The sequence below is a fragment of the Leptodactylus fuscus genome, chromosome 1 (assembly GCF_031893055.1).
Source record: "Leptodactylus fuscus isolate aLepFus1 chromosome 1, aLepFus1.hap2, whole genome shotgun sequence".
NCBI lineage: Eukaryota > Metazoa > Chordata > Amphibia > Anura > Leptodactylidae > Leptodactylus > Leptodactylus fuscus.
This window is the reverse complement of record NC_134265.1, coordinates 211,155,366-211,299,544: the sequence shown is the minus strand read 5'-3', so window position 1 is coordinate 211,299,544 and position 144,179 is coordinate 211,155,366. Positions and strand designations below refer to the sequence as shown.

Genomic DNA, 144,179 nt, shown 5'->3' with positions numbered 1-144,179 from the left:
TCTCGATAACACGTAGGACTAGCCCAGTGGCGTAACTACCATAGAGGCAGCGGAGGCGGCTGCCACAGGGCCTGGGCCATTAGGGGGCCCGGTGACAGCCACTACCGCTGCGTTTTTTTTTTTTTTTTTTTAATAGGCCGTTACAGGCCCTATTTACTTGCCGATCCTGGCTGGGCCGGGATCGGCAAGTGACACCGCGGGCCCCACAAACACTATCATTATACTCGGGGGGTCTTTGCAGACCCCCGAGTATAATGATCGGTGGACCGGGAGAGGTAAAGAAACGTAAAAAACAGTGTTACCTACCTCTACACGATCCTGCAAGGCCTCCATCATTCGTGTCTGGGAAGCAGGCCTGGGTCATGTGACGTCTGACGTCATTAAAGCAGGACAAGAGCGGCGGTTGACAGCCTAGGACCCGGGGGACAGGTAAGCAACTGTTTGGTTATTTTAATGTTTTTATTCCCCCGGGTCTCCGATTATTATACTCTGGGGTCTGAAAAGACCCCAGAGTATAATAATTGTTTATAGGTGTCCACAGTGGGACATAATACTGTGTGCAGGGGACACTATTGGGGATAATACTGTGTGCAGGGGACACGATTGGGGTTAATACTGTGTGCAGGGGCCACTATTGGGGATAATACTGTGTGTGCAGGGGACACTATCGGGATAATACTGTGTGCATTAGACACTATAGGGGTTAATACTGTGGGTGCAGGGGACACTATGGGGGATAATACTGTGTGTGCAGGGGACACTATGGGGGATAACACTGTGTGCAGGGGACACTATTGGGGTTAATACTGTGTGCAGGGGACACTATTGGGGTTAATACTGTGTGCAGGGGACACTATTGGGGATAATACTGTGTGTGCAGGGGATGCTATTGGGGATAATACTGTGTGTGCAGGGGATAATACTGTGTGTGCAAGGGACACTATGGGGGATAATACTGTGTGTGCAGGGGACACTATGGGGGATAACACTGTGTGCAGGGGACACTATTGGGGTTAATACTGTGTGCAGGGGACACTATTGGGGATAATACTGTGTGTGCAGGGGACACTATGGGGATAATACTGTGTGCAGGGGACACTATTGGGGATAATACTGTGTGTGCAGGGGATAATACTGTGTGTGCAAGGGACACTTTATGGGATAACACTGTGTGCAGGGGACACTATTGGGGATAATACTGTGTGCAGGGGCCACTAAGGGACATAATACTGTGTGCAGGGGTCACTAATGGACATAATACTGTGTGCATGGACGACTAATGGACATAATACTGTGAGCAGAGCTTACTAAGGGACATAATAGAGTGCGGAGGAGGGGGTCGGTCGAGGTCTTCGGTGTCGGTTTGAGGGGGGGGGGGGGGGGCCATGTCAAAAGTTTGCCATGGGGCCCCACCATAGTTACGCCACTGGACTAGCTTTAAGAAAGGCTATTCTTCTCCTACCTTTAGATGTCTTTCTTAAGCCTAATCCTATGTGTTATTGAGAAAAAATGGAGATGAATGCAACCGTGCGGTGGAGGGGGACACTCAATTTTCAATCTCAGGGGGCGTTCACACTTGTGCTCGGTGTCTGGTGTATGCATTCTGTTGGGTTTCCATCTTCAGTCCCAGCGAAACTGGACAGGGGACAGAAACCCGGCAGTCACCTTTAAAACCCATTCAATTGAATGGGTTTGTAAATGTGACCACCAATATCGTGGCTGTCTGCGGGGAAACTGTTTTTTTTTAGCTGGACACAAAGTCAGACATGCAGGACTTTGTGTCCGGCTAAAAAAAAAAATGGTTTCCCCGCAGGCGGACACTGGTGGTCACCTTTAAAAACCCATTCAATTGAATGGGTTTTAAAGGTGACTGCCGGGTTTCCGTCCCCTGTCCAGTTTCGCTGGGACTGAAGATGGAAACCCGACGGAATACATACACCAGACACCAAGGACAAGCGTGAACGCCCTCTGAGGTGTTATTTATCCTACGGTAAGATATTATACTGCGTACTTCAGGAGGCAGAGGTAGAGTCTGTCCAGGAAGGCAGCAGGCACTAAACCTGACTATTGAGACCACTGCTGAGCAGCACAACAAACTGTAGTACGGTAGTGGTTTTGCTTACTGTAATTTGGGCTGCTTGGATGTAATGATCCGTCACTCGGTATGTGGGAATTAGGTGCTCAGAAAAGGCATCTCACCGCCATAGTCCATAAAGAAAAGATTTTTCTGGCACTCAAATAGAAATTTTATGTGTTTATTACAGGCATCCAAAGTTACACTTATAGACGTTTCGGTCCAAAGATCTTCATCATACTGGACTTTCTCCATACTCCATTCACCCTCTCTGCATCTGTTATACTGATGAAGGTCTTTGGACCGAAACATCTATAAGTGTAACTTTGGATGCCTGTAATAAACACATAAAATTTGTATTTGAGTGCCAGAAAAATCTTTTCTTTATGTAATTTGGGCTGCGTCAGGTCACGTTGCTAGGGTGACCTGACTGACGAAGTGATGGAGGCGCACAGTTGACTATATTGGGCCAGGCCATGAAGACAGCGCGCTTCACTTTACCTATTGGAGGGCACCACAATTGAGGATAAAAAAATATGGTCATGTGCATTACAGTTTAGTAAATCCATGTGCATTACATTAATGGCAATTAACCCCATCATGTCCCTCACATTAACCCCTGTGTGCCCCATATAAAGGTTACTGATATGTGAGACATATGGAGGTAATAATAAGTATCCTCATTATTAGTACATCTATATGTCTCATATATTAGTAACCCTTATATGGGGCACACAGGGGTTAATGTGAGCGACATGATGGGGTTAATTGCCATTAATGTGAGGCACATGGAGTTACTAACACTAAATTAATCTCCCCAAATGCCTGACATTAATAGACATAAAACTCCAGCATGTACCTGTGTTTTCTTTTTTTACTGTCACATTGCTGAGCTCTCTGCTTCTTCTCTTCTATGAAGACTATAATGGCATGAGCTCGGCACTGTCTTTGTGCTGTATAGCGATAAGCCCCACCCCCTGGGCTCTCCTCAGCCCTCTCATTGGTGGGCAGAGGGCAGCCAGAGAGGGGGGTGGGGTGGGAAGAGTCCTGAGAGCGCTGCAGCTCCTGCGTCGGCTGCTTTATATTAGCTGATGCTGCAGCTACACATGGAGTCCTTTCGACATATACTTATTTCCCTATATTAATAGGGAAAGTATTCCACCGCCAGGGGGCCACTGCAAGTGCTGGGGCCCTGGGCAATTGCCCAGTTTGCCCCCCCCCCCCCCTAACGCCAGTCCTGAAGGCAGAGCAGGTCGCACAAACATCGGGAGCGGTGCCCTCCAATAGGTAAAGTGAAGTGTGCTCCATGGCCTGGCCCGAGCTCCCCAGGAGCTTCATTATAAATGCACGCCTGCCGGCAGGACGCAGTTTAAGGGGCCCTGGTCTAGTGTCATCGCTGGACTGTGAGGAAAGCCCCCTCTGACAGTACAGGGCTATGTTACTGTACTGTCGAGGGGAAGGGGGCGTTCCTCATAGCCCAACGATGATGCTAAACTGTCAGGAAGACCCTTCTGATAGTGGGGAGAGATTGATGCCGAAATTAACAGCACCAATATCTCCAGCCCCGGGGCACATAACAGGAAAACCGACAATGCACTGAATTCTGCGCACTGTTTGCTTTTTAGCATTATATAAAATCGCATATACATGAAGACGTGAAAGGTCCTCTCTAAACACCTTGTATTGTAGGCTTTATCCAAAGTTACACTTATAGACGTTTCGGTCCAAAGACCTTCATCATACTGGACTTTCTCCATACACCATGCGTTCACCCTCTCTGCATCTGTTATACTGATGAAGCAGTACCTTCGTTTTTAAGATGCATCTTGTACATTTTCAATAAACTCAGACAAGAGCCGCGTCATCATTGAGCTCCTGCCAAGCTACCATGAGGCAGGTTTTCTCATAGTTGAGCCTTCCCCCAATCTTCATGCTATTGTTGTCACTAGCTATCCAGTGCCGCTCTGACCTCCTCCTTGCTTAGAATCCCACGTGTGTGACACACATCCGCGACCCGAAGTGGTCGTACATACTGTACGTGCACAGGATTTTGAGTGAGGAAGAGGTCAGAGCAGCGCTGGAATGCTAAAAAAGCCTTTATAAGGCTAAGGCCCCAAGGTCAGGAGTGGATTTAACATATTTTCCCATCCTTTTCAAGCCATTCCCGACTTCATCTCAAAAAACTGCAGCCAAATCTGCAACAAAAAAAGCTGCATTTCTGCAATGTGGGTCCATAGCCTTAAGGTTATAATACATGGTGTTTATTAAAAAAAAAAAAAAGTTTTTGACAATGATAGATTCCCTTAAAGGGGTATTCCCACGTCGCAGACTCACCAGTCTTCGTTGTTGTAAAATCTTCTGTCTTCCGGCTTTGTTACGTCATTGGTGGGCGGGGTCACATATGCAAAGCCAAGCGGCGAGATGCCGCTGGCCCTGCGTGCACGCTCATATATGGTGAGACCAGTCTAGCCTTCACAATGCGAATACAGACCCAACATCCGCCTCTCTCTCAGATGCCGGGTCTGTATTCGCATTGTGAAGGCTAGACTGGTCTATGAGCGTGCATGCAGGGCCAGCGGCGTCTCGCCGCTTGGCTTTGCATATGTGAATACAGACCCGGCATCCGCTGTAATAGAGAGGCGGATGCCGGGGAGTGTAGATGCCGGCACAGATGCACAGACACCGGCACAGATGCCAGCACAGATGCCTGCAACATCGCTATGCTTCTGCCCTGCATGAAGCCAGCAGCGGCAGAAGCGATGCTGTTATTCCGCTCCTCCGCCCCCCCGGAATAGCAGCATCGCTCCTGCCGCTGCTGGCTTCATGCAGGGCAGAAGCATAGCGATGTTGCTGGCATCTGTGCTGGCGTCTACACTCCCCGGCATGCGCCTCTCTATTACAGCGGATGCCGGGTCTGTATTGGCGGCCCCTTCCCCCCAAAGGGTAAACTACCCCCCCCTCCAGGCTCGCTCCCGTGCACTTAGCCCCTCCCCCCTCAGAGCAGCAGATACATCACTTGACTTATGACCAGATAAGTCAAGGGATGTGTCCCAAAAAAATGAATAAAGTGATATAGTGGACTAACAAAGCAGTTTTGCTGAAGCAATGTATTTAGGAAAAGTCTTACATTCACATTATCAAGCAGTATAGATAGGATCCTTGTGATGGGACAACCCCTTTAACTGATCAGTTTTGCAAATACAAAATCTGATGCAAAAAAACTGTTGAAAGCAGTTGTAAAATGATGACCATATGCTATACATTATAGAGTTAATGTTGAAGGGGCTCTATCAGCAAAATTATGCCGTATGAGCCCCACATATGCCGTTAAAAAAGCTATTCAGGCACCGCTAATCTTATTTTACAAGCTCCCCCCCCCCCCCTTTGCTTTTAAATAATACCCTAAAAACGATTATAAAATCATACTTACCCGTGCACGGTGGGCGGTTCGTGCACTGATGGACGTCATCTTGCTGTCACGCCTTCCTCTTCTTTCTTCTTCCAGTGACGTCCTCCTGTCCTTGCTCTTCCACGCCTTGATCTTCTTTTCTTCCGGAATGAAGAAGTTCACAAGCGTACTCCGCATGCGCAGTACACTCGCGTAGTTCTAAGGGAAGCTTAGAACTACAATAAAAATGCTGCCGGAGCATGGGCAGTAGCGCTCCTGAGGGAGCTTTACTGCGCACGTGCGGGATTTAAACACAACCCGCCGGAAGAAAAGAAGATGAAGGCATGGAAGAGCGAGGACAGGAGGACGTCACTGCAAGAAGAAAGAAGAGGAAGGCGTAACAGCAAGATGATGTCCACCAGTGCACGAACCGCCCACCGTGCACGAGTAAGTATGATTTTATAATTGTTTTTAGGATATTATTTAAAAATGGGGGAGCTTTTAAAATAAGATTGCATATGTGGGGATCATACGGCATAATTATGCTGATAGAGCCCCTTTAAATAAAAACGGATCAGTTATTGCTTAATTCACCTCACCCCCCGATCTTCAATGGCTGCTCTCCTCTGCCAGTCCCTCTACTGGCTACCCATAGCCCAGCGAATTGAATTCAAGCTACTAACATTAATATACAAAGCGATCCACAACCTGGCCCCTCCATATATCTCTGAACTAATCTCCCACTACCTGTCCACACGTAATCTCAGATCCTCCAACGACCTCCTCCTCCGGTCTGCTCTCATCCGCTCCTCACACAACCGCCTCCAAGATTTCTCCCGTGCATCCCCCATACTCTGGAACTCCTTACCAAGACACATAAGACTGACCCCCACAATCACAGGATTCAAGAAGGCCCTGAAGACTCACCTATTCAGGAAGGCCTACAACCTCCAATAACACTATCACCGCACTGCCATCTGTACTGTCTCCCCCTCTCCTTCTGTCTCTAACCCCCCCTTCCCCCATAGATTGTAAGCCCTTGCGGGCAGGGCCCTCTACCCCACTGTGCCAGTCGGTCACTGTTAGTATTATATCTACCTGTATATTTTGTGCACTGTTTGTAACCCCCAAATGTAAAGCACCATGGAATTAATGGTGATATATAAATAAACAATAATAATAATAGTAGGACAAAAAAGAATGTTTTTTATTTTTACATTGACTCTATATGTAAGCGGATGGTCATCATTTTCCTTTCCGCTTTCTTCTAGTTTTCACATGAGTTTTTTGTATCTGCAAAACTGATCAATTAAACTGATGAAACGTGATGTGAACAGCCCTTAACAGATGCAGACGGAGCATCCTCTGTCTAGTTTCTATCTGCATTCACTCTCATGAAAAAAGTGGGGTTCCACCTGCGTCCAGTCCCATTGACTGTAACATAAACCAAGGAGCATCGGAAGTCTCTGTGATGAGAGAGCAGGGAAGAATGCTGATGATGATGTTTACACATATCACATAAGCTGTGCTCTGAGAGCATCACAGAGACTTCTGGTGCTCCATTGTGGCTAATTAGCATATCAATAAAAGCAGGCTAATTCAAAAATGGCTGGTAGGATTAATGAATAAAAGGTCTGCCTAGAACAGCGTTTCTAAAGGCTATGCAACTATATGCTTAGTTAAAAAAAAATATCACTACAGCCAATGATAGAATACCTTTAGCGTGCAGATGGTGCCTGGACATATAAAGTTAGTGTGAAACGCCATCATACCGTGTGGGGGAATATGGGATTATGAACAGAGGAGGGTTTGTTGTAGGGATTCCGACAAGGGTTTATATTAGGAATTGTTATAGGCGGACCCCCAAACGGAAACCCAAACGCAGATGTGAATCAAGCCTCAAAGAATTTCTCAGAAGTGCAGTACCCTGGCTAATAGAGAATTTGGGGGGCTTGTTCTATAGCATAAAAATGGGGATAAAGTACTACCACCCAGTAGATCTTTCAGCCAGTTTTCAAGGATAGGCATAGAGTCAGGATCTGCAAATTTTTCAGAGGTGACATTATTTCGGACATTGTTATGCAGAAATTTTCTGCCCTTTTAACAAGTTTCCATTCGCTGCTGCAAATTAGCAATTTGAGCAGGAATCAGACATTGTGCATTTTCCACATTCAAGATTCTGCGCTCAGTAGTGTGTTCCCAAAGTTTCAGCATATCATGGTAGAGGATAGCAAAGTCTTATGCCCTGTTCACATCTGCTTTTGCATTCCGTTCGGGGAGAGTCCACATGGAGACCCCTCCGAACGGAATAAAAACACAATTGCAAGCGCTGTGCTGTAAAAGTACACGGACCCCATAGACTATAATGGGGTCCATATGCTTGCCGCGCGCTGCCCGCACGAATCATGTGGACAGGAAAGTAGATAGTGAATTACTTTCCTGTCCGCACTATCCCTGCGGAGATCTGCCGGCAAGCACACGGACCCCATTATAGTCTATGGGGGGGGGTGCTTTTACAGCAGAATACTTTGCATTTGCGTTTGGTATTCCGTCCGGGGGGTGGTCCCCATGCGGACTCCCCCGGATGGAATCCAAACGCTGATGAGGGCTTAGCTTTAGCATATTTAGCAAATATTTTGTTCTCAGAACTGAGGCTATGGCGGACTTGGAGAGCCATCAAAGAGTGACAAGTAATAAAATTTAGGGGAAGGCATGCCCTGTGATGTATTGTTCCAGTTTTTTCACCACACTATTTTGGATTTTCATCAGAGCTTTACAATTTTAAGGTGGATAGTGAGTTAGGTCTTCCAAAGAGTGAAAAGTGGGCTCCCCAGCCACAGATTCATCATGAGAAGGGGCATAGAAATATCCTTCTGTGGTTTACTTTCTCTTTTTCTGTGTGCCTCACACAATAGTCCACAATTGGTATAATCCATAGGAAGAGGAACTTTTAAAGCAAAAAGCACTTGTAGTGCCATAAAATAGCCACTGGATGGAGTCAGAGGTCTGATGGAAGCACATAGGCTGTAGCAGTGTAAATGTATCAACCCCTTCCCGTAGACGGCAATTTTCGATTTTCATTTTTCGTTTTTGTTCCCCCCCCCCTTCCCTTCTTCATGTCGCTGCCATTAAAGGGGCTCTATCATTAGGAAAAGTAATTTTTAGATAGGCTATTCCACACGTACCTTTAGTATGTAAATTGCCTCAGCGGTTTTTGAATGAGTCTGTTTTTATTCATATGCTAATTAGCCTATCTGTGCACCCTCTTTCTATTCTTTCCTATGTATGTGTACAGCATGGGCTGCTGCTGCTACTAATAATGACTTCCTGCTTCCTGTTTGCACACACATATCGGAAAGAATAGCAGAGATGAGTGCTGCTGGGAACTTCCTGTGCTGGCTGGAGGCTAATTAGCATATGAATAAAAGCGGGCTCATTCAAAAGCCACTGAGGCAATTTACATACAATAGGTACCTGTGAAATAGCATTTCTAAAGGCTATGCATGTATGTGCTTAGTTAAAAATGACTTTTCCCAATGATAGAGCCCCTTTAATTGTTCTGTACAATGTACTGGGAAGCTGGAAAAAAGTGCATTTGTGCAATTTTCTTAGAGGATTCGTTTTTACGATGTACACTGTGCAGCCAAAATGACATGTCACCTGTATTCTATGTTTTGGTACAATTCTGGAGATACCAAAATTTAAATTTTGGTATCTCCAGATACCCCGCGTTCACTTTTAGAAAAAAAAATTGGCACAGTTTTGGATTTTTGTTAAGGGGTTAAAATGTAAATAAAATGGTTTTATTTACATTTTAACCCCTTAACAAAAATCCAAAACTGCCAATTTTTTTTTCTAAAAGTTGCCATATTCTGACACCCATAACCTTTTTATACTTCCGTGTACAGGGATGCATAGGGTGTCTTTTTTTGCGGGGCCGGGTGTAGTTTTTAGTTATACCATTTTGGGGAATTGGTATTGCTTTGATAATTTTTTATAATTTTTTTTATCAGAGGCAAAACAGTGAAAAAATGGTGGTTTAGCACTTTCAACTTTGTTTCCTGCTACGGCATTTACCGTATATGAAAAATATTTTTATAGATTTGTAGAGCGGGCGTTTTCGGACACAGGGATACCTAATGTGTATGTGTTTCATAGTATTTAAGTACTTTTATATGTGTTCTAGGAAAAGGGGAGTGATTTGAATTCCTAAATCACCAACCAACCGTGGGCATTAGCTATGGCGACTGCCCGGCTCTCAAGCATCTGCCATGGTTAAACACCTGGCGTGTCGGGAAGGGGTTAATAGACAAATAAGGGGGCGTTCACAATACCATTGGTGACCGTCAGTAGTGTCCGTTGCTATTGTCTGTTACAAGATTTTAACAATGAACACTAGATGAACTGTCAAAACTGTTAAAATTTCCATTGATTTCAATGGGATTTTATCATTTGTGGACAAAAAATCCTACATGCAGGACTTTTGTGTCCATTAAAAGAAACAGATTCATGATGGGTGTCAGGCGTCCATTATTTTTTAACATTTTAGTCTATGAGTAACGGACTTATAATGTACAGTCAAAACAAAAAAGGTAGACACGAGCAAACTTATAGTGTAGATTATCATAGGAACTCAATGGGAAGTATGCCAGAGAACAGTAATGTTGACCTGTAATGTCTCACCTGGTGTGGTTGTGACACCGATCACAACCACATATAAAGATATTATATCCAGGCAGAGGGAGCAGCTCGTCTTATGGACACCGATCGAGGAACAACTGGGACAAAGTAGAAATCGAGGAAATCAATAGACAGCGCTCACAGGTTACAGAAGGTTTATTGATCAAAGGAAATGCACATTCCTATTGTCTCAGTGGCTTCAGGTGGTATCCAATTAATCGGCGTAACAGATTCTGCTGCGTGTCAAGAAACGCTGTGTTTAACAAAGCCGTTGATGACATTTCTCACAACTGAACTGTACAAAAGCTAAACTTCTTTGATAGCTGCCACCGCACTGAGTGGCTGCCTCGATACAGAGCTCCAAGCTGAGAGCAACCTTTATCTTCCTTTTTCACTCTTTTTGTCTGTATCTTCAAGAATCCTCTAACCAAGCAAACTAGCACTATGAATTAGCAACTATAAATCGAATGGAAGACTGTGGAGTATTTTTTTCCTTTTGTTTCTATTGTTAAGCATGGACAAGACTCAAGACCTGAATCAGCTGGAGTTTTCCTGTTTGCACATATGCTTGTTACCATCCCCACAGGAACTAAGGACAGCATGTCTCACCATGTGGCATGGAGGAGAAACCTACATGGAAGTGTGGACTTCTTTCAAGGAGATGATTTTTGGCGTCTATTGCTGATGTGTGAAGATGCCTACAGCTGACTGGTATTTCTTTCTATTACTGTGGACACGTGGGACTCTGTTACAGCCTGGGAGCCTACCATAATAATAATAATAATACATTTTATTTATATAGCGCCAACATATTCCGCAGCACTGTACAATTTATAGGGTTCAGATACAGACATACATAACAAAGAACGTCATTTCACACAATGGGACTGAGGGCCCTGCTCAAAAGAGCTTACAATCTATGAGGTAGAGGGGGTGACACAAGAGGTAGCAGGGGCGGCATTGCTTATACAGTGTTCAGACAATTTTGTGCATTAGGAATTGTGATAGGCTTGTCTGAAAAGATGCGTCTTTAGTTTGCGTTTGAAACTGTAGAAGTTGGGAGTTAATCTTATTGTCCGGGGTAGAGCATTCCAGAGAAGTGGTGCAGCTCGGGAGAAGTCTTGCATACGAGCATGGGAGGTTCTGATAATAGAGGATGTAAGTGTTAGGTCATTGAGTGAGCGGAGAGCACGGGTTGGGCAGTAGACAGAGATGAGGGAAGAAATGTAGGGAGGTGCGGCATTATGGAGAGCCTTGTGGATGAGAGTAATAACTTTATATTTTATTCTATAATGAATAGGCAGCCAATGTAGTGACTGGCACAGACCGGAGGCATCGCTGTAGAGTCTAGCCTGATAGATGAGCCTGGCCGCTGCATTCAGAATAGATTGTAGAGGAGAGAGTTTAGTGAGGGGAAGACCGATTAGTAAGGAGTTACAGTAGTCAAGGCGAGAATGAATCAGAGAGACAATAAGTGTCTTTAGTGTATCTCTGGTAAGGAAAGGGCGTATTCTGGAGATGTTTTTGAGGTGGAGGTGACATGAACGTGCGAGTGATTCAATATGAGGGGTGAAGGAAAGGTCTGCGTCAAATATGACCCCGAGGCAGCGGGCCTGCTGCCTAGGAGTTATAGTAAGGCCTGAGACTGCAATGGATATATCAGGGACAGATCTGTTAGATGGTGGAAACAGTAGTAGTTCAGTCTTAGAGAGATTTAGTTTCAGATAGAGCGAGGACATGATATTAGAGACAGCAGAGAGACAGTCACTGGTGTTCTGTATGAGTGCAGGGGTGATGTCACGGGAAGATGTGTATAATTGGGTGTCATCAGCATAAAGATGGTACCTGAAGCCAAATCTGGCGATGGTTTGTCCAATGGGGGCTGTGTAGAGAGAAAAGAGCAGGGGGCCTAGGACTGAGCCCTGAGGAACCCCAACAGCAAGGGAAAGAGGGGAGGAAACAGAGCCCGCGAATGATACACTGAAAGTGCGGTCTGAGAGATAAGAGGAGAACCAGGAGAGCGCAGTGTCATTGAGGCCGACTGAGCGGAGCATAGTGAGGAGAAGTTGATGGTCAACAGTGTCAAAAGCTGCAGAGAGGTCCAGAAGAATAAGAAGAGAGAAGTCACCATTGGATTTAGCCTTTAGTAGATCATTAGAGACTTTTGTGAGAGCTGTTTCAGTAGAGTGCAGAGCGCGGAAACCAGATTGTAAGGGGTCAAGCAGAGAGTTAGCAGAGAGATAACGGATTAACCGAGAATAAACCATCACCCACATACCCCATGAGTTTATGGAAGCTTGGCAAAAGAGCAGCACCATGTATACCTGGATGACTTCAGACTTCTTTGGGCAGTAGAACACAGTGGTAAGAAGAAAGGAGGAGGGCTTGTGATGAAGGACATTTGGGGCATTTTTTGTGGTTAATGGACAATAGTTCGGTATCTTGCATCAGCACTATCAGCTGTGAGCAGGAGATCTCACTACCTACCAAAGGAACTACCACATGTTATCATGATAGCTGCATATGTCCCCAACCTCTGCAAAAAAACGTTTCTGCCTGTTATATCTACATGCTGTGACCCCCTCCTCGTGTCCTCCAACCACGGTCGGGCTGTAATATTAACATCACTCCACACAGAGAACTAAATGATCCTGCAGTGTTTCTGTGTTTCTTTCTTTTTTAGTTGCTATGATTCCTAGGATTTCTCTATCTGCCATGAGCTTGTATATGTTTTCTCTCTTGTTATATACTACTGTACCATCTATGAAACTGTATCACTGAAATTTCCCCATTGTGGGACTATTAAAGGATTATCTTATCTTATATACTATGGGAACTGTGAGGACTGGACATTCAAAATCCACCCCCCTCCCAAACATTTGACACTAGGAAAAAGCAAACACACCTCCAAACGCATAATATAACAGGTCCTGACAAAAGATAGCAGTAGGCTAGGATCACATCATGTTGCTGCCATCCGGTGGAGACATGTTTTTACCATTTACTGTAAATAACACTTTCTTTAGGCCATTGCAGCATTGTAACAGTAGTGTGCGCAGATACAATTTTTCTACAACACCAAAAAATCAAGCTACATTTTTTTATTTTATTTCAAAAAAGAAAGAAGGCCATTCATCATTGCTGGCTACAAAATAAATGTGGGCTATTGATTGCAAACACATAAAAGTAAATTTTCCTAACAAAGTCATTCATATTGCAAAAATTAGCACATCCCAATCAAAGTATTAGGAGTAAAGCTAAAGTTTATGCTACAAAGATAGAAATGCAACCATCTAGCAGAGACATCCAGGTCATCCATGAAAGTCATCACCTAAAGAGAAGTGTTGTCTGAGAAGGGTTGAAGAAAATTGCCATGCAAGTTAACTGCAGTTAGCTAAAGAAGTAGAAATTCAAAGTGGGATGTTTCCCATGACACAATAAGGGCTCGTTCACATCTGTTCCCGGGACTCCGTTCTGCAGGTTTCCGTTTCCTGCACAAAACAGGGCAGGAGACAGAAACCTACCAACATCTTTCAAACCCCATTCATTTAAATGGGTTTGAAGTGTCCGGCCGTGAGTGCCGATGAGCGTTTTATGCTCTCTGCGGCAAAACCGTTTTTTTTAAACCAGACACAGAGTCGGACATGCAGTACTCTGTGTCCGGTTTAAAGAAAACCGGTTTCGCCGCAGAGAGCATAAAATGCTCACCGGCGCTCACGGCCGGACTCGACATGACACATTTCTGATAACGGAGTCCAGACGCTGGTGTGAACCCAGCGTTAGGCTAGGTTCAAATTTGTGCTGGGCTCTCAGTCACTTGGGTGTCTGGGGGACCGAAACGAGGGCAACTGTTACCCGCAGCCCCCATAGATTATAATGAGGACCATCAGGTTTCCGCCATTTTAATACTGAAACCTGCACAGTGAATAGTCCCCCATGCAGGACTTTTCTCTCCAACAATTTTCAGCAGGTGTCTCCAGCGCAGATGTGAACAAAGCTTAAGGAATATACTACAGAGGAATGTCATGCATGGCTGTTGTCCATGAACGAAACTGCTGCTAAAACACATGCAGAAAAGAAAAAAAAAAAGACTACAACTGAGACTTGGTGCCATAGTTAAAAATCATAGAAGTTCGCTTATCTAGCCTGCCATGAGGTCACGCCCATCTTGGTTCTCCCTGCGTCCCTCCTCCTCACCAGTTTCTGATGGCACTGACCACGGAGCCTCCTCTACATGCTCCTTTGGGTGCCCCACATTCAGGTCCTGCGGGGAAAAAGCCGACAGTCTTGGCATCTGAAATTTCCCCACTGTGGAACTATTAAAGGATTATCTTATCTTATCCTGCTCCCTTGCTCCTGGGCCTGATACTGTGGAACAAGGGGACCCTGCTTCTTCTTCTCTGGGACTTCCTGAAATGTACCTCATGATCTCTTCAGCGCCACAAAACAGTACAGCATACTCAGTTGCTCCTCCTGGCTTGTCCCCTGCAACCCCTCCTGCCTCTGATTCTCCATCTTCCCTGGGCTCTCTACAGCTGGCCCCTGCATCTCCCCATTTTCCACCTCATGCTAGAACATAATTCTGAGGACTCAGACCCAGGGGTCCCTGAAGCCCTGATCTCCTCGGCCGTACGGGTCTATGATAGCCTGCCTTCTACTCCACTTTTGCTGGCTTCTCAGGTTCCAGCTTTGGATTTCTCACAAGCTCCTCCACAGTGTTAATCTTTCCTCTCTCAGATTCCTAATAAGCAGGATTTCAAATCATTAATTGCTGAAGTGACTGAGACTTTCCGTTTTGAAATCTCTGCTTTGCCTAATGACCTCCACTCCATTACTGCTAGAGTTGAGACCCTAGAGCAGGGGTGGGCAATTAATTTTCCCATGGGGCCGCATAAGAAATTGAAACTATGCTAGAGGGCCGCGCCATGGCAAATTTAGCTCCACCCACTTCTACGTTGACTCCGCCCATTCCCAATCATCTTTCCAAGTTCCCCCACAAAGTATTATCCTCCTACAGGCACCCGTACATTATATGTCCCCACACTATAATGTTCCCTTCCAACTGCCCCACAGTATTAAGTCCCTCTCCTGGTGCCCCAGTATAAACTGGTGGAAACTAGAGGGGACATGAGACTGGAGCAGCTGGAGGGGGACATTAAACAGTGGGGGTAGTTTGAGGGGGGCAATAAATTGACAGCTAGAGCGGGACATGAAACTGGGGGCAACTAGAGGGGGACATTAAAATCGGGAAGCTGGAAGCAGACATTAAAACCGTAGGGGTAGCAGGAGGGTGACATTAAACTGGGGGCAACTAGAGGCAGACAGGTCCCCCTACAGCTTCCTCCACAGTTTAGTGTCCCCCCAGTTTAAGTGCCCTCTTCATCTACCCCCAGTTTCATGTCCCCCCCTCCATTTCTCCCTCAGTTTCATATCCCCCTTTATTTGCCCCATTTCATGTCCCCCCAGTTTCATGTCCCCCCCTCCATCTGCCATCTCTGCCCTAGTATAACATTCCCCTTCCATTTCTGCCCCTAGGTTACTGAGACACACACACAGACACATATAGACAGAGACATATAGGAAGAGACATATAGACACATATAGACAGAGACATATAGACAGAGACATATAGACACACACATATAGACAGAGACATATAGACAGACACAGACACATATAGACAGAGACATATAGACAGAGACATATAGACACACACACATATACACACACACACATATACACACACACTGTCTCCCCCCTGCATCTCACCTTACATCTCTCCTTATGACACACTCACATGTCTCCATTTTCTGCCGGCAATAAGACACGCCCCTAGACACGCCCCCCCCCCAGACACGCCTCCCTAATCAAGCTCTGCGGGCCGGACTGAATCAGTCAGAGGGTCGGATACGGCCCGGGGCCGGGCTTTGCCCAGGTCTGCCCTAGAGGATAACAATGACACTACTAGGGTATATGTCTGGCAGCTCCATGATACTACCGCTGCACAGACTGTGACACTGCGTGAGGTGCAATGACATTTGGAGGACATTGATAATAGAAGCAGGCTCAATAATATCAGGATTAAGGGCCTCCCAGAGGTTACCCACGATGAAGACCTCCATGTCACACTTGAGGAGATATTTAACAGTGTCCTCCAAGAGCTTCCGTCCGTTCGTAAGGATGGCCGCTCAGCTACGCTACATTCCCACTCGGATTTGCCCTCCTTCTGCAATTTGTTGGGAATCCCTACATTGGAATTGCCTAATTGGGAACCAGCAGCACCCTCCCCAGTGCCTCCACCTGTGTGGCAAGATCAGCGCCCTAAATGTCACAATCCTTGCTCCCCACGATTGCCTCCCCAGGGGCCTTGACTAGAGGGTCCTGCTGACTGATCTCCATCACTCATGTGGACTTACACACCCTTCTGAGATCTGCTGTTTGGCTTGTTGTTGTGTTTTTTGCAGTTTTCTCCTTTTTTTTCCTTTAGGTTCATGGATAGACTTTGTTTCTGGTTGATTTGCAGTGTCGTGAAAGGGGAGGAGGGGAGGGGGGGCAGGCCTCATTGGATTCTAGCCTCGTGTTCTATTTCAAGTTTTTGTGAGGCTGGATTCCATTGATATTCCGTGCTTCCTGCAAGACCCATTGCCCTTCATATTTTGGAGTTGTTAACGCTGTCCTCACCTTCTTTGATTGACGACCTCTAACAGTCCCCTTGCAGGAGTTTAGTTCTGCCCATGACTTACTCATTAATTGTTATGTGCTTTGTTGTTTTAATGATTGCTTTTTTTCTTTTCCCTCCTTTCCTTCACCCCCCTTGTTTCTACAGTCTGGCAGCTTCTATTGAGGACTTCCTTTCTAGACAACGGTGTCCTTGGACCTCACTTTCAGTGATTGGCACAGAGCTGGTGTGGCTATCCTCCTTTCCCAGTCATGCCCAATCACTGCATCCCATATTGACCCGCAGGGCCACTACAGTATACTAGAGGGTTCCCTTCATGGTACACCTATTGTTCTCTGTAATCTTTATGCCCCTAATTCTTCCCAGATTTGCCCTTTGCGGAAGGTCCCGACTCTGCTCCTGTCCTTTGACAACCTGGTTAATTAGAGAAGACAGTGGCCTAACTAGGAAATGGCTGGGCCCCAAGGCAAAAATTTGACTTGGGTCCCCCCCAACATCAACCAACCCAACCCCCGTGCACATGTGCCTGCATTCCTGCACACACTATTATGCCCCATTATGGCCCCTGCACGTAGTATTATGTCCCATAGTGGCTCCTGTGCACAATATTATGCCCTATAGTGGCCCACCCATGAACAATTATTATACTCTGGGAGCTTTATGTTTTGTTTTGTTTTTTATTTTTGATAAAACTTTAAAAAAAAATTGTTAAAAAAAAAAGGGGGGTCATACAAAATACTAAATCTAGGATTGTTTGATGTGGGGTGTATTCATTTTTGCATCAAATAATTTGAGTAAAATTGAAGATTTTGAAATCTAAAGTTATATTATATTATAATCTATAACATGAGGATAAGGTTGAACAATTATACTGGGTAAAAAATATGCAAATCTATTCTCCAGGATGTAATTAGGAGAACAGTGCCTCTGTATGCTGCCCTCTAGAAGGCAGCCTCCTTAACATCATCCATGACTCAGTTAATAAGCCTACTATCATGATGCGGATTTAATTGCCAAATTAGTATTTCTATTCCAAAAGGAACAGATTCCCAGCTATGGACAGCGCTGTTTCGGTCTTTTGGACCTCCTCAGCACAGCACAGGGATACTGATTTGGCAGAGCGAGAGACTATAGACCAGGGTCAGGGGATAATCGTACACATTAGGGAGAGTGTGTGCCTACATAGGCAGTACGGAGACTTACAAGTCATTCCTGCTCCGCTAGGGATTCTGGGTAAAAAATATGCAAATGCAATCCTGAGCCAATAGTGAGAAACAGTACCAGACACACTAATCAAAATGGTAAACACGGCGCCGAGCGTCCAATACCTCCTGGGCCGTACCAACTCCAACCCGACGGTGTTCCCCAGAGATCCAGATAATGGGCATAGACTTGGCAGCTCTACCAGGCAGAGCAGTAACGGTTGGGAAATGGCAGACACACAGCGCACTACAAATCATAGCAGAAGCAGAAACTGGGAACTCTTACCTGCAAGTCTTCAGAGTAGCAGTGTAGGTTCAAGAAACCATAAGGTAGTGGCAGGTGGTAGTCAGCAGGTGGCAGCAAAGTACCAAAGAGTAGTCATCCAATCCGGGTCGTTAACGTGAGGGCAGAGCATTATAGAGGGTAATCCAAAGGGAAGGTTAGGCAGGCCAAGTCGGTAATAGGAGAGCAGAGCAGTATAAAATTGAGTTCAGGGAGCAGAGGTCTAAAGGAAAACTGGGGTCATAAACAGGAGCAGGCACAGTACACAATCAGGAGGCAGAGTCAGAGGTCAAGGCAAGGGGTCAGAAACGAGACAATCAGATACAGGAAATAACACTATCAGGAACTACTGGAGAAACATTGAATAGCCAACGGCGATCCGGATCAAGAGTCCATCCTTAAATAGGCTATGGCCTGCCATTAGGCCTGAAAACTGGAAGTCCTTGGTCCGGTTCAGGAGGAGACCGGCAACCCCCGCACATCGCTGTGGAGGTTCCGGCCTGGCCCCTGTGACTCGGAAGCAGGGAAATAGGGAGCGCAGAGAGGAGAGGGCCGGCAACCTCCGCACAGCGTTGCGAAGTCTCCGTCCCTACACCTAACAAGAATTCTCTATGACATACCACAGAAGATTGACATAATGTCCGAATAGGGACAGGAACAGTACAGTTGAAAAAGGAGCATCTCTCTATATCATCAGGAATTATAAATTACCTATGGCAAAAAAAAAAATAATACTGAAAAAGCAGGTAATTATAAAGGGTCCTGTTAGGGAAGATTACCAGGTTTAGAGATACAGTTTAACGCCAATTTAAGTTCCAATGAAAGGGTTAACTTGGAGACCCTAGGAGCCAATCTTAAACAGAGTTAGAAGTACTGTTTATTAGAATTATGGATTGCTACATCCATGTAAAATTAAGCAGCCACTTGTACTTTTATAGTACTAGTCTTTAGATCTTCTAACTGGGTTTGTACATGAATTAGTGCATCTATTCCCAGAGCATAATCTCTCGGATTGAGAGCGAAAAATTGTGGAACTTTGTAGTTCTCTTGAGAGGCAAAATGGTCTACTTGAAGCATTCCCTGTTTTTCTGGTTATTTGAAGGAATACTTAATGGGAGAGACTCGATTTCCTTGGATCTATGTTCCTTCAGCTGAGATAGTCTGCCTTCATATTTTTTAAGCTTTTAGATGTACTGTATGGCTGATCATAAAGAAGATTTTTCTCTACCTAAAAAATATTTCTTGAGCTAAAATCTGAAGTTTCTGAACTCACATGTCACCTGGGTCATGTCACAGTATGCCACTGTGGTGGTATTGTCAGAGGATAGACAAGCATGGGGGCCCTTAATCACAGATTTTGCTGCGCTTAGTGCTTCCAATATAGATTTTAAATTCCTGAATGCTTGAAGGCTGTTGAAGGCCTGTGGGCTAGATGCCTTTCTTTCCTGGCAACCATGAAGAGAGAGAGATGAAGATTCTGCTTCCAAAGAACCCCCTTTTCCAGACTTTTCCTTGCAATCCACCAATTTAACAAAGTTATTATATGGTTGGTAAGAATGACCAGAGGATTTTCGTTCCAGGATGTCAAAATTAAAGATTGAAGGCTTCAGCAATAAGCCTGGCACCATAGGAAGGCCTGATTCAATGGTGTTATGAATCCAAAGGCTTACATCGCTTCTCTCAGAGAAACACTTCCTTTTTTTTCTGGAACAAGGACATTTCCTCATAGCGAAAAGATACTTCTTTTCCAAAGGTAGAAAAGTGGTTTGTTGTTGCAAGTCCAGATGGATTACAAGAAAAACTTTCTGACATGAAGGAACATAGTTGGATTTTTTTTAGTTTTAATCACCCAGTATAGCTTCTGCATAGTCTGGCTTGTCTTCTCCTGACGTTTTTTTGATAAGAAGATTGTTTGGACTGATTAACCATTGGTTGTCTAAGTAAGAGACGATATTGATGTCCTGTCTCCTCAAAAAAAGATATTACCTTGGCCATAATTTTCATAAAAATGCAAGGTACAGAACTGATTCCTGAATAGGTGGGAGGAGAATTGATATTGGAAACTGTTTTAATCTTGGGTTACAGCAAATGAAGAAGCTTCTGATACATCAGGTGAATTGAAAAATGATAATGACGTCTTGCAAATCTATTATCATTAGGGTGTCCTTGCTTACAAAAGGTACTATTGATTGAATAGACTCCATATTGAAGTAGTGATAGCCTAACAATTTGTTGTAGGGGAAGTGCTTCATATTTAAACAATTTTCTGTCCCTATTAGGATACCACCTTCTGTGGTGCTATCACAGAGGATGACTTGAAAAATCTTTCTTTTCAACGCTCACTTTTGCTCAGCATTGTATAACTAGTCTGCAACTATTACAAATGAGATATAACAGGATATTTTAGCCCTTTAAATTACACTAATATTATTGAAATGAATGGTATGAGCATCCTGAAAATTTTTTAAAAAATTAAATAAATAAAGAGGGCCTTTCATGTCCTCGTGCACGGCTGGCTCCAGGTTTATGTGGACCCCTTTTGGAGCAACCCATGCGCACTGCACAGTCAGGGGTGGGGCGTTCCTCACAGCCCAGCCAGACTGTCAGGAACGGCCTACTGACATTGGGCTGAGATTGTTGCCGTTATAATGGCACTGATATCTTCACCCCCCGAGGCACATAATGAGAAAGTTGGCAGTGCGCTGTCAGCTTTCTAGCGGTATATAAAACTGCATGTGCCCAAGGAAATGAAACGTCCTCTTTAACATTTATACTATTTGGCACCAGTCAGGAAAGTTTAGGTAGGAATACTTTGGTAGCTCTATGAAATTTCATTCCTCTGTATAACCACTAAAATATATGTGCAAGCCTTTTAAAATAATAAAAGACAATTAAATGTCTAAATGAAGTTTAACCCCTATTAGAGTATTTTTCCCGTTACGGCTTTTGTTGTATGGGACATGGGGATGCATAATTTGATTTTTATTTTTATATGAAATCTAGTATTTTTTTTAAAAAAAACTTTATCCCTCTCTTGGGGGCTTTTTCCATACACTACATTACTACTGTATTACTGTCTATGGGAGATTCACTACATAGTTATTGAGGCTTGACAGGCCTAGAAGCCTTCATAAGGCTCCTGTCTGTCATAGGAATAGGACAGCTCCTGTTATTGTGGGAAGCTGTCCTTCAACGGCAAAGGTACAGGGGCAGTGGGACTTAATAAGGAGGGCTTCCAGAGGCTTCAGGTGGCTATATAAGGGTGCCTGCCTAGAGTGTGGCTGCATGTGTTTACAGCTGCTGAAACTAAACTGATCTTTCTCTATCCCGTCCTTTTTTCTTCACTTTTTTCTATTACTATAAGGAGTATTAGTATAAGAACTTACCATGGGCTGGAATTTGATGCAGAAACTCTTATAAAGAAATCCTTTTTGAGCCTTTTTGTCTGAAGCATGCCTCCACACAGACAAGGAAGACTGGTTTACACTAAGGAGACACTATTACACCTTAGAAGCATGCTGCAGGACAAGCTGGACAAGCATGCTCTTACCATCCCCCACGAACTAATAAGGAGACTTAGAAAACGCAGAAAACGCGGAAAACGAGCCGGCATACTGAGACGCGAAGGAAGAAAACGCAAAAAGCATGTGATCCCGTCCATCATTATGGGGAATGTGAGATCAATTGTGAATAAGATGGATGAACTGACAGCACTGACCAGACATCAACAGGAGTTTCGTGAGTGCAGTATGATGCTGTTTACAGAGACTTGGCTTACTGAAATCACTCCGGACATACTTGCCTCCGTGGAGGGCTTCAAACTTCTTCGGGCGGACAGAACACTGGAGAGCGGTAAGCGAATAGGCGGAGGAATTGCAATATTTGTCAATGAGAGATGGTGTAATCCAGGACATATTGTGGTTAAGAAACAATTGTGTGGAAAGGATATTGAACTGCTAGCCGTGGGCATGAGACCTTTTTACCTGCCAAGGGAACTATCACATGTTATTGTACTAGCTGCCTATGTCCCCCCCTCTGCTAAAGCTGACGCTGCCTGTGAAGTCCTCCATGCTGTTGTGAGTGAGCTGCAATCATCTCGCCCCCATGCCCTGCTCCTAGTGTCTGGAGACTTCAACCATGTCTCAGCATCCACTCTACCAGGCTTCACACAGTATGTAACCTGCCATACAAGAGACAACAAGACGCTGGACTTGCTCTTTGCCAATGTAAGGGATGCATATAACTCATCTGCCCTACCACCCCTAGGCAGATCAGATCACAACCTGGTACATCTGCGACCCACATACATTCCACTGGTGCGCAGAGAACCGGCGGTTACCCGTACCGTGAAGATTTGGTCAGAGGGAAGTGTCGAGTCTCTAAGGGACTGCTTTGATATAACTTTATGGGAAGTGTTTCAAGACTCATTTCCAGAGGACATTGAGGGACTCACACATTGCATAACGGACTACATTAATTTCTGTGTGGACAGCACGGTACCAACTAGGAAGGTGAGGTGTTTCTCCAATAACAAACCATGGATTAACTCTGAGATTAAAACTCTCCTCAAGCAAAAAAAGAGAATTTTTAGGTCTGGGGACAAAGATGGCCTGGGGGCGGTTCAGAAACAGCTGAGACAATTGATCAGGGAAGGGAAAGCCAACTACAGACGGAAGATGGAGCTACAGATGGGGGAGGGTAGAATCTCTGAGGTGTGGGACAGCCTTAAGGCAATTTCAGGACACAAGGAAAAGACAAGGCACCGAACAGTAGGGAACAGGAAGTGGCTTAACGAGCTTAATCTATTCTTCAATAGATTCGACTCCAAGCAAATGCTCCCTCCACCAGCATGTCAGCCAACCGCCCTCCCCTCACACACCAAGACCCAACCCCCACCGACCTGCGGTCAACTGCAATCTGACTATCTGATCCTGCAGGAGTCTCAAGTGTGTAAGGAAATGAAGAACATTAGAGCGAACAAAGCGGGGGGACCTGATGGTATAAGCGCAAGAGTTCTTAAAATGTGCAGTGACCAGCTGTGTGGTATTATAACGCACATGTACAATATGAGCCTGAAGCTGGGGGTGGTACCTCAACTGTGGAAAACATCTTGCGTGGTACCAGTCCCGAAGAAACCCAACCCGATGGGCTACAATGACTACCGACCTGTAGCACTGACATCACACCTAATGAAGGTCCTAGAGAGACTGGTCCTGACACACCTACGCCCCCTAGTGAGCTCCGCTCTGGACCCCCTCCAGTTTGCCTACCGGCCAGGCATTGGGGTAGATGACGCCGTCATCCACCTTCTTCACAGAGCTCTCTCTCACCTGGAGAAACCCGGGAACACTGTGAGAATAATGTTCTTTGATTTCTCCAGTGCGTTCAACACCATTCAGCCAGGACTACTGAGAGAGAAGCTGAACCTTGATGGTGTGGACCATCACCTGTCCAACTGGATCCTAGACTACCTGACAAACCGCCCTCAGTATGTGAGAGCCCAGGACTGTGTGTCTGACACTGTGATCTGTAATACGGGGGCACCTCAAGGTACAGTTCTTGCCCCATTCCTCTTCACACTGTACACTGCTGACTTCAGGCACAACTCATCCAGCTGTTACTTACAGAAGTACTCCGATGACTCTGCTATAGTCGGCCTTATCACTGATGGCGATGATAGGGAATACAGAGACTTAAACCGGGATTTTGTTGAATGGTGCCAGCAGAACCAGCTCAGGATTAATGCTGGGAAGACCAAGGAGATGGTGGTGGACTTTAGTAAATGGAGAGGTGCTCCGACCCCGGTGGAGATCCAAGGAACATGTATTGAGATAGTCAGGACCTATAAGTACCTGGGCGTGCTCCTCAATAATAAACTAGACTGGGCTGATCACCTGGAGGCGCTGCACAGAAAGGGCCACAGCAGACTCTACCTGCTCAGGAGGCTGAGGGCCTTCGGAGTCCAGGGGACACTTCTTAGGGCCTTCTTCAACTCTGTGGTTGCCTCAGCCATCTTTTTCGGTGTGGCCTGCTGGGGAAGCAGTATATCAACCAGGGACAGAAATAGACTTGACAGGCTGATCAGGAGGGCCAGCTCTGTCCTGGGGAGCCCCTTGGACCCAGTACAGGTGGTGGGTGACAGAAGGATACTGTCTGTGGTGACCTCCATGCGGGAGAACAAATCCCACCCCATGTATGGGACCCTGATGGGACTTGGCAGCACTGTAAGCGACCGTCTGCTTCACCCCAAGTGTGAGAAGGAGCGCTATCGCAGGTCCTTCCTTCCAACCGCGACCAGGCTGTATAATCTACATCAGACCAAACGAAGAGCTCTCCGCACAGAGAACTAATGATTATGAGGATGACCATGAGGTCTTCCTCTTTCTCTTCTGTTTTTCCTTAGCTGCCATGGACTCCTAGTATATCTTCTCTTCTCAGCTTATCTGTGTCTACGTCTGTAACATATTACTCTGTATTATCCTGTATCTGTATTACTATGCTGCTGTAACACGCTGAAATTTCCCCAAGGTGGGACTATTAAAGGATTATCTTATCTTATTCACACTACGGATATGGTGACTGATTCTGAACGTTAAAACACGTTCAGAATCAGCGCGTATAAAGCACATCCCATTCATTTCAATGGGAGCTGGCATACGAGTGCTCCCCATTGAAATGAATGGGCTGCTTTTTACTCTACGAACGCTCCCATTGAAGTGAATGGGAAGCGCTCGCGTGTACGGCTCGCCGTGTGAAAGGGCCCGGCGCTCGGTTCAGTCCGAGCCGTACACGCGAGCGCTTCCCATTCACTTCAATGGGAGCGTTCGTAGAGTAAAAAGCAGCCCATTCATTTCAATGGGGAGCGCTCGTATGCCGGCTCCCATTGAAATGAATGGGATGTGCTTTACACGCGCTGATTCTGAACGTGTTTTAACGTTCAGAATCAGTCACGGTATCCGTAGTGTGAATGCACCCTAATAAAGCAAAACCTACCTTCCAAAATTCATAACTTATTTATTTTTATGTTGACATAGCTAAGTGAGGGCTTATTCATTGCATGTCGACTTGTACTTTCCTTTGGTATCATCGCGAGTTAAAAATAATGTTCTGATAAGCTTTTTTTTTTTTTTTTTTTAATGGGGGTCCATGTGAAAAAAAAGTACATAATCCTGGGTACAACAGTGTCATAGATGTGGGCATAAACTGAAGTTTATGCCCACATCTATGCCCACAGAGCACAGAAAAGAAAGATTAATTAGATGTTTTGTATCTGGATACCATGTTTGCAGAGACTTTAAAAGTTACCAGAAAGTGGCACCCCATTTTGAAAACTGCACCTGTCAAAGAATTTATCAAGGGGTGTAGTGAGCAGTAGTATCCCAAATGTGGAGTAAATTCTGGTTTCTTTTCCCTCGTAAGCTCTAAATCAGGGGTCCTCAAACTGCGGCCCACGGGCCACATGCGGCCCGCCAAGCACTTCTGTCTGGCCCCGCCGACAATGCCGGCAGGAGTGCATTTATAATGAAGCTCCTGGGGAGCTCCAGCCAGGCCATGTAGCGCGCTTCACTTTACCTATTGGAGGGCACCGCTCCCGATGTCTGTGTGACCTGCTCGGCCTCCGGCCCACTGTTTTAAAAAGTTTGAGGACCCATGCTTTAAATCTTGGGCATACTCTGATATATGCTCGTACAGCTTATACATTCCCTTTCAGACACAGTCAGTCTTGTTCTAATGGCTTGATGACTTTGGAGATTTTTATCTTCACATTGTACAAGCTATATTTTTTTTTTTATTCCTCTAGTGATGTAGTCATACAAGGGCTGTTCTTTTGCAGGATAAGGTGCATTTTGTAATGACACCATTTTTAGGTGCCTATAATTTCTAGAATACATTTTATTACTCTTTTTTTAATGGATAAAAAAAACCAAAAAAAAAACAAAACCCCACAACATTAATTCTGGAACTGCATTTTACATGTTTTTACCTGCAGCATACAATGTAAGCAACATGTTACTTTTAGGGTGCATTCACACGGAGTAAAATGCCGCGTGATGTGGCACGTATACGCCGCGTGAGCTTTTGCGGGCCCTATACGCTCCCATTGATTTCAATGGGAGCGGGGATCGTAGACGCGGTGTTATTTTGCGGCTGTGATTTTACGGCCGCAAAATCACGGCCGCAAAATAACACCGCGTCTACGATCCTCACTCCCATTGAAATCAATGGGAGCTTTTGCGGAGTGCAATCTGCCGACACGTGTATATGTGCCAGATTGCGCTCCACTTTCCTCTGTGTGAACTCACCCTTACTCTGTGCATTGGTACAATTGCTATTCATATAGTTTTGTTTTTTTTTCTTTAATACTTTACTAATTTTGCAGAAAAAAAAAAAAACACTTGGAGACATAAATCTATTTTTGCATCACCATCTTTTGAAATGCATAACTTTTTTTTTTGGTTGACAGAGTTGGTTGAGGGCTTATTTATTGTGAGACAATCAGTGCTTTTTATTGGTACTGTTTTAGGTTACATATGACTTTTTGATCACTTTTTATAGCATATTTTGTTAAATGAGATTTACTTCCGGTGGAGTTTCCCCCCCCCTTCCCCAGACATTTACCATGTAGGTTTTATTGTATGGGTTGTTATGAACATGACAGTACCAAATATGTTGTTTTAATTTAATTCATTTTATATAGGAAAAGAGTATTTTTGGTTGGCTTTATTCATTTATTTCTTTTCACATTTTTTTTTTTTTTTTTTTTTTTTTTTTAGGAGACCTGAATCAGCGATGTTCTGATCACTGGTTCTGTACTATACACTGCAATACACGTGTATACATGTAGATTGCAGTGCATAAAGGAATTCAGCCTATGCAGACGCATAGTCTGGCTTCTTCCCATCTTGGCAAGCTGAACCAGGTATAGGGGCTACTGGCAGAGCAAGGGTCAATGACCAGATTCCAGGCTGCAGAAAATACATAACGGCACCCCCCTGTATGTGAAGCACAGGATGCCATGGGGTCATTATTATTGCACAACTGCCTGGATGCCATGGTCATATTTAACCACAGAATCCTAGGGGTTAAAACCTCAGATTGGAATGGAGCTCCTACCAGGGGTTAATGAAGTGGCTGGTGCCGGAAGTATTGCCATAGGCACAGCTTCTGTACTTTTACAGCCTGGCTGCCATGGCAAATCTTTGGACCCTGCAATGTTATCACGGGGAATCTGAAGGGTGGCAGGGATGGACAATCTTGCTCCTGAACTCCGTGGATGCTGATCGATTTCATCGATCACATTATCTAGGGCGGCTAGACCTGGGCCTTGGCTGTTTAAACTAGCCGAGTGTAAAGGAAATGCCGCAGACACAGTAGAGTCAGCACATCACAGTACTATACAGTAGTAGTGTCAGCACATTACAGTACCATACAGCACTGAGGAGTACCATACAGCAGTAGTGTCAGCACATTACAGCATTGAGCATTAACTATACGCAAAATGCAATGTAATAGTATGGCACAGAGCAGGAAAGGGTTAAAGACCTGACATCCGCTGTTTTATTGCAACAGATGTTGGGAAAGGGTTAAAACTTGGCCATTTATTTATTTTTTAAACTGCAGTCCTGAGAATAGTTGTAATCATCACAAAGGTGGTATCAGCATAAGGTGAATGTGCACTTAAAAGGGGGTTTTCTGTGGGTTTGTGTGTCAGTTCTTTTATGGCTTAATTTTAAGCCATAGATGAAGAAAACTGACTGAGTATTTTAAACTTTAGGTCTATTAAAAATTTGTGTAACGTCTTAATAAAACAAGCTTTATTAACACCAGAAAACCATTATGGAAAGGTGAAAAATTGTGTACTCCTAATATCAGTGTTTTTAAGTTATACATATTTTTGCTTTTTATAAAACTCATAATATCAACAAACCTAAAACAGACAGGCGTAACATTATAGAAATGTTAAATGTTAGGAATATTATAGAAATGTTATTTGATCAAGCATATTTATAACAAGCAAATTAGTTTACAATAACACTTAAAAATACTCATATACAGTACATTATTTATAAAAAAAAAATCCATTTATGTTCATATCAATTTATAGAAGCTCAGTGGCAAAAATATCTAAGCAAAAACAAAAAAATTCAGATACAAGCTCCAAAGATACAATATCTCCATTTGAAGGGCGGTTTACAACATAAACAAGGATAATTCATAGTGTTTGGCTCCTCTGCTTCTTCAGAATTCTGTGATGGTTTTAAATACTAGTCTGCAAACATAGAAGAAAGAAAAACAAACAAAAAACACAATTAGTAACAATGAATGTAAATTATGTACATATTGCAGTAAGGAAAAGGGTGAAGTTATTAGTTTAAAATATGCTGAAAAAAAATACAAACAAAACAAGATGAGAGACAGCCCAGCAAGCATTGCAAAAAGAGACTCTTAATATCAATTAGGACTTATTCACCTGACAAGGTTTAATCTGTTAAAAACTGTCTAATTCCCATAGTAGGGAGTTTTGATGCAGTGAGTGTCTAAATAGTTGGTGTGCTACTATAGTGAAAGGACATAAAGTAGTCATCCTTATAGCAACTTGGTGGGTGGGGAGCTTACTGTATCATAAAACTAACCATGATACCATGAGTCCCATTCACATGACCATGGTCAGCCCAGGATATACAGCTCAAACATGGACTGTATTTCACGTACGGAATATGGTTGTGTGAATATGGTCTTAGGACAACACAATAGTGAGACCTGGACAGTATTGAGCAATATCCACCTTAGATAAGGAAAAATCCACTTTACTGACGATTCCTGCTTATTAATTATGATCATCTGCTGGTGAACATGCGCATACAACACAGCACTGATTGTTCCTCTTAGGGCTCATTCACATCTACGCCCGGGGTCTCCGCTTTCAGGTTTCCGTTTCCTGCCCGAAACTGGGCAGGAGATGGAAACCTGCCGGCATTTTTCAAACCCATTCAAATGAATGGGTTTGAGAAGCGTCAGGCCGTGAGCGCCGGTGAGTGTTTTGTGTTCTCCACGGCGAAACAGGTTTTTTTTTTTTTTTTTTTTTTTTAACTGGACACAAAGTCAGACATGCAGGACACGCTCCCCAGCGCACACAGCCAGACATGGTCTGACAGGTTTCCATCTTCTGCATGCATAAGACTGAAACCTCAAAACCGAAACAGGACGTTGGTGTGACCCAGCGTAACTTGTATAGCATTTTTATTTAACTGGTTGTTAGCTTTTAAAAGGGGTTATGTGGGGATGACATTTGTTTTTACAGTGCAGGTGATTACATTTGCAGCCTAATAAGTGCAAGTATGTCAAATTTCCTAAAAATAAGAATTCAACATGTGCAAAAGTTTATTCACATCATTAAGTCCTACACCTGCATACACATATCTTCATAACATCACCAGGACTGAAAGGAACAAAACTCAGTTGGGAAGCTGAAAATGTTAAAGTATCATCCTATAAAATGTAGTGACTACACACCATGAAAAGCAAGTGAGGAGGGCTCAGAAGTGAAGGAGTGTTATTTGTCTTTTGGAGCACTGATTTTACTGTAATGGTTTGTTGGTACCATGTTCCACTAGAATTTTGGAAAACCCCCAAAAGTGACCCCATTTAACCCTTTAGGCATTCATCTAGGGGTATAGTCAGCATTTTGAACACACAGGCTTTTCTAAATGGTACTGCATAGCAGATGGTACAGAATGTGAATTGCAATTTTCCAAACGCATATTCCATTTCAGTGCTTGATATATTGTGCCCAGGATATGCCACTGGAGACAGAAACCCCATAAATTATAATGTGGGTTCTCCTGGGTACGGCAGTTTCCTACATATATCCTTAGACTACTTGAGCACGGACATAGCAGGGATACTTTTCTGGTGCAGAGTCATGTATGCAGGGCCCCTGAGGTAGCAGCATAGTTAAGACACTCAGGAAGTGACCACATTTTAAAGACTTCACCCATTTAAGCTTTCATCTAGGTATAGAATGAGCATTTTAAACCCATAGAATTTCCAAATGGTACTGTGCAGCAGAAAAAGAATTGCAATTTGTGAATTGTATACATAAATTCAGTGCTGAATATATTGTTCCTTGTATGTGCCACTGGAGACATAGACCCCATAAATTGTAATGTTGGTTCTCCTGTGTACAACGGTTTCCTACGTGTGGCTGTTATGTGAGGTCTGACCACATGGCAGAGCTTAAAGGGGCTCTATCAGCAAAATCATGCTGATAGAGCCCCACATATGCGTGAATAGCCTTTAAAAAGGCTATTCAGGCACCGAAAAGTTACATTAAACTACCCCCCGCTTTAAAATAACCTAAAAAAGAATGTGCTCTACTTACGCATCGTGCACGCTGGGCGGGCATTCAGGGTGTGTCTTCATCTTCATCCACGCCTCTTCTTCCTCCGATGTCCTCGGGTCCCGTCCTCCTCCGGCGCTCGCGAACAGACATTGATAAAAAAAAAATAAAAAAAAAATAGCCTGGGCGCATGCGCAGTAGCTGTAGTAGAAGCCGCATGCTACTGCACATGCGCCCAGGCCATTTTTTTTTTCATCAATGTCCGTTCGCGAACGCCCGAGGAAAACGGGACCCGAGGACATTGGAGGAAGAAGAGGCGTGGCTGAAGATGAAGACACACCCTGAATGCCCGCCCATCGTGCACAATGCATAAGATCATATTCTTTTTTAGGGTTTTATTTTGGGGGGGGGGGGGGGTAGTTTAATTTAACTTTTATGGTGCCTTAATAGCCTTTTGAAAGGCTATTCACGCATATGTCGGTCTCTATCAGCATGATTTTGCTGATAGAGCCCCTTTAAAAAGGGAGGAACCACTACTTAGACTACTGTACCATGGAATGCTGGAATGCTTTTCTGGTGCAGAACCATGTATGCAGGGCCCTTGAGGTATACACACAAAAAAATCCCTATTAAAATTTAACTTTTAATAAAATTCCAATAAAACGAAAATCCCTTCCTAAAATTAATAACTGGTAGCGCCAGACGACTGTCCAAGTTCGGGACATAGAAAAGGGCTCCTTTAGAGGTGCATAGCGTGTGGGACTCAACCCTCACTCTGTTACTTGTAGTCACCACTGTCCATATATTTGGTGCACTACCACTATACTTCAATCAGGTAGACCTATTACAGTCTTCTGACATTCCAGGTTCTGTTTCTCTACATGGCAATATATGGGTAGTATACGTGGGTTAGAATTTGCGAGTTAGGTTCTATGTCAGTGGCTGTTTTACCCCCATCCTATCAATCCCCGGACCCTCACTAAATATTTCCCACTAAGGTAGCTTGTTGACCTCGACGCGTTTCCCTATTTATTCATCAGGAGGTATAATTTAGCGTTATCGCATAGTAGATGTGCGGTGAAAACCCTTGAGGTAGCAGTAAAGATAAAACCCCCAAGAATTAACCCATTTCAAAACTTTACCCTTTAAAGGTATTCATCTATGGGTATAGTGATCATTTTGACCCCACAGGCGGTTTCAAAAGATATTATGCAGCAACTGGTGCAGTGTGAGAATCGTATATGCCATTTCAGTGCCTGATATATTGTGCCTATAAATGTGGCATCTCCTGGCTATGGCAGTTCCCTAGGTTTGGCTGCAATGTGATACATAGGCACATGGCAGGGCTCAGAATGAAAAGAGGTGGTATTCAACAGTGAATAAAATGTGAGGAGTGCATCAGGGTAAATTAAATATCTAGGTATATATGAAATGTGCGAAAACAATCTTTCATACATAGCTCTGGACATGTATCACACTAGGAAATCGTGTCTTTCATTAACCCCCTCTTTGAGCAGATTCTGTCGATCGCAAACGAAGTATGAGTCGATCGTGTAATTTTTTTTTTTCACTTTTTTTTTTTGTTTGAACCTTGTGCTGGTTCAGAATTTTACATTTCAGCGTAGGCGGCATCATCACGCCATCTACGCACACGTCTTCCAGGAGAAAAGGATGCGGAGGCGGCAGCAGCATCGAGGTCAGTAGGTATGCGAACTTCATGTTTGTTTGTTTTATAATAGGCTGCTACTGATTGAGTATTCCCAGCAGGTAGCGGCCTATTTACCAATCTCCCCGAACCTGTTCACTGCTGCCCCCGCTTGCCCTTGTACTATAGGCTGCGGCAGGCGGTAGTGAATAGGCCCGGGCCAGGCCGCAATCCCACTACCGCTATTATCTTAGACTCCGCCTCCTCCAGCAGAGCCAGCGCTGATTGGTCGAATTCCGTACTCTAGCCAATCAGCGCTGGCCAATGCATTCTATTAGCCCGATGAAGTAGAGCTGAATGTGTGTGCTTAGCTCAACTACGCCGGTGGAGTAGTTGAGCTAAGCACACACATTCAGCTCTACTTCATCGGGCTAATAGAATGCATTGGCCAATCAGCACTGGCCAATGCATTCTATTAGCGTGAGCTGAGTTTGCACAGGGGTTCCAGTGCACCCTCAGCTCTGCTACATCTGATGTAGCAGAGCCGAGTGTGCATAAGGGTTCCAGTGCACCCTCGGCTCTGCTACATCTGATGTAGCAGAGCCGAGTGTGCATAAGGGTTCTAGTGCACCCTCGGCTCTGCTACATCAGATGTAGCAGAGCCGAGGGTGCACTAGAACCCTTATGCACACTCGGCTCTGCTATATCAGATGGGCTGACCGGCATACGGTGTAGTTGAGCAGAACTGGCTCAGCACTGCTAAGTCTGTGCATACCCATAGGAATGCATTGGCCAGCCTTCGGCCAATCAGCGCTGGCTCTGTCGGAGGAGACGGACTCTAAGGTCGGACCTGAATGGAGACTGGTGTGGAGCGATCTTAGACTCCCCCTCCTCCAGCAGAGCCAGCGCTGATTGGTCGAATTCCGTACTCTGGCCAATCAGCGCTGTCCAATGCATTCCTATGGGGAAAAGTTAGCTTGCGAAAATAGCAAGCTGACAGGGATTTCCATGAAATAAAGTGACTTTTATGCCCCCAGACATGCTTCCCCTGCTGTCCCAGTGTCATTCCAGGGTGTTGGTATCATTTCCTGGGGTGTCATAGTGGACTTGGTGACCCTCCAGACACGGATTTGGGTTTCCCCCTTAACGAGTATATGTTCCCCATAGACTATAATGGGGTTCGAAACCCGTTCGAACACTCGAACAGTGAGCGGCTGTTCGAATCGAATTTCGAACCTCGAACATTTTAGTGTTCGCTCATCTCTAATAATAAATAAAGTCCTGAAGCCCTACAGCACTATGCGCAAATAGGTAGTGTGTTGTACAATGCGTTCATGTTATTTTGATGCGCAGGCCAGAGGGGAACTTTCTTGGAGTTTGAAGAGATGGTTATCAAGAACCAGGAAGGGGGGGGACCTCAGTACTTCTAGACCAGGGGTGCTCACACTTTTTCAGCTTGCGAGCTACTTATAAAATAGCCAAGTAAAAAGATCTACTACCCACTTCTTGTGGGCGGGGCATGGACCACAGGTTCTCTTACCTCCCCTGGGGCTCTGATTATTATACTCTGCTCTGCTACATCAGATGTAGCAGAGCAGAGTGTGCATAAGGGTTCTAGTGCACCCTCGGCTCTGCTACATCTGATGGGCTGACCGGCACATGGTGTAGTTGAGCAGAACTGGCTCAGCACTGCTAAGTCTGTGCATACCCATAGGAATGCACTGGCCAGCCTTCGGCCAATCAGCGCTGGCTCTGCCGGAGGAGGCGGAGTCTAAGGTCGGACCTGAATGGAGACAGGTGTGGAGCGATCTTAGACTCCGCCTCCTCCAGCAGAGCCAGCGCTGATTGGTCGAATTCCGTACTTTGGCCAATCAGCTCTGGCCAATGCATTCCTATGGGAATGCAGAGACTTAGCAGTGTTCAGCCAGTTCTGCTCAACTACACAGTGTGCCGGTCAGCCCATCAGATGTAGCAGAGCCGAGTGTGCATAAGGGTTCTAGTGCACCCTCGGCTCTGCTACATCTGATGTAGCAGAGCCGAGTGTGCATAAGGGTTCCAGTGCACCCTCGGCTCTGCTACATCTGATGTAGCAGAGCCGAGTGTGCATAAGAGTTCTAGTGCACCCTCGGCTCTGCTACATCTGATGTAGCAGAGCAGAGTGTGCACACTCGGCTCTGCTATATCAGATGGGCTGACCAGCACACGGTGTAGTTGAGCAGACCTGGCTCAGCACTGCTAAGTCTGTGCATACCCATAGGAATGCATTGGTCAGCCTTCGGCCAATCAGCGCTGGCTCTGCCGGAGGAGGCGGAGTCTAAGGTCGGACCTGAATGGAGACTGGTGTGGAGCGATCTTAGACTCCGCCTCCTCCAGCAGAACCAGCGCTGATTGGTCGAATTCCGTACTCTGGCCAATCAGCGCTGTCCAATGCATTCCTATGGGAAAAAGTTTATGTCACAAAAATCACAATTACACACCCGACAGAGCCCCAAAAAGTTATTTTTAATAACATACCCACATAAATAAAGGTTATCCCTAGCTATCCCTGCCTGTACAGCTATCCCTGTCTCTTAGTCACAAAGTTCACATTCTCATATGACCCGGATTTGAAATCCACTATTCGTCTAAAATGGAGGTCACCTGATTTCGGCAGCCAATAACTTTTTCCGATTTTTTTCGATGCCTCCGGTGTCGTAGTTCCTGTCCCACCTCCCCTGCGCTGTTATTGGTGCAAAAAAAGCGCCAGGGAAGGTGGGAGGGGAATTGAATTTTTTTGGAGTTTGCCACGTGATGTTCGATTCGAATCGAACACATCGAACAGCCTGATATCCGATCGAACATGTGTTCGATAGAACACTGTTCGCTCATCTCTATTTATTATATATTTTATATATCCTTCACTACTGGAGTAATGTCTTCCATTATATACCATCCAATAATGGGGTTATGCATGCTATATATTTATCCTTCAGTACTGTCATAATGTCTTCCATTATATACCATTCAACAATGGCATTATGTCTATTATATATATCCATTATTAAATACCATTCAACAGTGGTGTTATGCATGCTACATAGACACACACATTATAATTTTATATATATATATATATATATATATATATATATATATATATATATATATATATATATATACACACACACATACATACACACACACATACATACACACACACACACACACACATATACATGTTCATCATTATATACCATTCAACAATGATGTTATGCATACTATATAACTATCCATATATATCATCATTCAGTACTGGCGTAATGCATCCATTATTTAACATTCAATAATGGTGTTATGCCTAATGGAGATAGAGATAGAGATATATATATATATATATATATATATATATATATATATATATATATACATACATACATACATACATACATACATATATATATATATATATATATATATATATATATATATATACACACACACACACACACACACACACTATCATTCAGCAAAGGCGCTATGCATGCCATATACGTATATATATCCCTCATTATACCATTTATCAATGGTGTTATGCATGCTATATATCTATCCATATCTAACATTCAGTACTGGTGTAATGCATCCATTATACAACATTCAATAATGGTGTTATGCCTATTGTAAGCCGATGGCTGGTCAGGTAGTGGAGGGGGTATACATCTTACCCAAACTACTAAGGTGGGCGAGATGAAAAACTCCAGAAAGAACATTTCTCAGCAGATAACTATTGTCTGCTGAGGGTTATTTCAGAGTTCCAGTTACTGGGCTGGATTTTAGGAATGGCAGGTAGGTTGGTAGTGGGACCTGTCATTCCACCCCCCTCCAGTCCACACTTTGGGGATGTTCCTGCAGTGACTCAGCTGCAGAGAGTCTCCTCGTCAAGGAGGATTAAGAAGTCAGCTCCAGCAGCAGACTTTGGCAGAACTCGGCTGCAGTGCCAAACAGAGAGGTCGTTTTTTTGGAGCTGTGTCCTGAATTATTCAACTGGCTTTTGATTTCTGCTATTATAGGTGAGGTAACCGATTCTATGTTTAGTTAGAGCCTAGCCGGGCAGGTATATATTTTTGTATTGTTTCCTTTTGTTGCTGCACTACCTTTTTGAGTGAAAATAAAACTCTACCTTTGTTTGAACTAAAGAAACTGGACTTTTGTGTCTATGTGTTATGCATGCTATATACATATCCCATATTATACTATTTAACAATGGTGTTATGCATGATATATCTATTTATACATTCAGCAATAGTGTAATGCCTCCGTTATACCCCACAAAGGCATTATATAAATATATATATAATTATATATATTATATATGTTCTACCGTATATACTGTTCAATAATGGTGGTATACACGCTATATGCCCCCCATATATGCATACAAATATCTCAACAATGGAGATCTGTATTGTATCTGTATAGACCATTCAAAAAAAAAGGAGTTTATACATATAAGTATATGCCTTTCCGCCATTGAGCCATACAGGTCAGCCCATGCCTTTAGCAATGGCGCTTATCCCTGTCAGTATACATCTTATAGCCATGGAGCTTACATGCATCCTATTAATCATTTGCCTTTGTTCACACAGAGTCCATATGCTATATAGCAAACACAGCCAGGGTATCTCTGCCCTTACCATAGCAGACCAGCCGGTTTTGATCAGGCTCCTGCCCTGACCTTACACACCGCGCCCATTTAGGATGTGGCAGGTGGTGATCAGACCAAGCCAACCTTACTGAAGTTCTGCCAGACAATGTTACACAGGCACATGTGCAAACCATTTTGTCAGAATCAAAGATTCACCTGAGGTAAGCATTTCACCTTGGGCATTTTCCCTCAGCAGGATAATCAGCAAACTGGACTGCTAGCAAGTAGCTTTGCCCCACCCAGAAACACCCGTTATCCACAGGCTCCCTGGGAATCTGCCAACCAGTTCTCAATGGAATTTTATCATGCAAGCTTCTCCTGTTGAGCTTCATATACAGTGGGGCAAAAAAGTATTTAGTCAGTCACCAATAGTGCAAGTTTCACCACTTAAAAAGATGAGAGGCGTCTGTAATTTACATCATAGGTAGTCCTCAACTATGAGAGACAAAATGAGAAAACAAATCCAGAAAATCACATTGTCTGATTTTGTAAGAATTTTTTTTGCAAATTATGGTGGAAAATAAGTATTTGGTCACCTACAAGCAATCAAGATTTCTGGCTCTCACAGACCTGTAACTTCTTCTTTAAGAGTCTCCTCTTTCCTCCACTCATTACCTGTAGTAATGGCACCTGTTTAAACTTGTTATCAGTATAAAAAGACACCTGTGCACACCCTCAAACAGTCAGACTCCAAACTCCACTATGGTGAAGACCAAAGAGCTGTCAAAGGACACCAGAAACAAAATTGTAGCCCTGCACCAGGCTGGGAAGACTGAATCTGCAATAGGCAACCAGCTTGGATTGAAGAAATCAACTGTGGGAGCAATAATTAGAAAATGGAAGACATACAAGACCACTGATAATCTCCCTCGATCTGGGCCTCCACGCAAAATCTCACCCCGTGGAGTCAAAATGATCACAAGAACGGTGAGCAAAAATCCCAGAACAACGCGGGGGGACCTAGTGAATGAACTGCAGAGAGCTGGGACCAATGTAACAAAGCCTACCATCAGTAACACACTACGCCGCCAGGGACTCAGATCCTGCAGTGCCAGACGTGTCCCACTGCTTAAGCCAGTACATGTCTGGGCCCGTCTGAAGTTTGCTAGAGAGCATTTGGATGATCCAGAAGAGTATTGGGGGAATGTCCTATGGTCTGATGAAACCAAACTGGAACTGTTTGGTAGAAACACAACTTTTCGTGTTTGGCGGAAAAAGAATACTGAGTTGCATCCATCAAACACCATACCTACTGTAAAGCATGGGGGTGGAAATATCATGCTTTGGGGCTGTTTCTCTGCAAAGGGGCCAGGACGACTGATCCGGGTACATGAAAGAATGAATGGGGCCATGTATCGTGAGATTTTGAGTGCAAACCTCCTTCCATCAGCAAGGGCATTGAAGATGAAACGTGGCTGGGTCTTTCAACATGACAATGATCCAAAGCACACCACCAGAGCAACGAAGGAGTGGCTTTGTAAGAAGCATTTCAAGGTCCTGGAGTGGCCTAGCCAGTCTCCAGATCTCTGGATCTTTGGAGGGAGTTGAAAGTCCGTGTTGCCAAGCGACAGCCCCAAAACATCACTGCTCTAGAGGAGATCTGCATGGAGGAATGGGCCAACATACCAACAACAGTGTGTGCCAACCTTGTGAAGACTTACAGAAAACGTTTGACCTCTGTCATTGCCAACAAAGGATATATAACAAAGTATTGAGATGAAATTTTGTTACTGACCAAATACTTATTTTCCACCATAATTTTCAAATAAATTCTTACAAAATCAGACAATGTGATTTTCTGGATTTGTTTTCTCATTTTGTCTCTCATAGTTGAGGTCTACCTATGATGTAAATTACAGACACCTCATCTTTTTCAGTGGTGGAACTTGCACTATTGGTGACTGACTAAATACTTTTTTGCCCCACTGTAAGTAAGAGAATCCCTCTTCCGTCATCCTCCTTATTAACAGCTGAGAATCCTTCTTAGAGGACTAAGAGTATGAGCAGAAGGCCTCAATAACAGAGTCCGAGGAAACAATAGCCTAGAACTAGACTGGGGCATGAAGCTAGAAATGGAAGACTGGACTTCTTCTTTAAATAAGGAGCATAAGTCCTCCAAAATGTAGGCTTTCCCTCCTCAAGGGCTTTCACCATATATCCTGAGTAAAGGGCTTTTAAAATGGGAATCAGCCAACTTTTCCTACAAAGTGGACACTCTCTGGGTCTTCTCTTGCTCCAATAGGAACCTTCCGTCTCAACTTAAAAAAAGGAGAAATGGAAGCCTAAATTACACTCTGCTCCATTAAAAAATAACTCAGATACAAAGCAGCTGCTCTAAATACTCACAACACCCGCGGAGATAGAAGCAGCCAGGGGAACTGTGACTCGGAGTGACATGCTGGAACATACAGTGATACACCATATACCTTGCAGAAATCCCACCTAGTTCACTCACCAACCAGCATTCACAACCTGTGTGTCAGTGAGCATATGCACGTACACCACATCCTGGAAAGCCAGTACCCATAGGTTGGCAGTTCCTCCCCTGTGTCGGCCAGAGCCGGCATCCACTCTACCCCCTGCATTAGCCTAACGGACTGCTGAAAGGGAGGATCTCATCCACCCGGGGGCAGGCCGGAGCGATACTCCCGTGCCCTTAATGGCCCAGGGAGGAGCTCATCCACCCGGGGGCAAGCCGGAGCGATACTCCCGTGCCCTTAATGGCCCAGGGAGGCAGGCCCCGTTGACTACGACTGCGGGCCGGACGGTGGTAAATCTTCTTACTTATCCCCCAGACGGAGGAGAGCCTCTCATCCTCACCCTGTGTATGGACAGGAAACACTGGTGTATGGTGGTAGAAGTGGTGTATTTTAATGAGTCTCTCGAGTTCCTGCACCTACGGAGGGTCAGAGGTCAACCGCCTTGTGTAGCAGTCACGGTGGACGTAATGAAAAAAACACATGAAACTGATGTTCAAAATGGATACACGTAACACAAACTTTAAAATGGATATGTGTGTGTGTGTGTGTGTGTGTGTGTCTCCTCAGAGTTCTCTCTGAATTTTTTTTTTTTTTTTTTTTTTTTAACAAGTTAAAATGGATGCATGCACGAGCTCAAGGGTTAATGTATATAAACACTAAACTACAAATATCTATCCATCTATAAAACTCAATCTGTAGTAGTCTGCTCTATACAAATTCACAGTTCTCGCCTGATTTGGTTGAAATTTGGCACGCCTCCTCTCCACCCACAGGAGCAGAATACTGCGCACGTTACATCTCCCCCCGCCATGAGATTGGGGCCCCTAAATTTAGGCCCTATACATATAATGAGGAAATGTTAAAGTGAAATCGCTGGGGGGAAAACAACAGATGTGACTTAGAGACGGATTATAGCGACGGCGCCAAAGAGTCACTGCTAAAGGGGCCGCACCGCCACACACAAACATTTCACAGACACCACATAAACATCACACATACACCAAGCCACAAGCACAACACCACACAAATGTCACAATGCCCCACACAAACACCAGAGCACTGTATACACCCACAACACAAATACCACCCCATAAATACCACACACACACGGATCACACACGCATGCAAACACACTCAGATGGATGCAAACATAGACGAACACATGACTACCACACGCATGGACACTTGCTCTGTGCACGCAGAAACACATGCGCACACACATGCATACATATGCACGGACCACACACGTGCATGCACACACGCATACATACACATGGATCATGTGTGCACACACACACAAATGCACACACGCGCATACATTTACATGGACCACAGACATGCATTCACACATGCATACATACAGTGTTGGCCAAAAGTATTGGCACCCCTGCAATTCTGTCAGATAATACTCTTGTTCTTCCAGAAAATGATTGCAAGCACAAACTCTTTGGTATTAATATCTTCATTTATTTTGCTTGCAATGAAAAAACAAAAGAGAATGAAAAAAAAAAGTCAAATCATTGATCATTTTACACAAAACTCCAAAAATGGGCCGGACAAAAGTATTGGCACCCTCAGCCTAATACTTGGTAGCACAACCTTTAGACAAAATAACCTCGAACAACCGCTTCCGGGAACCATCAATGAGTTTCTTACAATGCTCTGCTGGAATTTTAGACCATTCTTCTTTGGCAAACTGCTCCAGGTCCCTGAGATTTGAAGGGTGCCTTCTCCAAACTGCCATCAAGAGATCTCTCCACAGGTTTTCTAAAGTGGCCAGCAATGAGTCCAGACCTGAATCCCATAGAAGTCTCCAGTGCTTTCTCTCAAACCATTTTCTAGTGCTTTTTGAAGTGTGTTTTGGGTCATTGTCCTGCTGGAAGACCCATTACCTCTGAGGGAGACCCAGGTTTCTCACACTGGGCCCTACATTATGCTGCAAAATTTGTTGGTAGTCTTCAGACTTCATAATGCCGTGCACACGGTCAAGCAATCCAGTGCCAGAGGCAGCAAAGCAACCCCAAAACATCACGGAACCTCCGCCATGTTTGACTATAGGGACCGTGTTCTTTTCTTTGAAGGCCTCTTTTTTTTCCTGTAAACTCTATGTTGATGCCTTTTCCCAAAAAGCTCTACTTTTGTCTCATCTGACCAGAGAACATTCTTCCAAAAAGTTTTTGGCTTTCTCAGGTAAGTTTTGGCAAACTACAGCCTGGCTTTTTTATGTCTCTGGGTTAGAAGTGGGGTCTTCCTGGGTATCCTACCATACAGTCCCTTTTCATTCAGACGCCGACAGATAGTACGGGTTGACACTGTTGTACCCTCGGACTGCAGGGCAGCTTGAACTTGTTTGGATGTTAGTCGAGGTTCTTTATCCACCATCCTTACAATCTTGCGTTGAAATCTCTCGTCAATTTTTCTTTTCCGTCCACATCTAGGGAGGTTAGCCACAGTGCCATGGGCTTCAAACTTCTTAATGACACTGCGCACGGTAGACACAGGAACATTCAGGTCTTTGGAGATGGACTTGTACTCACAATTTTGCTTCTCAAGTCCTCAGACAGTTCTTTGGTCTTCTTTCTTTTCTCCATGCTCAATGTGGTACACACAAGAACACAGGACAGAGGTCGAGTCAACTTTAATCCATTTCAACTGGCTGCAAGTGTTATTTAGTTATTGCCACCACCTGTTAGGTACCTCAGGTAAGTAACAGGTGCTGTTAATTACACAAAATAGGAAGCAGTACATGATTTTTGAAACAGTGCCAATACTTTTGTCCACCCCCTTTTTATGTTTGGTGTTGAATTATATCCGATTTGGGTTTTTGACAATTCTTTTTGTGGTTTTCCATTGAAGACAAATTAAATGAAGATAATAATACCAAATAATTTGTGATTGCAATTATTTTCTGGAAGAAAATGAGTATTACCTGACAGAATTGCAGGGGTGCCGATACTTTTGGCCAACACTGTACACATGGATCACACACGCATACATATACACAGACCATACATATACACAGACCACTCATGCACACGTACACGTACACATATACACGGATCACAAGGTGCAACACGGTAGCTCAGTGGTTAGCATTGCAGCCTTGCAGCACTGGAATCCTGAGTTCGAATCCCGCCAGAAACAACCTCTGCAAGGAGTTTGTAGAATGGGAGGAAATCCATGCAAACACGGGGAGAACATACAAAGACATACTGATAGGAAGAAAAAAAAAAAAAAAAAAAAAAAAGTACACTGTGATCCCTAAATGGGGCTCACAATCTGCATTATATAATATATATATAACCACACACGCATACATACAGACGGAACGTGCGCACACACACAGACCATACACACATGTATACATGATGTTGACACATGCATACATACACATGGACCACACACATGTACATGCAAAACATGACAAAACATGTCTGGTATCCTTAGTGGCTGCTTGCACACTATAGTATTTTTCACGGGCCTCCATGCCATGGATTTGGCGGTAAAAATTTAAAGTGGAAAAAAAGATTTACTGCAGCGCTCTGAAAATGTCTATTACTGAAAATTTTACTTTAGCATAACCAACAATCGAACATCTACTAGTTGTATAATAATTACAGGCTATAATTAACTACACCCCTATTATTTTTTTTTTTTTCTTTTTATAATGACCTCTTAATTATGAAAAAACAAAAAACTTGATAGTCTTCAGTAGTTGATACCTTTTTAATGGCTAACTAATAGTGTATTTAATAATATGCACCAAATGTTCCACTGAAAATCTGTATGTTGGAGAGACCGGACAGCAGCTTAGAATGCGTATGAATTCACATTGCCATACAATTAAAGAACGAATACTTGACCTTCCTGTATCAAAACATTTCTGCAATGAGGATCATAAAATCACTGATCACATGAAAGTTTTGGTTTTGGGAGGGAATTTCAAATCAAAGAGAGAACGACGCATTCATGAGTGTAAATTTATGACCCTGCTTCAAACACTGGAGAGGGGGCTAAATTTGTCACATGGTTTTATGTCACTTTACAGAAATCACTGACCTGTGAACTGATAAGGACCTGTAAGTGTTTACATTGTTTCTACCAATTACTAACAACCGACGTTCATGATGTTAAGGATGCTGCCCTCTATAGGGTGGTGTACAGAGTGCACTTTGTTCTCCTAATTCCATCCAGGAGAATAGATTTGCATATTCTTTTACCCATAATCCCTAGCGGAGCAGGAATGACTTGTAAGTCTCCGTACTGCCTATGTAGGCACACACTCTCCCTGATGTGGACGAGTGTCCCCAAACCCAGTTCTTATCAGTTCAGAGTGTCTTTATGGCTGTCTAAGGTCAGTGATTTCACATATAACCCCCACCTGGAGACGCTAAGAGGAATCACACGCAAATTACACCCACTACTGCAAAAAGACAACCGTCTAAAATCCATATTTCCAGACCTCTCTCCTGTGCTATAGACAGCCATCAAACCTCAGGAATATGGTGGTTAGAAGCTCACTGTCACCTCCAACTAACACAGGAACATTTCCATGCAGACCGAAAAGATGCAAAACCTGCCTTCACATTCTCACCACTGACAGGATAGAGATACTAAACTAACAGGGAATATAAAATCCCAGGTACGTTCACCTGCAACACACCTAATGTAGTGTATTTGATCATGTACACCAAATGTTCCACTGAAAATCTGTATGTTGAAGAGACCGGTCAGAAGCTCAGAATGAGAATGAACGTACATCACCATACAATTAGAGAACAAAGAATGGACCTTCCTGTGTCAAAACATTTCTGCAATGAAGATCATATCACCAATGACATGAAAAGTTTGATTTTAAGAGGGAATTTTAAATCCAAGAAAAACAGACGGATTTATGAGTACAAGTGCATGACCCTATTTAACAATCTGGAGAATGGAATGAACGTTTCACATGGGTTCTTGACATCCTACAGAAATCACTGAACTTAGACAGCCATAAAGACACTCAGAACTGATAAGAACTGGGAACTGGGGATTTGTTTATGTACATATCAATAAGCCTCTTCCCCCTTCCCTCCTAAAATTCTATCTATGTGTCCTGTTGTACATAAATATGCAGCTTTCAGAAATGGTTTTTAGTTATATCTGAAGAAGAAGCCGGGAGCTTCGAAACGTTACAATCTGTCATCATTATGACTTAGCCATTAAAAAAAGGTATCATCTACTGAAGACTTTCATAGGGAAATAGTCAATTAACGTGTCTTAGAATTAGGCGCTGGAGGGAAAAAAAATATATATATAGGGTCCTTTGTTCGAGTAGATATATTAAAAAAAACAAACAATTGTGACTATCAGAAATATAATAAAAATGGAAACTCTGGATTAATCAGTTGTCAAATGAGGAGTTTTGCTATTAGACTGCTTTTGTACTATTTTTTTTTGTCCCTTGTGCACCAGGGATGGGATGTTGACTGGTTGAGATTTAAAAAAAAAAAAAAAAAAAAAAAAAAATTAGTAGCGGGTTGGACCCCCTTTTGCCTTCAGAACTGCCTCAATTCTTCGTGGCATAGATTCAACAAGGTGCTGGAAGCATTCCTCAGAGATTTTGGTCCATATTGACATGATGGCATCACACAGTTGCCGCAGATTTGTCGGCTGCACATCCATGATGCGAATCTCCCGTTCCACCACATCCCAAAGATGCTCTATGGGATTGAGATCTGGTGACTGTGGAGGCCATTGGAGTACAGTGAACTCATTGTCATGTTCAAGAAACCAGTCTGAGATGATTCCAGCTTTATGACATGGCGCATTATCCTGCTGAAAGTAGCCATCAGATGTTGGGTACATTGTGGTCATAAAGGGATGGACATGGTCAGCAACAATACTCAGGTAGGCTTTGGCGTTGCAACGATGCTCAATTGGTACCAAGGGGCCCAAAGAGTGCCAAGAAAATATTCCCCACACCATGACACCACCACCACCAGCCTGAACCGTTGATACAAGGCAGGATGGATCCATGCTTTCATGTTGTTGACGCCAAATTCTGACCCTGCCATCCGAATGTCGCAGCAGAAATCGAGACTCATCAGACCAGGCAACGTTTTTCCAATCTTCAATTGTCCAATTTCGATGAGCTTGTGCAAATTGTAGCCTCAGTTTCCTGTTCTTAGCTGAAAGGAGTGGCACCCGGTGTGGTCTTCTGCTGCTGTAGCCCATCTGCCTCAAAGTTCGACGTACTGTGTGGCGTTCAGAGATGCTCTTCTGGCTACCTTGGTTGTAACGGGTGACTATTTGAGTCACTGTTGCCTTTCTATCAGCTCGAACCAGTCTGGCCATTCTCCTCTGACCTCTGGCATCAACAACGCATTTCCGCCCACAGAACTGCCGCTCACTGGATGTTTTTTCTTTTTCGGACCATTCTCTGTAAACCCTAGAGATGGTTGTGCGTGAAAATCCCAGTAGATCAGCAGTTTCTGAAATACTCAGACCAGCCCTTCTGGCACCAACAACCATGCCACGTTCAAAGGCACTCAAATCACCTTTCTTCCCCATACTGATGCTCGGTTTGAACTGCAGGAGATTGTCTTGACCATGTCTACATGCCTAAATGCACTGAGTTGCCGCCATGTGATTGGCTGATTAGAAATTAAGTGTTAACGAGCAGTTGGACAGGTGTACCTAATAAAGTGGCCGGTGAGTATATATATATTTTTTTGTATTGCTAAAAGGTAAAGGCTTTAGCACCAGCTCAAACAGCTTGATGTTTCTGTTACTACAGTTGAACATATTGTTCAGAAGTTTTAAAGATCTACGGGACTGTATACAAACTCCCAGGACATGGTTGATGACAAATTGAAGAGATGGATAATACAAATGGTATTCAAAAAGCCCAGAACAACTTACAAAGAGATTAGAGGTGAACTCCAAGGTCAAAGGTCAGATCACAATATCCCCCTTTTTCTCTGCCAAAGTGGACTTCATGGAAAATGACAGAGGAGGAATTTGTGGTTCAAAGCAAACCATACAAAAGAGAGACTGGATTTGCAAAAATGCATTAACAAGCCACAAAGCTTCTGTGAGTGTCAGTTGGAGCTTTTTGGGAACAATCATCATATAGATGCAAAAATGGAGTATGGAAAAAGAAAAGAAAAAAAGTGTTGTACCTACCGTGACACATGGAGGAGACTCTGTTAAGATTTGGGGCTGTTTTTCTGCATCTGTTACAGGATATCTTGAATCTGTGCAGGGTACAATAAAATCAAGATTATCAAGGCATGCTGGAACAAAAGTTTGCTGTCCAATGTAAAAAAACTTGGTCTCAGTCACAGGATAATGACCCAAAACACACGGCTAAAAACACACTAGAATGGCTAAGAGGAAAACATTGGACTAGTCTATATTGGCCTTCAGTGAGCCCTGATCTAAAGCCTTTTGAACATACATGAAAGGTGATGGTCTGACCCTGGTCAGACCACACCTGGAATACTGTGTACAGTTCTGGGCGCCTCAATTCAAGAAAGACATCGATATATTGGAGCAAGTCCAGAGAAGAGCAACCAAAATGGTGGAAGGTCTGCAAACCATGTCCTATGAGGAGCGGCTAAAAGAACTGGGATTGTTTAGTTTGCAGAAGAGAAGGCTGAGGGGAGATTTAATAGCAGTCTACAAATATCTGAAAGGTAGTCACAGTGCAGAGGGATCTACCCTATTCTCATTAGCACAAGGAAGTACAAGAAGCAATGGGATGAAACTAAAGGGAAAGAGATACAGATTAGACATTAGGAAAAACTTTCTGACAGTGAGGGTAGTGAGAGAGTGGAATAGGCTGCCACGGGAGGTGGTGGGCGCTCCATCAATGGAAATCTTCAAGCGGAATCTGGATAAACATATAGCGGGATGATTTAGGAAAACCTGCACTCGCAGGGGGTTGGACCCGATGGCCCTTGAGGTCCCTTCCAACTCTACCATAAGAAAAAAAAAAAAAAAAAGAAACATAAGGTCTTGAGAAAATTCCTTTCAAACTGGAGTAGTTTGCAAGGAGCGAGTCAAAATACCCATGGACAGGTGGGTCATCCTCCTTTGCACCAACTCTAGTTTCGTTATGTCTTACCCTTGGTTCACATCTGCATTTGGTAATCCGTTTGGGGAGTCCGCATGAGGGTCTGTGTGCTTTCACTGCACGCCGCTTGAAAAAAGCGTTCGGTAGTCCATTCGGGGGGGTCCCCATGTGGACTCCCCCGAACAGATTACTGACGCAGCTGTGAACGAGGCCATATATATATTAGGTATACAAAATTGTGCATCGCAAACCATACATAGTCTGACCAGTGATCATGTTTTTGTCATGATTATATATTCCTCTTGTGATACATCCCCATATTAACAGCTGCCTGGCACTGGTACTGCTGTTTAAGTTTGTTGAATTAAGTTTGCTGTTCACTACTATCCCCCAAAGCCTTTTTTAGTGGCAATTTTACCCCGTGTTTTATAATTTAATATGGAATTGTAATAGAGGTTTCCATGGCCAGATGCATAACTTCTGGAGGATCTCCTTGGGACATCTAACCTTGCCAATCCCCTTAGACAGTCTTATACTGTTGTAGTCTGCCGAGCCTAGGCCCTGTGATAGGGCCTCTAACGGGTGGCGTCGGGATGTTCCTGACTTAACGAACAAGGATTGGAGGGAGGCTGAATTATCCACCAGTTCAATTTTTGTTGACAAACTGAGCTGAGTGCATCATAAGGTTTGCCTTGTCTGGTATGAAGTGGTGTTTTTTTTTTTTTACATGACTTTTACTTCACTTGAATATTGATGGTGTGGGTGTGTCCTTTGGGTATTACAAATAAGGTAGCAGAAAATTATCAAAATGTGGATGTGCTGGATGGAAAGGTCTGAGAACATTGTGTAAGGATTTACATTTTTGGGACAGATGAATGGGATGGAATTGTGAACCTGATTTGATGTTTATCTACTCATGTGAAGAGTAGGAGTGTGGTAGGGTTTGATCCACTCTCTTATACATTATAGAGGTTCTAGAATAACTTGTTACTTTGGTTTTTTTAAAATGCATAATATAAAAGCCTTTTAACCCTTTCCCGAAATCTGTCATAATGGTACAGTGGATGTTGGGTTTTAAATATGTATTATAGAAAGGAGAACTGGCGGCAACGCCCTCAATCAGTGCCCATTGCCGAGGGTGAATAGTTTTGCCAGTGCCGTGTGTATTGCTGGAGGGCTGTGTTTGATCATCTCTGGTAGGATGCCGTCAGGGCCGCTGGCCTTTTTGCCTTTCAGCAGGGCAATTCTTTCCTGTATGTCTTTTATGGTGATTGGTGAGTCCAGAGGGTTCTGGAAGTCTTTGATGACTTTCTCCATGTCCCTCAGTTTGGTGATTATCTGTTGCTGTTCTGGGGTTAGGTTTTCAGGGATGTTTTTGTAGAGACCTCTGAAGTAGTTGAGCCAGATGTTGCCGTTTTATGGCATGGAATCCACATCATAATCCGCCCCCTCACAATGGTGGTCTATGGAGACCGCTAGCGTTCTTTTTTCTGCTAGCGGCATGTTGCCGTTAGCAGAAAAAAAGACGACGTGAGCTACCCTTTCTTCAGGCGAATTCTGCGGCTGAATCAGCCGTGGCATCGACCTTGCCGCAGCACCCTCCGGACTAGGCCCATTCATTTGGGCCTAATCCAAAGCGGAAAGTCGAGACAGGATACAGTGTACTGCAGCGGCATCCCATCGCGGCTGTCACGACAGAATATGCACACACGGATTTGCGTGTGAACTAAGCCTAATTGTCATGTCCCTGCCCAAACTTAATTTCCCCAACTCCCTCTGTAATATTAAACTATCCTCTTCTGTGTGGACAGCTTAGTTGCTACAACTAATTAGATTCTTCCCTATAAACCTTCTATTAGGTCAATAGGGAATTATCCCATATTAGGGGAAAGAAAACCCAATACCTATCCCATAGTGACTCCGAGTGTACCATTAACCATCCTCTGTATCCCATCTGAGAGGCAGTTGTTAATCTAGTACACATTTTACCTGGTCCGATTTCTCTCATTTTATACACCAACCTTCTGTGTGGTACATCATCAAATGCCTTTGAAAAGGGTCATGTCCTCAATCCAAAACTTACCAGACAGCATTTCTTTGAAAACGTTCAAATTTTCCCACAACAAAGGTTAAACTTACTAGCCTATAGTTTTCAGGCTCACTTAGACCCCTTTTTAAATATTGGCACAACTTTTGCTATATGCCAATCCTGTTGAACAGAGACTGCCATTATGGAATACTTAAATATTAGATATAAGAGTCGTTGGGGAATTAGGTAAGAGTGGAGTAGGGTTGTGATTGAAGGGGATAGGACATAAAAAATAGGCATATACAGTAAAATGTTGGCATTTTTTGAGCCATATCACAATTTGTACTTCACATGACCTATATATATTACTGTCAAAATATCCAATATGTTTAATAAACATATATTAGAAAGACAGAGAAGGGGGGACATGGGGGCCTTAGTTTAAAAATATTGTTTTATACTAGACAACCCCTTTAATAGAGAATCAAAAGAAAGGGTTAAAAATGCAGGATTTCATTTCACAGAATGGAGTCAAAATGTGTAAATAAAATATATTACAAAAATTAATTACACATATGTTGACGGAAAATTAAGTGTTTTCCAGAAAATGTAGTTACACATTAAGTTGTCCTTTATTAACCCTTATTTTTAATACAGTATGCTGTGGTGAGCTAAAAAAGAAAGGTGGGGATTTACTAGAATAAACGCAGCAAAAAGGTGTCGCTTTCTTTCCAACCTGCTCGACAATTTAAGAAAAGTGGACGAATCAGTGGGGATATCAATGAAGTGATGCCTCAGCCTGTCAGGTTTACAATAACTGAAGTCTGGTATATTTAAAACCCCAACATCTGCTACATTGCAATGCATGTCTTTAGGGCTTAAGGGCCATTACAGTTTGCCTTAAAGGGGTTGTCCAAGCAAAAAAGGACAATCCTTTTAAATCTGCTGGGGGCAGTGAAAAAAAAAAAATGCATACTCACCTGTCCCAGTTGTGGTGTCCTCCTGCACCTCCTGGTTCATGTGCTCCAGTGGCGTCTTCCGACGTTGTGCTGAGGCCGCTGATTGGCTTCAGCAGTCACTGTTGAAGCCAATCAGCGGCTTCAGCACCATGCTGTAAGAGACCTGGGAGACCAGACGAACCAGGAGGCGCAAGAGGACACTGGAGCAACGGGGACAGGAGAGTACGTTTTGTTTTTTTCCACTGCCCACAGCAGATCGAAGGGGTTGTCCAAGCAACTAAAATATAGTTTCCATGATAGTAAACACAGACCAAAACCTATTCTTCACCAGCTTGCAGTTCTAGTTTTAAATAGATATACTATTACAGTAGTGTTCCCTCTGGGTTTTCATACGCCTTTATGTATCGGCGTAAATAGCACTGTACATAGTGACCTTTTTTGCAGTGCTAAGTGGTGGAATCCAAAGAGTAGTGTGAACAGAGTGTAAAAAGTAAACTGGAACATGGTTTAAAACTACAGGCTTGTTTTGCTTTAAGAATTATTTTGCATTTACACTTATCACAGTTGTCAATTCACTTGAACTTTCACACTTTACTATGTAATAAAATGGTTGCACTACACATATAAAGGTTGCATGGCCAGGCACAAAACAAATATTCGTTTTAATCTGGTTACATTTGTATAATCCGAAAGACCCAAACAAATTTTGTTGTATATTAAAGAATTAAATATTTATAGTTCAAAAAAGCATACTCACTACATTCACCTTGAGGAGCATTCTCTAAAGGTGTGGGATTCTTTCCGTCGTCTCTCCTGTTTTCAGTTTCAAGGGACACATTATCTCCATTTAATGAAAAAGCTGAGAGGGAGAAAGAAATCACAATTAGAAATAAAGCATCACATCTGTAATATAATATACAGAAAGTTATCTTTTGATGTTGGAGATTTCTGGATTCTTTTTTGTAGTGCCGACATATAAAAATGAACCAGAGTTAAAGGGGTTGGCCACTTTCAGACCAATATTGTGACAAACGTTATTGTTTGCATATTAACCCCTTCCCATCGACGGCATTTTTTGATTTTCGTTTTGGACTCCCCTCCTTCCAAACCCCATAACTTTTTTATTTCTCTGCTCCCAGAGCCAAATGAGGTCTTAATGTTTGCGGGACAAATTTTTCTTCATGATGCTACCATTATTTATTCTGTACAATGTACTGGGAAGTGGGAAAAAAAAAATTCAGAATGGGGGATTTGAAAGAAAAAGTGCATTTCTGAGATTTTCTTATGGGCTTCGTTTTTATGGCGTTCACTGTGCGGCCAAAATGACATTCCACCTGTATTCTATGTTTCGGTACGATTCTGGAGATACTGTACCAAATTTATATGGTTTTTATTTACATTTTAACCCCTTAACAAAAATACAAAACTGTGCCAATTTTTTTTTTTTTTTCTAAAAGTCGCCATATTATGACACCCGTAACCAGGTGTAGTTTTTAATTATATGATTTTGGGGAATTGGTATTGCTTTGATCATTTTTTTATTAAAATTTTTATCAGAGGCAAAACAGTGAAAAAGTTTGGCACTTGACTTTTTTTCCTGCTACGGCATTTACTGTACAGGAAAAATATTTTTATAGATTTGTAGAGTGGGCGTTTTCAGACACAGGGATACCTAATGTGTATGTGTTTCATAGTATTTAACTACTTTTATATGTGTTCTAGGGAAAGGGGAGTGATTTGAATTTTTTAATACTTTAACCCTTTCCATGCCAAGGACGTCAGCTCTACGTCCTCCCAGGGTGGCACTTCAGTAGTGGAGGATGTAGTTAATGCATCCTCCCTACTAATGCCGATATCTCTGGACTGCCTGAACATATCTTGATGCTTTAAAATTTTAGGAGGAGAATCTCATCTTTAAAATGATAGCAAGGACTTCATGATAGAATTTATAGTTTTAGAGCAATTCACTGTTGAAAACGCTACTTGGCATTGAGATCCAACTGCAGATCTCAATTCCCGACTGCATTTCAACAGTGAATCCCTCCAAAACTTTAAGTTCAAGTGCTTGGTATCATTTTAAAGAGGAGATTCTCCTCCTTAAAATTAAATTTTAAAGCATCAAGATATCTTAATGCAGTCCAGAGATATATAGGACTTTAAAGTGTCCCCCCCCCCCCCCCCCCCGTCTCGGAAGCATTATTTAAATTGTAGCAAGGGGGCAGCTTGCAGCAACATGCACAGTGATAATGAATGATCATCATTATCTGTGCTATCCTGTATGTGACACCAGGAGGGGGTTGGCAGGGACTCTTCTGTCCCTATTAACCCTTCTCCTGCCAATCAGAGTGCATACTATACTTTCGCACTCTGATTGTCACATACAGCTATAATGTAATTTCCCCCTGAGCTTTACCAGTGGGGTATTCTTATGTAATACCCTCTAAACATAAGCAGAAAGTTTATTGGTGCTGTTACCATTGTGCAAAAACCAAAAACTTACAAAACATATACACAAACTCGTGCATAAAGTTTACATTTCACCCAATCCCTGTCCTGTCCACACCTGAGCTTTCTATAGTAAAATAAGTTTCTAGCGATGTCTGTTACACGCTAAAATAATAGTAATAACTATTATCACTAGAGATGAACGTATAGCTTGCTAAAATTTTTATAGGGGGATGGAAAATAACATTTTTATGTAAACTCCTATTTAATTTGCATGCACAAAATGGGATGGTGCATTTCTGCGATTTTGGTGTTTCTTTAACCCCTTAGACTCACAGCCCAAAAGTGCGTTAAGGACCAGGCCTCTTTTTTCAAATCTGACGTGTCACTTTAAATGGCAATAACTTTGAGACGCTTTAACTTACCCAAGTGATTTTGAGATTGTTTTCTTGTAACACATTATACTTCATGTTAGTGATAAACACTAATCAATATTTTTGTATTTATTTAAAAAAAAAAAATTGATGGAAGTTTGGAAAAAATTGCAAAATGTGAAATTCTCTGCTTTTCAGTCAGATAGTCATACCACCCAAATACATAAATAAATATTATCTACCATATCTCTGCTTTATATCGGCATCATCTTTTGATTGTCTATTAATTTATTTATTTTGGATGTTACAAGGCTTACAAGTGTAACAGCGATTTTCCAGATTTACAAGAAAATTCCCCAAACTAATTTTTTAGGGACCACTTCAGTTCTGAAGGGAACTGTAAAGGCCCATATAATAGAAACACCCCCAAATCACCCCATTTTCAAAACTGCACCCCTCAAGTTTTTCAAAACAGCATTTGGGATGTTTGCTAACCCTTTAAGCTTTTCATAAGAATAAAAATAATATGGAGGTGAAATTTAGACATTTAACTTTTTTTCACTAATGCATTCATTTAGACCTAAAATTATCACATTCACAAAGGGTTAAAATAGAAAATGCATCTGACAGTTTATCATGCAATTTGTCCCGTGCACAGAAATACCCCACATGTGGGTGTAAACTGAGTTTTGGGCACACGGCAGTGCACGAAATGGAAGGAGCGACACTGGACTTTTGAACAGCAGATTTTGCTGGAACAGCTTTAATGCGCAATGCCTCATTTGCAGAGCCCTTAGCTTACCAAAACAATGGAAACCCCCAAAAGTGACATCCATTTTATAAACTACACCCCTCACAGAAGGGGTATAGTGAGTATTTTGACCCTACGGCCATTTCACAGATTTTACGAACATTGGAATGTATAAATGAAAAATGACTAAAATGTAACTTTATCCCCAAAGTTTTCATTTTCACAAGGGGTTAAAGTAGAAAAAGCCTCCCACAGTTTGTTAAACAATTTCTCCTGAACACGGCAATACCCCATATGTGGCCATAATCTGCTGTATGGGTACATGGTGGGGCTCAGAATGGACAGAGCACTATTTGGCTTTTGAAGGGCAGATTTTGCTGGCCTTCAGAGGCCATACCGCATTTGCAGAGCCCCTAGAGTACCAATACAGTGGAAACCCCCCTAAAAGTGATCCCATTTTGGAAACTACACCCCTCATAGAATTTATCTAGGGGTATAGTGACATTTTGACCTCACAGCCGTTTCACAGATTTTATTAACATTGGGACGTAAAAATGAAAAATTACTTTTTTTCCAATAAATCGTCCATTTAGCGCCATATTTAAAATTTTTGCAAGTAGTTAAAGAACTAAAAGCTCCCCATAGTTTGTTACACAATTTCTCCTGAACACGGCAATACCCTATATGTGGCCATAATCTGCTGTATGGTTACATGGTGAGGCTAAAAATGGAAAGAGCACTATTTGACTTTTGGAGGGCAGATGTTGCTGGAATAGTTTTGAGGTTCCATGTCGCATTTGTTGAGCCCCTAAAGTATCAATATAGTGGAAACCCCTCAAATGTGACCCCATTTTAGAAACTACACCAGTCAAGGAATATATCAAGGGGCATTATGATTTTGAGACTAAAAAATGCTTCCCAAAAATAGAAAATTGAAATTTTTAAAGAAATATGCAATTTCGATGCCCAATACGTTGCACCCACTTTGTGTTGTCAGAGACCTGCGCTCCTAAAACTATTAAGGGGCCAAAAATTAAATATGTGGGTGTAAACTGCTGCTTGAGCACACAGCAGGGCTCAGAAGGGAAGGAGCACTGCGTTTTTTAGCTTTTGGGGTATAGATTTAGAGGGACTTTCTGGGCGCCATGTTGTTTTGCAGAGCCCTGGGAGGTGCCAGTAAACTGGAATTCCCCAAGAAGTGACCCCATTCTGTACGGCCAATTTTAGGGTCTCTGCAAAAGTGTCATGGCATCCAAAAAACAAACTAAGTCTGTGCTCCAAAAACCAAATAACCCTTCTTCCCTTCTGTGTCCAGCTGTGCCCTAATATCAGTTTATACCCACATATGACATTACATCCGATATACATTACATCCGATATACAGTGTCATACATGTGGCATAGACTGCAGTTTGGGCACGCAGCAGGGCGCAGAAGGGAAGGAGCGCTATGTGGCTTTTGGAGCGCAGATTCAGATGTTTGGTATCTGAATACCATGTCATGTTTTTAGAGCCTGTAAGGTACCAGCAAAGTGGATTCCCCAAAGAAGTGACCCCATTTTGAAAACTGCACCCTCAAAGAACCAGGGGGTGTAGTGTTAGTGTAGTATTAGTATCCCAGACGTGACTGCACAGCGGATGGTGAAGAGGGAATATGTAAACTGTGCAGAGTATACCAAATTTCCTACTATGTCCCAGTAGCTCCTATGATTGGGGGGAGTCACTCTGGGGGTCACTTCTGGTATATTTTCCCTCATAAGCTCTAAATATGGGGTGTCTGCTGATATTTGCTCACACAGCTTATATATTCCCTTCCTGCCGCAGCCAGCTGTGTTCTAATAACTTGGCGATTGTTTTTATTTGTCTTCACATTGGTAGATGCTATATTACCTTCAATTTTCTGGTGACGTGGCCATATAAGGGCTTGTTGTTTGCGGGATGAGATGTATTTTGGAGGGGGTTGGGGGGAAGAAGATCGCGGAACGCTTTTTTTGCGGTGGTCATGTTTGACCATTGCAAACAAAGTGCTAAAACCTCCGATTGGTAAAAGCACCAACCGGAGAGTATGGAAAAGGGTAATAGCTGTCGGTAACAGCTATCACCCGGTTCCAATTCCGCCCGCTCAGCTAGTGAGTGGGCGGAATTGCCTTGACGTAGTATTACCTCATGGTGCGCCAAGTACCTAGCGCCCATGAGGTAATAGTACGTCAAAGGTCACTAAGGGGTTAACACCCGTCCCTGTAAATATATACATGTGTGGTATGTATGAACTCCTCACATCTTGAAGTTTTTTGGAAAGTACATTTTGTTTGCAGAAAGGGATTGCTCGAGTCGCACTTTAGCGGCAAATTTGAATTTTTGTGCAATTTTTGCTTGCAATCTCTGTTTGCTGCAAAGTTGCCTCAAGGTGGTTGTATATATGAAACATTAAAAGGGGCATTACATTACATTACAGTATAAAGCGGATGTGGAAACTGATGTAGCAGAGCTGGATTTGAGTCAGCTTGCATTACATACAGAAGTAATGGACTCCTTATCTCAGCCCTTATCAGCCAAATTCAATTAAACTGGCTGATAAGTGGAAAAGCTGAAGATAGACAGCACAGTAATCCCGGAGCTTTCAACTCCCCCGAGGAGCATCTCTCCACAGGTGTTCTATGGGATTCAGGTCTGGACTCATTGCTGGCCACTTAAGAAGTCTCCAGTGCTTTCTCTCAAACCATTTTCTAGTGAGTTTTGGGTCATTGTCCTGCTGGAAGACCCATGACCTCTGAGGGAGACCCAGCTTTCTCACACTGGGCCCTACATTATGCTGCAAAATTTGTTGGTAGTCTTCAGACTTCATAATGCCATGCACACGGTCAAGCAGTCCAGTGCTAGAGGCAGCAAAGCAACCCCAAAACATCAGGGAACCTCCGCCATGTTTGACTGTAGGGACAGTGTTCTTTTCTTTGAAGGCCTCTTTTTCCCTGTAAACTCTATCTTGATGCCTTTTCCCAAAAAGCTCTACTTTTGTCTCATCTGACCAGAGAACATTCTTCCAAAATGTTTTTGGCTTTCTCAGGTAAGTTTTGGCAAAGTCCAGCCTGGCTTTTTTTTATGTCTCTGGGTAAGAAGTGGGGTCTTCCTGGGTATCTTACCATACAGTCCCTTTTCATTCAGACGCCGACAGATAGTACGGGTTGACACTGTTGTACCCTCGGACTGCAGGTCAGCTTGAATTTGTTTGGATGTTAGTCGAGGTTCTTTAGCCACCATCCGCACAATCTTGCGTTGAAATCTCTCGTCAATTTTTCTTTTCCATCCACGGAGGTTAGCCACAGTGCCATGGGCTACTTCTTGATGACACTACGCACGGTAGACACAGGAACATTCAGGTCTTTGGAGATGGACTTGTAGCCTTGAGATTGCTCATGCTTCCTCACAATTTTGCTTCTCAAGTCCTCAGACAGTTCTTTGGTCTTCTTTCTTTTCTCCATGCTCAATGTGGTACACACAAGAACACAGGACAGAGGTTGAGTCAACTTTAATCCATTTCAACTGGCTGCAAGTGTGATTTAGTTATTGCCACCACCTGTTAGGTGCCTCAGGTAAGTAACAGGTGCTGTTAATTACACAAATTAGAGAAGAAACACATGATTTTTCAAACAGTGCCAATACTTTTGTCCACCCCCTTTTTTATGTTTGCTGTGGAATTATATCCAATTTGGCTTTTTGACAATTCTTTTTGTGGTTTTCCATTGAAGACAAATTAAATGAAGATAATACCAAAGAATTTGTGATTGCAATCATTTTCTGGAAGAAAATGATTATCTGACAGAATTGCAGGGGTGCCAATACTTTTGGCCAACAAATGTCCCCAAATGTGTTTTTCCTCTGCACAATTAGTATTGCATAAAAATAATATGAGGTATCGCCGTAATCGTACCGACCCGCAGAATAAAGGGCACATGTTACTTATACTGTATGCTGCATGGCATAAAATTAAAAAGGTAAAACACAATGCCAGAATTAATTAATTTATTTTAAATACAGCAAGAAAGAGTTAATAAAAATGTATTCAATAAGTTGTAGGCACCCAAAAATGGTGTCATTACCAAATTGTATCTCATCCTGCAAACAAGCCCTTATATAGCCATGTCACCAGAAAAATAAAGAAAATATAGCATCTAGCAATGTGAAGACAAAAACCCGCCAAATCATTAGACCACAACTGGCTGCATCAGGAAGAGAATACAGGCTGTGTGACACCTCAGATTTACAGCTTATGAGGGAAAAGACAATAGAGTATGTAATTTGGTGTCCCCAAAGTTCTCCGCACAGCTTCCGTCTTCACCATCCGCTGTGCAGTCACGTCTGGGATACTAATACTCTCTAAACCACCTAAATTCTTTGAGGGATGCAGTTTTCAAAATGGGGTCAGTCCTTTGGGGAATCCACTTTTCTGCTACCTTACAGGCTCTACAAACATGACATGGCGTCAAGATACCAAACATCTGAATCTGTACTACAAAAGCCGCATCGCGCTCCTTGCCTTCTGAGCCCTGCTGTGTGCCCAAACTGCAGTCTATGACACATGAATGACACTGGTGTACCCGAGATACTGTACGTAATGCCATATGTGGGTATTAACTGATATTAGGACACAGCCGGACACAGAAGGGAAGAAAGGTTATTGGGTTTTTGGAGCACAGACTGTTTGGTTTTTGGATGCCATGACACTTTTGCAGAGCTGAAACGCCAGTAAAGTGGGATCTGTGATATGAGACGTTATTTTGGAAACTACACCCCTGAAGGATTTATCCAGGGGTAGAGAGAGCATTTTTAACCCCCAAGTGGTGCTATAACTTATCCTACTAATATTATAAATGTGAAAGTTTGTGTTTGTTCCTCAATTACAGCCAAATCGCTGAATGTATTTGGTTGAGATTGCACACATACCTGGATGGTGACTGGGAAGGAGACATAGGCTACTTCATAGGCCACTCCATCCCCCGACATCACGACCGCTACCGGAGAACGTATGGTCCTGCTACGCTGCAGGACCTAAGATGACGTCATCCCCGGCTTCAGCAGGGCTCCGATAGGTCTGCCTGCATCCTGTGGGCGGTGCAATGGATGAAGTGCCAGCCAGAAAACATGGCGGCGGCTCACTGACATGCAGGCTCAGGTGTGCACAGCCAGCGCTCCGGACACAATGTTGCATACCCACAGCTGCGGAGTGAAGCGGACACGCGGCCTCACTCGCTGTGTGTGAGTAACCACGGAGGACTGTAGTGTTCGGGGCCGGGGGCCGCGATATAGGACTTTCGGGGCCGAGGGGGTCGCGCAGGAGGGGAGGGTGCTGCAAGACAGTGCTTTGAATAGGACTTTGGACACGCAGGGGGTCGCGCAGGAGGCCGCGCAACAGTAGTTTGGGGAGCCAGAGGGGTGCCCAGGGCCTCCTTACCAGGGATGCTGCGGGGGTACAAGCTGCAGGATTACATATACGTGCGTCTGCACACAGTTCCACATGCCCAATAATTACATACGTGCGATATTGCTTCACTCCAGTTCTCCAAAACAACCAAACCCTGGTTTGTCACTAATATCCGAAATGAGATACACATGATACTTATGGACACACACGCATACAATATACAAAATACACCAATTCACAAACTGGCCAATTGTTATGGGGCCACTACACAAACCAAATATGAAATACCCGTGCAAAGCCGGGTCCTCTGCTAGTTATCCATAAATGAATAGGAAGCTGATTGTGAGAGGTCAAAATGACCATTTTTCCAGGAATACGTCATTTCAGTATGTAAAATGTTGTGCCCGCCTTGTAGGAGATGAACACTCTAAAAGCAGTTGTGCCCAGGATACCCGCTTAACAGTTTTTGGAGTGTCTCTGCTACATAAGTTGGGAACAATATATCGGGCACTGAAATGGCGAATCTCTGGAAAAATTTTCATTTTTAACTTCTCATTATCAGTTGCAATTTCATTTCTGGAAACTAAATAAACACAACACTCAAGGGTTAAAAATGCTCGCTACGCCACTTGATAAATCCCATCAGTGGGGTAGTGTCCAAAATAAAGGTGACATGTCTGCGGATTCCACTTTATTAGCAATTCACAAAAGTGGCATGACGTCCAAAAACCAAACTGTGCTCCATAAACCAAAGTAGCGCTCCTTCCCTTCTGTGCCCAAACAGCCGTTTCTACCCACATATGGCATTAAGTCCGTTATCCAGGGTACACCAGTTGTCATACATGTGGACATACACCGCTATTTGGGTACACAGCAGGGCGCAAATGTGAAGGAGCAATATGTGCTTTTGAAGTGCAGATTTAGATTCTTCGTTTTTGCACACCATGTCACATATGCAGAGGCCCTAAAATTGCCCCTACAAAATGGGGTCACTTCTTGGTGAATTCCAGTTTACTGGCACCTCCAGGGCTCGGCAAAAACGACATGGCGCCCAGAAAGTCCCTCTAAATCTGTACCCCAAAAGCTAAAAAGCACAGTGCTCCTTCCCTTCTGAGCCCTGCTGTGTGCCCAAGCAGCAGTTTACACCCACATATATAATTTTCTGACCCCCAGGATGGCCCCTTAATAGTTTTAGGAGTGCAGGTCTCTGACAACACAAAGTAAGTGAAACATATTGGGCACTGAAATGGCATATTTCTTTAAAAATTTCAATTTTCATTTTGTACATTAATTTTTGGGAAGCATTTTAGGCTCAAAAAGATAATACCCCTTGATTCATTCCTTGACCGGTGTAGTTTCTAAAATGGGGTCACTTTTGAGGGGTTTCCATTGTATTGATACTTTAGGGGCTCAGCAAATGCGACATGGCACCTGAAAACTATTCCAGCAACATCTCCCCTCCAAAAGCCAAATAGTGCGCTTTCCACTCTAAGCCCCACCATGTACCCATACAGCAGATTATGACCATATGTGGGGTACTGCCATGTTCAGGAGAAATTGTGTAACAAACTGTGTGGGGCTTTTAATTCTTTAACTACTTTCAAAATTAAAAATATGGCACTAAATGGACGATTCATTGGGGAAAAAATAAATAAATTATTCATTTTACGTCCCAATATTAATACAATCTGTGAAAAAGCTGTGAGGCCAAAATGCTCACTCTACTCCTAGATAAATTCTATGAGAGATGTAGTTTCCAAAATGGGGTCACTTTTAGGGGGTTTCCACTGTATTGGTACTTTAGGGGTACTGCAAATGCGACATGGGACCTGAAAAATATTCCAGCAAAACTTGTCCTTCAAAAGCCAAATCTTTCCATTCCCTAGCCCTACCATGTTCCCATACAGCAGATTATGAAAACATATGGGGCGTTTCTGTGTTCAGGAAAAATTGTTTAACAAACTTTAGGGAGCTTTTTCTCCTTTATCCTCTTGTGAAAATGAAAAATTTGGCGCTAAATTGACAGTTTATTGGAAAAAAAAAAAAAAAAAAAAAAAAAGTAATTTTTCATTTTTATGCCCCAATGTTAATAAAATCTGTGAAACATCTGTAGGGTCAAAATGCTCACTATACCCTTTGATATGTTCTGTGGGAGGTGGAGTTTCCAAAATGGGGTCACTTTTAGGGGGTTTCCACTGTATTGGTACTCTAGGGGCTCTGCAAATGAGACATGGCACCTAAAAATTATTCCAGCAAAATCTGCCATCCAAAAGCCAAATAGTGCTCTTTCCATACCAAGCCTCGCCATGTTCCCATACAGCAGATTATGACCACATATGGGGTATTGCCGTGTTCGGGAGAAATTGTTCAACAAACGGGGAGGGGGGGGGGGCTTTTACTCCTTTAACCCCTTGTGAAAATGAAAACTTTGAAAAATTACTAAAATGTCAATTTATTTCCATTTACACAATCCCAATGTTAGTAAAATCTGTGAAACAACTGTAGGGTCAAAATGCTCAGTATACTCCTTGATGACTTCTGTGAGGGGTGTAAATTCTAAAATGGGGGTCACTTTTGGGGGGTTTCCGTTGTTTTGGTACTCTAAGGGCACTGCAAATGAGACATAGTGCCTGAAAATTATTCCAGCAAAATCTGCTGTTCAAACACCGTGTCGCTCCTTCCCTTCTATGCGCTGCAGTGTGCCCAAAAATCAGTTTACACCCACATGTGGGGGATTTCTGTGCACGGGAGAAATTGCATAACAAAATGTGAGATGCATTTTCTCCTTTAACCCTTTGTGACTGTTAATTTTAGGTCTAAATGAATGTATTAGTAAAAAATATGAAATGTCTCAATTTCACCTCCATATTATTTTTATTCTTATGAAATGCTTAAAGGGTTAAACATCCCAAATGCTGTTTTGAATAATTTGAGGGGTGTAGTTTTGAAAATGGGGTGATTTATGGGAGTTTCTATTATACAAGACTTTATAATTCCTTACAGAACTGAAGTCGTCCCTAAAAAATTGGTTTGGGGAATTTTCTTGTAAATCTAGAAAATCGCTGTTACACTTGTAAGCCTTGTGACAATCAAAAGATGATGCCAACATAAAGTAGAGATATGGGAGATAATATTTCTTCATGTGTTTGGGTGGTATGACTATCTGCCTGAAAAGCAGAGAATGTCACATTTTGAAAATTGCAATTTTTTCCAAATTTCCATCAAATTTCCTAGTTTTTTTTTATAAATAAATAAAAAAATATTGATTAGTGTTTACCACTAAGATGAAGTATAATGTGTTACGAAAAAACAATCTGAAAATCACTTGTATAAGTTAAAGCATCTCAACGTTATTGGCATTTAAAGTGACACGTTCGTTTTGAAAAAAAAAAAAAAAGAAAAAGACCTGGTCTTTAACATACTTTTGGGCCTGGTCCTTAACCGGCTAATCATACTCCATTCACAAGATACATTATTTGGGGAGCATATTAATGCTCAATGTCTAGATCTGTGATATCACTAACTGGTTGGTGTTCCCTGGCCATTGTTTTTTTTTGGTGCATTTATGGTTCTAAAACTAAAATTGTGACATCCATGCTTTTGAGGTCATGCACCTTTCTTTTGTTCAATCTAGATCAGTCTTTCTCAAAGTGGGCGATAACGCCCCCTTGTGGGCGCTGGAGGCCTATAGGGGGGCAGTAAAGGGCACAGAGAAGATTGGGGGGCGTTGAAGCGGTTTAGGGGGGCGATGGCTAATTTAAAGGGGTGGTATCATAACAATGATTCTATCTATACTGCTTGTTAATGTGAATGTAAGACTTTTCCTAAATACATTGCTTCAGCAAAACTGCTTTGTTTGTCCACTATCTTAGTTTATTCACTTCATTATGGACACTAGCACCTGGCCCCCTGTTCATTGCTGAGGGAGCCACATGATGTAGCTCCCTGCTGTGTGGGGGGAGGGGGGGGGCTGAGTGTACGGAGCCAGCCTGTGTCTGCACCACACATACACATCACATACACATCACCTAGCTCCCTGCTGTGAGATAGAGGGGGGTGTGTGGAATAAGTGCTGCTTTCTTATATAAAGCAGTCTAAATCCTACTGGGCTAAAGGACCTGGTCTCTCTGTTCACTAGGATAAAGCTTTATTATATAGAGCAGGCTGCTAGTGGGCAGAGGAGCCAGATCCTTTAGGAAACTCCGTACAAGGTAAGTCCAAGTCTACAGGACCTTTTGATGACATCACAGGCCCTTCAGTCATCCCATAGGATCACGCTATGTGGTGGGCGGAGCTACACGTTAATTTGGGGGCGGGGCTAATTGACGCGAGCAAACAGGAAGAAAGAAGATTTTTAGGCAGCTTAGAAGGCAGATCAAGCTTCATGAGGCTACCCCTTTAAAATTGTTTTTTTGCTTTTAACACAAACTTTACCGCTCCTTTACGCGTGTTTCCTCGTGTAACGCCATCTAGGGGACTAGACAGTAACTATTTCCTGTCCAAAAGTTGTCAAACTGTACCATAGATGGCGGTAAGCTCCAATGCGAAGCGAGAAGTTTCTAGTCCAATCTCGAAAGTACTAGGCCCGCCCGCTGCCTCATATAAAAGCGCACGCGCCATCATGTCACAGCCAGTCATGTCATTCGACGATATTACGAAAACAAGTGAATTTAGCGACTAAGTAAAGTGCTGTACGTGCGGTGGTGAATACTGTGAGTGGTGTCATTAGCAAGTTTTTAATACTCGATTCTTTACATTACCCTCATCAGAAAGTCTTATTTTCACATGACACACATAATTTAATTATTAACATAATGACTGCGATTGTGATTCTTAAGATGTAGTAAAGTAAAAAAAATTGGGGGGGGAGGGGGGCGCTAGAAAATAATTAATTCTCAAAGTGGGCGGTAGACAAAATAAGTTTGAGAACCTCTGATCTAGATGCACTTAGTACCTAGCTAAGGGATGCAATGCAGTCATGCCATCTGTTTACAAGCTACAGTCAAAGACTTTCTATTTAGAGTCTGCTGGTACTGAATTCCCATCCTTCTTAGCTGATCACCTGCATCTTGTGGAAAGGATTTGAAATTACCATAGAAATATGACCCAGGCCAAGACATATTCGCTACAAGGAACAAAAACTAACCAGAAGATAATTTATCACACAGACTACTATAGACACACAGTTGAAACCTGAAGTTTATATGCTCATATGCATGTTTTTCTCACTATCTGACATATCTGAAAATCAGAATAAACCTTTCCCGCTTTAGGTTAATTAGGATTACCAAAATTATTTATATTTGTCAAATGCCAAAATAATGAGAGAGAAATAATTAAAGGCATTTTTATTACTTTCTGCAAAGTCATAAGTTTACATACACTAAGATTATTATGCTTTTAAATAATTCGGTACAGCCCATACGATGGCAATATGCTTCGGGACATTGTCTATTTTGAAGACCCATTTGAGTCCAATCTTTAACCCCATACAGACACAGCCCAAAAGTGACTTAAGGACCAGGCCTCTTTTTTCAAAACTGACATGTGCCACTTTAAATGGCAATAACTTTGAGACGCTTTAACTTAGACAAGTGATTCTGAGATTGTTTTGTCGTAACACATTGTACTTCATGTCAGTAGTAAATTTTCATCGATATGTTTTGTCTTTGATTATGAAACAATAGGAAGCTTGGCGAAAATTTTGAAAAAAAAAAAAATGCAGTTTTCAAACTTTGAAATTGTAAGCCTTTCAAATGGAAAGCCATACTACCCAAATTTTTTCAGAGCTATAATTAACCATGTCTCTGATTTATGTAGCAATCACATTTTAATCACACTTTCATTTTTTTCAGATATTATAAGGCTTACAAGTCCAGCAGTAATTTTCCAAATTTTCAAGAAAATTTCCAAAACACATTTTTCAAAGGACCAGTTCAGTTTTGAAGGGAACTTGAAAGGTCTCTCTAAGAAACCCCCCATAAGTCACCCCATTCTCAAAACTGCACTCCTGAAAGAATCCAAAACAGCAGTTAGAAAGTTTCTTAACCCTTTCAGCAGTTCACAGTAATTAAAACAAAATGGAGGTCAAATTAACATTTTTCAATTTCTGTTAATAATATATTCATTTAGCCCTAGAATTTACACATTTACTAAGGGTTAAGAGAGAAAATGAACCCCACAATTTGTTATGCATTTTCTCCCAACAACAGAAATGCCCCATATGTGGATGTAATATGATCTATGGGCACGCTTTAAGGTCCAGAGCAGAAGGATCACTATTGGGATTTTGGAGGGCAAATTTAGCTGGAATCTGTTTCAGGCACGATGTTGCATTTGGAGAGCCCTTATAGTGCCAGAGTAGTAGAACCCCTCCCCCCAAAACAAAATGACCCCATTTTGGAAACTAGACCCCTCAAGGAATTTATCAAGGGGTATAGTGTGCACTTTGACCCTACAGGAGTGTAGCAGAATTGGCCCAGCAAAGGGAAAAGCGACATTTTTGCTATAAAATGTTGCTTTAACCCAAAATTTTGCATTTCCACAAGGGGTTAAAAGAGAAAATGCACCCCACAAATTGTCAAGCATTTTCTCCCAACTACAGAAATGCCCCACATGTGGACGTAAAGTGATGTATGGTCACACAGTGGGAGAGAACAATAGTTACAGGGTAGATTTGGCTGTAATTGATTTTAGCTACCATGTCACATTTGCAGAGGCCTTGAAGTGCTAAAACAGTGAAAGCCCCCAGAAATGTGACCCCATTTTGGTAACTAGACCCCTTGACTTCAGTGACGTTAGTGTTAAATTACACCCCTTAAAAAATTTACTAAGAAGTATAGCAAACATTTGGATGCAGCTTGTATGGCAATAATTTATTATCCAGAAAATATTGCATAAACGGATGAAAGTAAATCTGTGCAGAGTATGTGATGTATAGGCGATATTCCATGGAAAATAAATTCTAAAATTAATATTCCATGGAAGTGTGGTACAATCTGAAGCACTCCTTCATGCACAGGCCAGGTTTATCAGGGCAGGTGTCACACTGATAAATGGTGTCTTTCCTTATTCTTCTTTTGTGACACACTCTGCATTTTTTTGGCTTCATGCCCATTACAGGCTGTATAGAACAGCCTGCATTTCGGGTTGTAAGACGCTCTTTCTCAAGTGCAAAAATCACAAAATCTGGAATAGCCTTTATAAAGACTACTGTACTGTGTCAGTTTAAAATTGTGTTTTGTTTTTTTTACTAAGAAAAAAAGGACATTGTCCAATAGACAAGTTGAAACCTAAGGCCACACTGCAGAAATAGTTTTGCCTTCATTGGGCAACCACAATATAAATGTGCAGTTATCTCAGCAGATAGAACAATGGCTTACCTTCATCTTGATCCTTGATCGTTTCTTCCACCAATTGACTACCGTTATCTTCCTCATTTATTTTCTGTTGGCTTCCGATTTTTGATCCAAGAATACCAGCTTTGATTCTGCTATAAACCTCAGAAGCCTTGTCCATAACTGCCCGATTGGCTTTGTACCGACGGATCTATCAAGACAGATATTTTTTTTTGTCAGAAGGATGGATGGATTTGAAACAAAGTTAAAGAGGACCTTTCATGGTTTGGGGCACAGGCAGTTCTATATACTGCTGGAAAGCCGACAGTGCGCTGAATTCAGCACACTGTCGGCTTTCCCAATCTGAGCCCCGGGTGAAAAGCTAGCGGTCTCTGTACAGTAGTTGTTCACAGTCCTTACTGTGAGCAGAGAGAGGGGGCGTTCGTCCCCGCTCACACAGTACATCGCTATTGGCGCTGCTTGTACAGAAGGACGTTCCTGACAGTGTCAAACACCCTTCTGACTGAAGAGCTATTGTACCGGGACCGCTAGCTTTTCACTTGGGGCACAGATCGGGAAAGCTGACAGTGTGCTGAATTCAGCACACTGTTGGTTTTCCAGCAGTATATAGAACTGCCTGTGCCCCAAACCATGAAAGGTCCTCTTTAAGTTAAAAGGGATTACCCATTCAATGCGACTGGGACGGGGTGGATTATATGTATTGGTGATGCTTTGTTTTTGGAAACGGAACCTCATCAGATTAACAGAAAGGTTTATGGTTAATGGGATATGGGTAAATATAGAGGTTTTTTGTTTTTTTTTACTAAGTAAATTAGAAGTTAGGCAGGGAAGAGGTTTAGTATTTAATTTTTAAATTTATCCTGAACAACCCTTTTAAAATATACGGTAACCAGACACAGCCATGCAAAACCAGAGGTTAAAGCAATGGGCTGTTTATTTACTGTACCATCCAGTTTGGTACCAAAAATTATATCCAGAGAAAGATATAATATGGTACAACAATAATTTATTTGAATGCCTAACAAGGCATTTGTACATAGAATCCAAGAAAGAATTCCATTTCATTTTGTATTCTAGAGTTTGTCTTCCAAGACATAACAGCTGCTCTGGCAAACAGCTCCAATTACCCAAAAGGGTGTATTCTGATCAAACACCCAAAAATGGCATTTAAAAGTAAAATAAATAAAAAAACAAACTATAATAGATAGATAAATTACTACAGTTCTCACCTTTTTAAGTGTTGCCACCAGATCAGTGTTTTTTTGTAGTATGCAAGAAGTCACTTGAAGAGTTCCTAGCTTTTCAAGAGCATCTAAACATTTTTGTACATCCTAAGAACACACAAAGGCAGGAATAGTGGTTGGAAATATAATCAGTCATTGGAAATTCTGTGTTCAAGTGTCAAATTATCAATAAGCAAAATCATTGACAACACTCATATATGGTTTTCATTTTGTCATATAATTTACGTTACGCGTAACGTTCAGGTTTACATTCTTCGGATCTACTTGGGGACTAGAAAAACGGAAACCCAATCCGCTTAAAAAGCAGTTACCTGCAGACTCCATAGACTATGATGGGGTCTGCCGGTTTCTGCCTGAAATATGCAGAGAAAAGACTTGCTTGAAGGACTTTTTCTTTCTGAATTTTTCAAGCGGATTCGGGATCATAATCCCCAAACCTGGTACAGGTGTGAACGTAGCTTTAGTCAGTAGTTTTATACAAGATTAATATGAACTTCCTCAAACTCACAGGACTGTCCACCTTTAAGGCAAACTTGATTTCGCTGTGCAGCTTCTGGAGTTCCTCTTCAACACTAGAATCTGTAAAAGAGCACAAGATATCTGTGTAATGTACCGATGCCACACAGGACAGCATCTTTTAATGCAAAATGCAAATCCACCACACCTTTTTTCTCAACTGTTCGATCACTTATAACCTCGAGTTTCTTTGCAACTTTTGCTCTTTTCGTTGGTCTAAAAAAATTGTTTAGGGTTAGAACAAAACCAGTATCTCTATTGATTTTAAAATATAAACCAGATTTTTCTTCAGATACTCCTCTAACCTTCCCACTGGTCCATCTTTATGTTTCTCTTTCTGGCTTTGCTTCCTTCCAGATGCTAATGCTTTTGGCTTTTTTATAGACTTGACCTTTGAAGGGAAAGATACATCACTTAGCATGGCAAGCACTACAATAATACTTATTACGTTTAGACAGTAAATGCACCACTATAATTTCCAATGAGTTTTAAATTGTAACCTTTTTGACATTGTCAGAATCAGACATCAACTGTTGCGATTCTTTCTTAGAATTTCCAGAGGACAGATTTGTTTTCTTCTTTGGCTTTTCTTTTTCAGAATCAAAATGGGAATGCGGCCTCTTTACAGGTTTAGAAACCAGTTCATCATCACTGCTGCTACTTTTGTGGTCACTATCCACTTTCCCTTTTTCTGTCTTTTCCATCTTTTTTCTTGCCTCCTCTTCTTTTTCCTTCTCTCTTAACTGACGCAATTGATCTTCTTGCTCCTTTCGTCGACGCTCCTCAAGAGCTTTCTGCCTCTCCTCATCTCTCTTTTTCCACTCACTGATCCGATCCGGCGAGCTGTCACTAACCAAAGCAAAACAGGCAACACAATTAAAAGAGAAAGCCAAAGTAAAATAATTTTGTTTTTAACACTTGTTGAACCACCAAACTACGGTTTCTAACACTTACTGAACTACGGGAAGCTTTCCTCCTGCAGAACCACCTAATAATACTGAAGCTGCCCAACACTTTAGAAGCATTTTATCAACTTCCTACCTGTCAAGAACTACAGTTTTAGTTTATTTTGTGCCAGCAAAGTTATATGCTTCACTTTTGCAAGAAAATTCATCACTTTTAATGATAATTTACAAAAAAATGTTTATATGAATAAATTGATTTTTTTTTTTGTACTCGACGTAAAATCCTTCTCTCATTCTATTCACTGGGGAACACAGCACCATGAATACAGACCTGGCCACTAGGAGTATCAAAAGCTCTTGGCTCTGCCTCTGTTTGTACAAGAGCCGTAGGATAGAAAGGGGGGGGGGGGGGGGGGGGAAAAACAAAAACAAACAAAAAACACCACGTTCCCCCAGTACTCGTCTATGGACAAGTACTATCAGGAGGGGAGGGGGCGTTCCTCACTGGTCTCATTGTACAGCGCTTATAGGTGCTGCTGTGAAGAATGGTGTTCCTGACTGTCAGGAACGCCCTTCTGACGGTGAAGAGATACGGTATCGGCACCAATAGCTCCTCACCTGGGGCACAGATCGTGCCCTGGATTTCACACACTGTCGGCTTTCCAGCGGTATATAAAACCGCATGTGCCCCAACTCATGAAAGGTCCTCTTTAAGAGGCTTTGTGTAGGTGAGGACAATATGGGTCGGGTGCCTGGAGACGGAGGAGTCAATGATGTCGGTGTTGCATACTTTACAGAGACAAATCACATGCTGGAAGAAGTGGTCATGACGGTCCAGAGGGTCACCTCAAAATGTTACGCAATGTCACAAATTGTCTCAATTAAGGTCTGAAATTTTTTATTACCTCACGTTACAGAAAGAGAGTAACTAGTATTGGGTGTTGCCATCTCAGCATCGAGCCAGATTTGTTCTGAATATTCCAAATTGTTTGATTTTTACCAAAACCAAACAATGAGAGATTTGTCTTGGATGCACTAAAATGGCCGCTGCGATATAATTATACTCTACTCAAGGCCCAAGGGCATTGTAAAAATGCAAACACACACACACATATATATATATATATATATATATATATATGTGTCCAGCAATTAGTTTGTTCCTCCTTCGCACACATGAAGTCTCAGAAGAGTGCCAGAGCATTCTGTAATGTCACACATCCAAAGTTATCACTGAGTCCTCTGATTGGGGAGCCAATTTTGGACTTGACGGAGCTTGATTTTTCAATTTTTCAACTTGGGCCATTTTATGTGATCACTTTGGAATGCTTTAATTTACCAAATTGATTTTGAGACGTCATGATATTCATGACACATGTTACTTCATGCTAGTACTACATTTAAGTTAATATGTTTTGTGTTGAAATTATGAAAAAACTAAGTAATTTGATGAAAATTTGGAAAAGTATGCAACATCCAAAGTTTGAATCTGCTTTTCACACAGATAGACAGACCATCAAAATTAGGCACGTCAAAGAGCCGTTTTCCAGAACATTTCCTAAACCCATTTTTTTCAAGGGACTTAGTCTATTCTCAAAGGGAAATGAAAGGCCTCTGTATTAGAAATTACCATAAAGCATAACGTTCTCCAAATTACACCCCTTAAATAAGTTAAATCAGCATATAGGATGTTTATTAACTCTAAGTGTTCATTGATCAGCGCCGCTGTTTTTGAATAAGCCTGCTATTGATATGCTAATTCTGCACAGAGCACTGGAAGTCTGCTCAATGTTCCCTAATTTAGCTGAAAAATAAATACCTGTGCAAATGCTCACTATACCCCTTTATAAATTTTTTGAAAGATTTAGTTTACAGAATCTGTCCCTTTTGGGATAGAAATACTAATTTGGCAATTAAATCCACATCGTGAGTAAAAAGACTTTGTAACTGAGTCATGCATGATGTTAAGGATGCTGCCCTCTATAGGGCTGCGTACAGAGTGCACTGTTCTCCTAATTACATCCATTTGCATATTTTTTACCCAGAATCCCTAGCGGAGCAGGAATGACTTGTAAGTCTCCGTACTGCCTATGTAGGCAAACACTCTCCCTAATTTGTACGATTGTCCCCTGAGCCTGGTCTATAGTCTCTCACTCCAAATCAGTATCCCTACGCTATGCTGAGGAGCTTTCGAGACTACTATAGAGGTCTCTTCATCAGGATGGTATAACATATTTAGCGCCGAAAAGGGAGGCAGGTAATTATTATTCTTCATCGTTTAATAATAGTAGTAATTAATAATATTAAATAAATAATATTTATACATGAAGCTGCAATTTTTTTAATAAATACTACAATTTATGATTAGGATTAACGGTGTTCATTAGCTGATTACATTGGATAGATATATTCCACAATAATGCCCGTTTGCTTTAGGCTAAAACTTTAAATTTCGTTTTTCTCACAATATTGATTTTTGGACTTAGGCCATTTTTCCGTTGAGCTCATATATATATATATATATATATATATATATATACACACACACACACACATACATATACATACACACACACACACACACACACAGTACCGGTACGTCCTGTCAGAACAAGGTAACCACTTCCCGGACGTATAAAGTCTATGGGCGGTCCGGAAGTGGTTAAACACATATGACACCGGATTTGGGCCGCTATTAAGGCAGCCTGATGTTCATGATACTTTGTTCAGGATAGTACCAGTAGGACCCATATCCATATGCATTCCACGTGGTCTTTACATTGATTTGCCTCTTATATGCTTATCTGGGTTCTATTACTTAACTGTATTTTTTGAGCTATATTACTGAGCTGCATTTCCTGGTGTCTTGGGAGGTATACTTATACGCATCCATGTACCAAGATCTCTTCTATTGAAACTTTTTCAATTGGAGTAATTCACCTGCTTACTTTATTTACCCATGGATCACTACTTACCTTGCCTGTGACACGCCTATTTTTGTCTGATGGTATTGTGATATTGGTCACCATTTTTATACTCTATGTATATCTGTGTATTTATAATAAATTTATATGTTATATATTTTGAGTATTCTCTGGTTCATTCTTCCGTTTATTTGCTTCAATACAGACTTTGGAATACAATGTCGATTGACCTTGTTTATAGGGAATTGTACTATTACATGATGTGTTCTCTATTCCCTTGATACCATGTTTGTTCATATATTGTTCTTAGAGGGTTAAACCAAGCTACAATAAAAACACAATGCTGAGATTTTTTCGCTACAAGGCAAATTATTTTACCTACCTATCACTGCTAGAACTTTCAGAAGATACATCTTTAGACTTCCATATTTGTGGTTTAGAACTTTTTCCTGCTATTAAATAGATAAACATAATTACACTTTAGCTTGAACCATGTTGCCATCTTGGTTTCTCTTATAGTTGCGTTTACTAACATGCCCTGGGGGTCCTGCGAGCCTTCTTAGCAGGTTCTTCAGATGATGAAGAGTGTTTCCCCACATCACCTTCAGAGTCAGACTTAGCATCAGAATCTGCTTTTATCTGGAAAAAAAAAAAAAAAAAAAAAAAAAAACAAAACAAAAAAAAAACACACCCACAAATCAGCACCTGTACACCTAATGAACAGATTAATAACCACGCTGCCGAGAGGTGAAAAATTTTAAAATCTGACCTGAGACTCTCGTTTTAAGCTTGTGGTCTTTAACTTGGGGCAGGGCAAATTTTTCTCTGGGGTGAAATCCTGGGTGAACAGAAGGAAAACAATTCAAGGAAAAAAAAGAAAAAAAAAAAAAAAAAAAAAAAGAAAAATTAATGAATTAGCGTATTTTTCAGACTATAACATGCACTCCCCTACCCCTTGAAATTCAGGAGGAACATGGGGCTTGTGTGTTATTGTTTGAAGCTTTAAATATATAATATATATATATTACACACAGATACATATGTACACACATACTGGCGTGTTGTCGGCGTGTATGATCCGCCTAAATTTAGCGAATTGCTGCCATCGATTGTGTGCTCTGGCGTTTCAGCAGCTCTCAAGCTGTCCTGCTGCTGAACTTGTTTCTTGCACTGTGCCTGTGATTGTTCCGGCATATCAGCAGCTCACTGGGACGCCATATAATGAGCGTGTAGTTGGCGTTGATGATCCGCCTGCTCTAGCATTTCGGCAGCTCTCAAGTTGGCCTTGCACTGAAGTTGTTCCTCGCACCGTGCCTGTGATTGTTCCGGTATCTCAGTAGCTCACCGGGACGCCATATAATGAGCGTATTCAGCAAATTGCCCGTTCCGGTGTTTTGGCAGCACTTAAGCTGTCCTGCTCTTCACACCGTGCCTGTGATTGTTCCGGCATCTCCTGGCAGTAGCGTAGCGATGCTGCAGCCCTGGCACCCGCCCCGGGGTCTGTAAGGGCCAATTCACACATGCTGATGTGTTCCGTCCGTAAGGGTCCACATGAGGACCCTCCCAGACAGAATACAAGTGCAACTGCAAGCGCTTTGCAGTTCAATCGCAGGGGCCCCATAGACTATAATGGGTTCCGTGGGCTTGCCGCGCACTGCCCGCACGAACGATTCGTGCGGGCAGTGTGCGGCAAGCACACGGACCCCATTATAGTCTATGGGGCCCCTGCGCTTGAACTGCACAGCGCTTGTGTTCCATCTGTAGGGGTCCTCAAGCGGACCCTTACGGACAGAACACATCAACATGTGTGAAATGTAATGGCGCCGCTGCAGAGTGGTCGCCATAGAAACCGGCACCTCCGCTGTAAGCTCTTACAGTGGGTAATGCTGTAGCTGCTTCGGTATCTCCGCTGTAAGAGTTACAGCGGAGGTGCCCTATGGAGATCTCGTCCCCACCCCCCTCCAAGTTTAAAATTAGCCCCGGGGCTGGTCCCCACCAGCCCCATACTTTTAAAACTGCAGGCCGGCTCCTGCGCGCAGGAGCCGACCTGTTCTGATGACAGCCGGGAGCCCAAATGAAGGCCCCCAGGACTGTCATCGCTATATTACTATTGCGGCTGGTCTATGACCATCCGTAATAGTAATGTAGAGAATCTCCCATAGACGGCAATACACTTGTATTGCTGTCTATGGGACTTGCAATCAAATGATTGAAGGGTTCAAGTCCCCCTAGGGGGGGAGCTAATAAAATTAAAAAAAAAAAAAAGTTTTAAAAAATATAATAAATAAAAGTTCTAAATCACTACTTTCCCTAGAATACATATAGGGGCGGGTTCACACCAGCACCTGATCTCTGTTATGCAGGTTTCCGTTTTCTGTTGGCAGAAGACGGAAACCGACATTCATTGTCCGCCAGTGAGAGTCTTCTGCTCTCCGTGGCGAAACGTTTTTTTTCCCTTTTACCAGATAAAAAGTCCTGCATGTCCGACTTTGTATCCTGTTAAAAAAAAAAAAAAAAAAAAAAAAAAAAAAACACGTTTTGCCGCGGAGAGCAGAAAACGCTAACCGGGGGACACTTTTCAAACCCATAAATGGGTTTGAAAACTGCCTGCCGATTTCCATCTCCCGCCCAGTTTCTCGGGCAGGAAATGGAAACCTGTATAACGGAGATCGGGCGCTGGTGTGAACCTGCCCTCAAAGTAGAAAATTACTGTGAAACATACACAATAGGTATCCCTATTTCTGAAGGTGCCCGCTCTACTGAATATAGGGTATCTGCAGTGCTCCTAGTCCGTCAGGAAGGGGTTAATAGGAGCACTGCAGATACCCTATATTCAGCCAGGCCGGGTTCCAAGTAGGGGGAAAAAAACCCAGTCCTCAAGCTCAGGGAAGGGGCAGACAGACAACCAAAACACCCCCTCCCCAGCATCTACTGCACCCAAAAATTCCGGCCATTTTAATTTTTGAAATTTTCCAGTAGCTGCTGCATTTCCCCCCCTAGGCTTACACTCGAGTCAATAAGTTTTCCCAGTTTTTTGTGGTAAAATTAGGGGCCTCGGCTTATATTCGGGTCAGCTTATACTCGAGTATATACTATATATATATTTAAAAAAAAAAAAAAAAAAAAAAAAAAAAAAAAAAAAAAAAAATCGCCCCCAATTTCCCAGTATGTATAACAAAAACAAGATACTATGACACACATACACATGCAGTATTCTTGTGATCAATACAATAGTTTCACCATAACAGGGGACCGGAAAAAAGGACTGACCGGCTCCCATTGACTTCAATGGGAGCTGTCATTTTGGTCAGGATTTTGAGGTGGACACGGCCTCAAAATTCTGACCAAAAAAACCCATGTGAACTTACCCTTATGGTATTGCCATTGTATTTAATATTACATATGCACAGGATTTTCCACAGCAGCAAAAGCTGCACTAAATTAAGTGATTTTTCATGCAGAATTCATATCATAATTACTGCAGAAATCTCCTTATGCACTGTAAAGGGTGAAATCCATATACATATATAAAAGACACACGCACACACAAATTGACAAGCTTTAACCTCTTCCCGACATGGGCATTTTTCGATTTACATTTTCTGTTTCTGACTCCCCCTCCCCTTCCAAAGCCCATAACTTCTTTTTATTTTTCTGCTTTCAGAGCCATATGAAATCTTAATGTTTGCAGGATAAATTGTTCTTCATGATAATACTATTACTCTGTATAATATACTGGGAAGCTGGAAAAAAATTTCAGAATGGGGTGAATTTGTGCATTTATGCGACTTTCCTAAAGGCTTCGTTTTTCACTGTGCAGCCAAAATGACATGTCAGTTGTATTCTATGTTTCGGTGCATTTCCGAGGATACCAAATTTATATGCTTTTATTCACATTTTAACCCCTTAGGGAGCATTCACACGGAGGAAGTTGGCGCTGATTCTGCCACAATAACTCGTCTTCCGCGTGGAACACATAGAAATCAATGGGATTCTTTTTAACCCATTGATTTCAATGTGTTGCACGTGGAAGACGAAACCCACTGAAGTCAATGGGAGTCTTTTTTTTTTAAGCGCTGATTTGTGGCAGAATCAGCGCCAACTTCCTCCATATGAATGCCCCCTTAAAAATCCAGAACTGTGCCAAATTTTTTTATTTTTTTTCTAAAAAGTCACCATATTCTGACACCCGTAACTTTTTAATTCTTCTGTGTACAGGGATGCATAGAGCGTTTTTTTTTTTGCGGGGCCAGGTGTACCTTTTAAGTTATACCATTTTGGGGAATGTCCATTGCTTTGATCACTTTTTATTCAAATTTTTATCAGAGACAAAACAGTGAAAAAAAACAGAAGTTTGGTACTTTTGACTTTTTTTCTGCTACATTGTTTACCATATGGGAAAAATATTTTTGTAGAGTTGTAGAGCGGGCGTTTTTGGAAACAGGGATACCTAGTGTGTATGTGTTTCACAGTATTTAAGTACTTTTATATATGTGTTCTAGGGAAGGGGGGGGGATTTGAATTTTTAATACTTTTGTTTTTTTTAAAAAATATTCTCTCTGTTTAATTTTTTGTTTTGCATTTATTAGACCCCCAGTGGGTCTGATCACTAATGCAATACATTACAATGTAAAAATCCAGCATTTCTACTGCAGATTACATACAGTAGTCTGCAATAAAAAGTATACAATGACAGGCCGGAGAGCCTTCACAAGGCTCCTGGCTGTCATAGAAAAAGGACACAGGCCCCGGAGTGCCTGCGATCACTGAGAAAATGTCAGCTTTGACCGGGCACCAACCTCGGGAATTAGCACATGGTGTCTGCTGTATAAAACAGCAAACACCAGGTAGCTATGGAGGCCACCCAGCTCTAGTATGGCGGATGTCAGAAAGGGGTTAAAGATTTAAAATTCACACTGCATGTCAAATCATGTGAAGATTCCACTGAAGTTTTTTTAACTGAATGTAGAATTTTATTTGTGGATTTGTTCTGCCTGCTATTTCCATTGCAGCATATGTACGTGTACATCCAGCGAATACATAACCTACATTATGATAGATTGGGGTAAAACACCAGATAACATGTGAAATGAGCCTCATCCAGAAAGAAAATTAATGGAGAGGTGGCTGCAGCACTTCCCATTTACTTCTAACAGAGGTACAGAAATGGCGAAGTACAAGATTCTCCAAATCAAAACACTGCAGCCTGTTTATACTGCATAAGGATACTGTATTGAGAAGTGCATTTTTTGTGAAGTACATCATAAAATATTTACCTTGTCACTGTCAGAATTCTCCGCTTCGGAAGATGAAACACTATCAGGATCTATTTCACTGGATGAATGCTGGGAAGGCTGTAAGAAAGTAACAGTTTTTCTGCTAAGAATCTTTGGCTCAGACTTTTTTTTAAAATATATACAGAGATTAGTAATTGAAGTCTCCAAACCAGCTAAGCAAAGCGTAACCGGTTTCTCACCATGAAAAGTGATACAGACCTGTATATACACACATACCTGGATAGATTTAGGCTGTTGCTTTTCACTGTCTTCATCTGCACTTGATGAGCTTTCAGAACTCATAACAGGCAATTTTTCCTCACCACACTCTTTCTCATTTGGTGCTTCACTATCTGATGAGTTGGTTGACTAAGACATAAAACACAATCATTTAATACTTGTGGAGCAGGACAATTTCCCCTGTTAATTTCTATTTACATTTTCCCAGAGAGATAGATAGATAGATAGATAGATAGATAAAGAAAAAAAAAAAAAAAAAAAAAAAAAAAAAAAAAAAAAAAAAAGAGTCTGTGCTATAAAGATAAAAAAAAAAAAGATAAAAAAAAAAAAGAAAAAAAAAGAAAAAAAGAAACACGCAAAAGAAAAAACCCAAAGTGCTATTAAAAATAAATAGATCATTTGAAAAATATTTTTCCTCAATATTACAGTAATTTTTATGTAACAGTGTTGTGTTGCTGGAGGCTGGGCTAAAATCTGTGATGTGGTTTAGTAGTTTTCTATTTTACAGTTAAGGGGCATTCACACTACAGTCTAGATTCCATTATATTAAAAAAACAAACAAACAAACAAAAAAAAAACCTGACTTCAATAATAGACTAAAAAAGTAAAATACTTAGGTGTTTTTTTTTTTTTACGGATCCATTAAAATACATGAAAAACAGACACGAAACCATCAGTTAAGTTCAGTTTTTTTGTGATTTGGTTGCCATAACACCTAATGATGACAGAGAATATAAAAGCAAGAAGAAGAGCTGACAAATCAATCTGGAGCCAACTTTGTAGAGGAGAGTACTGTTTCTGTGTTTCAGTTCTACTGCGCTACTGCTGTCCGTTTTTAAAATGATTCCTCCATCCTTGCTTTTTGATCCAGAGATGATCAGACTGAGGATGGAGCGGAAAAGAATTGCCTGGCAGAGAGAACAACGATACTGTTGCTAGTGGCTTCACACCATAACATCAGGTCACATGAAAAGGAAGTCTATTTATGGAGAACTGCGCCAACATCCAGAGAAGTTCTATGACTACCTTCGTAGAAGTATTTCCACCTCTGACGAATTTCAACGTCTGTCATCCAGGCTCTACACACAGGAAACCCACTTGTAGAGAAGTGAATCATCACATGACAGCTTGATAGTGACCCTTTGGTGAGTATCAACATTGTATTTCTACTACATATCAATATCTATATATCAGTCTTGGCAAGTCAACAATCTCCTACATCATCCAGGAAACTTGCCAGGGATTATGGGATTGGCTTCATCACAAATTTATCCCAGCATCCAAAAACAGAACAATGGAAGGACATTGCAGAAAAATACTGGAATGAGACCCAAATTTCAAACTGTGCAGGAACAGTTGATGAAAAGCAAATCTGTATCCAGAAACCTGCAAGGGGTGGCTCCCTGTTCTTCAATTACAAGAAGTAGTTTTCGATTGGCTGATGGCCATTGCTGATGTGCAGTATCATTTTGCGGCTGTAGACATTGGGGCATATGGAAATACCAACAACTCCAGAATTTTCAAGAACTCTGCAATGGGATGGACACTATATTCTGGAAATTTTGGATTGCCTACACCAAAGCCATTTCCTGGAACTGATGGACCCCCAATGCAGTTTGTGGTTGTTGGTGATGTGGCCTTCCAGATTTGTGGGAACATTCTTAAACCATATTATAGTCGTGGACTCAACTACAAGAATCTACAACTACAGACTGACAAGAGCCAGGCAACTTATGGAGTGTGTGTTTAGAGTCCTCACTTCAAAACAGAGTATTTTCAATACTGCGAGCCAGCTGAACCCAGAAGTTGTGCATGATGAGATGAAAGGCTGCATGGTCCTCCATAACTTCCTGCTGACAAGAGAACAGTGGCCAATTGACACCCAGGAACTGGAGTCTGGGTTACATGGTCTTGAATCATCGGGCCCAAGATCAACAGTTCATCTCAGCTGCATGACGGGCAATTTTGCAGCTTTTTTTTTTTCCCGGACAATCAAATGTGCTTTATTCATAAGCATGCAGACTGCTCCATTTCCAGTGCCTGCAACTGCCTCAGCATTTATTAAGTGGACATGCTCAAAAAAACAAACAAAAAAAACAAACAAACAAGACGGTAATGGAACCATAACATTAAAATTAAAAATAACGAACACTTGCTGCTAGTCATAAAACCATTATTTTTTGGACACACAAGTCCTGCACCTCGGATTTAGTGTCCACAACAAATAAACAATAACTGCCACTAACAGACAGATAAAATCTCATGAATGAAATTAATAGAAGATAACAGATTTATCATAGTGTCTGGTGTTAAAGGGGTTTTTCGGGCAAAAAAAGGTTTCTTTAAAAAAAAAAAAAAAAGTGGTGTCTCTGGAAGCTCTGCATTTGTTTACATGGTTCAGTCTCTTCCTATGTAATGGATACACTAGCTGTATCTCATCTTACTTGCCCCACTTCCTCTCTCCTTCCCTCCCATACACATACACCCCCTCCCTGTCTCTCTAACTATCTCACCCACTACCTGCTCTTTCCAACCTATTCAGCCTAACACCCGGCCCCATTATATACTGAACTCTCTTCCTTCCAGTCTTCCTCCTGCGGGACGGCCTCTCCTTCTTTACAGATTCTGCAGGCACGTGCTCTTTTCCCAGCACTGCACTCTGCAGGGACAATCTACCTCTACTACGTATGCGTGGGAGCTGCAAAGTAGAGGTGGATTATCGGCAGTAGTGCACATAGCAGCGCTTGGACAAGCCCTTGCAGTCAGAAAAGAAGGAGGAGCCGTCTCACAGGAAGAAACCTGGAACGTAAGAATGAAAGAGTGAATGCGGAGTGTGGGGGAGTAGTAGTGATGAACCGTTTCCGGAAACGGATCGTCACCAGATAACCAGCAAATGTCCCAGGGGCATATATGGGTAAATATACAATTTTAATTCAATTGTGTTATTTAGAAAGTAGGAGGGGGGAGGGTGTTTAGTTTAGGATTATCCCAAACAACCCCTTTAAAATCTTGTAATGGACACTATTGACTGTCGCCAATAGTAGTGTGAACGCTCCTTAACCACTTCAGTACCGGGCCAATTTGTGGTCCAGGACCAGACACATTTTCATGCTTTTTTGTATGTGTAGTTTAGAGGGCTGTAACATTTTTCTCGCATGTCTCATTCAACTAATTTTTGCGTCTTTTTTTTTTTTTTTTGGGGGGGGGGGGGGTGGGTTGGGGAGAGATAGGGCTTCATTTTTATGTTGTTTTTATTTTCGAATGTTTTTTTTTTTTTTTTTTTTTTTTAATATCCGGGGAAATATAAACATAATAGGAGGGAAATTGTGTCTGGTTTTCACTTTATTTTTTTTTATTTAATAACACAAAATGCTAATGAAAAACTTTATAAAATAATTTTTCCTCTCAGTTACGGTAATTTTTATTTTGTATGGTGTTGTCGTGGGTGGGGCTATATGCGTTAATAATGGCGTTTTATTAGCGTATTTTCATTTTCATTTTAAACTTTTTTTTTTTATTACATTTTTTTTTTCAGATTGTGTCTCCTTAAGGTCATAAGAGACCTTTGGGGACATCTGATCACCTTTTTTTGTGTTAGTGAAGCTGATTTCCCCTATAACTGAGGCTGCTACATTTAGCCTCAGTTGCAGGAGGAATCCAGCCTCCTGCACACTGTTCTTTACACTTACAGAACTAATCTGGGTCCTGTAGGACCCAGCAGCTCTTGTAAGACACTGAGCCAGGCGGATCACGTAACCACCGGGTCAGAGGGCGGCCGCATCATGGCGGCGCCCATAGCCGTTTAGAGAGCGCTCATTGAGCGCTGTATACACAGCAATCAAGAAAGCAGGGAAGGGAATAAACCTTCCCTGCCATCTCTATGGGAGCTCCGACTGAAGTTACAGCCAGTTCCCAGCTTCAGCAGCTGCATGATCTGCGTGCAGCTGCGGTGTTGTGATTGGACGTACCTGTACGTCCTGTCAGAACTAGGCAACCACTTCCCAGAAGTTTATAGTCTATGGACGGTCCGGAAGTGGTTAATAGTAGGAATGCAACCTCATGACCATACGTTTAGAGCAGATCTGGATCCTCTAGGACCCAGCAGCTGTTAATGCTCCCAGCCCCTGGCAGAACATGTGACTATCAGGTCAGAGAGGAGACGCACCATGGTAACATCCATAGCTGTATACACAAAACTCATTTCCCTGCTTTCTCTAGAGGAGCTCTGGATTTAGTTCTAAAGTCCCATGATCACAGAGTCACCTCTTTTCTAACCTAGGTTGCTGTACAAACAGGATGTCTTTCTACTGCCTGCAGATATGATTGAGATCTACTATGTGACCTCAGATTTATCAAAGACCTTCTACCTTTTCCTCTGCCTTAAATCTTCTGTTAGAATGCCTCTCTGTTTTTCCTCTACCTCACACATAATCTGCTTTTCATAGCCCCCTCCCCTACATACTAAGTATAATTCACTTATCTCCAAGTCAGGTCAACATGTCCCCAATGCTAGCAGCCCTTGTTTCAGCTTTCAAGTTTATTCCAAATTATAAAATAAGATAAGATAAGATAATCCTTTAATAGTCCCATAGTGGGGAAATTTCAGTATGTTACAGCAGTATAGTAATACAGATACATGATAATACACAGTAATATATTACAGAAGTAGTAGACACACATATGCTGAGAAGAGAACATATACTAGGAGTCCATAGCAGCTAAGGAACAACCTGTTATTCATATCAGCAAGAAAATATACAAAATATGATGCATAGTCTTAAAAATTATATTCATACATCATACTTACTGGAGGAGGAAATTTGTAGCTGCCTTCTGGATTATTCTGAATTTCCCACAGACCTTCATTAAAGCCTTTTCTTTTGTTAGCTTTTCCATATTTATCCTTGTATTTTTCATAGAGAAAAAGATCCTTTGCTCCCAAAAAAGCACTTAAATAAATAAAAACGAATTAATAAAAATTCTAATCAGCATTTTTGGCTAGTAGTTTGCCAGCTACTAACATGAGACCAATACAAAAGGGACTTTGAGACAATACAGCAAAAACTTCACTAATGACATGTGGCAAAGCTATATACATTAGTACTCCAAACAGATTACCGTACCTTTACATACACTCAATGCAGGATATGAAACCTTACACTAAAGTATACACGATTGCAGAGAAAATACACAACACCAAGCAACAATCTTGCGTTATTCTACTCCTTCCTTCCACTCTCTTCTTCTCTCCACTGTTTCTGTAAAAACCAGTTTATTGCGATATGCAAATTATGCTCAGGGAACACAGGAGACACATCTCGCACATGCGCAGTCGGCTCTGCTACTTCACCATTTTGCGGTGGTCTGTTACACGCGCAGTACACTCAAGTAACAGACCACCCCAAAATGGAGGACCGAGCACGCGCAATCGGCTCTGCCTGAACCCGAAGTGGCAGAGCAGACTCTGCACGATGTCTATGCAAAGCAGAAGATGAAAAGGGATGTGATCAGAATTAACTGAGGGGCGGTGAGAAATTATGATGCAGGTGTGCTTGAAGCACAGAGGGAACATACTCTGTGCTCCCTGAATATTGCATATTGTAAAACAGATTTTTATAGAAATGGCAGGGAGAAAAAGAAAATGTAAGTTAAGAGTAGAATAGCCTTTTTAAAGGCTATTCCAATGTGGCATCAGTTCAAAAGGTGATTTTCTAAATGATAGACTCCCTTTAATGCCCACAATCAGAGAGAATTCTGATTGTAGGCATTACTGCCAATTAGGATTTCTGCCGTGTAGTACAGCGGAGTCCCAGCAGCCACAGCACTTGCTCTGCTTGGTAGTTAACAGTATTATACATCAATTACTACAATTATACAAATTTTGTTATACATATTTGTGTGAATTGGAACACAAAAAAAAAACAAACAAAAAAAACCCCCACACATACACACCATGACCCTCCCCACTGAGGGGAAAAATATTTTATAATTTATTTTTACCCTGTGGGGTGTGTGCGAGTTTTCATTTTTTTGTGTTGTTCCAATTCACAAGAATATGTATAACAAAATGTGTATAATTGGAATAATTTTCAGGAAAAATTATAGAGATTACTGTATTTTTCAGACTATAAGACTTACTTCCCCCCAAAAAAAAAAAAAATTTCAGAGGAAAATAAAAGTGCTACACCGCCAGGTTTTTCTCACAGTTTTGCCTCTGATTTAAATAAAAGGTGATCTAAGCAATAGACATTTCCCAAAATGGTATAACTAAAAAGTACATCTGGCCCCACAAAAAAAATGCCGTATACATTCCCATACAGCTGCAGGGTCACCTGTCAATGTGGCCTTGCAGCCGTTGCAAAACTACAACTCCCATACATTAAATATTTTACCATTTTTTGCTTGAAAATTTTTTTGCCCTTATTGTTCTTATCTAAAACCTAGGTGCGTCTTACAGTCCGAAAAATACGGTGTATAAGATATATATATATATATATATATTATATATGTGCACACACACACATACATAAAAAAATAAAAGTAAACTTTAACACCACAATGTAACTCCAAGTCAATGACACTACTGCGAAATCAGCCTGCTCAGTTATGAAGCAACACTGACTGTGAATCAATTTTTCTTGCAGTTGTGAAAATGGAACAGACGACAGGTAGAAATGATAGGCAATAAGCAAGACCAACTCTTTTCTTATTCTTTTTGGCTCTTGTTTTGGTCACTTTTGCATTTTGTCACTCTCACCCCAAGAGGTAGCGTGAGACTGTGTCTATAACCCACAGCTTAGGTAGTGCAGCTCATCCAGGATAGCACATCAATGCAAGCTGTGGCAAGAAGGGTACGAGTGTCTGTCAGTAAAGTGTCCAGTGCATGCAGCAGATACCAGGAGATAGGCCAGTACACCAGGAGAGGTAGAGGAGGTCATAGGAGGGAAACAACCCAGGACCGCTACCTCCTCCTTTCTACAAGGAGAAATAGGAGCAGTGCCAGAGCCCTGCAAAATGTCCTCCAGCAAGCCACTAACATCCATGTGTCTGCTCAAACTCAAAACTCCATGAGGACCTGATGTCCACAAGTGGGTGTTGTGCTTACAGTTAGTGTTGAGCGAATAGTATTCGTCGAATACCTCGCTACCATAGGAATGTGTGTTAGCGGCCGTCAAATGTTCACTGCGCTTAACCCCTTGGTGTTCAGCCACATACACACATTCCTATGAGAGCGAGGTATTTGATAGTTTTGAATACTATTCACTCAACACTACTTACAGCCCAACACTGTGCAGGTGTTGCCAGAGAACAGCAAGAATGGCAGATTCGATATTGGCATCATGTGCTCTTCACAGATGAGAGCAGGTTCACAAACACGTGACAGATTCTGGAGATGCCGTGGAGAACACATTGCTGCCTGTAACATCCTCCAACATGACCGGTTTGGCAGTGGGTCAGTAATGGTGTGGGGAGGCATTTCTTTGTAGGGCCGCACAGCCCTCCATGTACTAGCTAGAAGTACTCCGACTGCCATTAGGTACTGGGATAAGATACTCAGAACCATTGTGAGACCCTATGCAGGTGCAGTGGGCCCTGGGTTCCTTCTGATGCACAAAAATGCTAGACTTCATGCATCTGAAGTGTGTCAGCAGATCCTGCATGATGAAGGCATTGATGTTATAGACTGGCCAGCCCACTCCCCAGACCTGAATCCAATAGCGCACATCTGGGACATCAGATCTCGCTCTATCCACCAATGCCACGTTGCACCACAGACTGTCCAGGAGTTGATTGATGCTTTAATCTAGATCTGGGAGGAGATCACATAGTGGAACATCTGTCGCCTACTCAGGTGCACGTCCAGGCGTTTAGGGAGGTCATACAGGCACGTGGAGGCCACACAAACTTCTGAGATTCATTTCACTGTCTAAAGGCATTTCCACTAAAGTTGGATCTGCCTGTAATTTGATTTTAAGTGTCATTCTAAACCCAGACCTCCAGGGGTATTATATTAGCTTTACAATTGATCATTTTTTATTTTTTTTTTATGTTTTATTGTTCTCAACACATTAGCCTATGTAATGAATAAAGATTTGCAAATGGAAAATTTAATTCATTGATATCTAGGATGTGGTATTTTAGTGTTCCCTTTATTTTTTTTGAGCTGTGTGTGTGCGCGTTATAGATATCCTACTAATATTATAAGTGTGAAAGTTTGTGTGTTTGGATGTTTGGATGTTTGTTCCTCAATCACGCTAAAACGCCTGGACGGATTTGCGTGCAATTTTCCACAAACATAGTTTTCCCTTAAGATTGAGTCACAGGCTACTTTTGGTGCCACTAAACAACATGGCTTCCTAGCAGGAGACTCACAAAAGCAGGACTCCTAGCCCCAGCTATAGACTCACACACACTGCCTGGCATTTCCTGCCTCAACCTGCCTGCACACTCCTTACTGTCTCCTCAGGAGTAGCCCTCACTCTACTCACTCACATTTACATATAGCTTTCCACTATATAACACATCACATTGTCTGTATCACTACATACACAATATAACACATCACATTTGCTAGCCCACCAAACTTTTTAAAGCACTTTTACAGTTTCACACGTCTGTGTCCGCCCAATTCTCAAATCACCGCAGACGAAGTCGCGGGTAAAAGCTAGTATATAATATATACACACAGTACAGACCAAGAGTTTGGACACACCTTCTCATTCAAAGATTTTTCTGTATTTTCATGACTATGAAAATGGTAGATTCACACTGAAGGCATCAAAACTATGAATTAACACATGTGGAATTATATACTTAACGAAAAAGTGTGAAACAACTGAAAATCTGTCTTATATTTTAGGTTCTTCAAAGTAGCCACCTTTTGCTTTGATTACTGCTTTGCACACTCTTGGCATTCTCTTGATGAGCTTCAAGAGGTAGTCACCTGAAATAGTCTTCCAACAATCTTGAAGGTGTTCTCAGAGATGCTTAGCACTTGTTGGCCCTTTTGCCTTCACTCTGCGGTTCAGCTCACCCCAAACCATCTCGATTGGGTTCAGGTCTGGTGACTGTGGAGGCCAGGTCATCTGGCGTAGCACCCCATCACTCTCCTTCTTGGTCAGATAGCCCTTACACAGCCTGGAGGTGTGTTTGAGGTCATTGTCATGTTGAAAAATAAATGATGGTCCAACTAAATGCAAACCGGATGGAATAGCATGCCGCTGCAAGATGCTGTGGTAGCCATGCTGGTTCAATATGTCTTCAATTTTAACTACCGTATATAGTCGAGTATAAGCCAACTTTTTCAGCACATTTTTCATGCTGAAAAAGATCTCCTCGGCTTATACACGGGTCAGGGTCCACGGAGCACAGAAAACTGGAAGGGGGAGGTCCTTTAGTGCTACTGCTCTGTGATTGGCTTGTCATGAGGTCTGTGACTGTGATGTCATCAAAGGTCCTGTAGCCACTGGTATATAACATGTGCAGATAAGGTTGAGTCTAAATCCTAGTAGCTCCGCCCACACCAGAGTCCGATCACATGGTCATGATGTCATCAGAAGTCCTTTAGCACACTAGGATTTAGCATCTACCCTGCAGATGAGTGACCAGGATTCATTGTGTCTTATGGAAGATGTCTGTTGTATGGAGGAGAGGAAGCTACAGTAAAGTGACACACACAGGGGCCTTCCTTTAGTTACTCTGCCTATTAATGTCAGGCATTTGGGGTTATTAATTTAGTTTCAGTAACTCCATGTGCCTCACATTAATAACAGTTAACCCCATCATGTCCCTCATATTAACCCCTGTGTGCCCCATATAAGGGTTACTAATATGTGAGCCACATGAGGGTACTAAAGAAGGACCTTAATTATGAAGATACCTAATTATTACCTCCATATGTCCCACATATCAGTAACTCTTATGTGAGGCACACGGGGTTAATGTGAGGGACATGATGGGGTTAACTGCTATCTCTATGATCCCCATGGAGTAACTAAGCTGCAATGCACATGACCGGACTTTTTATCTGCAATGGTGGATTCCCCCCCTCCCCCCCTCCCCCCCCCCCGGCTTATACTCGAGTCAATAAGTTTTCCCAGTTTTTTGTGGTAAAATTAGGGGTCTCTGCTTATATTCAGGATGGCTTATACTAGAGTATATACGGTAAATCCCCAACAGTGTCACCAGCAAAGAACCCCCCACACCATCACACCTCCTCCTCCATGCTTCACGGTGGGAACTAGGCTTGTAGAGTTCACCTTTTCTGCGTCGCACAAAGACATGGTGGTTGGAACCAAAGATCTCAAATTTGGACTCATCAGGCCAAAGCACAGATTTCCACTGGTTTAATGTCCATTCCTTGTGTTCTTTGTCCAAACAAGTCTCTTCTGCTTCTTGCATGTCCTTAGCAGTGGTTTTCTAGCAGCTATTTTACCATGAAGGCCTGCTGCACAAAGTCTCCTCTTAACAGTTGTTGTAGAGATGTGTCTGCTGCTAGAACTCTGTGTGACATTGACCTGGTCTCTAATCTGAGCTGCTGTTAACCTGCGATTTCTGAGGCTGGTGACTCGGATGAACTTATCCTCCGCAGCAGAGGTGACTCTTGGTCTTCCTTTCCTGGGGTGGTCCTCATGTGAGCCAGTTTCTTTGAAGTACTTGATGGTTTTTGCAACTGTACTTGGGGACACTTTCAAAGTTTTCCCAATTTTTCGGACTGACTGACCTTCATTTCTTAAAGTAATGATGGCCACTCGCTCTTCTTTACTTAGCTGCTTTTTTCTTGCTATAATACAAATTCTATCAGTCTATTCAGTAGGCCTATCAGCTGTGTATCCACTTGACTTCTGCAAAACTGATGGTCCCAACCCAATTTGTAAAGCAAGAAATCCCACTTATTAAACCTGACAGGGCACACCTGTGAAGTGAAAACCATTTCCGGTGACTACCTCTTGAAGCTCATCAAGAGAATGCCAAGTGTGTGCAAAGCAGGAATCAAAGCAAAAGGTGGCTACTTTGAAGACCCGAGAATATAAGACATATTTTCAGTTGTTTCACACTTGTTTTTTAAGTATATAATTCTACGTGTGTTACTTCATAGTTTTGATGCCTTCAGTGTGAATCTACAATTTTCAGTCATGGAAATACAGAAAACATGATCCCACACACACACACACACACACACACACACACTTTCCAGCCTAATGTTTAAAAACATTTTTTATCCTAGACAACATCTATAAATAAGTTGTGGCGTGAATCCTTGGCATGTCCAGTGCCGCTTGGTCCAAGTACAGGCTAACTATGACTCTTCTATATGCCAACCTTAACCAGTCTGGTTTGACAAGGACAAAGCGGATAGTCACTGGAGGCAGCACCACTTTTCGGATCCATGGCATACCAGACAGCACCTTACTTTACCCACTCCATCCTAGCATCTACCCTATAAGTAGACCAGATAGGCACCAGCTTTATCAGAACAGCTGACACTGTGACAGATCTGGTGTATCCTGTTAGAAATTATCCTCTTCTTTGCCTCACTTTGGCATATTTCATTCCATCTCCCTTTCTTTGGTAAATACAAATTAACAACACAGACATACCAGACAGGGGAAAGTGCCACTCAGTATACGGCACAGCTAGCAATCATAACTGTCTCATGTGAGGGGGAAAGTGAAGCATAGCCAGGCACTTACGTTTCGTGGGTACCATAGAAGAATATCAGATACTTGTTGGGGGGAGGCTTCACGGCTCCATCCTTGACATCATCAACCTAATGAAACGGAAGATAGAAAGATGCCGGCTATAAACAATATGGGAAGAGCGGCAGCACCTTCTTACGACTACGTCAGGGTAACCACAGCACAGTCCCCGGACCCCCAAACACAAGGGCCGCAACAAGCTCCAACGCGATCCTCCCACCAAAGTAATCCCCAGAAGCAGACCCTCTCTCACCCGAGCCGGCCAGTGCGGGTATCCCTTCATCTTGGCAAAGACAAGGTCTCCGGGCTTAAACGTGTGCGGCATAATTGTGTCGCCGATCGTAGTCTTCTATGTCTGCTGTACAGCGGGCAGCCCTGGTCGCCGGAAATAACGCCTCTCCTCCTGTGATTGGTACCACAACTGCCATTCGCCTTCACAGCCAGTCCTGAGATGAATACCGGGGTTGCAGCAGGATCACTTCCGGGTACAGCTGTCATCTTTTGTCTACTTCCGGTGGAGGCTTGTGAGAACATCAGCTGTTCGCCTTTATTGCTGGATTTTCTTTTTACTGGAAGATCATGAAGAAACTATTTGAAGGCTTTAAATCTGACATCAAGTTCAGAGGCGCAGGCCCAGGACGTAGACTAGACACGGAGGCCAGGTACTATGAGCAGCATGAGCTCGAAGAATGGGAGAATGCGTCTAGAATGGAGTGCTTTATGGTAGGTCCTCCCTCCAGTCTGAACGGTGACGGAGGACCTACCATAAGCGACTCCATTTCAATAATCTGCCCACAGAAACTCCATTCTATTCATCTCAATACAGGACAAGCTAGAGTGGTTTCTATAGGGAGGGTCCTTGGAGGAAAAACACACTGCCATTCAGTCCTCCAAAAAAAAAAAGTATGTCAATGCTATTAATGGGTTAATACATGCACCCAAATACTTTTAGCAGTGTTTGGAATGATTTCCGGCTTTCTCTGGGAGCTCCTGGCATCCGCTGCCTTTGATTACATGGTGTAACTTCCTGTTCGTTTATCCTATAACTACCATGATGCATTGATCTTCACTCACAGACTCCCACTACATCCTCTTCTCACTCCCTCTCACACCTCCTCCCTGTTTCCCTAGCTAGCCTGCCCACTTCTAGCCCTTCCTATCTAACCAGCTCTGCCCATCCCCATCCTGCTATGTTCCCCAGGTGAAGAGCTATCGGTGCCGTTACTAAGAGCTCTTCACTGTCAGAAGGGCGTTCCTGACAGTCTTACGCTAGGTTCACACCTGCGTTCAGCCCTCCGTTCTGTGCTTTCCGTCTTCTACATGCAAGAAGGCGGAAAGCACAGACTGGGTCCGGCCGTGAGCGTTTTATGCTCTCCGCCGCAAAACTGTTTTTTTTAATACAGACAGAGTCCTGCATGTCCGACTCTGTCCGGATTTAAAAAACCCGGTTTCGCGGCAGAGAGCATAAAACGCTCACCGCCGCTCATGGCCGGACAGCTTTCTCACCCATTCAAATGAATGGGTGAGAGAGACTCCTGCAGGTTTCCGTCTCCTGCCTCTGTTTTATGCAGGAAACGGAAACCTGCAGAACGGACACCTGGGTGCAGATGTGAACGAGCCCTAACTGGGACCGCCCATCCTGACAGTACTGTGTGTAGCTCTATACTGTGAGGGGGTGATGATGCACTGCTTTCAGACCAAAAAGGTAAAAAGATATACAATTTTCCAATATATTTTCTGTATCAATTTCTTAGTTTTATAGATCTCTGCTTGCTGTCATTCATTCTTACTTCTGTTCCATGGTCATCTGATTACCAGTGTAGCACTGGTACTCACCTGTCCTGAGCCCTGGCACAAATGTCAGACATCGCTAAGGCTTGTGATTGGTCCTCAACATCACGTGGTGTTGTGATGCCTAGACACAAATGTCACACCACCACATAACTGCGGTGGCTTGGCACTGGGCCTGGCCCTTACAACAGGCAGATGCGCCGAATGCAGTAGGTAGTCATGCTGGAGCACAGGAGAGGTGAGTAACATAACCAGGAAGTTTATTGGCACTGTCACCCAGACGTTTACCATTGTCCAGGTTGCAGCGCCAAACACTCACACAAAACCTGCACAAAGTCATGAATAAAGTTTACATTTCACCTTATCCCTGTCCTGTCCATACCTGAGCATTTTGGAGTAAAATACGCCTTTAGCGATATCTGTTACACACTAAAATAATGGTAATAACAATTATCACTAGAGAGATGAACTAGAGATGTATTTTTATATAAAGCTAGAAAGCAGACAGTGTGCACCGATCTCTCCCCACTGTCAAAAGGGCATTCCTCACAGCCTAGTGTCATCACTGGGCTGTGAGGAACACGCGTCTTCCACCCCCCGACAGTACTTGTTCATAGCCCTATACAGTCAGATGGGGTGTTCCTTAGCACCCAGCAATGACACTATTGGTACCGAAATTATTGGCACCGATATCTCCAGCCCCGGGGCACGTACCGGGAAAGCTGACAGTGTGCTTAATTCAGCATACTGTTGCCTCACTAACATATAAAACTGCATATTCATGAGTACATGAAAGGTCCTCACTAACCTTGTCAAACTTTTTGTGTTGCTGCCATTAAATTCTTAATAAGTAAAATAAGACATTATGAAAAAAATTCAAACTCTTGTGTTCTACGTTCTGTTAATATTTTATTATCTGAATAAAATATTACATTTTCATATAATTGCATTCTGGTTTTCTTCACATTTTACACTGTATCCCAAATTTTTTTTTGATTTGTGGTGTGTATATATAATATACTTTGTCTGTTTCTTTAAAGAGAAATACCGGATAATTCTGTAAAAGAACGCCCAGCACCACGAAGGGCACCAACTGGAGAGGCTCAAAGAGCCGCTGCTTCAGCAGCAATAGCAAGGTTTGATTCAAAGCAAACAAAGGTCAAGACCCTGTGCAAGGATACTGTTAATAGTACAGGTGAGATTGTGTATTTAAAGGGAGTCTGTCAGCTATTTTTCACTCCCCGAACCATAGTCACCGCATATTGCCTCTCATGTGTTGTCCCTCATTGTGTTGATTACGCCAGCACACCAATACTAATGATGCCCAATGAATCAAAAAAATACAGCTTCTTATCCACAGCTTTGTTATTTGGAAGAAAAAGTTGTACCTGCAGCACTTTCTTCCATTACACAAGTAAACAAACAGGACTATCTTTTTTTTTTTTTTTCGTGTCAATAGGAATGGATGCAGATGAGGGGTCTCCATCTGCCTCCACCACTATTATAGTTTTTTTCCGCTGCACTCCTCTCATGATGGATGAAAGCATTGTTCATAATAGTAGTGTAAACTGTTGTTTTTACATTCGCAACCACACTGTTGTCAAGGCATCATCTGTAGTGTGTGCACATGTAGACTGTATGTAAAGGTAAAGTGGGTAAAAAATATGCAAATCTATTCTCCAGGATGTAATTAGGAGAACAGTGCACTCTGTACGCCGCCCTCTAGAGGGCAGCATCCTTAACATCATGCATGACTCAGTTATAAAGTCTTTTTAATCATGATGTGGATTTAATTGCCAAATTAGTATTTCTGTCCCAAAAGGAACAGATTCCCAGCTATGGACAGCGTTGTTTCGGCCTATTGCGCCATCCTCAGCATAGCGTAGGGATACTGATTTGGCAGAGTGAGAGACTATAGACCAGGGTCTATACAGGGTCTATATAGTCTGTTCCTTTTGGGACAGAAATACTAATTTGGCAATTAAATCCACATCATGATTAAAAAGACTTTATAACTGAGTCAGGGCTCATTCACATCTGCGCCGGCACTCCGTTCTGCAGGTTTCCGTTTCCTGCATAAAACAGAGCAGGAGATGGAAACTTTCAGGAGTCTTTCTCACCCATTCATTTGAATGTGTGAGAAAGCTGTCCAGCCGTGAGCGGCAGTGAGCGTTTTATGCTCTCCGCCGCGAAACCGGGTTTTTTAATCCGGACACAGAGTCGGACATGCAGTACTCTGTGTCCGGATTAAAGAAAACTGTTTCGCAGCAGAGAGCATAAAATGCTCCCCGCCGCTCACGGCCGGACTTCGTCTGTGCTTTCGGTTTTCTTGCATGCAGAAGACGGAAAGCACAGAACGGAGACCAGAACGCAGGTGTGAACCTAGCGTCATGCATGATGTTAAGGATGCTGCCCTCTATAGGATGGCGTACAGAGTGCACTGTTCTCCTAATTACATCCTGGAGAATAGATTTGCATATTTTTTACCCAGAATCCCTAGCGGAGCCGGAATGACTTGTAAGTCTCCGTACTGCCTATGTAGGCAAACACTCTCCCTGATGTGTACGATTGTCCCCTGACCAAGGTAAAGTGGGTAATGTTTTTTGTTGTTATTGTCTTAAACTAAGTTACTATTATTATTATTATTTTTTTTATTTATTTTTTTCTTAGTGAAAGATGTAGATTTTAAACAAGAGGATGTTATGCCAAATAAGGTAAAGTACAACCATGACTTAAAATTTTTTTTAGACGTGCAATTAATTTCTAATTTACAACATAAAAAAATCACCCACCACATGGTATAATATATCCAATAGAAACCATAGATCATCGACCTGTAATTTCTATTTAGGCACCAATGGGGAACTAGGGAAATGTAAATTTTGTTTTTCAGGTATACAGGTACATTTTTTCAGGTGGACCTTTTTGTTCTAGGGTGAACTTTTTGGCCTCAGGAGCTGAATACAGTTTATCTAGGAATGTATAGACTTTACACCCCTGGTTTTCTTTTGGCACCAATCTTACTTTCATAGGGTACGAGACAGGGATGTCCCTTCTCGCTAATGTTGTTCAATTTGGCACTTAAACCACTGGCAAATACTTTAGAAGGAGGAGCGGTATTTCAGGGCATACAAGTTGAGGCAAAGAGTGTGACAGTGACTTTGTTTGCAGAAGATTCTCTTGTTTCTCAAGAATCCGCTCCGTGATCTACATGGCACTTTTCGAGTTATTGCACAGGTTGGCCAGTATTCCTGTTTTAAAATCAATATTTATAAAGGTGAGCTTCTGAGGCTGGGGCCCCCCTTTCCAGGGGTCTCAAAACTTTAGGAATCTCGATGAAAAAAAGGGATTTTTGTGTACTCACCTGTAAAGTCCTTTTTTCTTTGTTTCACTGGGGGACACAGCACCGTGGGTATAGACCTGTTCACTAGGAGGCGGACACTAGGAAACAAAGGCAGTTGGCTCCGCCCACAAGGCTATACCCTCTCACTGGTAGCACACTCAGGCAGTTTTGTACCATAGCAGTAGGAGAGAGTCTCAAATGAAAAATTATACATGGAACCAATAACCACCAAAATTTAAACTCATGAAGGAGGGAAAAAAAACACAACCCTGTGCAAAAAACTTAATACGGGTGGGACCTGTGTCCCCCAGTGAAACAACGAAAAAAGGATTTTACAGGTGAGAACATGAAAATCCCTTTTTCTTGCCTATTTCACTGGGGGACACAGCACCTTGGGACGTCCAAAAGCAGTCCCAGAGGGAGGGAACAGACAGTCCTTGCGAACAATCAGCGCACTACTGCCTGCAGAACCTTTCGACCCAAGCTGGGATTGGCAGAAGACACAGAATGAATCTGATAAAAGTTAGTAAAGGTGTGAACTGAAGCCCAGGTGGCAGCCTTGCAGACCTGGGAAACTGAAGCCTGATGCCTGACTGCCCAGGAGGCACCGACAGCCCTGGTAGAGTGAGCCGTCACACGGAAGGGCGGGTCCCTCCCCTTAAGCCAATAGGCTTCCTTGATGACAGACCGAATCCATCTGGAGATGGACACCATGGAAGCAGGCAAGCCTTTCCTAGAGCCTTCCAGAAGAACAAAAAGAGCATTACAGCACTGAAAAGGCTCTGTAAGAGGGAGGGAGTGTTAGCGGGGATGCTTCGTCTCAGGACAAAAGGATGGCAAGACAATGTCCTCATTGATATGAAAAGAGGATACCACCTTGGGAGGAAAGGATGGAGGAGGATGAAGCAAAACTTTGTCCTTGTGCATAACTAAAAAAGGGGATTGGCATGACAAAGCCACCAGCTCAGAAACCCTGCGAATGGACGAGATGGCGACCAAAAACGCCACTTTCCAAGAAAGGAACTCAATGGCTAACTACATTTTACACATGTATTTTTACACATGTAAAATGTACAGAATACAACGGGCATACACAGAATACACAGAGCGTAAACTCCGTGTGAAGGGGCCATACCCCATACCCCTTATGCGCAGATTCCTGGGGAGGTTAGGGAGTTCTTGGTATTAAGAGATACTATTGCTACCTGGTAGAAGGTTCCTAAACGGTACAGTCTTTTTTTTTCAGATATCCAAATATATGAGTTTCTGGGGCCATCAGGGTTTTTCCCAGGTAAATGATAACAAACTGTTTCATTAGTGGAGAGAGAAAGGGATAGTCAATCTTGGTGACCAGTGGCTGGTGGAGGAGAGGAGATGGCTGACTTTGCCCAAATTTGAGCTTTTTTTTTTTTTTTTTTTTGTACTTGTTTTTGTTTTATGCCTAACTATGGACCTTCTGTAAAAGTAAACTTAACGCCAGAGCAGAAATGCCTCACAAGGCATTTAAAGGAATTCTATCATTAAAATCACATTTTTTTGTCAATCACACATAGGAATAGACGTAAGAAAGGCTATTCTTCCTTCTCCTACCTTTAGATGTCTTCTCCGCGCCACTGTTCGATAGAAATCCCAGTTTTCGTCTGTATGCAAATTAGTTCTCTCAGAGCACTGGGGATGCCCCCAGTGCTGTTTGAGCGCTGGGACCCACCCCCAGTATTGCGAGAGAACTCATATGCATACAGACGAAAACCGTGATTTCTACCGAATGGCGGCGCGGAGAAGACATCTAAAGGTAGGCGAAGAATAGCCTTTCTTAAGGTTATTCCTATGTGTGATTGGCAAAAATGTGATAATGATAGAATCCCTTTTAACAGTGGATTACTGAGAGGAGACAGGTAGAAGAACGATTTCTGTCCTGTACTGGAGAAAGATGCAGGTATTTTCGTAATCTATTGCAGAGACTGTGTTCTCTAGTTGGTCCGTGCTCCTTCACAGCCCTTATCTTTATGCTTGGGTGAAAGAGGGAATGCTATGTTTGCAAAGAACGGTGATCAATGAACGATGGAGGGAAACTCTCTTCCGCCTTGTACAAAAAGCAATATATGCCTTCCCCATTCCCCCACACCCTAATGTTCCGTCTCGATTTCTTTCTTGCCCAAAATCTCAATTGGACAAGGCTAATTTGGTACATTGCATGTGAGATTGGGCAAAGGTTCTGGCGATCCATATCTCAAATTGACTTGGAATGTCGTTTGATCCAGCCCCTTCGTTCTTTTATATTGACCCTCCTTCAGGAACGTTGTTTCTGATAGTGGTGGTGACCCTCCTGTTAACGATATGTATATTGCTCTAACATTGGCTACAGTCTTCTCTTTCAGTACTGGAGGAGCTGGCTTTTGAACTCAAAATGGTCATGGAACTGGAATGACTGGCCACATTATCTAAAAAAGAGAGGGCAGCTAAACACTTCTTTAAGTGGTGGGGATAGTCAGACCATGGACCTTCACATTCTGATAATACTAGCATGTGGCTTCTGATTGTGTTTTTTGTTTGTTTGTTTGTTTGTTTGTTTTTTAAAATGGTATGTCCAAAGTTATTGTTCCAGCCCAGTCTTAACCCTTTCCCAACATCTGCTGTAATAGAACAGCGGATGCCAGGTCTTTAAAGATTATCATTCTACAGCGGAGACCCAATGGTAATTCCCGCGATCAGAGTTCAGGCCAGGACCCAGCTCCATACACGTAAATATAAAAAAAGTTACAGATGGAACAATATGGCGAAGCAATTTTTTTTTCTATTTTGTAAAGTTTTTCTTTTTTTAAAAAGTATCAAAACATTACAAATACTATACAAAATTTGTTGTCGCCTTGTTCGTACTGACATGCAGAATAGAGGTAACATGTCATTTTTACCTATAGTGAACGCTGTAAAAATGAAACCCATATGAAATTGGCACAAATGCATTTTTTCTCCAATTGCACCTCATTATGAATTTTTTTCCATTCCCATTGCACAGCATATTGAATGGTCCCATTCCGCATGGCGACTCCCTGAACGGACTACCAAACGCACTGGCAAGCGGTGTGCAGTGAAAGCACGCGGACCCCATAGACTGTAATGGGGTCTGTGTGCTTTCCGCGCGCTGCCCACACAAATCGTGCAGACATGAAAGTAGATCATGAAGTACTTTTCTGTCTGAATGTTCCATGCGGACACCGCGTGGAGAGCACACAGACCCCATTATAGTCTATGGGGTCCATGTGCTTTCACTGAACACAGCTTGCCAAGCAAATGTGTAGAGTCTTCCCCCTTCTCTTTAGCTGTTTCCTTTGAGTTGTACTAAATTTACTTGGACCCAAATGTGTGCATTTATGGGTCTGTCATAAAATGGCCTGGATGGCACATGAGTGATATCCGTGTGCCATGCATATCCTCCATGAATGAGCCCAGGTTGCAAAAAGGACAGAAATATGACCTGTTCTGAGCTTTGCCTCACTAAATTGGATTGTGATAATACATGGGCATGTGTATGGGGTCTTGTAATGAAACCATATGCTAGCGGTTTAAATACACAGCTAGCACACTGAAAAGCATATGTTCGTGTACATGGAGCCTTACTATGTAACTATATATTGTCCCTATAGCCATCTTTTTCTGAAATGGACACTTTACACATTGTGAAAATGCTACTTCACAATGATGGACACCTGTAAGATATTCATAATAATTAGGGTTGAGCGATCGGTATTGGAAAAGATCGGATTCCGATCGACAATCGAGTAAATTTTGCGATCGGAATTCCGATCCTGATCTTTTTAGGCGGGATCGAGGTCGGAGGTTATTTCCCACAATGCTTTGCTACTGGCCAAGCATTGTGGGAAAAGCTAACAATGTTAGCTAGGTCCCATAGGAATGAATGGATGCAGCCGGCACACAGCCTGTGCTGCAGTCCGGCAGCTTAACCCCCTGCGCGCCGGCTGTGTCCATTCATTCTAATGGGAGACTAGCTAACATCTCTAGTAGCTTAAGGCTTGGTTCACATATGCTGATGTGTTCCATCCTTAAGAGTTCGCATGAGGACTAGAGATGAGCGAACACTAAAATGTTCGAGGTTCGAAATCCGATTCAAACAGCCGCTCACTGTTCGAGTGTTTGAACGGGTTTCGAACCCCATTATAGTCTATGGGGAACATATACTCGTTAAGGGGGAAACCCAAATCCGTCTCTGGAGGGTCACCAAGTCCACTATGACAACACAGGAAATGATGCCAACACCTCTGGAATGACACTGGGACAGCAGGGGAAGCATGTCTGGGGGCATCTAACACACCCAAGTCCCTCTATTACCCCACTATCACAGCCTAACAACTACACTTTTTACACACTCAATACCACCTCTCAGACAGTGGAAAAACACCTTGAAACATATGTATTTGGCCCTTGGAGTGAGGAGAGCCTGTCACCAGCAGTGCATTTGGCCCTTGTAGTGAGTTGAGGTTGGCACCAACATTGTTTTTGAAAATCAGGGTGGATTGAGCCTCTAACCAGCCCAGTTTGGGGAAATTCATGGTGGAAGGAGCCTCTAACCAGCCCAGTTTGGGCAAATTCATGGTGGAAGGAGCCTCTAACCAGCCCAATTTGGGGAAATTCATGGTGGAAGGAGCCTCTAACCAGCCCAGTTTGGGGAAATTCATGGTGGAAGGAGCCTCTAACCAGCCCAGTTTGGGGAAATTCATGGTGGAGGGAGCATCTAACCAGCCCAGTTTTGGGAAATTCATGGCGGAAGGAGCCTCTAACCAGCCCAGTTTGGGGAAATTCATGGTGGAAGGAGCCTCTAACCAGCCCAGTTTGGGCAAATTCATGGTGGAAAGAGCCTCTAACCAGCCCAGTTTGGGGAAATTCATGGCGGAAGGAGCCTCTAACCAGCCCAGTTTGGGGAAATTCATGGTGGAAGGAGCCTCTAACCAGCCCAGTTTGGGGAAATTCATGGTGGAAGGAGCCTCTAACCAGCCCAGTTTGGGGAAATTCATGGTGGAAGGAGCCTCTAACCAGCACAGTTTGGGGAAATTAATGGTGGAGGGAGCCTCCAACCAGCAGAGTTTTGGGAAATTCATGGTGGAGGGAGCCTCTAACCAGCAGAGTTGTGGGAAATTAGGGTGGAGGGAGCCTCTAACCAGCAGAGTTTAGGGAAATCAGGGTGGAGGGAGCCTCTAACCAGCAGAGTTTAGGGAAATCAGGGTGGAGGGAGCCTCTAACCAGCAGAGTTTAGGGAAATCAGGGTGGAGGGAGCCTCTAACCAGCAGAGTTGTGAGAAATCAGGGTGGAGGGAGCCTCTAACCAGCAGAGTTGTGGGAAATCAGGGTGGAGGGAGCCTAGTAGGAGCAGAATTGTGCAACACTTATGGGGGATGAGTAGGAGGATGCGGAGGAGGAATTGGAGAGGTTGAGCACAAACATGGAGTTTCATGTTGGGGTGCTTTACACAAGTGGGCACGAAAATGAAGGCTCTATCCATTGGTGGTTCATTTTTATCAAAGTGAGCCGGTCGGCACTCTCAGCTGACAGGCGGGTGCGCTTGTCAGTGATGATGCCACCGGCTGCACTGAACACCCTCTCAGATAGGACGCTGGCGGCAGGACAGGACAGCACCTCCAAGGCATATAGGGCAAGTTCAAGCCACAGGTCCAACTTCGACACTCAATACGTGTAGGGCGCAGAGGGATCGGAGAGCACAGGGCTGTGGTCAGAAAGGTAGTCCCGCAACATGCGCCTATACTTCTCACGCCTGGTGACACTAGGACCCTCAGTGGCGGTACTTTGGCGAGGGGGTGCCGTCAAGGTGTCCCAGAGCTTAGACAGTGTGCCCCTTGTTTGTGTGGACCAGTGAGCACTTGGTCGCCTAGTGGAGGAACTGCCCTCCCTGCCGCCAACGTCACATGCTGGAAACATCTCCATCATATTCTGCACCAATTGCTTGTGGCAAGCATTGATGCGATTGGCCCTCCCCTCTACCAGAATAAAAGATGAGATGTTGTTTTTATACCGGGGGTCTAAGGATAGCAAAGATCCAGTACTGGTTGTCCTCCATGATTTTGACAATACGCTTGTCAGTTGTAAAGCACCCCAACATGAACTCGGCCATGTCTGCCACAGTGTTAGTTGGCATGACTCCTCTGGCCCCACCGGAAAATTCAATCTCCATTTCCTCCTCATCCTCCCTTTCTACCCATCCACGCTGCAACAATGGGACGATTCGAAGTTGCCCGGAAGCCTCCTGTATCACCATCACATCATCGGACAGGTCTTCCTCCTCCTCCTCCTCCTCATCCTCCATTAAACGCGATAAAGCGACAGATGTGGACCTACACTCCAGCTGTGACGGATCTGCTGCTATCCCTGACTCCTCTGTGTCATCTGAGTTATCCCTGATGTCAATGAGGGATTCTCTCAGCACACACAAGAGCGGGATTGTAAGGCTCACCATCGCATTTTCAGAGCTCACCCTCCTTGTGGATTCCTCAAACACCCGTAGGATGTCACAAAGGTCTCTCATCCATGGCCACTCATGGCTGAGAAACTGAGGCAGCTGACTTTGTGGCACCCTAGCTGGTATTCCATCAAAGGTCTCTGCTGCTCAACCACTCTACTCAACATATGATAAGTTGAGTTCCAGCGTGTGGGGACGTCGCACAAAAGCCGGTGTTGTGGCACATTCAGGCGTTGCTGGAGTGATTTTAAGCTAGTAGCGGCTACTGTCGACTTGTGAAAGTGGGCGCACATGCGCCGCACTTTCACCAGTAGCTCCGGAACATTTGGGTAGCTCTTTAGGAAACGTTGCACCACTAGGTTGAAGACGTGGGCCAGGCATGGAACATGTTGGAGTCCGGCAAGCTCCAGAGCTGCTACCAGGTTCCGGCCGTTATCACAAACGACCATGCCTGGGCCCAGGTGCAGCGGCTCAAACCATATTGCCGTCTCATCGAGGAGGGCATCCCTCACCTCGGAGGCAGTGTGCTGTCTGTCCCGCAAGCTGATCAGCTTCAGCACGGCCTGCTGACGTCTACCAACGCCAGTGCTGCAACGTTTCGAACTCGTAGCTGGGGTCAATCTAACAGCGGAGGAGGAGGCGGTGGAGGGTGTTCTTCCCGTGTCCCTGCCAGGAATGTTAGGTGGGGAGACGAGGTACACCGGGCCAGTTTGGGACCAGTCCCAGCCTCAACTACATTCACCCAGTGTGCCGTCAGTAAAATGTAGCGTCCCTGTCCGGACCTTTGTGCAAAGCGCGGAACTAAGGGCCCGCCTGATGTTGAGTGACACGTGCTGGTGCAAGGCGGGGACGGCACACCAGGAGAAGTAGTGACGGCTAGGGACAGCATAGCGAGGTGCCGCTGTTGCCATCAGGTCCAGGAAGGCCGGAGTTTCAGCAAGCCAGAACGCCAACATCTCCTGGGCCAGCAGTTTAGCGATGTCGGCGTTCAAGGCTTGCGCGTGTGGGTGGTTAGCGGTATATTTCTGACGACGCTCCAATGTCTGAGAGATGGTCGGTTGTTTGAAAGAAGCGCCTGATGGTGCATGAGATGGTGCAGGAGAAGGAGGTAAGAGAGGAACAGGGGAGGATGAGGGAGAAGTCAACATAGTGGCGGAGCCAGATGATGCGGTGCCCTGGCTCACCGTCTGGACTGCGTTGCCAGCGCTGTGAGCAGAGGCAGTGGCGTGAACGGCAGGCGACTTTTGTCCTGCCGTTGTAGTCTGCCACTGATTCCAGTGCTTGTATTCCAAATGATGGTGCATTGAAGTGGTGCACAGGTTGCTCTTCTCTGAGCCCCTACTCAATTTCGAGAGGCAAATTGTGCAGACAACACTATATCTGTCCTCGGCGCATTCCACCCCAACTCCACACCTTTGAGAAACGTGCCCTCGAGGTGGGAGTTTTTCGGGGCTGGGTACAAACTGGAACATCTTGGGAGATTCCGGGTGTGGCCTGGCTTCGCCTAAGCTGCTGACCTCTGCCTCTGCCTCTAGCTACCCTTTTTGGTGCTGCACCTGCCTCAACATCCACACTACTTTCCCCGCTTGACATCCCCCCTGTCCAGGTCGGGTCAGTGTCCTCATCATCCACCACCTCCTCTTCCAACTCCTGTCTCGCCTCCTCCTCCTGCACAACGCTCATGTCAACTGGCTGCCCTGATGGCAACTGGGTCTCATCGTCGTCGATGAGGGTGGGTTGCTGGTCATCTGCCACCAAATCGACCGGAGATGGAGGAGACTCCAGTGTTTGAGCATCTGGACACAGATACTCGTCTGTTAGCTCCGTGGAATCACGAAATGGAGGGGCAGGTTGAGGGACAGTGAAAGGAGCGGAGAACAGCTTCGGGGAGCTGAGAAAGTTGGGGTTATTGTTCTGGGAAAATTGGGAATTTTGGGAGGAAGGAGGACAAGACTGTTGGGTAGGAGGAAGAGAGGAGGTAGAGGCTGACTGGCTGGTGGACAATGTGCTGTAAGCGTTATCCGACAGCAATTGCAAGACCTGTTCCTGGTTCTCAGGCCTAGTAAGGTTTGTACCATGCAGCCTAGTTAATGTGGCAAGCAACCCTGGCACTGTGGAGCGGTGCAATGCTTGCTGCCCCACAGGAGTAGGCACGGGACGCCCTGTGGCTTCACCGCTAACTTTCTCCCCAGAAGCATTCCCCCGACCTCGCCCACGGCCTCGTCCACGTCCCTTTCCGGGAGCCTTGCGCATTTTAATATGCTTTCCTTACTTAAACACGCTCAGAACCTGGGTGTATATGCCAATACCAATAAATTGAGGGTGTATGTAGGCCCCAATATATTCTTTGAATTCCCAGTCAGACCCTGGCACTATATGCCAATAGCAAGAATTGAGGGTGTATGTAGCCCCAATATATTCTTTGAATTCCCAGTCAGACCCTGGCACTATATGCCAATAGCAAGAATTGAGGGTGGTATGAAAGCCCCAATATATGTTTTGAATTACCAGTCAGAAACTGGCACTATATGCCAATAGCGAATATCAGCAAATTAAGGGGGGGATGCAGGCCCCAATGTATTTGGGGAATTAACACTCACAAAAATGGCACTATATGCCAATAGCAAGAATTGAGGGTGTATGTAGCCCCAATATATTCTTTGAATTCCCAGTCAGACCCTGGCACTATATGCCAATAGCAAGAATTGAGGATGTATGTAGCCCCAATATATGTTTTGAATTCCCAGTCAGACCCTGGCACTATATGCCAATACCAAGAATTGAGGGTGTATGTAGCCCCAATTCTATTGTTAGGGGAATTGCAGTGTATTCAAGTTAGTTTCTGGGGTGGAGGTGGGTGTGCACACTGTTGGAACGTGGATCGGGGGTATATAGGGTATATGGGAATACACTTTGTGTATTCCATTCAGGATCCTCAACACTGTGGAAAGCTGGGTTGCGCAGATTGAGCCTGTGATAGACCCTGACAAGCTTCTCCCTGGAATTTAGCTCTTAAAAGAGCTGTTGGTTTTCTTATTCTCCTTCCTATCCTATCCCTGCCTTCCAGAATCTAATTCCTAACTCAATGGCCGCATACCTCCGTCTGTGACCAAGTGTAAGTTCAGAATGACGCGAAGCTGGGCGGCACTGTTCTTCTAAATCAAAGGTCACATGTTTTCGGCAGCCAATGGGTTTTTAGTATTTTTTTCACTGCCTCCGTTGTCGTAGTTCCAGTCCCAGGGGAATCGAATTTTCGCGCACTTTACCACGCGGTGTTCGATTCGAATCATGGCGAGCAGCGTGATATACGATCGAACATGTGTTCGATAGAACACTGTTCGCTCATCTCTAATGAGGACCCCTATGGATGAAACGCAAGCGCTGTGCAGTTCAAGAGCACAGGCCCCATAGACTATGATGGGGTCCTTGTGTTTGAACTGCACAGCGCTTGCAGTTGCGCTTGTGTTCCATCCGTAGGGGTCCTCATGTGGACTCTTACAGATGGAACACATCAGCATATGTGAACTAGTCATAACACTTACCTGCACAGAAACGCTGCCGCTGGTGCGGTCCCCCTGTTGTCATCTCGCTGCCCCCGCCTCCCAGGTTAGTGTTACAGACCTAGTAAGAAGGCAGGGCTTGTGGGTTAGGAGAGTGTGGGCAGGTACTGGGAGGGGAGCACTCACCTCTCCCCACCCTGTACCCACCGAGATTCTCCTAAGCCACAAGCCCCGCCTTTTGTCTAGGTCTGTAACACTAACCTGGCAGACAGGACAGCGAGGCGAGAACAGTGGGGACCGGACCAGCGGCAGCGCTTCTGTGCAGGTAAGTGGACACCAGGGGGGACTAAGTAGCCCTAGGATTTTTTTTAATCACTACACAGCGTGGAGTCTAAGAATTAAAGCGTTCAATTTTTAGACTCCATGCTGTGTAGTGAATAGGATCGTTTTTAAAATCCGATCTTCGATTATTAAAAAAAATCCCATTGACTTGCATTGGGATCGGGTTCGAATGGAAAATGATTGGAAATTGGATTTTAAAAACGACCCTGAAATCTCAAGATCGTCTCAACCATAATAATAATTTAATTTTGAGCCTGAAAGTGTTACCCAAGTGTTTATTTGGATTAGGGCAGGATGAAACTGATTACAGGATCCCTTTTAAAAAGAGCAACTTGGCATTAGTATTATTTTTAATATATATTATGCTATAATTATTATTTTACCAAATCTTTTGACAGAAAAGTGGAACTGTTCAGGATTCTGTGTGTAATATTATGTTTCGTTGCCCATTAACTGGGGAAATACTAAAAAAGGAAGAAGTGGAATCACACATGAAGAAAAGTATTGAAATGGTGAGTCAATGGTGAGCAAATATTGGCCCACATTTACTATTAGCTAGACAGTGCAAACTTAGATAAGCAGTCTAAAAATATGCCAGATTTATCACAGTGATGCTGGATGATAAATCTGCTGTATCTTTAGACTGACTAGGTTGCATTTATGCCATCCTTTAGCTGTCTTACTTTGTGTCAGAATTTTTCGACACTATTACAGCACATTTAAACCATGCTCCCTTTTTATGAGATTCCATGCCCACATGTCAGGCATGGCGACGAGAGCCCTCTACGTGCGGTAAACCCTTCTACGCACACCTCAGGATTACAAGGAATTTCCTCCAATTGTCCCATATTCCTGAAATTTCTGAATGGGGTACAGTGGAGACACACCCAACTCTCCCTACCAAAGCAGCCAGTCCTATAACAGTTTTTAGGTAAAATCCTACAGAAAGGAGCACAGCTTTCTCACTAGATGCTCTTGTAACTTATATGATAGGAACCTGGGAGAAGTGTATACTCCTTCTACCACTATGTCCTTTGTTTTGGCTCAGTATATCTAACATACGATTGCTATATGGTTCTATATATGATTTAAATAATCTGGATTCTTCTTCATCTATAATAGTTATCCAGTGCTGATCCTATTTCTGCATCCATCATGAAGATTCATACATTTAACAAAGACAGAGAGAAAGTGAAATTAGGAGTTGAAACTATGGCAAGGTAAGGCTCCTCTACTCTTTATATATTTCTTGATTTTAGATTTAAGTAATGTTATAAGTAGGCATGGCTGTGTTCAGAATAGTGCGATAACAGCAACACATTTCTATCCTCTTTCTACCTTTTTTTTATTTTCAGGTACCTAAAAAATATTATTGGAAATACCAATGAGGAGAAATATCAAAAAATCAAGCTCTCGAACAAAGTTTTTCAGGTGAGACTTTTAGTTCTTCCACTTATTTCTAATAGTCAGCAGGGAGTTACAGCATTTTCCTCCTCCTACCAATTAGGTGTATCCTAGTAATAGGTTACCAATGACTGCAATGAGCCAACAACTCCTTTAATATTTGTTACATCATTGTTTGTTGCTTGTGACACTTTCTTTGTGTATATTCACTAGGAAAAAGTGATTTGCCTGGAAGGTGCACATGAATTTTTTGAAGCAGTTGGATTTGAGAAGAAGACACTGGCTTTACAAGGACAAGGTACAACAATTGTGCTACAATCTGAGTTAAGCCAAATTATTTAACCCCTTCCCGAAATCTCCCATAGTAGTACAACTCATATTTCAGGTAATTAAATATGGAAGCTGTTCAGGAGCTGAGCCATAGCCAATGGGTCTCTGCTGTATTATACAGTAGAGACTTAGTACTAATGCCCACTATCAGTGCCACACTGAGTGTTTGAACCCCCCTGGGATCGCCGATACTCGGAGTGAGATGTGGGACTGGTGTCCTATTGCCATATAAACCAGGAGCCTATTGAAGGCTCCCAGGCTTGTCTGGTATGCATTTGTATCACAGGCTGCTTTAGCATTGTAATGCATTGCATTAGTGATCAGACCCTCTCAAGATGCCTAGGGGTCAAATAAATGCAATAGAAAAAGAATTAAAAGTTCAAAACACACCTTTTCCCTAGAATACATTTAAAAGTAAAAACAATTACTGTGAAATACATGCACATTAGTAATCCTTGTGTCTGAAAATCTCTAGTCTACAAACTTCAAAAAATATTTTTCCTATACGGTAAACGCCGTAGGGGGGGGGGGGAGAAAAATCAATAGTGCCAACCTCTGTTTTGTTTTTTGTTTTTGTTTTTTTGCTGTTTTGCCTTTGATAAACATTTGAATAAAAAGTGGTCAAAGCAACAGACTTTCCACGAAATCTTACTAAAAAGTACACCTCACTCTGCAAAAAAAAAAAAAAAAAGACTCCTTTTATATCCCCTTGCACATAAATCTACATTAATATGGACAGAAACACAAATTTAAAGCTAAAGAAACATTAGCATGCGCTCATCACAATCCCTGACTTGATGGCAATGTTAAGCAGGGGGAAGGGTACAACGCTGACGAGGCCTGAGCACCAGGAACAGGTGTTACAATGGCTAGCGGATAATGCTTCCAGCAGCATTTCCACCAGCCAGTCAGCCACTACCTCCAGGCGCGTTCCTACCCAAGAATCTGCCCCTCCTTCCTCCCAACATGCCCAATCTCCCAGCAGAGTCATCCCAACCTTGCCCTCTCCCAGGAGCTACCAGAACAATTTCTGTGACCTGATGCCCAAACACTGGAGCATCCGCCCAATATACCTATCCTATACGGGTGTGAAGCAAGGTCTAAAATTTCCACAGAGTATATGCCTTTTTTGCTCTTTGCACTAACTATATACCATCCCTGTATACTTGCAAAAGATTCCGCTTGTATACATCCCTTTGTGCACCCAATATATCTGTCCCATACCTGTGTGAAGCAAGGGGTATACTTGCCATACAGTATAGACCGTACTTGCTATATGCTCAAAATATATACCGTGTATACTTTCAAAAAAATACGCTTGTATACATTGGTTTGTGCGCCCAATATACCTGTCCCATACAGGTGTGAAGCAAGGGGTATACTTGCCATACGGTATAGACTGTACTTACAAACGCTTAAAATATATACTGTGTATACTTTCAAAAAAATACGCTTGTATACATTTGTTTGTACGCCCAATATACCTGTCCCATATGGGTGTGAAGCAAGGGGTATACTTGCCATACAGTGTAGACCGTACTTGCTATACACTCAAAATATATACCGCGTATACTTACTATACACTACGCTTGTGTACATCTTGAAATGCGTAAGACTGGCAGAAGAGGACGGGGCATGGAAATCCAGCTGGGGGCCCAGGTCGCGGTCAAGCAACTGCGGATGCAATGCCTACTGGTGAGGGGCAGCCAGCATTGTGCTCATCTACAATCCCTGGCTTGATGGCAACGTTAAGCAGGGTGCAGGGTACAACGCAGATGAGGCCCGAGCACCAGGAACAGGTTATAATGGCTAGCGGATAATGCTTCCAGCTGCATTTACACCAGCCAGTCAGCCACTACCTCTAGTCGTGTTCCTACCCTAGAGTCTGCCCCTCATTCCTCCCAACATGCCCAATTTTCCCAGCAGAGTCCTCCCACCCTTGCAACCAGCATTTCTTAGCCTCAGTGATGATAATGAGACACAGTTGCCATCAGGGCAGGCTGTGGTTATGTGCGGTGTGCAGGAGGAGGAGCAGAGTGAGCAATTGGAAGAAGAGGTGGTGGACGACGAGGTGACCGACCCAACCTGGACATGGGTGATGTTTAGCGGGGAAAGCAGTGCAGATGTGGAGGCAAGCGCAGCACCAAAAAAGGTGGCTAGAGGCAGAGGCATGTCCAGAGGCACAGGAGAGTTTACTTCACAGAAGCCAGGCCAGAGCCAGCAAAGCCCAAGATGTTCCCTGTACTAGCCACTTGCCCATCGAGGCTACATCCCTCGATGGTGTGTAGATTTTTCAACGTATGCGTGGAGGACAAACTGAGTGCAGTTTGCATACTGTGCAACTCAAAACTGAATAGGGGGCTCTGAAAAGAGCAACCTGACCATCTCATGCCTGCGCCTTCATTTGGAATGCAAGCACTGGGCTCAGTGGGAGAGAGCAAACGCAGGACAATCGTGGGCTGAACACTTCCACTGTTTCCAGTGCTGGTGCTGCAGACCAGACCACCAGCTAGGACACCTCCACATCTGCCTCTGACACTTTGGGGACTTTACCCTCATCTTCCCCTTTTCCTGCCTCTGCTCCTTTTGCCTGCACCATCATGCGCCTCTTCCCGGCAACTCTCCATCTCCCAGTTTGATCACAGGCAGAAGTACAGTGCAACCCACCCACATGCCCAAGCCTTAAACGGCCACATCTCAAAACTGCTGGCCCTGGAGATGTTGGCGTTTATGCTTGTGGAGACTCAGTTCTTCCGTGACCTGATGGCAGCTGCCTCTAGCCATCACTACTTCTCTTGGTGTGCCTTCCCTCCTTGCACCAGCACGTGTCCCATAACATTAGGTGGGCCCTGAGTTCCGCGCTTTGCTCTAAGGTCCACTTGACCACCAACGCCTGGACAAGCACATGCAGACAGGGATGCTGCATCTCTGTAACGACAGGCTGGGTGAATGTAGTGGAGGCTGGGACCTGCTTGCAAATTGGGGCGGCCCATCCCCTCTCCCTGCCCAAGAACTCCCTGCAGGGGTTCTCACAAAGCCTCTTCCTCCGCCGTAACAATGTGCCTGAGCTACTGGTGAGAGTGTGGTGCTTATGCAACCACTTTCGTAAGTCTACAGTAGCCACTGCTAGCCTGAAAACCCTCCAGCAGCGCTTACATCTGCCCGAACACCGACTGTTGTGCGACGTCACCACATGCTGGAACTCAACATTCCATATGTTGAACAGGGTGTGTGAGCAGCAGAGATCTTTGAAGGAGTACCATCTCCAAAACCCAAGGGTTCCTCAAAGTCAGCTCCCTCAGTTTGTCAACCATGACTGGCCATGGATGGCAGACTTATGTGAAATCCTACATGTCTTTGAGGAGTCCACCAAGAGGGTCAGCTGTAACGACTAGAGATGAGCGAACAGTGTTCTATCGAACACATGTTCGATCGGATATCAGGCTGTTCGATGTGTTCGATTCGAATCGAACATCACGTGGCAAACTCCAAAAAAATTCGATTCCCCTCCCACCTTCCCTGGCGCTTTTTTTGCACCAATAACAGCGCAGGGGAGGTGGGACAGGAACTACGACACCGGAGGCATCGAAAAAAATCGGAAAAAGTCATTGGCTGCCGAAATCAGGTGACCTCCATTTTAGACGAATAGTGGATTTCAAATCCGGGTCATATGAGAATGTGAACTTTGTGACTATGAGACAGGGATAGCTGTACAGGCAGAGATAGCTAGGGATAACCTTTATTTAGGTAGGAATGTTATTAAAAATAACTTTTTGGGGCTCTATCGGGTGTGTAATTGTGATTTTTGTGACATAAACTTTTTCCAATAGGAATGCATTGGACCAATCAGTACGGAACTCGACCAATCAGCGCTGGCTCTGCTGGAGGAGGCGGAGTCACACACATTCAGCTCTACTTCATCGGGCTAATAGAATGCATTGGCCAGCGCTGATTGGCCAGAGTATGGAATTCGACCAATCAGCACTGGCTCTGCTGGAGGAGGCGGAGTCTAAGATCGCTCCACACCAGTCTCCATTCAGGTCCGACCTTAGACTCCGCCTCCTCCGGCAGAGCCAGCGCTGATTGGCCGAAGGCTGGCCAATGCATTCCTATGCGAATGCAGAGACTTAGCAGTGCTGAGCCAGTTCTGCTCAACTACACATCTGATGCACACTCGGCTCTGCTACATCTGATGCACACTCGGCTCTGCTGCTGCATCATATGTAGCAGAGCCGAGTGTGCATCAGATGTAGCAGAGCCGAGTGTGCATCAGATGTAGCAGAGCCGAGTGTGCACACTCGGCTCTGCTACATCAGATGTAGCAATCTGATGTAGCAGAGCCGAGGGTGCACTAGAACCCCTGTGCAAACTCAGCTCACGCTAATAGAATGCATTGGCCAGCGCTGATTGGCCAATGCATTCTATTAGCCCGATGAAGTAGAGCTGAATGTGTGTGCTAATCACACACATTCAACTCTACTTCATCGGGCTAATAGAATGCATTGGCCAGCGCTGATTGGCCAGAGTACGGAATTCGACCAATCAGCGCTGGCTCTGCTGGAGGAGGCGGAGTCTAAGATCGCTCCACACCAGTCTCCATTCAGGTCCGACCTTAGACTCCGCCTCCTCCGGCAGAGCCAGCGCTGATTGGCCGAAGGCTGACCAATGCATTCCTATGCGAATGCAGAGACTTAGCAGTGCTGAGCCAGTTCTGCTCAACTACACATCTGATGTAGCAGAGCCGAGTGTGCATCAGATGTGTAGTTGAGCAGAACTGGCTCAGCACTGCTAAGTCTCTGCATTCGCATAGGAATGCATTGGCCAGCCTTCGGCCAAACAGCGCTGGCTCTGCCGGAGGAGGCGGAGTCTAAGGTCGGACCTGAATGGAGACTGGTGTGGAGCGATCTTAGACTCCGCCTCCTCCAGCATGCAGGGTTCCTCTGTCCGCTTGAGAAGTCGGACATCTTCTCTTGCGGACAGGGAAGGACGGGCACGGAGTGCAAAAGAACGCACCCGATGCCCATTAAAGTGAATGACAGGTGTCACGGACACATCTAGTGTCCGCTCCTAGTGTCCGTGACAGATTTTGAGCGGACACTAGGAGCGGACACTACATGTCGGACACCGACGGTAGTGTGAACGCCCCCTTAGCTCTGAGAATTTTTCCTGCCTAACAGAAGCTAAATCCTCTCTAGCCCTCAGCAGACTGTCTCTCCCTGTCTAACTCCAAGCCGCAAATGACACGAACATGGCTGCCACTATTCTTATAAATCCGAGGTCATCTGATTTAGCCAGCTAATGACGTTTTCCTATTTTTTTCGATGCCTACCTTTTCCTGCTTCCTGTCCCACCTCCCCTGCAGTTATTGGTGCAAAAAAAAGCACCAGAGAAGGTGCGAGGGGATACGAATTTTTGCTGTTTTACCGCATGGTATCGGAATCAAATATCTCGAATACCTTAATATTTGCTCATCTCTACCCATAACTCTTTTTTTTTTTTCCGCTCTTCAGACCCGTATGAGGTCTTAATGTTTGCGAGACAAATTTTTCTTCATGGTGCTACCATTATTTATTCTGTACAATGGGAAGCTGGAAAAAAATTCAGAATGGGATTTGAAGAAAAAGTGCATTTGTGCGACTTTCTTATGGGCTTTGTTTTTACGGCGTTCACAGTGCAGCCAAAATGACATGTCACCTGTAGTCTATGTTTCGGTACGATTCCGGGGATACCAAATTTATATAGTTTTATTTACGTTTTAATAAAAATCCAAAATTGTGCCAAAAATTTTTTTTCTAAAAGTCGCCATCTTCTGACACCCATAACTTTTTTATACTTTCCGTGTATGGGAATATATAGGGTGTCCTTTTTTTTCGTGGCCGGGTGTACATTTTTAGTTACCGTATATACTTGAGGGTAAGCCGACTTTTTCAGCACATTTTTCATGCTGAAAAAGCTCTCCTTGGCTTATACGTGAGTCAGGGTCCACGGAGCACAGAAAACTGGAAGGGGGAGGTCCTTTAGTGCTACTTCTCTGTGATTGGCTTCTCATGAGGTCACGTGACTGTGATGTCATCAAAGGTCCTGTAGCCACTGGTATGTTACATCTGCAGATAAGGTTGAGTCTAAATCCTAGTAGCTCTGCCCACACCAGAGTCCAATCACATGGTCATGACGTCATCAGAGGTCCTTTAGCACACTAGGATTTAGCATCTACCCTGCAGATGAGTGGCCAGGATTCATTGTGTCTTATGGAAGATGTCTGTTGTATGGAGGAGAGGAAGCTACAGTAAAGTGAAACACACAAGTACCTTCCTTTAGTTACTCTACCTATTAATGTCAGGCATTTGGGGTTATTAATTTAGTGTCAGTAACTCCATGTGCCTCACATTAATAACAGTTACCTGTGTGGCCCATATAAGGGTTACTAATGAAGGACCTTAATTATGAAGATGCCTAATTATTACCTCCATATGTCCCACATATCAGTAACTCTTATGTGAGGCGCACAGGGGGTTAATGTGAGGGACCTGATGGGGTTAATTGCTATTACTATGATCCCCATGGAGTTACTAAGCTGCAATGCACATGACCAGACTTTTTATCTGCAATGATGGATTTCCCCCCTCGGCTTATACTCGAGTCAATACGTTTTCCCAGTTTTTGTGGTAAAATTAGGGGTCTCGGCTTATACTCAAGTATATACGGTATACCATTTTGGGGAAATATTTTTATAGATTTGTAGAGCGGTCGTTTTCAGACACAGGGATACCCAACATGCATGTGTTTCACAGTATTTAAGTACTTTTATATGTGTTCTAGGGAAAAAAAAAATATATATATATATTTATAGCAAAATGGCGGCACCCATGCGCCGCTGGGAAAATGGCGCCATGCCGGAGGGGTTAATGCCCCCGATCGGTGCGGCCACCGGCCGGGGGCATTAGCTCTGGGTGTCTACTTTATAAAACATGAACACCCGGCATCCGCCGTACTAGTACGGAGGATGTGGGGAAGGGGGTTAAAGGACTTTCCAGGAGTTAAATGTAGATGACCTATCCTTATGATAGGTCATCAATATTTGGTTGCTGGGATTCAGCTTGAAAGATGAGTAAAGTCACATTCATTCATCATGTGACTTATTTGTACTTCAGTCCCATTCAAGTGAAAGGGACTGGGCTGCAATACTAAGCATAGCCCCTACGCAATGTACAGCAACGTGCATGGCATTCAGTAAAGAGACTGCAGCATCGGCCCTACAGTCTTTTAAAACAGCTGATCATCTGAGTCAAACTCATATATTTTGTTTCTTTTTCTCCTATATTTTGCTCATGTCTGTAGAAATTTTAGTTTGGTTATTTCCAAGACAATTAATGAGCAGGGCTATGAAGATGGTTGTGACACGGGAAGCTGCGTCAGAAGAGGGCCAAACTGCGCCTGCCATGATAGTCACGGCTTCCGACATTTGCAGCTTTCCGCTCCAGAGTAGGCCCAAATGAATGGGCCTAGTTCGGAGGGTGCTGCTGCGAGGCGGAGCCGGGGCTCAATCAGCCGCAGAATCTGCCTGAAGAAAGGGCAACATGCCACTCACGGAAAAAAGTAAGCTAGCGGTCTACGTAGACCTCTATTGTGAGTGGGCAGATTGTGACGTGGATTCAGCGCCAAAATCCCTGGTGCTCCGTTGTCCGCCGCCAGTAATCATTTGGCCTCATGCTGGCTACTGTTTGCTGGAAATCCTATGGCCCATATGACCACAAGTGTTGCTGGAGAGGAATAGATGACATTACTCACATATGTCACTAGTACCTCACTAACTGCTGTTGAGGCCACTAATTGGTCTCTGTGGTCACATGAAATGCAGGACCCCTGGCAAGAAGTGGGGCCGGGCTAAGATTGAGTGGACACCAGTGGCGAACAACGGAGCTCCGGGGACAGGTATGTTTTGGGTTTTTTTAAATTTAAATAATCAATATTACATCTGCAGGGTCCGATAGCCGGGAACTCTGCGGAGCAACTTTCTCAGGTAATGTTAACAATTCTGGAAGCCATTCACTTGACATACAATGTGTAGCGGTGGGTTTAGGTACTGCAGTAGTGCACATTGTATGACGAGTGAGTTACATGGCTTCTGACCTGTTATTACCTATAGCCATGCTGTCTTGGTACAGCTAATCTGCAGAAGTCCTGGCTGTTAGATATTGATGGCCTATCCTAAGGATATCCTAGAATCAATTCGACTGGGGGGCCCTAGACATCACAGTCCGACACTGTTTGGGAGGCATTTTAGACCTGACTATACTCTCTCTTAAATTGGTGTCAGGATGTAATTCTCAAACTTCCTTATTAGCTATAGGTAATTAATCCTATTTAGCAATACAAGGTCAGTTTACATCCAATAGTTTTATTAACCAACAGTCTAAAATCTACATACACCAAATAGAACAAAAAAGTCTTAAAAACACGGCCTCTGTCTAATAGGATGTTATTTATAATCGCTACACTAGGGACATAATATGTTTCTTTATGTAGCCTCCACCTATTTATCCACATTACACTTTTTGGCAAAAATGGATTTTAAAGCTGACCACCAGGTTTCCATCCCTTGTCCAGTTTCGCTAGGGCTGAGGACGGAGACCCGGTGGAATGTACACACTAGACACCGAGCGCAAATGTGAACATCCCCTTACTGTTCTGCATATTGTTGTTTATATTGGCATTTTATAATATTTTAGGACACTTGCCTGGCTTACTATATTTTTATTTTGTAATTGACCTACTAGATCTGCAAGAAGAATTCTATGTATTGGACAGTGACGCACTTAACAGGTTAACCGACTTGCAAAAGTATCATGATTCTTTGTTAAGTGGAGAGCCCTTAATCGCCACTCTTGACCGACAACCACAGATCTTTATGCCATCTGTTAAAGCTGCAACATTTGACCTGCCTGCTGATTTTTATAACTTGACAATAGAAGAAATCAGACTAGAACAAAAGTTAAGGTCAGTGATCAGTATTTGAAAACTTAGTCACTTTCCTTTTAACTATTTTTGTATAAATACTACAAACGAATATAAGAAATTTTGTAATACATCTTATCAGAAAAAATGCCTCTTTCCCCAGTTATCTGACTTCTTTCCTCTACCCCACATTTCATAAATCAATCACTTATTCTGAATTCACTGCTAAATCTATCTTACGAGATAAGACAGACAATCCGCTCTCAGAGGAAGCAGATGACATACTATACAATTTACATAACTCTTTAAAATCTTGTTGTGGGACCCTTCAAATGTAGAAGCACAAAACCCAAAAAAAAGGAAATATACCACGATATACAAACCAAAGAAATGTTTTATTTAAATAATCATAATAGAAATACACAGATATATATTGTGAGGGTGTCGACCTAGAAGGCACTGTAAAATGACCCATAAGCAGGGTTAAAAAAGACCTTTACCACACCCGTCCCTGGGCCCAACTCCAGAGAGAGAGAGAGCTACAGCATTAGGATACTGTTGGCAACCTGCAGAAAACAGGTAGACTATGGACAAATTGGAGACAGACTATTGGACTGTGTCATAAGGACTAAAATCTATAAGGGACTTGGTTGAGCTTAGTGTGAGGCAGACTGCTGAAGAGAAAACTTACTAAAGTATCTTGCCCTCAGAAGGTAGTCTGTTTTGTTTTCATTCTTCCAATCATTTACAAGCTGAATAAAGCCATTATTTTGGATTGCCATTATTAGCTACAATTCTGTTTATTTGGCACCTAGCACCACAAACTTTTCTGTTGAGTCCAGGAAGCTGCTACCCATCATACTAAACCACTCATAACTTGAAGTTCTTGGGCCCAACTGTAAAATTTGTAATGGGGCCTCATTTCTATATCGTGTCGTTTAGGATAGTAATACATTTTATTTGGCAGTGGGACCTGTAGGGGTTCAGGGCCAGTACCTGTACATCTCCTGTAGATGGGCTCCTGTAAGTGAGAAAAGAGATGAAAGAAGTTTAATCCGTCATAGACCTGACCACTGAACCTAAATAGTGCTTATGGGCCCCCTAAATCTTCTGGGCCTGTGTGTCTTGTATAATATGGATATTTTACTTTCATTTTTTTTTCCTTTTATGAGTCAGGTTCCATTCTGCCCTTAGAAGTCTATGAAGGGGGGAAGAGAAGAGAGAAACAAACATGCACACAGACATGCTGTTATAGCTAATAGTTTTCTATCTCACCCTTTGTGTTTTATTCACATCAGTATTCCATTCCATTATATATCCACTAGGTTAGAGAAAGCTAATAATTATTAGTTATAATTAAAGGGATTCTACCATTAAATTTTTTTTTTTTTTTTTTTTTTGTGGCTAAGACGTCAGAATAGCCTTTAGAAAGGCTATTCGTCTCTTACCTTTAGACGTGGTCTCTGCTGCGCCGTTCCTTAAATACCAGTTTTTACCGGTATGCAAATGAGTTCTCTCGCAGCAATCGAGGCATCCCCACCACTGCCAGAGAATTGTCTCCAGCGCCGCCTCTTTCTTCGTCCGCAGTGTCATCTTCAATGTCTTCTTCCGGCGCAGGCTCGTAACTTCTAGGTGTTGGGCCTTGAGCAGAGCAGACTGCGCAGGCGCACAGGCCACGGGAAAATGGCCGCTTGCACAGTATTGTTAGCGGACAAAGAATGAGGCGGCGCTGGAGACAATTCTCTGGCAGAGGTGGGGACGTTCCCATCGCTGTTTGTGCGCTGGGGCCCACCCCCATCGCTGCGAGAGAACTCATTTGCATACCGGTAAAAATCAGTATTTCTAAGGAACGGCGCAGCGGAGACCACTTCTAAAGGTAGGAGACAAATAGCCTTTCTAAAGGCTATTCCGACATCTTATCCACAAAAAAAAGGTTTTAATGGTAGAATCCCTTTAATGATAATTAGAGAGTGCATGTATTTTCCGTATACAACTGTTACGCAGACCTGTGTCCCTCCATGATGAAAGGCTACATATAAAACCCTGTGTAGTCTGGTCCTGCAGGTATACTTCCATACACTTGTCCTTTACTACTTGTTTTTATACTTTGGGTAGCTTAGCAAGGTGTAGGATATACACGAAATGGATTGTTACTGCACATGCCATTATAATCTGGGTCTGCCTAGCAGCTGTATGACTTGCCCCCAAAGCAGACGACAATTCTGAATAATGCCTTGGTATCTTAAATGATGACTTTATTACTTTATTAACCCCTTAGGGACACAGCCTAAAAGCACCTTGAAAATATGGTCTTCTTTTTCAAAACTGACGTGTCACTTTATAAGGCAATAACTTACCAAAGTGAGTTCAGATTTTTTTGTGACACATTGTACTTCATTTATGTTGTAAACGTTGATCAATATTCTTGTATTTATGTATTAAAAAAATAGGAAATTTGAAAAATATGAAATGATCTGCTTTTCAAACATATATGTTCAGTCCACCCAAATGCATTAATACACATTATCCACCATTTCTCTGCTTTATATTGGCTTCATCTTTTAATCTATTTTGGATTTTAGAAGGCTTTTTCCAGATTTACACAAAAAGTTCCCAAAACCATTTGTTAGGGACCACCTCAGTTCTGAAGAGAATTTTAAAGGCCTATATATTAGAATCCCCCCAAATCACCCCATTTTTAAAACTGCACCCCTCAAATAATTCAAAACGGCAATTGGGAAATTTAACCCTTTGAGCATTTCATAGAAATTAAAACAATATGGAGGTAAAATTTAGATATACAATTTTTTTTTTTTTTTTTATTAATATGTTTATTTAGCTCTAAAATGAACACATTCACAAGAGGTTAGTTTCAGTTACAGAATCCTTAAAGTACCAGCACTATGGAAATCCTCCAAAGCTGACCTCATTTTAGAAACTACACCCCCTCAAGGAATTTTGAGCCAAAGTGCTTCTCAAAAATTAATGTACAAAGTGAAAACTATTTTTTTTTTTTTTCATAAAAGAAATATGCCATCTCAGTGCCCAATACATTACATTCACTTTGTGTCATCAGAGACGAGCACTCCTACAACTTTTAAGTTTGTTATTCTGGGTACAAGAAGTTACATATGTGGGCGTAAACTACTGTGTGGGAAAGAGCATTGAACCATATTGTTTTTGCAGAGCCCTGGAGGTGCCAGTAATTTGGAATTACCCAAGAAGTGACCCAATTTTATAAGGCAACTTAAGGGTCTCTGCAAATGTGACATGATGTCTAATGACTAACAGTCTAAATCTGCATTCCAAAAGCACATAGCGCTCCTTCACATCTGCTCCCTGTTTTGTGCCGAAACAGCTGTTTATAATAATAATAATAATAATAATAATAAATTTTATTTCTATAGCGCCAACATATTCCGCAGGACTGTACAATTTGTAGGGTTCAAATACAGACAGATACATAACAAAGAAAGTCATTTCACACAATGGGACTGAGGGCCCTGCTTGCAAGAGCTTACAATCTATGAGGTAGAGGGGGTGACACAAGAGGTAGCAGGGGCGGCATTGCTTATACAGTATTCAGACAATTTTGTAATCAAGGTTACTGTCATTACACAAACAAAACTTTATGAGCCGTCCTGTAACATGTGAGTGGTGTCCTGTAACCTGTGGATGGAGCTTGGACAAATAAAGTTAGCCTGAAAAGACATCATATCATGTGGGGTAATGTGGGAGCGGGGACAGAGGAAGGTTAAATTTTGAGGATTCTAATTATAGTACGGAAGGGTTTACGTTAGAAATTGTGATAGGCCTGTCTGAAAAGATGTATCTTTAGTTTGCGTTTGAAACTGTAGAAATTGGGAGTTAATCTGATTGTCCGGGGTAGAGAATTCCAGAGAAGTGATGCAACTCGGGAGAAGTCTTGTATACGAGCGTGGGAGGTTCTGATAATAGAGGATGTAAGTCTTAGGTCATTGAGTGAGCGGAGAGAACGGGTTGGGCGGTAAACAGAGATGAGGGAGGAAATGTATGGAGGTGCAGCATTATGGAGAGCCTTGTGGATGAGAGTGATAACTTTATATTTTATTCTATAATGAATAGGCAGCCAATGTAGCGACTGGCACAGACCCGAGGCATCGCTGTAGTGTCTAGACTGATAGATGAGCCTGGCCGATGCATTCAGAATAGATTGTAGAGGGGAGAGTTTAGTGAGGGGAAGACCGATTAGTAAGGAGTTACAGTAGTCAAGGCGAGAATGAATCAGAGAGACAATAAGTGTCTTTAGTGTATCTCTGGTGAGGAAAGGACGTATTTTGGAGATGTTTTTGAGGTGGAGGTGACATGAACGTGCGAGTGATTCAGTATGAGGGGTGAAGGAAAGATCTGCGTCAAACATGACCCCGAGGCAGCGGGCCTGCTGCCTAGGAGTTATAGTAAGGCCTGAGACTGCAATGGATATATCAGGGACAGATCTATTAGATGGTGGAAACAGTTTATGCCCACATTTATGTTACTGTTGTATCCTGGATAACATACTTAACAATGCCATATATAGTTAAAAAGTGCTGTTTGGACGCAGAAGGGAAGGAATTCTATTTTGGCTTTTGGAAAACTGGCTTTTAGATATCATGCCACTTTTGCAGGGTGACTGAATTGACAGTAATGTGGGATTTGCAGACACGTGACCCCATTTTGGAAACTACACCGTCAAGGGATAGCTAGCATTTTTAACGCTTGAGTATTGCATTACTTTTATTTCCAGAAATGAATGCGCAGCTGATAATGAAAAGTGAAAATGGCATTTTTTCCAGATTCACTCTATTTCATTGCCCGATAAGTTGAGTCCAGCTCGTCTCAGCAGAGACACATACTCCAAAAAACTGTTAAGTGGGAATCCCGGGCACAACAGCTGTTGGAGCATTTGTCTCTGATACAAGCTGGGCACAACATATTACTGTACCCCTAGATAAATTCCTACAAAGGTGTTGTTTCCAAAATGGGGCCACGTGTCAGGAGATTCCACTTTGCTGGCATTTCAGGATCACTGCAACAGTGGAAGCCCCTAGGGAGTGACCCAATTTTTAAAACTGCACCCCTCAAAGAATTTATCAAGCATTAGTTTCCTAGTCGTGAATGTACAGCGGATGATAATAAGTGAATATGTAAGATGTGGAAGTACATTGGTAACAACAAATTCCCTACCATTTTCCCAGTAGCTCCTAGGATTGGGGGGGGGGGTCACTTCAGGTGTATTTTTCCTCATAAGCTCTAAGTATGTGGTGATACCCTGATCTAGCTCGCACAGATCATACATTTCCTTCCTGCCGCAGCCAGTGAGGTTCAAGTGATTTGGAGATTTTTTTTGTCTTCACCTTGTGCAATCTATATTTTTTAAAATTTTATGTGATTTTTGCGGCATGAGATGCACTTTTTAATGACACCACTTTGGGGGTGCCTATAACGTTTATTTTCTTAACTTTTTTTTTGGTGGATTTAAAAAAATAACAAAAACACCAATTATGGCATTTTTTTAATTACATTTTTTGCCGCACATCAAAAGTAACATGTTACCCATATTCTGTGGGTCGGTTTTCTATGTGTTACTAATTTTGAAGAACAAAAATCCATTTGGGGGCATGAATTGTTTTTGCATCGCCATTTTCTGAAATGCATAACATTTATTTTTCAGTTGACCATTTGTTGATGGATCATTTCTTGTGGGGTGAGCTATGCTCTCTATTGGTACTGTTTTAGGGAACATATGACTTTTTGACCACCTTTTTGTGAGACCAGATGGCAAAAAATCATTACTTCTGGCTTTTCTTTTTTTTTTTTAAACAACACATACCGGTAGGTTAAATGATTTTTCAGTTTTATTGTACTGATTTTTTGATTATTTTTTTTCCGTTCATATTAAATAAGAAAGGGGCATTTTTGAGGATTTATACATTTTATAATTTTTGTTTTTATACTTTATTATTATTATTATTATTATTATTATTATTATTATTATTAGATTTTTTTTTTTTTTTTTTATTTTTATTTTTTACTTTATGTCCCACTAAAAGCAGCAATGCTGGGAACCTGCCGATGTCTGTTCTACACAGGCCCAGTCTAACTTCCCTGCTGACATTTTTGCTGGACATGACTGAGGGACCGTCAGCTCATCGCAAGTATTCCCACGGTGCATATATGTCCTATGGCCAGGAACTGTGTCCTTATTCAAGATTCTTTGCCTAAATTTTTAAAAATGCTCCCCTCAAAGAATTTATCAAAGGGTGTAGTGAGCATTAGTCTCCCAGATGTGAATGCAAAGTAACACGGTAATAAGTGAATATGTAAGCTATGGAAGTACTTTGGGAACAACAAATTTCCTACTATTTTCCCAATAGCTCCTAAGATTGGGAGGTCACTTCTTGGGTATTTTCGCTCATAAATTCTAATTCGGTGGTGATACTCTAATATAGCTTGAACAGTTTATATAGTCCCTTCCTACCGCAGCCAGCTTTGTTCTAATGATTTGGCGATTTGAGGGTTTTTTCTGGTTTGGTAGCCATATGAGGGCTTATTTTTCATGGCCTGAGATGCATTTTGTAACAGCGCAATTTTTGGGCGCCTATAACATTGACTAAATTTTATTGGCTGATGAAATGAACATCAATTCTGACATTGGTTTTTACCATTTTTTAGTGCATAATTAACATGTTACTGATTATCCTATGGTATGGTACAATTACATCAATAGGTAATTTTTCATTTTTTTTTCGTTACTAATTTTGCAGAACAAAAACTTACGGTATCTGGAGACGTAAATTAATTTTTCTCAGATCGCCATCTTCTGAGATGCGTAACATTTTTTTTTTTTTTTTTGGGTTGACAGTGTTGGTTTAGAATTTATTTATGTGAGGTGAGCTGTGCTTTTTATTGGTACTATTTTGGGGAACATATGCCTTTTTGATCAGTTTTTATAGCATATTTTGTGAGGCGAGATGGCAAAACATCATTACATGAATTGCGGTTTTTTTTTCCATTTTTGTTTTTTATGATGTTCACCATGTTAGGTTACATAATATTTAAATTTAATTGTACAGGTTGTTACAGACATGTCAATATGAAACATCTTTTTTATAATTTATTTATGCTTTTTTTTTTTATATATATAATTCATTTCATGTAGTCAAGGAGCATTTTTGGGGCTTTATTCATGTATTAATTTATTTATTTTTTTAACACACTTCATTTATTTTTACACTTTTTTTTATTTTTATTTTTTAATTTATGTCCAGACACATAGGCTGATAGGTTGACATCCTCTCATTGTATCAGGATCAACCAGGGATCCTGAAAATACATATCGGTATCCACCAAACTCACCGCAAGGGGGCTGATGAAGGGCATTAAATTAGCAGAAACCTCTTAGATTCCGTGGTCATGCTTGACCATGGCTTCTCAGATCAGGGGTGCTGGTGTACCTGCAGACACCCACTAGGACTTAGAGCAGGCGTGAGGCTTACGCCATAATAGTACTGTGGTGTTCCCTTTAGACCCATGCGGTCGTGCCTAGGTTGTAAAAGAAACATTCCTCAAAATATACAATTAATATGTACAGTGGCAGAGCTGTAGCTAGGCTTTTTTTCACCTGGGGAAAAAGTTCAGTTACCTACCCATGCTTTTTATTTAAATGCCTAAAAGTGGTTTGCACCAGCCCCCAAACGCCCCTTTCTAGTAGCGCTTCCCTAGGTAACCCTTTGGAACTATAGATAAATAATATTACAATATCTATTTTCACCTTTTTCCTCATGGTGTGAAGTACCTTCCATATCTTATTGCCTTGGCCATCAGCAGCTGTGAGATAATAGACACACTTTCTTATCCCCCACCTTCTTTACCTGGAGATCCTGTTGGGTTGAGTAGAGTCTAAACCCGTTAAAGTGTTACTGCAGAGTATTTGAGAGTATTAACCCTTAAGTACTATCATGGTGCCTATCATACACCACTATCATACACATATCATTATGATAGACACCATTATAGTACTTAAGGGTTAACAGAGTAATTTTTGCATTGCGAGTGTTAATATAATGATGTGTATCACTTCAGGGAGGTTTTTTCTTTTTTTTCTTGATTCGGGAATAACCACTTTTAAATCAATATATATATATATATATATATATATATATATATATATATATATATAACAAAAAAAACTTTTCATCATAGAACAGAAAAGTTAAAGCAAGACTCCATGCTGAAGACTAAAGAAATGCGGGAGCGGGAAGAAAAACAAGAACGAAAGAAATATAAATATACTTTTGTCAGGATTAGATTTCCAGATGGCTATGTATTACAAGGTGAGATAATCTTAAACTTTAGTAGGTTGTATGCTCTTAACAGGAAAATAAAGAATTTGGCAAATATTTACATCAATGCGTTGAACTTTTTTTTTTTTTTTCTAATAAATCAGAAGTCTCTTGTGAGAACAAAAATAAATTCGCTAAATAAATTGTGTACCTAAGTTTTCAACAAACTATGTATGAATCAGTAGTACAGTTTGTCTACATGAGGTTTTAATTTTGGGTAGTATATGACTTATATTCTGCTGGGAGGGACTATCTACTTTGATGTCTCCCATTGTATATAAAAATATATATGCTAAGTCTCACATAGATCTAGAATGCGAGGTCACGCACAAACTCTGTAATATGTTACATCTGAATGATGGCACACCTTTTTATAAGAAAACCAAGATGCTTATTCCTATTCAATCCTTGTTCCCCAAAGCTAGTTGTGGTTCAGGCCTCATTCACAAGTCCAAGTATATAGAGGAATGTGATGACATCAGAGTGCCTTCCATTCCCCCATTGACTTCAATGGGGTGGATTTGGTTCTGATGTCACGGAGCAGGATAGGACCTGGTCTTTAGTCATTGGAATGCTGTATTGCTTCTCATTAGAAGAGCCTTGAGCAGCACAATCAGTAGTGTGCATGAGGCCTTAACCTGACACTGTGTAGCCTATATTCCCTGCCTTCTCTCTAGAGACTTAGATTACGTGTTTTGAATACATGAAGCACACCATCTGAATCACTGGAGAGGAAAAGTTGTGATATGCACACTGCTGCATTTCATGCTGTCAGGCAGCAGGTCAAGAAATAATGTGCAGCCAAGCTAGTACAGTGTGAAAGATTGGGCCCCCAGCCCCAGACAAGCAGCTATGCATGGACTTACTCCTACTGAAGGTCCTATTTCTTCTGCTATTTCAGGTTTATTCTATGGGAAAGAAAGGCTGTCTATTTTGGTTGATTTTATTCGTCAACATCTGCAAAATGACTGGATTCCATTTGAACTCATTGCTCCTTGTGGCCAAAAGTTGGAAAATGAAGCTCTTACGCTTAGTGAGTGTGGTTTGGTGAGTACCAGAGTTGTGTTCCAACATTTAGTTAGGCCAACGCCACATCTGTTTCAGAGGTTCCAATAAAAATTGTGAACAAAAAGTTCTTGCACATAGAACGTTTTTTAATTTAGCAAAATACTGGACATTCTACATCTTTTGAGTCTGTTGGTGTCAATCATTTTAATCATCCAACATTAGGTATAGGTATGCACCTGTAACTGAGCTGAACAACAGAAGAGAGCATTGATGTTATTATTTGGTGTATTGAACAACTTTTCAGGAATTTATTATCATTAACATCATCATCATTTTATTTGATCTGAATGGGCTCATGTGCTGCTTCCAGTTGGAACAGAATATGATAACCAGGTAGTTAACTAAAGTAACACTAAAGCTAGTTGTGTCTGCAGATTGTGTTTTTTGTTTGTTTTTTTAAAATTTCATTATTAGAAAAAGCACAATAAAACACAGGAAAAAACTGCACCCCCTCCCCCCCGCCAAGATTAAAAACTAACGTGCAGGGCCAGGCCACCAGTGAGTTCAGTGAGCTATACTTTTTACTGGCTAAACAGCAACCCACAGCGAGTAACAAATAGCAGCTAGTAATAAATGTTTTACTTAAAGTGGGACTCAGCCTAACGTGCAATCAGAGCCTCTGTATGTAGTATTACCCTTCATATTATGTTGTCAAAAGCAACATGTAGTAGGCAGATAAAAAGTTAGTAGGCATGTAAGAGGCAGAAAAAAAATAGTGTTGCCCTTAGTCTATGAAGTTTTCAATATGGATGATTCAAAAACTGCTTTTAAAATCGTGATTAAACCTTGCACATGTAAGAGCAACCTTAATTAAAAAACGGACTTCATCCTTATGCAGCACGGCTGGAATTAATGTAGGGGATAGGAAAACGGTAAGGGCATGGCCAGTCAAAATAGCAACAACACTGTACCAAAGCCCTGCCCCCCACTATGCTCAGTGGTCACACATTTCTGCTGTTAAGACATTTTTAGCTGCACAATCTCACTGCAATGGGGAACTGGGCTGGCAAAGTGCAAATGCCATACTGCTCTATGAGGAGATCTCTTGTTCTAATAGCATGTTAGTGTGAGTTCTACAATTCTTTGATTAATAATGTAGCATCTCCAGACTCTTTAGTTTAGGCTTATTTACATTTATTGTCCTTGTGAACTCTTTACAGTTAACATCTCATGATTATGTCAAATCTTTTTAACACTACACATTGCAGAGAAGCTGTGGGGTTTTTTTTTATCTCTTTTGTTCCAAAATTATAATGCGTGTGTGTGTGTGTGTATATATATATATATATATATATATATATATATATATATATAATTTTTTTTGTTAAATTTTACATGTACTTATGAATATTAATAATTGCAGGTTCCAACCGCATTGTTAACATTCCGTTGGGATGAAGGAATCTTGGCTGATATGGAGAATACTGATGGATATAAAACAGAAAGTGTGCTGAAACAAGACTTGCTTTCCTCTGCAAAAACTTTCACATAGATATCTTCTATAACCATTCCCAAAGTTTTAAAATGAAAAGCATATGCTTTCCCACCTATTTTCCTGGAGAGTAAAGAGATACATATTTCTATGTTATTGTTACTGAAACGTCTCTTAGCTACTGGTGTACAATAAAAATAACATATTTATATACAATGTATTCTTCAGCAAAATTGTGCTGGTTTCATAGACATCTATAGATAATCTGAGGATTCTCGGACCATAAGGTATAGACCTGGCCACTAGGAGGTTGACACTAGGAATATCAAAAGAAGTCTGTTCTGCCTTCAGTGAATAGCCTCTTTACAAACACTGTGCTAGTCAGTTTTAACCTAGTGTCCGTAGGAGGCATACACGACCTGACTCGGGTCTTTCTGTCTTACATCGTTTTTATTTTTCTTTCAGGTGTAGGGTGCATTTTCCACCCCAAAATCCACAAATGTCCACAAGATCCACATAAAAACTATGCAAATATACATGAAGTGTATCTTCAGATATAAACAACTTTTCATAAATGAATAATGCATATATGAAACTTTGTAATATATGTTATTAAGGATAAATGATTCCTTCCTCATTTATTAAGCTGTTGCCCTGCTCCTTATCTGCAATATGATTGCTTATTTATATTATATCGGGCTCCTTATTCAGCCTCACACTTACAAAGCTATGTAGCAGAGAGGGGTTGAATAAGGCTGAGTTCACACAGGGTATTTTCCGCCTGAAAATCCTGACCCAAAGAAACGTCTCCCTTTGAAATCAATGGGAGCTGGTCAGTTCTTTTTTCCGGGAGCTGTTTGTTTCTATTAGGAGCTGTTAGGCCCATTCATTTGGGCCTAATCTGGAGCGGAGTGCATGACTGAATGCTAGTCCACTGCATTGGCATCCAGTCGCAGCTACCCGTATTTTGATCCGGAAACTGAGTCGGCCTCCGCCTCAAATTCCGGATGGAAAAAATCCTGTGTGAACCCTGCCTAAGATTCTCCTGATTGCTGGTTAATTGATTTATTGCTAACAGCCTCTTATATACAACCTAGCAGTATTAAAAAGCATGGAATAATAGAGTGCAACAGCAGCAATTACTTGAGTATCTTTTGTATCCTGGTATCTCCTCCCTCTCTGTACATCACATCTGTCTGTCCTACCCTCCTTGATCCTGCATTTGTTGACTTACTGCCACCTTTTCTCAGCCCCAATATTAGCTCCACACTTCAGGCAGGGTAACTAACTATTTCAAGATTCTGAACAAAATTAGAAACTATGAATTACTCAAATTAATTTAATAAATGCAATGAATTTGATTAATTGCCTAGTCCTGCTTTGTAATATATCTTTTCAGAGAACATTTTCCTTCACAACTTATCTAGCGAATCCCATCCACACATTGCAGAAAAATAAATTGAGCGATTTTTGTAATCATAGAATGTTAATTATACCTACCGTATATGGAAATGCTGGCAGTTTCCAAATAGGTATAATTGAAAGTCAGCAGAATTTTCCTCTGTAGACGGTCTGTGAAAAGCCCTGCAGGAAAAAACAGGTTTTTTTCTCCAACGCTTTTATGCTGCAGTCCACCACGTAAGGTCTTAGCCTTAATGACCAAACCAGACTTTGAAAATTTAACGTGTTACTTTATCGGAGTGTATCTCCTGTAATTTTTTGCACATTCAGTTGATTCAAACATTGGCTCAATTTATGATTAGTTAGTGCAAACTTAGACAGTCTTTCTGAAAAATGAACCAGATTTATCACAGTGACTTATGCTGGATGTAGTCTAAATTCTATTACCGTATTTTTCGGACTATAAGACGCACCTAGGTTTTAGAGGAGGAAAATAGGGAAAAAAAATTTTGAAGCAAAAAATGGTAAAATATTTAATATATGGGAGTTGTAGTTTTGCAACAGCTGCAAGGCCACATTGACAGGTGACCCTGCAGCTGTACGGGGATGCATAGAGTGGTTTTTTTTGCGGGGCCAGAAGTACTTTTTAGTTATACCATTTTGGGGAATATCTATTGCTTAGATCACCTTGTATTGAAAAAAAACCCGGTGGTTTATGACATATGATTTTCTACTTTTATATATATATTCTAGAGACAGGAGGTGATTTAGAACTTTTATTTATTTCATATTTTTATTTTTATTATATATTTTTAAAGCTTTTTTTTTTTTTTTTTTTACTATTTCATTCCCCCCCGGGGGCTTGAACCTGCGGTCACTTGATTGCAAGTCCCATAGACGGCAATACAACTGTATTGCCGTCTATGGGACATTCTGTCTATTAGTATTACGGCTGGTCACAGACCCAGCCGCGATACTAATATAGCAGTGACAGGCCTGGGAGCCTCATTAGGCTACCGGCTGTCACCCGAACAGGTCGGCTCCTGCGATATCGCCGCGCAGGAGCCGGCCTGCAACTTCACAGGTATGGAGCCGGTGGGGACCGGCCCCGGGGGAGAAGGCGCCGCCAATCCAGACTACAGACCCGGCATCCGCTGTACTAGAGAGGCGGATGCCGGCGAGGGATAGACGGGGGGACGGAGGAGCGGAATAACATAGCCGCTGCTGGCTTCATGCAGGGCAGAGGAGCGCAGCGATGTCTCAGGCCCCGGCGTCTATCCCTTGCCGGCATCCGCCTCTCTATTACGGCGGGTGCCAGGCACCACATTCGGACTATAAGACACACCCTTCTTTTCCCCCCAAATTTGGGGGGAAAAAAGTGCGTCTTATAGTCCGAAAAATACGGTAGTTGGCTTACTTTTAAACAGAATTTGTAAACACTATTTTGGTGCATTTAAGACCCATCCCTTTTTCTGAAAGTCAACACCCACATTCCTAGCTTGTTGATAAACTTTAGCCCAAACTAGAGGTGCCAAAGGTGAACCATATTTACACACCAGTTTAGTCATAACTGCAATAGCAAATGTAGGCCATTGCTTTTTTTTTTTCTTTCTTTGTCAAATATACTTTAATTTAAGAGGGTAAAAGTACACAATTATGTTTTATGTGTATATTCATTAAAAAAAAACAAAAACTGAAATTGTGGAGTTAAAATAAATTAAATAAAATTTTCAACTGCCATTTATTTATTAGATTTGAGATTTAATTTTTATTTATTTTCTTAATTTTTGGGCTACTTTAGAAGATCTACAAATTTTAACTTTTTTGAACTTTTGTTCAGCTCCCTAGGTGGAATCAGATAGACATGTTAATAAGCAATATGACCTTGTTGTTAATTATTCAATCACATCCCCTCCATAAGTAGGAGGCAAGGAAGGAGAGACAGTTGTTTTGTTTTGTTTTTCTCTCCTAGGGATTTACATGGGACAGGTTCCTTTAATCAACCTTCTCTACTATGGGCTATGTCGGACTGCATACAGGGCTGTGTCTCAGTACCGAAGGTGTATCAAGATGGTGGCTGATGGATATGGATTTGCTTGGTACACAGGTGGAGTCCCTAATGGTCAGTAGCTATTGCTGCTACAGATCAGTTTTGCTCTCATGCCCTCTTTAAATATACTTTCTGTATCAATTCCTCATGGTTATCCCCTAGAAGTAACAGAATGAATGACAGCAAGCCGAAATCTAGAAAACTGTGAGGAATTGATACAGAAAGTATATTGGAAAATTGTATATATTTTTATTGTACATTTGTTTGTCAATATTGGTCTGAAAGTGGCCAACCCCCTTAAGTTGCTTTATTGCTAATTTCAACCTTACATGGAGCAGCAAGCCATGACTATGGCACTTTTGTTACTCCTGGAAGATGAGCACTGAGCCTTGCACGTCATTGCACTGGAAGGGATGTCGCATATCTGATAGAAACTAAAGCCCAGCATATTTTGCAGCAAAGCATGTTCTTCCTCCAGCACAGCCCTCTGCTTGCTAAAGTAAGTAGGCTGTCTCTGATGCCTCTGGTCCCCTGTTTTACATATGACCTGTGATGTACACTCACCGGCCACTTTATTAGGTACACCTGTCCAACTGCTCGTTAACACTTAATTTCTAATCAGCCAATCACATGGCGGCAACTCAGTGCATTTAGGCATGTAGACATGGTCAAGACAATCTCCTGCAGTTCAAACCGAGCATCAGTATGGGGAAGAAAGGTGATTTGAGTGCCTTTGAACGTGGCATGGTTGTTGGTGCCAGAAGGGCTGGTCTGAGTATTTCAGAAACTGCTGATCTACTGGGATTTTCACGCACAACCATCTCTAGGGTTTACAGAGAATGGTCCGAAAAAGAAAAAACATCCAGTGAGCGGCAGTTCTGTGGGCGGAAATGCGTTGTTGATGCCAGAGGTCAGAGGAGAATGGCCAGACTGGTTCGAGCTGATAGAAAGGCAACAGTGACTCAAATAGCCACCCGTTACAACCAAGCTAGCCAGAAGAGCATCTCTGAATGCACAGTACGTCGAACTTTGAGGCAGATGGGCTACAGCAGCAGAAGACCACACCGGGTGCCACTCCTTTCAGCTAAGAACAGGAAACTGAGGCTACAATTTGCACAAGCTCATCGAAATTGGACAATTGAAGATTGGAAAAACGTTGCCTGGTCTGATGAGTCTCGATTTCTGCTGCGACATTCGGATGGTAGGGTCAGAATTTGGCGTCAACAACATGAAAGCATGGATCCATCCTGCCTTGTATCAACGGTTCAGGCTGGTGGTGGTAGTGTCATGGTGTGGGGAATATTTTCTTGGCACTCTTTGGGCCCCTTGGTACCAATTGAGCATCGTTGCAACGCCAAAGCCTACCTGAGTATTGTTGCTGACCATGTCCATCCCTTTATGACCACAATGTACCCAACATCTGATGGCTACTTTCAGCAGGATAATGCGCCATGTCATAAAGCTGGAATCATCTCAGACTGGTTTCTTGAACATGACAATGAGTTCACTGTACTCCAATGGCCTCCACAGTCACCAGATCTCAATCCAATATAGCATCTTTGGGATGTGGTGGAACGGGAGATTCGCATCATGGATGTGCAGCCGACAAATCTGCGGCAACTGTGTGATGCCATCATGTCAATATGGACCAAAATCTCTGAGGAATGCTTCCAGCACCTTGTTGAATCTATGCCACGAAGAATTGAGGCAGTTCTGAAGGCAAAAGGGGGTCCAACCCGTTACTAGCATGGTGTACCTAATAAAGTGGCCGGTGAGTGTATACTTACCATGTTGCAGTGTTCTCTGTTGCAAAAATTGTGTCTACTCTGGCTACATACCTTGACCTCTCCTTCCATCACTCTGTTAATTATTATAATATTACAATATTCTTTAGCCCACAAAGGGTTAAACTCTACTGACATCACATTTCTATATTTTGGGAACATGGTTGCGGTTACAGTACACCATTTTAGACATTTCCTTACATAGCAACACGTTAGAAGGTAACACCCCCTCTCATGAATATAAATGAGTAAGAAATACACATGTCTGGGTCTGTCTTTGGGAAGACCAGGGTGGGTGGCCCTGACAGATGGTCAGTCATGGACGTCGTGACCAGCCCAAGTCCACCAACCAGATGACAAGCGTGAACCAAGCTGTAACTACAGGATATCCAGATGAAGAAATCTAACTTCTCTGAAGATGTAAGCTATTGAGACATTGACTGATATTTCTGTTATTTTTGACATTTTTCCTGTTCCTGTGTTTTCCCTTCAAGATATTAATAAACCTCTACACTGATTCATAACAAGCCTACAACACGTGGTCACAAGTTTCACCGCAATTTCAGAGATATTTAACACACTCACTCCTGCACTTCGCTGCTATCTCAGCTGTCGACCCTGCTCTGTTGTTCACTCTGTGTCTGGTGAGTTGCTTGTGATTCTGCTCTGTGGCTTCTGCTCGTGGTTAATCAATTTGTGGCATATTCCTCTGTGTTGTCAACTTTGGTCTGGGATTGCCCATCTCCACCCCTAGGAGGTCTGGTGAAAACGTCCTGATTGTCTTTGTCTCATACTGGGTGTGTAGCAGTTTGGCTACGATATTGCCGCTAGCAGTCATTAGGTTCAGTTCTGCGCTCCTAAAAGTAAGACTGTGCCTGAAACTGATCCCAGGAAAATCTACTCTCCAAAAGCTCAATGGCGCTTCTATCTTTCTGTGACCTGCTGTTTGTCCTTACATTAGTTTACATCCACTTCTGGGACATTTTTGTACTTGGGAAAAGTTGTTTAATATATTGTAAAAGTGATTTTTCTCCATTTAACCCACTTTAAATATGAAATCTTTAGGGTTATAACAACATTTTCAAATCAGTTTTTTTTTTCTTCCAAATTCTCATGGCCCAATTCTGTTAAACACATTTAGGGTCAAAATACTCACTGTACCCACTATCACAGAATAAAACTACCATGGAAATAAAACGTAACTAATAAATACTACAAAAAGATCTTACAGCGTTACTGTTACAAAAATTATAAAGGGCTCTAGACATCTGAGGTGAGTACTGTTAAACACAAAACACATTTACCGCTAAGAAATTGCCATGGTAAAAAAAATAATTTCAAAATCAATTTGGTAATTTTTTTTTTTTTAGGAAGTCTGTAACTACCTATAGTGACAAAGACAATGGGGAGAATTTATGTAAACTTATATCAGTCTTAATTCCTCCCGATGGCACGTGATGTGCCTAAATTATTCAAAAGCTCCAATGGAGGGGGGGGGGGGGGGGGGTTAAAACTGAATGGGATTAAGGGTTGGAGGGAGAACAGACTAAGGCTCCATTCCCACGGAGTAATGCTCCGCGCATTCAGACATGTATACACGTGTCAGAGTGTGAGCGCTCAAAACAGATCCCATTCACTTCAATGTGTGTCGGCTTATTAATCCATTGATTTCAATGTGTAGCGCGAGAGCCGACCCACGTTGCAGTGAATCTGTTTTGAGCGCTCACACTCTGACATGTGTATACATGTGTCTGAATGCGCGGCGCGTTACTCCGTGGGAACGGAGCCTAAGAGTAGAAGTCCCAGAGTTACAAAATCACATAAAGTTTATCAATCCAAAAACAAACTCTGAAAAGGGGAAGGGGAAATACACAGCCCAAAGAAGAAACCTTGAAAATATTCTTTGTATTAAATAGTTATATATATATATATTATATATATTGTAACTGAAGAAAACACTCACGGTTGTAGCAAAGTAAATCAGGTGTACGGATGATAAGCTCTGTCGGCTCGGAGCACTCCAATAGAAAACAAACGTAAATCTAGCAGCCTCTAAATAGTCCGATTTTTTTTTTTATTTAGTCCATAGTAAAAACATGAGTACAGTACAATAGGAAAAAGGCATTCCCTGCCTGGATTGTGCATCAAATAAATGCCTTCTGCCTCGCGGCGCCTATCGCGCTGTGCTGTGTAGCGGGGAGGAACGCCCCCTCCCTCTGCTCACACAGCTCGTCCATAGACGAGCATTATCAGGGAGGGAGGGGGCGTTCCTCTCTGCTCCACAGCACAGCGCGATAGGCGCCGCGAGGCTGAACGACGTCTCTGACTTACTGTCAGAAACGCCCTTCTGACCATAGAGCACTATGGTACCGGCACCGTAAGCTCTTTACACCGGCCACAGATCGGGAAAGCCGACAGTGCGCTGAATTCAGCGCACTGTCGGCTTTCTGGCAGTATATAACACTGCATGTGCCCAAAAGTGGTGAAAGGTCCTCTTTAATATGTACTCACATGTCTCCCTGGGTGGAGGATGGTTTTTCATCTGATCGCAAGAAAGGTGATGAATGGTAGGGTCGCGCATGTGTGCTTTTGGGTCTAGTATGCATTATGGTTACCTTGGATTTGCTTTCGAGTTGGAGAGCGCATGCGCAGTGTTTTGCATTATACTAGGGGGATCCTCTGGAGAGGATTATACGGGGGGAAGGGACACTAAGGAGCATTATATTAGGGGGCCTTTATTAAGTATATGCTGTGGAGCCACTGTGGAGCATTATACTGGGGGCTACTGTGAAGTGGATATTATACTGTGTGGAGCATATTATATTGTGTGGGAATGCTGGGGAGCTCATTATACTGTCTGAGGCCCATTATAGTGTGTATACTGTGTGGGTAACTGTGGAGTATTATATTGTGTTGGGGCTTTGGGGAGCATATTACACTGTGTGGAGCATTATATACCATGTGGGCCCACTATCGGGGGCTCAGGGGAGTATTTTATATGGGTGTGGGGCCACAGTGGAGCTTTATATACCATGTGGAGAAACTGTGAAGTGCTCAAGGGAACATTTTATTCTGTGAAGCACATGACCTTCTTTGCACAGCTACTCACAAACCTGCAGGCTTTCCGCCCCAGACACATACAACCCTCCCCTACCTACACCTGCTGTCCCTCTCCCTGCTCCTCCTTACTTCTGGAGACACATATCCTAATCCTGGACCTCTCCAGCAATTCCCCACTGTTGGCCTTTTCCCCACACCTGTCGTTAGCGCATGGAACCCCCGAAATCTCAAACCAATCTCACTCACTCCTACCCCTCCCCCTGTCCTCTCCGTGGCACTATGGAATGCCCTCTCCGTATGTAATAAACTTGCCTACATCCACGACCTTTTCATTCTCAATTAATTTACATTTCTCGGTCTCACAGAAACATGGCTGACACCCTCAGACACCGCCTCCCCTGCCCCCTCTCCTATGGAGGTCTGCAATTCGCACATACTCCCCAGCCCAACAACAAACCTGGTGGAGGTGTAGGCATCCTCCTATCAGACAATTGCTCATTTGCCCCTATCCAAACGCTGCCTGCCCTCAACCCCCCCCCCCTTTGAAGTGCACTCGGTTTGTATCTACTCACCCTCCAACCTCCAACTGGCCGTCATATATCGACCACCGGGACCTACCGCTGCTTTCATCGACCACTTCACCATCTGGCTCATACACTTCCTATTCACCGACATCCGCATTAACACAGACCACCCCCCTGCTTCCAGCCTTCTGTCCCTCACCGCCTCCTTTGGTCTCTCCCAATGGTCCTCCTCTGCCACCCACATAAAGGGGCACACGCTAGACCTCATATTCACCCGCCTCTGCTCCATATGCAGCCTCTCTAACTCTCCATCCACGCTCTCTGACCACAACCTGCTGACATTCTCTGCCCTCTCCTCTCTAATAGACATCCCAAGCTCTAAACTAACAGGCCCCCGCAGGAACCTCAACCGCCTTGACACCTGCACGCTCTTAGGCTCTCTCCTACCACTCGCTAACATATCCTCACTCCAGGACACAGATACCGCTGCTGCCTTCTACAATACTACCATACGGGTAGTGCTCCATGGCTATGTCATTCTCCATACAGTACTGTGCATGAATCGACCATGGAACTATTGGGACATGCACAGTACTCTAGTGGTTGACTATACTGGGAACATACTCAGTAATGCCATATAATCATCACATATGTAAGATTACAGTGAAGGAGCTGTGGTGTTGGCTATTAGCAGAAGCTGTTGGGTGGGGCCCCAGAATAAGTTCCTCTGGTGGGCCTAAGGCCCTTTAGTCTGACACTGTATAAGGAGGAACTATTATATAATGGAGCTTTTGTAAAGGGAAATTATATATACAGGGGGTTATTATTAGGATGAGCTATTATTCATAAGACAGACTATTATTTATAAGGGAAGAATTATTTATAAGATGCCTATGAAAAGGGGGAAACTATTATATATAAGGCATCTATTATAAAGGGGCGAGCTATTATTTATAAGAGGGGAACTATTTATAAGGGACCATAAACAATAAGGACCAAACCATGTGACTCTTCACTGGAGAGTCAGGAAAGTAAAGATCTGCGCTTACCCTCAGAAGTCTTGATAAAGTTCTTTTATTAAAAGCCTTTTCACACAACGCGTTTTGGGACTCCCACTGTTCCCTTTCTTAATTGTACACTTGAGAAAAGGACCAGTGGGGGGCCCAAAACGCATTGTGTGAAAAGGCTTTTAATAAAGGAACTTTATCAAGACTTCTGAGGGTAAGCGCAGATCTTTACTTTCCTGACACTCCAGTGAAGAGTCGCATGGTTTGGTCCTTATTGTTTGTGGTCTCTACGTATTCATATGGATATGGTCTGCTGCTCCTGATTACCAATCTACTATTGAATGCCTATTGGGGTGCTGTGACTCTATCACAGCATCTATAGGTCATTATCTACGCATAGTTTGCATAAGTATTATTTCCTGTAAAAGTGGTAATGTGCTAGGTGTCGCACGGTGCTTTCTCTGTGTTTTCTTCTATTTATAAAGGGGGTATAATTGTTAAATGGGCTTACAGTTGTGCTCAAAAGTTTGCATACCCCGGCAGATTTTTTTGGGGGGGGGCCTTTTTTTCAGAGAATATGAATGATAACACAAAAACTTTTTCTCGACTCATGGTTAGTAGTTGGGTGAAGCCATTTATTGTCAAACTTCTGTGTTTTCTCTTTTTAAATTATAATGACAACCAAAAACATCAAAATGACCTTGTTCAAAGGTTCACATACCCCAGTTCTTAATACCATGTATTGCCCCCTCTAACATCAATCACAGCTTGAAGTCTTTTGTGGTAGTTGTAGATGAGGCTCTTTATTTTCTCACATGGTAAAACTGCCCATTCTTCTTGGCAAAAAGTCTCCAGTTCCTGTAAATTCCTGGCCTTGTTGACACCTCTCCAAATGCAATGTTTATGGTTTTGGCCAAAAAGTTGGATTTTTGTCTCATCACTCCAAATCATCTTGTTCCAGAAATTTTGAGGCTGGTCTCTGTGCTATTTAGTGTATTGAACTGCGAGATTACATTGCACAGTAATGGCTTTCTTCTAGCACCTCAACCATGCAGCCCATTTTTCTTCAAGTGCCTCCTTATCTTGCATCTTGAACCAGCCACAGCGGTGGTTGAAATTTATGGTATTGGAGTTGTCTAAAAGAGAGCATGGCAATGGATACTTACATAATGTTTTGCGCTTACAAGATTAATTCAGGAAGCAGTGGATTCTGCATATCACCATGTTGGGGTGTCAATAAACCGCACAAGTACCTGAAAGTAATGGACTATCCAGAGGTTATTGATATTTATTTTTGTCAGACAATGGTGGTAAGGCCAGGTAGTCTTCAAGATAGAGCAGAATGATCAATGGCTACCTGGGTGCCGGTGGGTTTAGATAGCATAGCTAGCCCTGAAAGTGATTTGGTTGGCCTATAGGTGTAATGGATAATTTGGAGAGGAAGTTATACATGGGTCAGAAATAATTTTTAACAGATCCTACTCTGTTAAGGGTTGTAAAAGATTATCTAAAGGACTGGTAAGTGGTGGGGGTAAAATAGAACAATTTTTGTGGCAAGATTATGTCACTTCACACTCATGGCAGTGGTATGTCTGAGCTATGGCAAGCTAACCATGAACTTCACAACAGAGTTTCTTGTCTGTGGAGGAACATAAGTTACAAGACTGGTCCCTGGTTCAGATGGACTCAGGCAACCATGAAAGTTGGTTAGGGTGACCAATGGTTGTACAGGAGGAGTTAGTAGAGGTGCGCATTCATATGGGCAAACCAAGGGCAAGCAGGCTCTGGCCATCGATTAAGGTGCCGCAATCGGTCAGGTTCACCCAACTGTACTTTATGGTGTTAAGAATGTCACAACAAACTTGCCACAATAAAGTTTAGTGTGGTTATTTATTTTGGATTATAGGGGGTTTAACATGTGAACTCCATAAGACTGAAAACAGTTGAAATGCCTGTAAAGAACCATAAGAAGGCCCATGTGGCCTCATGAACAGAGGGGAAGCAGTGAGGTGACTGAGATCTGATGGTATTACTGTCGAGTGAATCGGCTCGCAATGAGATGGACTCTTCCCGAATATTACAAATTACTTTTTTTTTTTTTAACCAAAACCGAATAATTTGGGATTTATCCTTGATGAACTAAAATGGCTGCCACAACATGATTTGCAGTAATTTATTATACTCTTGGATCTCTTCACTTTTTATTTAAATTTTTTATCAGAGGCGAAAGAGTGGCACTTTTGATTTTTTCCACCCCCCACTACCATACCTCCCAACTTTTGAAGAACCGAAAGAGGGACAAAATGCCCCGCCCACTTTTGTGTTGACTCCGCCCACTCGTTAATTTTTCATGTGCCCGCACACAGTATAATCCTCCTACAGTCACCCGTAAATTATATGTCCCCCCTCTATCTCTCCCCCAGTTTCATATACACCCTTCATCTGCCCCCAGTTTCATGTCCCTCTTCCATCTCTGCCCCCAGATTCATGTCCCTCCATCTCTGCCCCCAGATTCATGTCCTCTCCATCTCTGCCCCCAGATTCATGTCCCCACATCTCTGCCCCCAGATTCATGTCCCCACATCTCTGCCCCCAGATTCATGTCCTCTCCATCTCTGCCCTCAGATTCATGTCCTCTCCATCTCTGCCCCCAGATTCATGTCCCCACATCTCTGCCCCCAGTTTCATGTCCTCTCCATCTCTGCCCCCAGATTCATGTCCCCACATCTCTGCCCCCAGATTTATGTCCCCACATCTCTGCCCCCAGATTCATGTCCTCTCCATCTCTGCCCTCAGATTCATGTCCTCTCCATCTCTGCCCCCATATTCATGTCCCCACATCTCTGCCCCCAGTTTCATGTCCTCTCCATCTCTGCCCCCAGATTCATGTCCACTCCATCTCTGCCCCCAGATTCATGTCCTCTCCATCTCTGCCCCCAAATTCATGTCCTCTCCATCTCTGCCCCCAGATTCCTGTCCCTCCATCTCTGCCCCCAGATTCATGTCCCCCATCTCTTCCCCCAGATTCATGTCCTCTCCATCTCGCGTCTACAAGCCAGGAGCCGGCGGCAGCAGTGAAGCGAGGAGCTGACACAGGTCAGCTCCTCGCTTCAGCCGCATGTGTCAGCGAGAGAGAGACGCAGCGGCGAAGCGAGCACGCGAGCAGCTTCAGCCGCATGTGTCAGGGAGAGAGGCGGGCAGCGGCGAAGCGAGGAGCTGACCTGTGTCAGCTCCTTGCTTCAGCCGCATATGTGTTAAACTCAGATCTGCGTCCTCTGGACGCAGATCTGAGTTGAAATCGGGACATGCCTCCCTCCAACCGGGACCGCGGGACATGTCACCCAAATCGTGACTGTCCCGCGGAAATCGGGACGGTTGGGAGGTATGCCCACTACGGATAACTGTACAGGAAAAATATTTTTATGTTTAGACCAGATGTTTTTGGACACAGGGATACCTAATATCTATGTGTTTCATAGTAATTTTTAAATTTATATGTATTCTAGGGAAGGGGAAGGGGGGGGGGAGATTTGAACTCTTAATTCTATTATATATTTTGCATTTTAATTCTTCTTTATAAATTTGCATTAATTAGGCTAAGTTCACATGTGAATTACGTGTGGCGTCATTTGGTCTGAAAAAAAAGCTTCCTAATTAGGAAGCGGTTTTTGGGCCTTAATGAGTTTTTGGAGCGGTTTTGGTAAAAACCACTTCAGAAAACGCCAGGCGGTTTTCCCCTCCCGGACAGTGAATGGGCTGTAAAAAAAACACGACGACGCGGTTTTCGCCTCCCATTCACTTTTATTGACCTCCTGAGACAGAATCTGCCTGAAGAAAGGTCATGTCGATTCTTTTTTGTTGCCGATAGCGGAAAAAAGAAAGCTTGCGATCTCCATAGGCCACCATTGTGAGGGGGCGGATTATGACGTGGATTCCGCGTCATAATCCGCTCCCTCTGTGCCCGTGTGAACGGGCCCTTAGATGCCCCAGGGTTTCTTGACTGTGGAGACAAGTTACACGGCTGGTCCTTTGTTGAGACAACTTGGGGAACCATGAAGGTTGGTCATAATGGCAAGTGGTTGCCCAGGGGAGACAGTTGAGGTGAGTGTGCTTCGCTGGCTCCTAGTCTATGGGTGAGCCAGGCGCTAATTCCCAAAATGGTAGAAATAAAAAGTACACCTTGTCCTGCCTTATGCATCCCTGTACGTGGAAGTATAAACAAGTTACGGGTGTCAGAATATGCCGACTTTTAGAAAAAATTTTTTGGCAGAGTTATGGAATTTTGTTAATGTAAACAAAGCTATATATATTTGTTATCCCCAGAATTGTATCGAAACTTAGAATGCAGGTGACATATCATTTTGGCCGCACAGTGAATGCCGTAAATCCGAAGTCCGAAAGAAAGTGCACTTTTTCTTCAAATCCACCACATTATGATTTTATTTCCAGCTTCCCAGTACATTGTACAGAAAATGTAATGGTAACATCATGAAGAATAATTTGTCCCGTAAACATTAATACTAGAGATGAGTGAGTACTATTCGAAACGGCCGTTTCGAATAGCACGCACCCATAAGAATGAATGGAAGCGGCCGAAACACAGACCGGCTGCGTCCATTCATTCCTATGGGTGCGTACTATTCGAAGCGGGAGTTTTGAATAGTACTCGCTCATCTCTTATTAAGATCTCATATGGCTCTGAGAGCGGGAAGATGATAGTTATGGGGTTTGGAAGGGGTGGGGGGAGTCAAAATGAAAATCGAAAAATGCCTGCAGCAGGAAGGGGTTAAATATTCTTTTGCCATTTTCTCACAATTACCTAACTGACATTATTTGTTATCTCACAGAATGCCTCGAAAGTGATCTGCTCATTGTGGAGTATAAGAACTAATAAATGTGGTCGGCTGGTTAAAACTTTATGTATGCAGGACCTGGCCACTAGGGGCAACAACGTCTTAAGAAATGATGGGAACCAGCGACTTCCTCATAACACTCGGCAGGACGCCTGATCCGTGACAGCTTCACGTCACTTCCGCCGCGCTTTCCTCTCTGCATAATGGCGGCCTCCAGGAACAACCAGGTGGCGAGCATTGGTCGGATACTGTTGGACACGAGTCTCCCTTTACCTGCCCGGTTCCGTGCGTTGTTCACTCTTCGTAACCTTGGCGGACCCGAGGCTGTGGAATGGATCGGGCGCGGCTTTGTCGATAACTCGGCGCTTTTAAAGCATGAACTGGCCTATTGCCTGGGGCAGATGAGAGACCGGAGTGCGCTGCCCATACTCATCGCCGTGCTGAAGGACTGCAGTCAGGACGCCATGGTGCGCCACGAAGCAGGTAGTCGCGGGCTCTGTCACAAGTACATGGTGGCCTTTATGTGACATTTACTAGAGCTAATGGTCCATCTGGAAGAGAAAGCTTCAGTGCTGTTGGGAATTGAGACTTGGCCACTAGAGGGCCTAAGAGTAGAGAATAAGCAATGCCAAACTACTCATGGAGTCTACAGGACAGTCTTTCAGTAGAGTTATTCCCGATTGTTTCTTCACGTAAGGACCAGTTAATCCCTTGAAATAATGGCAGTTTTTGGTAAAGATAAAAGTTGTGGTCCAGTGTGTGTGTGTGTATATGTATATATATATATATATATATATATATATATATATATACCAAAACACCACAACTCTGCTGCCCCAGATGCTCTCCGGTCCGGGAGATTATATAGGTGGGGGTGACACTCAGTGAGTAGATTTTGGATGCCATGTGTCATTTGCAGATCCCTAAAATAAGCACTACAACACGACCCCTAAAACTGACCCCATTCTGGAAACTTTATTTGAAGTGAAAAAGCACCCTATGCATTTGAGGTCTAATTTACTTATTTACACTCTATTGGTGGGCATTTGCAGAGAGTGTGAGGCAAAAGCAATCTGGGGGGAAAAAAATCCCTCTGTTTTAGAAACTACACCCTCAGAGAATTTCTTAAGGTGTATAGTGATCACTTTGTGACAGTTCTTACCAAAATTGAAATATGTTGCGCCCACTTTGTGTCACTCACTTAAACTTTCATATGAGTTATCTTGGGTACAACCCCCCCCCCCCACCACCACCACCACCACCACCTTTTTGGCTTTGAGTGTAGATTTAGACTTTTTTGGATGCAGTGGTACTTTTGCAGTGCCCCAGTAAAGTGTCCCCATTTTCCAAACAATACCCTAAATGAATTTATCAAGAGGCATGGTGAGCATTTTTACCGTTGTGTGTTGCATTATTTTAATTTTCAAAAATTAATTTGCAGCTGATTAAAATTGTAGTCTTTCCAGATGTATAACGGAGGGGCTCTTTTAAAGAAAAAAAATAAAAATAAAAGAAGTGATATGGCATCTAAATCAAACCACCAGCTTCAAAAACCAAGTTGCACTTTTTCCCTTCTGCATCCTGCTGCCCAAACAGCATTTTATGCCCACATAAGATATTAAGAGGCATTTCCTGGGTTCAACAATGGCATAACTGTTTGGGCATCCAGCATGGCATAAAAAAGCGTGGTTTGTCTTTCAGTGTGCAGATTTAGATTCTTTGGTTTTTGGATTCCATGTTATGTTTGCAGAGCCCCTGTGTTGCCAATAAAGAGGAATCCCCTAGAAAGTGACCCATTTTGAAAACTACACACCTTAAAGGGGATTTCCTATCTCACTCTCTCACCAGTTTGTTTTCTGTCTCTTTCTCATTTCCTGTATTCTTCAACAAGCTTATGGGCAGGCTATTACGTCCCTGGTGCCAGGTGCAAGTGGGTGTAATAGTACGCTCTATGATGGTCTCCTGCTCACGATTTGAGCAGGTGGCATCGGGAGCTGGTGTTATCTATAACTGACAGCTAACACCCTGCTCCATAACCCCCGGTCAGAGCGATGTTCTGCCATGTTATTGCCCCCACCGCACCTACAACAGCCAGATCGGTTTCATATAATCTAAACCAACACTAAGATGAAGCATTATGCTGTGAAAGCACATCAGGATTGGGATACACGCTGATGTATTCTCACATAGCTTAAAGAGGACCTTTCATCACTTGGGGCACATGCGGTTTTATATACCGCTAGAAAGACGACAGTGTGCTGAATTCGGTTTTCACGATCTGTTCTCTCCTCCCTCCCCAGTACTCTTCTATGGATGAGTACTATCAGAAGGGGAAGGAGCGTTCATACCAGTGAAGATATAGTTGTAGGTGTTGTCACTGAAATCCAGTTTCTTTTATCTGGTCTACTGGTTTTTTCCCTAAGACGACACAGTACCCTTTCAAATCCATGTTTTTGTGCGTATATAGTACCCAATGCATGGATGGGGCAATAACCCTGAAATGGCTATCTGCAGATGAGTCTTCGTTTGGAAGAGATGTTCTGGTTTGGCTTCAATCCTAGTCAATGACAATATAAGTCTTAGAAAACCTGAAATTGATCTATAGAGAGCGATCTTCCAAAAGTAGGTGCTTTTTCCATCAAGAAGAATTTATTTGCATATTCCATATTCCTTACTATGTTTTAGTAACCCAAAATATTCCATTTCCATATCTCCCTAGGTGAAGCTTTGGGGGCAATTGGAGATCCAGAAGTTCTGGAGCTGCTGAAAGAGTATAGCCGAGATCCTGTTATAGAGGTAATAATGAATGTTTACTACAATGTGTATCTTTAT

General features: G+C 42.9%; 3 protein-coding genes across 5 annotated transcripts in view; 2 read left to right on the top strand and 1 right to left on the bottom strand.

Annotated features, from left to right (window-relative positions):
- Window positions 1–28,215: 28,215 nt before the first annotated feature.
- On the bottom strand, window positions 28,216–90,104 carry HDGFL2 (HDGF like 2). Of its 3 annotated transcripts, none has more exons than XM_075283392.1 (17): window positions 89,908–90,104; window positions 89,649–89,725; window positions 82,763–82,904; window positions 77,953–78,084; window positions 77,716–77,793; window positions 73,209–73,277; window positions 72,973–73,078; window positions 72,822–72,891; window positions 69,111–69,459; window positions 68,916–69,001; window positions 68,759–68,826; window positions 68,603–68,673; window positions 68,080–68,181; window positions 66,875–67,040; window positions 51,272–51,364; window positions 46,626–46,696; window positions 28,216–28,576 (listed from the first exon to the last, which is right to left on the bottom strand). In XM_075283392.1, the coding sequence occupies exons 1-17, from the start codon at window positions 89,977–89,979 to the stop codon at window positions 28,565–28,567; spliced, it is 1,764 nt and encodes a 587-aa protein (XP_075139493.1). In that variant the 5' UTR covers window positions 89,980–90,104; the 3' UTR covers window positions 28,216–28,564. The 3 variants fall into 3 exon arrangements, with proteins under 3 accessions (XP_075139493.1, XP_075139488.1, XP_075139499.1); XM_075283387.1 differs by having other exon boundaries at window positions 28,217–28,576; window positions 51,263–51,364; XM_075283398.1 differs by lacking the exon at window positions 46,626–46,696 and having other exon boundaries at window positions 28,217–28,576; window positions 51,263–51,364.
- Window positions 90,105–90,178: 74 nt separating this feature from the next.
- On the top strand, window positions 90,179–128,289 carry UBXN6 (UBX domain protein 6). The gene is made up of 11 exons (XM_075283564.1): window positions 90,179–90,316; window positions 92,486–92,640; window positions 94,116–94,159; window positions 105,515–105,628; window positions 106,239–106,336; window positions 106,472–106,547; window positions 106,734–106,818; window positions 115,628–115,847; window positions 124,029–124,159; window positions 125,070–125,215; window positions 126,600–128,289. Exons 1-11 carry the CDS (start codon window positions 90,234–90,236, stop codon window positions 126,726–126,728), a joined length of 1,281 nt encoding a protein of 426 aa, XP_075139665.1. The 5' UTR covers window positions 90,179–90,233; the 3' UTR covers window positions 126,729–128,289.
- A 13,248-nt stretch (window positions 128,290–141,537) lies between these two features.
- DOHH (deoxyhypusine hydroxylase) overlaps window positions 141,538–144,179 on the top strand; it is a 15,430-nt gene continuing 12,788 nt past the window's right edge. The window contains exons 1-2 of the mRNA XM_075283663.1: window positions 141,538–141,830; window positions 144,067–144,143. Of these exons, the coding sequence (XP_075139764.1) occupies window positions 141,551–141,830; window positions 144,067–144,143 (357 nt within the window). The 5' untranslated portion in view covers window positions 141,538–141,550. The remainder of the gene's footprint in view (window positions 141,831–144,066; window positions 144,144–144,179) is intronic.

What these genes read in the sequence shown, in the direction of transcription:
- HDGFL2 (XM_075283387.1), bottom strand. Translation starts at nt 89,979, where the DNA reads ATGCCGCACACGTTTAAGCCCGGAGACCTTGTCTTTGCCAAGATGAAG. An exon ending in TCGCAGGACCCCCAGGGCAT is followed by an intron (nt 72,892 to 72,972) that starts GTTAGTAAACGC and finishes TCTATTTAATAG; the next exon opens with CAGGAAAAAGTTCTAAACCA. An exon ending in AAAGATGGACCAGTGGGAAG is followed by an intron (nt 68,827 to 68,915) that starts GTTAGAGGAGTA and finishes CAATTTTTTTAG; the next exon opens with ACCAACGAAAAGAGCAAAAG.
- UBXN6 (XM_075283564.1), top strand. Translation starts at nt 90,234, where the DNA reads ATGAAGAAACTATTTGAAGGCTTTAAATCTGACATCAAGTTCAGAGGC. An exon ending in GGATACTGTTAATAGTACAG is followed by an intron (nt 92,641 to 94,115) that starts GTGAGATTGTGT and finishes TTTTTTTCTTAG; the next exon opens with TGAAAGATGTAGATTTTAAA. An exon ending in GGAGTTGAAACTATGGCAAG is followed by an intron (nt 106,337 to 106,471) that starts GTAAGGCTCCTC and finishes TTTTATTTTCAG; the next exon opens with GTACCTAAAAAATATTATTG.